This window comes from Magnolia sinica, chromosome 9 (genome assembly GCF_029962835.1).
Source record: "Magnolia sinica isolate HGM2019 chromosome 9, MsV1, whole genome shotgun sequence".
NCBI classification, from domain to species: Eukaryota; Viridiplantae; Streptophyta; class Magnoliopsida; order Magnoliales; family Magnoliaceae; genus Magnolia; species Magnolia sinica.
This window is the reverse complement of record NC_080581.1, coordinates 8,964,530-9,105,000: the sequence shown is the minus strand read 5'-3', so window position 1 is coordinate 9,105,000 and position 140,471 is coordinate 8,964,530. Positions and strand designations below refer to the sequence as shown.

At 39.4% G+C, this 140,471-nt stretch overlaps 2 protein-coding genes and 1 long non-coding RNA gene across 3 annotated transcripts in view; all 3 read left to right on the top strand.

Annotated features, from left to right (window-relative positions):
• Positions 1-10,295, top strand: part of LOC131256829 (amino acid transporter AVT1A-like) — a 13,508-nt gene extending 3,213 nt beyond the window's left edge. Inside the window, exons 2-12 of the mRNA XM_058257882.1 lie at positions 1-64; positions 633-847; positions 2,118-2,141; positions 2,233-2,413; positions 2,853-3,072; positions 4,260-4,395; positions 4,483-4,506; positions 6,150-6,291; positions 8,262-8,305; positions 9,577-9,639; positions 9,810-10,295. The exon at positions 1-64 is cut by the window's left edge and continues 226 nt beyond it. Coding sequence (XP_058113865.1) covers positions 1-64; positions 633-847; positions 2,118-2,141; positions 2,233-2,413; positions 2,853-3,072; positions 4,260-4,395; positions 4,483-4,506; positions 6,150-6,291; positions 8,262-8,305; positions 9,577-9,639; positions 9,810-9,902 — 1,206 coding nt within the window. The 3' untranslated portion in view covers positions 9,903-10,295. The remainder of the gene's footprint in view (positions 65-632; positions 848-2,117; positions 2,142-2,232; positions 2,414-2,852; positions 3,073-4,259; positions 4,396-4,482; positions 4,507-6,149; positions 6,292-8,261; positions 8,306-9,576; positions 9,640-9,809) is intronic.
• Positions 10,296-42,062: 31,767 nt separating this feature from the next.
• On the top strand, positions 42,063-59,433 carry LOC131256437 (amino acid transporter AVT1A-like). Its single transcript, XM_058257330.1, has 7 exons — positions 42,063-42,317; positions 42,744-42,826; positions 50,819-51,075; positions 52,252-52,275; positions 52,405-52,576; positions 54,131-54,350; positions 58,756-59,433. Exons 1-7 carry the CDS (start codon positions 42,193-42,195, stop codon positions 58,907-58,909), a joined length of 1,035 nt encoding a protein of 344 aa, XP_058113313.1. The 5' UTR covers positions 42,063-42,192; the 3' UTR covers positions 58,910-59,433.
• Positions 59,434-63,887: 4,454 nt separating this feature from the next.
• Positions 63,888-78,471, top strand: LOC131256124 (uncharacterized). The gene is made up of 3 exons (XR_009176594.1): positions 63,888-63,983; positions 76,586-76,629; positions 78,443-78,471. It is a non-coding gene; the product is annotated as an uncharacterized LOC131256124 (long non-coding RNA).
• The last annotated feature ends 62,000 nt before the right edge of the window (positions 78,472-140,471 follow it).

Here is a 140,471-nt window from a genome sequence, read left to right as displayed (position 1 = left end):
TCGCAGTATACCGGAGAAGGACACATTACTCACGGATGTAGCTTTACTCAGACAGTCTTCAATGGTAAACCACTGCAATCTTGACAAACAATGATTTCCTTTACTTCTTATTTGAGGTTTGCTAGCAAGTGTCTCCACCGTAAGTGAGCATTTTGTTCTTTGTATCTATAATAGTCTAAGGTGATCGGAATTGTTCCTCTAGTGGGTCTCCATGTGGATCACATGGATGAGACGGGTCAAAGTCACATTGATCGGACTATCTCAGTTGTTGCATCAGTAGCCTGCAAATAGATGCTTTAGGAATGAAAAAAATAGCAAACAAAATGAGGAATGGTCCAATTTCAATGGGATTATTTTTACGGATCAGAGCCCACCAGATGACCAGTCCCAAGCAGGCTAGACACAGGCAAAATGCCCATTTAATGCCCATTTAATGTGGGAAGTGCTTCTAGTGTTTTCCTTTTCATGTGAGTCCACATTCATTGAATTGTAACTTCAAAAATACCACTTGTATTCCTCAAGCATATTGGATTTCTGCTTCTTCTTCTTCTTCTTTTTGATTCTCTAATTTTGGAATTGTTGATTATAAGTCTTATGTAATTTTCTTGAATTGGCTTGTTGTTGGGGAACAGGAGTGAATGTATTGGTTGGTGTTGGAATTCTCTCTACCCCATTTACAATCAAAGAGGCTGGCTGGGTTAGTTTGGCACTGTTACCTCTTTTTGCAGTTGTCTGCTGTTATACTGGTGTGCTCATGCGATACTGTTTCGAGAGCAAAGAAGGCATCCTGAGTTACCCAGATATTGGAGAAGCTGCATATGGGAAATTCGGACGCCTTCTCGTATCTGTGAGTATCATTTGTGAAATATTATAATCATTCATGGCTGTCCTTTTCTTTTTTTTTTTTTTAATAAATTTGTTGGAAATGTATAGAATGATTAATAAGGTTTCAGGGTATGGCTCACCCCAAATTGTATTGGGTCATTGCTAGAATTTCCAAAATTGTTGTTATGCATCTGTCTCTCATCTATATATAATATTGGGCCGCCACTTAACCTTTTTCTATATTTATTGGGTTCTGTTAATGTTTAGGAACTCTGACTTGATTTCCGGGAACTGGTTCTTATTCTAGAGCCAATGGCATCTAAATGATAGCCCAACCTTCCAAAATAAGGAGCAATTATAGTATTGCTTTTACTTTAAGCTATGGGCTCATAGACGAGAGGTGTGGTTATCATGCATGCTGCATGAAGTTCCATCGTCACTGTGCACATGGCAAACATGTATGGTAATCAGGACTATTAATCTGGTTGGTACCACATGGTTGGACTGTAGGTCATAAATTGTAGTTATTGGGTGACCCTGGCCATCCGATTGTTGTGAATGAGGATGCCTTTTGAATGTGAACCATAGCTCATTTCTGCTTTCAAGTTAATCCTTTCTCAGGCTAATGATCTGATGGCTCTACTACTGTCCAGTAGCCTTGTCTTTTGCTAATGGTCTACCCACATGGTGGCCTACCAAATCAATGATCCTGATTGCAACACGCAAGTGCCACACATAATTGAACTGTTTTTGTGCACATTCCATGAAACCTCATGAAAGCTCACATCATAGCAGGTTTCCTGTATAGTTACTATGTTGCTGCTCTGTTTCTCACAATTCATTTAGGGGCTGTTTAGGGTGTGGATTTGGGGTAGGAACTTGTGAGATCCATAGATTTCAAATTCACACTGTTTGTTTTTTGTTGGAAATTTGCGAACTTTGTGGATTCCCAAATCCACACCTCTGTAAATGCATGGATTTGGGAAGAATCCAAATCCCCCCCCCAAAAGAGACTAAAGACTTCACAAATCCTTGGAACGAGAAACTTTTTAAAAGCAGAAAAGGTAATTCCTTTGCAATAAATGCTCCCCAAGCAAAATACAATCCAAAACAAATCCAGGAGTTTGTAAAGTTCATGGATTTACCAAGTTCACATTCTCATTTCCTTGATTACAAACAGGACCTCGGAACAAACTAATCCTGAAATTGATACCATAAGCTTCTAGACTAATGCAACACTTGCGGTAGTTTAGTTTCCCAGGTCTTCTGATGGTGCTGTATTCTTGATGCAGGTTGTTTTGTACATGGAGTTATATGTAAGTGGACTCAGATTCTGACTAAATGCAGTAAATTACCTAACATAATTGCTTTGCAATTTTTTTGAATTTCTTTATTCCGTGAATGCAGTCCTACTGTGTGGAATTTATTATTTTGGAAGGCGATAACCTTACAAGGCTATTTCCTGGAGTTTCTTTTGATTGGGCAGGGGTTCATCTTGACTCTTTGCACTTCTTCGGAATGTTAACTGCACTGATTGTTCTACCAACTGTTTGGTTGAGAGATCTTCGAGTTATATCTTACCTGTCAGGTGCGGCAAAGTAATCAATATTCATGTGTCTCAGTTTTTTTTTCCTAATTCGACATCTATTTTGACCCCAGCTGCTGTACAAGCAGTCCATCATGTGTATCCTACCATCTCTATTTCCTGGCCCAAGAATCAGGCTGGTGCACTCATCAATCCTGACAGTTTACGAAAGAAATGGAATTCTAAAAAAGCTTAGCCAATCTTTTTAGAAGTTCATTTATTTTGTACATCTCCCTACTGATGAGTCAAGTGGCCTGATTTTTGGGGTAGGTCACACCTTGTGGATGGACCACTAAGATTTTCCATTCACGTGGCTTGCCGCATGCTGTGGCATGTAGATGGTTTGGGATTGACATGCACGTGGAATTAGCAAGCCTCAAAAAATATTGTATGTTTTGAAATTGCTTTTCATCCTAATTGACTAATCATATTTTGTTTGCAGCTGGTGGTGTGCTTGCAATTGTTCTGATATTTCTTTCAGTGATTTTTGTGGGTACCGTGGATGGTGTAGGATTTCATCAGTCTGGTTTGCTGGTGAACTGGCGCCAGATCCCATTTGCTATTGGTGTATATGGGTTTTGCTTCTCTGGGCATTCGGTGTTTCCAAACATCTATCAGTCTATGTCTGATAAAACAAAATTTAACAAGGCAATGGTTGTTAGGTATGGCAACCACACCTTTTCTTATGAAGGAATGCTACGTGCAGAGAAACCTGCTAGTGCCAAACATGTGCCCAACACTTGCCAATGTAGCATAGGTGCGTGACATTGGGGCCGTCCATCAAGTGAGCCCTAAGTTAGATGCCGCTCTCCTGAAATGGTATCCTCGTACGGACTTGACAGCTTCAGCGTACAAGGACCCGGGCTGAGACCAGAACATAGAACACGTCACCATAAGTCTCAGGAGGGGTCATACACGTGGTAGGAAACACGTCCCAGTTCCTTACCTCCAATTACCCGATTATACTCCACTCCTTACTACTTAGCCCATCACCACACCATGAAACCCCTACTGTCACCTTAACACTACACTCCTTACCCCTTAGCCCAACACCAATACATGAAACCCCTACCGTCTCTCTCTCTCTCTCTCTCTCTCTCTCTCTCTCTCTCGTGTTGCACACCAGACAGTATGGCTGTCAACGGGCCAGCAGTTGGATACTAGTGTACCTGTATCCAGGCCCAAGTGAGTGAAAAGGATTTGTATTTTGTTAGGTTCGGACATGGATACCATATACAAGGTACCAAATCAGAATCTGACTGAATTTGGTTAACTCATCAGGTTCTCTCAGGTCGAACTTCTACCATGAATTAGTGTTTGGATCCAGAATCATGTCCAGAATTGCGTTTGGACTTGAGTTCCGCCTGGATCTAGATTTGGGTCCATAGGAAAAACATGCATTTCTATGATTTTCAAGTAATAAATATAAACAAATAGGGGCTAAATTAAAAAAAAAAAAAACAACATATGTTGGGGTATTCTACCCCAACTGATTTCTAATCAGATCTGAGTAAGTGGACTCAAATCTGACCTGATCATCAATCAGGCACAGAATCCGGATTGGGATCCAATCGAAGCAGGGCCAATATCCACAGATCAGGGTATCTATTGACAACTCTACCTGATGAATGGACATCCCTGATTCTTGGGTCAATATACATTATTTACCATGAGGCCTTTGCTTGATGAACAGTCAAGATCTAGTATGTGTACATGTGGGGAGGTTACAGATGAGTGTCTGCAAGTAGCATTCCTCTTTTAATTTACTAGACAATCAGATTATGTGGTCTGCATCTTGGTATTTTACTTCATTTTCTTCTTAAAAGTTCTTATTTTCCTTGTTATATAGCTTTGTTTTGTGTACTGCAATATATGGGAGTTTTGCATCCTTGGGATATCTAATGTTTGGGCAAGGCACGCTATCTCAAATAACTTTGAATTTGCCAAAGAGCTCCATTGCTTCAAAAGTTGCAATATGGACAACGGTAAGTGTCCATATTTGATAGTTCTTTTACTTTTCCTTTCCTTTTGGACTTATTCTTGGTTCTTCCTAACTTTGGTTTTCTTTTCAGGTGATCAATCCTTTCACCAAATATCCTTTTGGCAATTAAAACAGGGTTATTTTTAAAATATTGGGATTTTATTTTTTTTTGACAAGCAACTGCCGGTATCACACATCAATGGGGTGATGTGGCACATGGTACAACATCTGGACTGCTCATCTTGCAGGTTCTATTATGGGTGGGCCATAGCCCAATAATCATTTTGGTTAGGCGATGACAACTACTCGAATGATGGACTTCTGTCCATTGAATTTGAACCCTTTTGTTTTCTTTATTGCCCCTTTTTTTCAGCAAAAAGCTTTGATCGAATAGTTAGAATCATCTGACTCAGATGATTTTTTGGCTATGGTCCAGCTCGGATGGGGCCTTCCAGATGAGTGGTTTGGATGTTATATGTGTTTTGGCATGAAAGGTGTGACTTTTGGTTTGTAATTCTAGTGGTTCAATGTGGGGGAAGATAGGAGGAGAAATGATAAGAGAGGAGACAGAAGAAGAAAAGAAATGGGGGATGATAGCTTAGGGTTGGGCCCCCTTTTTTAGTCTAAATGCAGTGAAAGCGATTAAGATGCCCTTTGGGGTTTACATCTTAAGAAAGTGGTCCTAGGCCTATAGTTTGGGCTATATAGCTCACACAATATGAGTTGTGACTCACAATATGACTTATAGGGCCTGTTTGGTAGCAACAAAAGTTTAGTCGTAGACAAGCTAATGTGTTGGGTTAGGCTAACCTGGGAACCAAGTTGTTAGGCTTACTTGTCTTACACTGACTATTCTGATGCTCTTTGTCAAGCACTTGGAATCAGTAAGGATTATTTGACATATGTGGTGGACGTGCACAAAGAAAACTTAGCACATGTAGTGCTTGAAAATGTAGGTGGCACATGTGGTAAATGTGGGGTGCTTAATGATGTATGGTGGCACATGCAACACATGAAGGGCATCTGGAGGATGACTATAACACATTTCTGGTGCTTGAAGATGCGGGGGCACTTATGGCGCATGGTGCACATGTGCATCACAACCGAATAGTTTGGCATATTCCATAATCGGGACGAGCAAATCTTAAGTTTATTTTAGGAATAACAAAAGCTTTTCAACACAATAAGTTTGATGAAATTGTCCTCTTTTTTTTTTTTTTTTTTGGTTTCTATGTAAAACTATTAGATAAATAATGGACGAGTTGTTAGTCTTGGAAGTCGGAATAAGTAGTTAGGAACCAAACTTTTATTGCTGTCAAATAGCTCCATAGGTTGGGAAGATGAGTTTCGGCTCATCAAATGTACAATGAATGTGGTGAGTCGCGTCTTTATGGTGACCCCTCCCCTTCTTATTGTTGTATTAAGTGAAAATGACAAAAATGCCCTTTGGGCTTACATCTTAAGAAAGAGGTACTAGGCCCATAGTATACCCACACTATATGAGCCATGATCCACAATACAACTCACAGGAAGGCCAATGACATGTATGGTGAATGTTGCAGGCCACATGTGCAGTCAACATGGATGTAATATTTTTGGATGATATTAGGATTCTCGTGTGTGTGTGTGTGCATGCGCGCGCGTTTCTCTCTCTATCTCTCTCTTTTGCATTTTCCTTCTAATTTCCATTATGTTACAAATATTCACAGGCAAGATTTTCTATATTGGTGAAGTTTTTCCTTAACATTGAACAGATATGCTTTATTGATGAATCCATTGGCCAGGAGTTTGGAGGAGCTACTGCCTGTGGGAATCTCAAATGAACTTTGGTGCTTCATCCTTCTAAGAACAACACTTGTCATATCAACCGTGGTGGTTGCTTTTATTCTGCCCTTTTTCGGTATGTATTTTAGTTGTATTTTTAAAGAGAAATATATTTTTAGTTTCAAATAGAATGTGCAAACTGTCAAGAAAGTCTGAGAGATAAACACCATTATCTTGATGATGAACTTCTGACAGCTTAGTTGTTTTGGGACTGCCTTCCTATTATAGTGCATGTGGTTTTTTTTTTTTTTAAACTCCTCTTAGGCTGCGTTTGGATGCACAAGTCAATAAATTGTGAATGTTTAGTTCACAGAGGAAATGAGCGATGCTTTGTGTAGTCTCAGATTGCCGCTATGTTTCTTTGAAGTCCAACTTGAAAATACTGTAATGGCCATTTGGGGGCCACAGCCAAAATATGAGTGCTAAGATAGGAAATTGCAAATTTGGTGTTTCCGCTTTATCATCATCATCATCAGAGCCTTACTCAACTAGTGGGGGTTGGCTACTCAAATCTCATTCCACAATTCACTCTATAAAGGACCATATCCTCAGATACACTATAGGTCATAAAATCTTTTCTTATTACCTCTATCCACATCCTTTTGGGCCTTCCCCTTCCCCTTCCCCTTCCCCTTCTATAGCCTTCAATTTGAACCAACTTACTTTTGATTGGTGCAGTTTTCGATCTTCAATACATATGGACAAACCATCTAAGTCTACTTTCCCTCCTTACCTATTGGGCGCTACTCGTTCCTCAGATGTGTTAGTTTCTAATTCCATCCTTCTCTTCTTGCCACTCATCCATCTCAACATCCTCATTTGATCTTCATTCATTTTATGAACGTGACTTTCCTTGACTGCTCAACATTCTCTCCCATAAAGCATGTCTTGGCTTACAAGTCCTATAAAATCTACCTGGGTGCTGGTGCAGCGCTTTGAATGCAGGCAATGCCCGAACTGACCTTTGCTCATTTCTCTTGCAGCCAGGCATCAGTAAGGCATGGCTTGAAATGTTGTGTCAGGATTCATTAGAAGTATATGGCGAAAACTTTATGCCAGTTGACATCTCACACAAGTCACATAACCCTCCTCTCTCTCTCTCTCACACACACACATAACCCTCCTCTCTCTCTCTCTCTCTCTCTCTCTCAGCTGAGTTGGAACCCAGGAATACATTATTGATAATATCGGTTGATATTATGGGTATTGTATGGCAGCGATGGGATATGGGCCATTAGTTACCATATTTTATGATATCGGCGATAATATCGCTTCATATTGTTGGTTATCGATGACACGTATCACAATATCATTTTATCCCCTTTAAATATCTTCTTGGTATCGACGATTGATATTCAGAGGCAGCCTGCATATAAACTGATGAAAAATAATAATCACAAAACCTTCATTTTTCCTGAGTTCTACTGCTCCCAAAACCTTCCTCATCTAATTTCGACCATTCCCTTGCAAACCCCTAGAAGAAAAACCAATTTTTGTGACCACAATCAAGATCGCACTCTGTTTGGGACCATTTTTGATATGGTGAGATTTTTATTTTCTTCTTATTATTTTTTTCATGTAAATTAGGTGGGAAAAATTATGGATTTGAAACTTCAATTTGGAGATTTGGGGGAAATGGGCCGAATTGGACGAAAGTGGGGAAAATTCAAAATTTTTCCAATTTTACCCAAATCAGTGGCTATCTGAATATGGTTTACAGCTGAGTTGGAATGAGTAGTAACAGAAACTGCAAGTCACACTCTACAACTGAGTTTTCACTCCTTGATTCATTGTATCATTCCCCATATCTCGCTGCTTGTTTTGATTCTGATGTCTTTTTTCTTTTTTTCTTTTCTGAAAGCTCTCTTTTGAACATATAGCTGCTAATGGCTCATTAGCTGGCCTAGCAATTACAGTTTGGTGTTTGGTTGTACTATCTCTGATCTTTCTAAGCTGTTATTGAGGTTGATCTATGCATCGATCACATGATTGTGTAAACATTACATTAGCATTGAACTGAGTATTTTTTCATTTCTGCACATGCAGGTCTGGTGATGGCTTTAATCGGTTCTCTCCTCAGTATACTTGTGGTAAATTCTCACTTTTGCACTTTTGGTAGTGTGAGAACAAGCACATGCTTTGTTTTCAAGAGGAATTTAGGATCCTGCTCATCAGCAAGCATACAACTGGCTGCACCACAGCCAGGGTGCATATGCATCCTTGGTTCAGTGTTCTGACGGTCTGCACCACACATGGGGCATGCTTCAAAATCTCCCAGGTTGACGCATCCCAAGTTCCTAACCCCTTGATCCATGGCCTATATAGATAGATGGTCAAGAACAGACGAAGCAACGGTCTACGTTTAAACGGAAAATCAGCCACAGAGTGAAAATCTTGGAATCTCCCAATCTGGAAGAAATTTGGGGCATCCCCCATCTATGATGGAGTCATTAGATGGACTCTCTGGATTTCCGAGAAGTAGCCCTTACATGTGCAGGATCCCGCACAGATGAGCAAGAGCTTACAACTCTTCTTCTTCTTCTTCTTCTTCTTCTTCTTTTTTTTTTTTTTTTTTTTTTTCATAATTTACGATACCTTGCCCCTAAATAACAAATCTGTTTTCAAAATCCGATTAGTGTTGCTTAGTAAATATGTCCACATACTTGCACCTAATGCATGTATGGATGCACCGTATGTCTATCATTTACTATTATCATGCATGCATGCATGCATCCGTGCATGGGCAGCTCAAATGTTCCCCTTGAAGCATGCTCTCATGCAGTTCCAGAATGCACTTGAGAAAACATCTTTGTTGTACATGGGATGGTTGTGTATGGTGATCGTGACTGTTGATTTGGCGGGCCACTAAGGCCACTGAGTGAAAGATACCTCGTTTCAACACTGAGGTCCTGGCATCGATTCCCTAGTGGGGGTGGCTAACAGTGAAGTGTGATCTGACAGTGGGTGTACTAACAAGCTAACTAAAAAAAGAAAGAAAAAAAGTAAAGGTTTATTCAAAACAACACATCCACATTGAACAGTAATACAGATGGTTGGAGATGCCCAATCTCTGCAGTTTTGGCCCATAGCCCATCCAAGTGGTGGCTTGCCAATTCAATAATCTTGATCACCATGTACATTCGCCAGATGCATGGTGAGGACGGAGCTGCATGAGAACTTCAATGAAGCGCATGGCATTCTCTTTCCTTGTGAAAGGCCTGAAAATCAGGTTTGGTGCACCGTATTGGTCACCATGAAGCTGATTCATATAAGGTGGCATCGTTCATTGACAAAATGGTCCCTATTTGGTACCCCTCAGAAGAAATTCACTGTAATTTTCACATGATTTGGCTGTTGACAGGCAGTTATAATGCCAGCTCTCTGCTTCTTAAAGATTGTGAGGAAGAAGGCAACAGCTTTGCAGGTACAACCCGAAGCTTATCATGCATCTGCATTTTCAATTCCCATCTATTCTTGGTGAGAGACATTTACAGCCTTCGTATATGAAAAAGCATCCCGCTGTCTGAGATCTTCCTGTCTCTTTGGTTGGAGATTGTTCGCTGCTTCTAATCTGTTGCTTTCTCTCATATTCAGGTTGTTCTCAGCATCCTAATAGTTATATTGGGCGTCGTAAGCGCAGTCTTCGGAACATACTCTTCACTATCGAAGATCGCCGACACTATTTGAATTAATTGATCAAGCCAAAACAATAAAATATGCAATGTGGAATTCATCGTAGGGATGAGAGTTGGAATTTTTGAAACTGGAATGAATGTCCTCTATAATGGCTCGCCTCTCATATGTGGCAACATGGCATATATGTGCAAGATCTAATCCACTTATCAGATGGGTTCCACCATTTACATGCCTTATCTAACAAGGGAGACTGTGGTAATCAGGTGGGGTACATGAATGTGGACCACCGGCCTATTTCTCTCAACTTTCCATTTCTTTTAAGTTAGCTTCAGCCCACCTATGCAGTGTGCCCCCCTTGGTAAGCGGCCTGGATATCTCTCACATATAGCATACTGCCACGCGTAAGAGGCCACTACCATTTCTTTTAAAAAATCCATTTTCTGATGGTGGGCTTATTGTCATTAATCGAATTACTTGTAACAGTCCAATGCTGTAGCGGCAATTTATTGTGGATGTTTTGTTTGCAATGGAGTGTTTGGATGTACCAAGAAAGCTCCCTTTATGAGAATGAGCTTATCAAGATTTGAACACGTTATTGTGGGCTGGGCTCCAGCTTTGCCTAAGAGCTCGTCATCCCGGGTCGAGCCTTTTTGATGGTGCACACAAAATGAACGGTATAGATCTTGCACAAAGTGGACAGTTGGGCTCTGCATGAGCATTGTGGGTGGGGCTTGTTCCTGTTTGTTTTGACCCATCATGGGCCCAGGCCAGCTCGGGCCTAGGATTTACTACGCCTGTAGGGCTTGGAAAGACACCGATAGATCTGGGCCTGGCCCGTTGACAGCGACAGGCATGTTGTTCTGATTTTGGGGAGGATTTTGCAGACCAGGACAACCAAGGTTTCATATTGTGCTAATTTGATATGCTTTTGCAAAAATATAGATGGGGCAGTTCTCCATTCAATTCTCATTCTGGATCCATCCAAACAGGCAAGATGACCGTTGTTTTGAGCGACAGGGGGGATGATTTCTAAAGAGAGAAGACTGTCAAGATGATGGTTGTTGTTGCTGCCGGGGCCCCACAATCTAAGGCCCGTTGCATAATCTTTTATGGCACTCACCTTCTCATAAGTGGTAACTAGCATACATGCCTACATCAAAGCCACTCATCATATAGGCCCCAACTGCCAACGTAGTCTTAAAAATAGGCTAGATGGCCAAGAAAAATTAACTAAAGGTCCAAATGCTATGCTCATGTGGCCCATCTGATAATCAAATCAGCCTATTTTGTTTATGCAATGTTGATCAATGCAACTGTTGGATATTACTAACTGCCCAACCAAGGAGCAACATGGATCTCACAATTGTGCCCTGTTACAAATCAAAGGTGGCGCATTAAAGAGAAACATCATAGTGGAGTTGGATCAAACACATGTTTTTGATGTGGAGAGAAAATATGTTTAGGTTACGATTGTCTTCAAAAGAAAGTTAGCAATTGATTAAATTTAATTAACGAATTGATGATAAGGCCGTTTATTCTGAAGATGATACGTTTTGTACTGCTTATGGTTGAAAATGTTTGGCGTTGATTAATTTGAAAAGTTGTAAAACTATGGTTGCCAAAGAAATGATCAATATATTAAAATTAAAATGTGAAAGGCATTTCAATTCCTATAAAAATTTTTGATTAAAAAAGGAAGGTGAAGTATCAATTAATGAAATGTATTTGGTAAAATTGTCCATTGGTAAGATTGTAATGAACTTTGATTGAATGTTTAACTTATGGATGCTTGCCATATATAACTTGGGTGGCCGTGACAATGTAACTGGGATGTTCAGCATGATGGGAGAAAAATGTTCACTTAATTTCTTTATTTTTTCAATGGGAGTAAAGTATGTATTGATTTATTTAAAGAAAATCACTCCCGTGTTACTAAAGAGCATTAAGTTAATCTTTTGCCTTTAAAACATTTTAAAGAAACTTGGAGGGAAAGGACGATTGTCTATACTCTTGTAGCCCAAGACATTCCTTAAAAAATACATGAGAGATATCCCTAAATTTATGAGGAACTGTTGGAGGAGTTTTCTAATGTTAGGCTTGAAGAGCTTTTGGATAAGTTACCACCAATCCGGGACTTCCAACACTGAATTAATTTGTTGCTGGGGCATGTTATTGCACTTGCCTTACCATTGCATGAGCCTTAGGGAGCATGTCGAACTCCAAAGGTATGTGGAAGAGTTGTTAAAGAAAGACCTTATTCAAAACGACTTTAGTACTTGCCCTCCTTACCAGTAAAAAATATGAAAAATTGTGTAGTGTATTGATAGTCAAGCTATCAATAAAATAATCATAAAATATTGCCTCTCAATTTCCCAACTTAAAGACATGTTGGACATGTTACATGATGTAAAGGTATTTACAAAACTTTAAGAATTGGATGCCACCAGATGAATAGAAATCCGCTTTTAAAATTTGGGATAGTCTTTATAAATGGCTTGTCGTGCCATTTGGATTGTCAAGCGTACCAAGTACCTTAATGAGATTCATGAATCAAGTTTGAGGCATTTTATTGAAAAATTTGTAGTCATTTATTTTGATGATATTCTTATATTTAGTTATTTTAATGATGAGCGTACTAATTATGTCTTACAAATTTAGCGAATGAAAGAACTTTATGTCAATCTAAAAAAGGTGTGCATTCATGATTGATAATATAGTCCTTTTAGGATATGTTGTCTCCTCTTAAGGCACCAAGGTTGACAAGGCAAAATCAAAACAACTATAGAGTGGCTAACTCTTATATCATTAGAGTGAATAATATTCATAAGAAGATTGCCACTAGCTTCTTTAGTATAGAGTTTAGGGTGAGGGGTATGAGTGAGAAATCAATTAGGCTTCTATTACACCGAAAATTCATAAAAAGTTTTAGAACCGAATGCTCATATATAAAGGAACCGAGTTTCAACGGTAAAAAAAGGGCAAAAAATAGCCCTTTCAATCGATCGAAGGCATCGCTCGATCGATCAAACTCCCATTCGATGGCATTAAAGGGTCCTTCGATGGATCGAAAAACACCAACTATTTAGTGAATTTGTTGGTGGATGTTTTTGGCGACCTTCGATTGAATGAGCCTTAATTTTGATCGCTCGAGACCAATCGAGGGGCTGTCGATGGTGTTGAGCTTCACTCGAAAATTACTATTTTGGGCATATGTTTTCACAGTAGTTTGACATATCTTTTAACCTTACTTATCATATTATAATTTGACTTCTAAGGTTTTTTAATGATCAAACAAGGTTTACTTACAAAGGTTATGATCATTTAGGGACTACATTTGTTTTGGGTCTAAGGTTAGGGTCACTAAGGCATCTTATTTGTAGTGTTCTTCACTTCTTGGTGCTCCATGTTCTCTTGTATCTTCGGTCTTCAACTTTCAAGGGCTCAACCGACTACATGACATGCGAAGTCATGTGATTGACAAAATAAGTGCACTAATAGGAGTTAGTTCAATTGTCAACACTACCAGCTTTTATTCATATAATGACAATCCAAATCAATCCCCACCAAACCTTAAAGATTTGGGTATGCATTCCTTAATTGACTTATCCAAACTTATTGATGTCATTGATATATAATTTATGAATACAAGACGAGGTATTTACACTCAATAGCTTGTTTGATATAAGGAAAAGCCTTGATTCGAAGATATAAGACGAGGTACCTACACTTAATAACTTGCTGGATCTTTCCTTCTTTCTCTGCAAAAACAAAAAAGAAAAAATGAAGAGAGAAGTTTTTTCTTTGAGAAAAAATAAAAAGAAAAATGGAAAGAGAGAAATGGATGGGTATGCACTCACCATTATAGCCACAAAAGAAACTCAGGGAATGAAGATACATGCTTGCATGGAGAGAGAGAGAGAGAGAGAGAGAGAGAGAGAGAGAGAGAGAGAGAGAGAGGAATTCTCCAACTTCATCGCCTTTCCATGTGGTCCATCTGCAGTGGGACCTTCTAGATGAATCGTCTAGATCATCAGTGATGTGCAGAATGGGCGAGTGGCTTGGATGAATGCACTTTAAAAATATATCCGTGCGCATGGCAATTGCTTGTTCGTGACTATATAGTCAACCACCCTTTGGTGGGCCCTCCCTTCGACTAGACATGACACAAAAATCAAGGCACTCGACTTATGGTTACCATTTGATCAGTGGCCTAGAAGAAATGGACGGTTACAAAAAAAATAAAATCAAGAAGATGAGAGGCAACCATCGATGTTCAATTCGAACAAGAAAACAATGCAAAGATAAAGCCGGCAAGGATCATCGGATTAGTCACTTGTTTCTGGGTATGGTCCGCCCATGTCATGTGGTTGCTCACCTTATCAGGACGCGGATTGCCCATTGATACTACCAGTAGCCACGTCGCTAATCAATGGTGCTATGTGGTCCACCCATGATATATGTATTTTATCCACACCATCCATCTATTTTTTCCAGCTTATTTTAAGGCATGAGCCCAAAAATGAGGCAAACCCAAACACAATAAGAAAACAGTGGCCCATCATAAAAAACTCCCTAGTTGATGTAGAGCGGGTCGCATACAATTTCGTGGCCAAGATAGACAAGAAAAGGCCCGATTGGAGGTGAGAGTGATCTGGACCGTTAGAATCTTAAAACAGGTGTATCTTGCAAAGCGGAATGAGTTATACAACGTGCCATATATGATTTTGGGGTAGGATGAGCTACTTTAGCCACCCAACCAATTGTGCCGGGTTGCCCACACCAAATTTGCAAGATTCCATCAGACCGAAAGTCGAATTTCCCTTTTATTTCCGTTTTTACTATTTATAGTTATAAGTTTTAGTTTGATTATAACTCTTCATCCGTTGGGCTTTAGGAGTTGAGTCCAACATGAAAAGTTCTTAGAATAATTAGGAGAATAGCATGGTTGAGCCAAATAGGAAACTTACTATTTATGGCCGAATACCGATGTCTAGTAGGAATCACGACCGATGTCCAATAGTAATCATGACCGTCTATAAATAGTAAGTTTACTATTTATAGTAAGTCACGATTTCTAAGAGTTTTAGTTGTTATTTAATTTTGAAACTTCTTCTTAAGTTTCATGTGATTATTTAAGAAGGTTGTAAGCTCGTTTTAATCATCAATCAATTTATTATGAATTTCTAAAACTATTTCTATTTTCATATTTTTCTTGTGAATTCGAGATATCTCCGTGAAGAGTTTAGAATAGTTTTGTGGATTCAGAATGGTTATCTTCTTGAGGAAGACGGTGCTCAATCCCATCATGTCCATCCCTGCATCACTAGTCCCTATTGAGATATTTATTTGCCATTCGACTTATGGATAAGGTCACACGAAACTGAATGATAGGTGTTAAATCACCATTGTTTTTGTGTTGTGGTCAACTTGAGATTTGGAATGGCCTCATTTTTTTGGTTTCATGACCTAAAATGAGAGGGCAAAATGAATGGAAGTGGATAACACATGCATCATGTAGGGCCCATAGATCACTTACAGTAGTAAGTCGCTGCTGCCAGTGTCATTAGGCAATCCATCGTCAGTCTCAATGCACACCGTATTTGCCATGTATCCTTCCATCATGATTAGAGTTGTACATGAGCAGATTTAGCTTGGTAGCTCGCTCGACTCGACTCGACTCAAATCGAAGCTGAGTTCGAACCGAGTCGAGCTGATTTTTGGAGCTCGAAACGAGTTTGAGCCGAGTTCGATTTTGCCCCAGCTCGACTCGACTTGACTCGAATACTACTCGAGCTCGGCTCGACTCGACTCGACTTGGTACAGGGTATATATACCCTTAAGAAAAACCCTACCCCACCCCTTTTCAAAATACATCCCGCCTGCATGACCCTAACCCTACCCCACCCCTTTTCAAAATACATCCCACCCGCACAACCATAACCCTACCCCACCTCTTCCTCCCTCCTTGTCAGTCCGGCCGACGAAGCTCCTCCCTCCCTCTCTCTCTACTATCTCCCTCATCCTCTCTTACCCGCATGGCCCTCATCCTCCCTTACTCGCACAGCCACATCGACGCACAACCGTCTTCCTCCCTCTTTGTCAGTCCGGCTGGCGAAGCTCCTCCCTCCCTCTCTCTCTCTCTCTACTCTCTCCCTCATCCTCACTTACCCACATGGCTGGCTCGAACTCGGCCGAGCCGAGCACGAGCTGCTATTCCGAGCTCGAAGGCCGAGCCGAGCCGAGCACGAGCTGGGACTCGAGCAGTCCGAGTCGAACACGAGCTGGGTAAAGCTCGACTCGACTCATGTACACCTTTAATCATGATGATTTAAACCCGATGAATGGTTTGGATGAAAACATGGTGGACAACATATTCAATGGTTTGGATGAAATACCATGGAATTTTAACCGGCCAATCTCATGATAGGGGATCAAATTCTTTCTTTAGGAAAAACACTGCATTAATCGAATCGGTATTTTATGAACCATGGAATTATAATCAACGGACCAAATTTTACAACTGAAGCCAGTCACCTAATATATATATCAATTGGAGTGTTACATGTAAAGGGTGTATGGATGGATGGTGTGGATAAAATACATGCAACAATATGCATGGGGCCCATCGATATGGTGGATATAGCTACAGCTAGGCACAATCCGACCCGATCTGATGGATCCTACCCAAACCGAAGGCTAGGATCGGGTCAAATCGAGTTGGCCCACTCAGATCCGACCATACATCGAGTCGAGTTCAGGTGAATGGTCAATCCAGACCGATCCGATCCATACAACGTTCATTCAACATTGTTTATAGTAATGTTGTCCACTTGAGATTGGGATATACCTCATTTTTTGTTTAATACCATGAAAATATCTAGAAAATTGATGGATGACATGGATGAAATAAATACATCATGGTGGGGTCCACAGAGCATCGACCACTAACCATTGGCTAGTGGTAGGGGGAGTAGCCAATCTGTCTCCTCAATCCTTTCTGACTCCTGACATTGACTCTGTATTGACGTGTGAGGAAGCGCCGAAGCGGATGGGCAGGTGTACCATGCACCAGCTGGTGCATTAATGTCAGCAAGTTCTATGGGTCCCATCACGAGGTATGTGTTATATCCCAACCACCCATCCATTTGGCGGGCTCGTCTTAAGGCTTGAGTCGAAAAATAAGACAGAGCTAAAGATCAAGTGGACCACACTGCAAAAAGTAGTGGGGGGTTGAACATCTACCATTGAAACTCTTTTAGGGGCCAGAAGTCTCGGATCAATATGAAATTTGTTTTTCCTCTTCATCCATGTAGTTGTGACCTTATTAACAAATTGAATGGAAAATAAACGTTATGGTCGGCCCTACGATTTTTTTAATAGTTAAAATTATATTTTTTTATTTTCATTTTTAAAATTTTCAAAAAATAAAAAATAAAAAAAAAGACTCGATCTAAACCGTACCCAACCCAATTTGACTCGGTTTCTCTGACCGAGTCAGACTCAGTTCGGGTCAGGCCAGCAGTGCAACGGATTGGATCAAGTCAGATAACCTGGACACACCCAGATCCATAGCTCAATTGGCAGACTGAGTGGATATACCTCGTTTCAACACTTGAGGTCTTGGTATTGATCCCTAGTGGGGGTGGCTAACATAGAGTGTGTGTGTACTGACATGGGTGTGTGCTAACAAGCTAATCCAAAAAAAAAAAAAGAAAGTCCGATAACCTTGACTCAGTTCCAGATTGAATCGAATTCGGATCAATTTATTGAAAATTTCAGACCAAGTGAAGTTGGACCCGATGCCCACCTCTAGATATGCACCAAACTGAGTATTTTATTATTATTATTATTATTATTATTATTATTATTATTATTATTTTTGTTTCTTGTACATAAATCATGGTGTGCCCACATAGAGTTTACTTAGTAAGGCGTTTTGAGGCCTGTGATGGTGCATTTAAGAGGTGGGTCCCACCTCGTAGCATGGGCACGCGGATTGCCCGGTGACCCGTCCCTCGATTGGCTGGTGTACCACACACCAGCTATATAACTGGTGAAGGTACGTGTTGTGCGAAGACGAGCACTAATGCTCCTCGAGCCCCGGAACGATTCAAAGGATATCACGGTTACATGAGCCCCACGATGATGTATTTATTATATCCACACCGTTCATCCATTTTTCGAGATCATTTTAGAGTACCATACAAAAAATGAATAATATCCAAATATTAATTGGACCACACAACAAATAGCAGCCGAGATAATGATTTTCACCGTTAAAAATTTCGTAGGGCCCACCATAATGTTTATTTTCCATCTAATCAGTTCATAACATCACAAAGACCTGGATGAAGAGTAAAAACAAATTTCATATTGATCCAAAACTTCTGTGAACCCCAAAACGGTTTCGATGGCATACGTTCAATCCCCCGCTGCATTTTTCAATGTGGTCCACTTGATCGTTAGATCTGTTTTATTAATTGTTTAAAGTCTTATGACGAGCTTAAAAATGGATGGACGGTTTGGACATAACACATACCTCGTGATGGGATATAGCTGGTGTGTGGTACACTAACCTGTCCGCTATCGTCCCTCGAACAAGGACAGACGGGACGTATATAGGGGTGTACACGAGTCGAACTGGGCTCAACCCGGCCCGACTCGGTCACTAGCCACACCCAGCCCGAACCCGGCCCGGCCCGGTCACCGGGCCAACTTGTCCAGCCCGAACTCGGCCCGGTCAGCAATCGGGCGAGTTCGGGCCAGTTTCAAACCTTATAGCAAGTTTATGGGAAGGGCTTTGGTAGGTAATCCGCGTCCCATTACAAGACCATCGATTAACGGTTTAGATAGTTGAACTATAGACTCCACAAAAATTCTAACTAATCAGGACATTATAATTCCTTTTTGTATTTGGATGAATCTAAGCTATTCAAGTTATATGTATGTGAGGTGGATGAGTCACTGTCACTTCAAAAATGGGCGGTGAACTATCCCAGAAGGGTGAAGGGGAAAGGGATGGGTAGGGTTTTGAAATACACACACACACACACACACACACACACACAACTTAATCGAGTCGGGCTAGGTCGAGTCGGGCTGAATTGGGACCTATCTGAACTCGGCCCGAACTCAGTTTCGAGTTGAAGAAAATGGCCCGTCCCAACCCGAACTCAGTTTCGGGTCGGGCCGAGTCGAGCGAGCTAACGGGGCTAGCCCGGTTCGTGTACATGCCCTAACTGCATGTAACCTAGGTGAGGCCCACCATGATGTTTGCGAGAAATCCACTCCGTCTATCTGTTTTTTGAGCTCATTTTTAGACATGAGACCAAAATAAGATGGATCGAATACTCAATTGGGCTAAAAACGTGAGGATTGATTGTACACAGTTGAAATGTCTGTGAGGCCACAAAAGTTTTGAATGATAATAATATCTGTGTTTTCAGTTCATCTAGGAACGAGGATATAAACGATATGAATGGTATATAAACATCATTGTCAACCCATGGATGTTTCAACGGTAGGAATTTCCCTGCCCACCTTTTTCTTTAGTGCGGCCCACCTGATTCTTGGATTTTGCTCCCCATTTCTTTCGTGATCTAAAATGAGCTCACAAAAAGAATGGACATATAGATTTCTAACGAACATATGTGGGGCCCACTGTAATGTATGTATTTTATCCACAATACTCTCCATCTTTATTTATTTATTTATTTATATCATTATATGATAAGAACCCAAAAATTAGGCAGATCCAAAGCTCAAGTGGACCAGACAGTGGAGATTGAATACCTACCATTAAAAACTTTTTGCTAGCCTTGCAAGTTTTGCACCGAGCTTATATTTGTGTTTTTCCTTACTGAAGGTGCATATTACCTTATGAACAGGTTGGATGGCAAATAAACATCACGATGGTCGTAGGAAGATTTTAACAGTGGGCGTCACTGTCCCCACTGCTTCCTGTGGTGTGGTCCACTTGAGCTCTGGATCTACCTAAAAATGGATGGGCGGCGTGGATAAAACTCATACATCACAGAGTCCCTGCCTAGACAAATCATGGGGGCAGTAGGCAATGCTGGTGGTAGCCACCTCAGAGTAATTATATAATTAATTGAAGGGAATTTTTCATAGATCAGCTGTCATTTATTAGTGTATATACATAAGATTGTTACTTTTGAAAATTTTCCAACTAAAAGCTCATGTTTTTGGACGCGGATTTCCTGCCAAAGCCTTTCGCATTAAGCTCCTGGGTAAGGATGACGGTTGGGGCCCACCGAGATATTTGTGATAAATACACCCCGTCCATCCAATTTTCTTCCTCAGTTTAGGACGTGCGACCAAAAATGAGGTGTATCCAAGACTCAATTGGGCCACACGAGAGGGAATAGTGGGCATTCAATAAGCAACGTTGAAACATTCTTATGGCCATAAAATTTTTGAATCATGTTATATATATATTTCAATTCATTCCATTGGAAATGACCTTATAAACGGTTTGGATAGCATATAAACATCAAGGTGGAGCCTAGGAAAGTTTTAGTGGTAGGAATTTTTTTCTCCCAATTTTTCCTCTCGCGTGACCCATTTGAGTTTTGTATCCACTTCGTTTTTTGTCTCATCTTCTAAATTGATCTCTCTTCTAAACTGATCTCTCAAAACAGATGGACAGAATGGATTTCTCACATACATTGCAGTGGCCCCGCCTAACATCGCTGCGCAGGAACTTCCTGTTGAAGGCTTTTGCAGTGAGTCCGCGTCCCACGTTTTTACGCTGCTCGCAATGTAAGGACGCGGATGGGGTACTACGCCTACGTATTCGCAGCTCTTTTTTTTTTGTTGCTTTTTTTACACATGCACACGCACCCCACACACACACGCTTACACACGCACACACACCCCACACACGCACGCCATGGGATTTCACCACTGGTGGCTTCTCGAACCCTTGACCTGGTGTTGAAACTCCTGAGAGTCTACCACCCGGGTAAGAGTAACGACCCACGTATTCGCAGCTCGGAACAGGCCAGAGCTCTGGGGTTGCCACCATGATGTATGGGTTTATACATACAGTCCAACGATTTTTTAATATTATTTTATGGTATAAGCCCAAAAATGAAGCAGATCCCAGGCTTAAATGGACCACATCTCAAGAAGCAATGGTAATAATGAAATCCACCGTTGAAGACTTTCTAGGGCCAACTATAATATTTATTTTCATCCAACCTGTTCATAAACTTTTTATACTCCTATGAAGTTTTTAGTGGTGCGCATTCAATCCCTATTGTGTGGTCCACTTGAGTATTGGATCTACCTCATTTTTTGGTTCATATTCTAAAATGATATGAAAAAAATAGATAGACAGTGTGGATGAACACATACATCACGTTGGCCCCTTATAGCACCGGTGTGTTCCGAGCTGGTACAGGCAGGGGTAGGACCTAATCCGCGTTGGTAAAGGAAGCGTTCACCGCTGGACGTATCTAATGTTGGCTATTTTAGTTGACCCGTACATGCGACATGTAGGGCTATCAACGGGCCCGGGCGTTATTTAAAATTCTGATTTTTCAGGCACGAGCCCGGCCATTGACACTTGTTAATGTGAAACATAGGCATGCACTGGTAACCGGGAAACTAAACGTATATACTGATGTAGGGTGGGTGGCGGACAGTTTCATGGCGGAGATGGATCGCAAGGATCAAAAAAGGCCTGATTCGAAGTAGAGGTGATCTGAACTATAGAACCGATTTTGCAAATTAAAATGAGCTATCGTACATACCATATACAATTTTGGGTAGGACGATCTACTTTAACCACCAAACCCACTATGCCTGCTTACCGACACCGAACTTACGAAATATCTTCAGATCGACAATCAAAATTCTATTTTAATTTCATTTTTGCTATTTATAGTAAGTTTTAAATTAAGTATAACTCTTCATTTTTGCTATTTATAGTAAGTTTTAAATTGAGTATGACTCTTCATCCGTTCGGCTTTAGGAGTTGTGCCGAACATGAAAAGTTCTTAGAATAATTAGGAGAATGGTTCAACCAAATAGGGCACTTAGTATTTTTGGCTGAAGACCATGCGCACTAGTAGGAATCATTATTGTCTATAAATAGTAATTTTATTATTTATAGTAAGTTGCGAATTATAGGAGTTTTAGTTGTAGTTTAGTTCTGAAACTTCTTTCATGGCTTGGTATCCCTATTTAAAGGGGGGTGTAAACTCGTTTATTCATTCATCAATCAAATTACGAATTTTATAGAATTTTTATTTTTTATTTTTTATTTTCCTTATTTTTTTTTCTTCTTCTTCCTCATACATTCGAGAAGTCTTTGTGAGGAGTCCAGAGAAGCTTCGTAGATTTAGAATAGTTATCCTTGCGGAAGACGGTGATTGTAACGTCTCGAAAAAATCCGTACAAAGACGCGAGTACCACCTCAGGCAGAAATCACTAAGGACCAAATCCTTTAGAAATTAGATGAGAATTATCTAATGCTGAACCAGATTACCTGTGAAATTAACACTAATCACTATAAACACGAACTACAAGACTCAAAACATATAGAATCATTAACGCTGCATTACCTTGAAATCTAGGATCAATCCCTAAACCCAGTTGCTCTCGGGAGCACCTTGAAATTCCGTATTGGACCTGAAGCGCACGTCGAAAGTCCGATTACTACAAAATTATACGGTTATGACCGCAGTATTGGACTTGACAACCACCTTGGAAATCAAGTCCTAATAGTGCCCAGAAACACATAACTTGAGCCCGGAGCGAAGTGTGTGAGAAATGTGAATATCTTTAGAAAGCGAACTGAAACTTAAGTAAATTGAGTTGTTCGCTTGCGAACCAAATCTAAGGATTCAGATCGTCGGAATCTGACCCAAGTAAACCCTCGAATCAGGAAAAATTTTCAACTCATGTTAGTGCACTTGTGGCCCTGGTCGAGTACCGGTGACTATCGAACTGAAACTGGTCCGCCACGGTCGATCTGTAAATCCGATCGGACCGAAAACTCAGCTTGACCTCGATCCAATGTCAGGAAGCTTAAGTTCGACCGCATGCAGAAAAGGGGCCTTCAGATGTGCTCCGTTGGACCGAAACAGCCAGTCTTTGGCTATAACCTAAGTATACCATGGCCCTGGGGCCATTCTCATCACTTCTGCGCCTATATAAGGGTCTAAACCCCCCTCTCTCTCATTCTATACGAATTCCTAATCCTAGGAGAGAGAAGAGAGAGAGAAAAGAGAAGGAAAGAGAGAGAAAGTGGGAGACCGTCTCTGGGATCCTTCCTTATCGCTCCACGAGCTGAATCAACCCTTCTGCATCGCTATACCGGCGATCCTGACTCCGTTCTTAGGTAAGAAAATCTAACCCTAATTTGTTTTAGGATTTCAATTAGTGTAAGTGATGAAATAGCTAACCTATTTCATGCTATAGGTGGCTGTCGTGTCGTAGACGAATACTTGACATACAAACTGAGTTCGATACTTGTTTATCGACGAAATGTGTGGATTATAAATGTTTAGGTTATGGTTTTCAAGGCTTTCAATGTTAGTAATAATTTACGACTGACTTGATTGCTGCCACATGTGTGCAGATACGATGTTTTCTACATATTGCATGTATATGTAGATTATGTGAATTTTAATGTATTTCGTGTGCTTGTTGAAATGTTCGAATGTGTATGGAATTATGATTTATGCTTGCCATGCTCATTGACTAATAATACATGCTTGGTGTACGCATGGTGAACCCCTTGTAAAGGGATTTGCTATAATACCTGTTATAACTACCGTATTACATGTATATGATATGTGTAGCCTAAGTGTATGAAATGCCTGAATGTGAAAATGCTTGTTTAAACGCTTGTAACGAGTGTGTTGAGATGAGATTTTCAACTCCTTTATCTATGGTTATAGAATCCTTCATATAACCTATTTTACTACTATGTGAATTAAGGATAAAATGCCTATGTACGGTACATGTGTAGTATGTGTTTTGTCAAATTGCTTAAAATATGATTTATATTTGATTTTAGTTCTCATATGCTATCTTTGGCTACTACATGCGTATACTGCTATTTGGAGTGTGTTTGGGGCTACGACGTAGTCCAGGCAATCGGTAAGGATTTCTGAGTTTGTGGTAAGGTCATTTCGCCACGCTAGATAGGTTCGAGGAATCTGAATCGTACGCTGCTAGTCGACAGTGGTTAGGCTACGCGGAGTGCTTATGCGCTCCATGTCGATCGACTCAACGTATGCTCATACCAGTCGAGCTTGTCAAGTAACCCGATTGGCCTAATATATGTTCACAATGTATGGATGCTACTGCTTGAATCTAAGGTACCAAACTCACCAGTGAAAACTCGTTTAACCTTAGTACCTTGATCCGCTAAGATTCATAAGCCGGACATGGTGGTATGGGACACCGTGGTCGAGCTGTCGGCTTACGCTAGGGTGACGAGCCTCCCCGTAGTGTCCAGTGAGCAACCTAGACTCGTAAGCCGAATACGGTGGTATGAGACATTGTATTCATGCTGTCGGCCTATGATCAGGTGACGAGCCTCTCGTAGTGACCTCGAACATACTCTAAACTGCGCTGAGGTGATGAGCTTCTTCGTAGTAAACTAGAGTATAAACCAGACCTGCACTGAGGTAACGAGCCTCTCTGTGGTGACTTGGAATCATCTATCATATGTGAATGACTAGGAGTGACGACCCTAGATGGATCAATGCTTGGGTATATGATATAAAAGGAGGTACCTTAGCTTTCCAACCCTACTGTATGAATAAACCTAACTAAGAATTTGAATAACAAATCGTGCATCGCATTGCACGGTGCTTTGGCGAGGAAGTGCACGTTTACTGGGAGTGGTACATGCCGCGATCGTCAGATGTTGTCGCAAAAGGGACCGCAGGCGAGGGCATGCATCATTATACGATACCATACTTGCATTAACAAGAGTATATAGGACATGAGTGTTGTATTGCTTTATTATTACTACTTGATTGAATTGATAACATGTTAACCTTTACTTTATGATGTCACTGAGTTGATCACTCACTCCCACGTTCTAGGACGGTGTTTTAAACACCAACCAGACCCTGTTTTAGTTGCAGATAATAGTAATGCTTACGAAGCGGAGCCAGACTTTTATGACGATGAGGAGTTATCCTTCATGCAGTTATCAGGCGGGTCTATGTAGACCGTGTTCTGATCGACGGGGTTACAGGGATGCTGATTAGACGCCATTACACTAGTCATTTTTCTTACACTTTTGGAACACACATGTATATTCATTTTATTTATTTTGGGAGTATACATGTATATATTTAACCTGATAACATGTTCACACTCTGGAGACTTACAACAATTTATATATCTTATACATCTATCACAGTCTTTCGCTTGTGTAATTTAACTGTCTCTGGAGTATGATATGCTATTTTGGTATAATCTCATTCATGTTTAAGGCACTAATACAGACAACATTAAATCATTATTATCTATGTTGCATAAGTGATGTGTTGGAACTCGAGTGTTGGGCTTCTGCTCGACTCCCGATTTTCAGGGCGTTACAGTGATCGACCTCATCATGTTAATCCTTGCGTCACATCTAAACTAAAACATACCCTACAAATAGCAGGATCCACCTTATATGTGCTAAAACCAATTCATTAATTGGTCATCGTGTCTGATTAATGTTCATTTGTTGGTTAATGACATACCATTATCCTCTCTGGATTTTAGCCGTCCGTGGTTTATGAATAGGTTTATCAATCATTACAAACCATCGCACTCTATTAGAGTGGAAATGTCATTTTTTAATAAATAATTAATAAATGCAGTGAGGGTAGGAGAGAGCGACCAGTTGGGGAGAGGGATGGGAGAGAGATGATTGAAAGAGTGAAAGAGGTACCTCACATCTCACACCCTTGTAATATTTTTTAGAAAGTTTGAGTTGAAATATGAAATGATTTCTTGTATATTTTGTTGAGACTAATAATACTCTACATGTACATGTTTACAAGGAATAGTTTTAATAGAAGAGATTATAATAAATCTAATTAAATCTAAACAAAAAATTATATAGATAAAGATTTAAATCTTTTCTAATAGTTTCTTTTGGGTTGAATGTGGAAATTCTTAATACTTAACTAGCATAAAATTAATCCCAACCAAGGAATCGACAAAGATGTCCGCAAGCTATTAATCGGAAGACAGGTATGAATTACAGAGAACCTTCTGGGATAACTTTTCTTGAATAAGATGACAATCAATTTTTACAAGTTTAGTTTGTTTATGAAAAATAAAAAGATTGCTAGTCATATAAATAACTACTTGATTACCGCAATAAATATATTTAGGTTGGAAATAATGCTAAATATCAAAATTGTGGAAGATGTTTTTGAGCCAAATGAAACTACAAGTAGTACAGGCCATGGTGCAATATTCATCCTTAGTAAATGACTGTAAAACCATGGCTTAAAGCCCGGAATTAAAATATTAAATGATTGCTTGTTTATTTTATTGAGAGTTATACTATATATATATAGGGAGAGAGAGAGAGAAGAAGACGAAATACCCCAATTAATAGAGTTTATAATCAATTTAATTAAATCATAGTCTAATCAGATCTGAAGAAAAATTATAAATACAGAATCAAATCTTAATATCTTACTCCTCAAAATGATGACATTGTTATACTCCACCACTATTTGTTGACATGAATGAAGGACTATATGTAGATGAGATCTACTCCGTTCATCAGATGCACCACCTTGCCTTTTGATTGGGGCACAAAAATTAGGTCGATTAAAAATTCAAGTGTAGTATGCTATTGGAACATTTGAGATGTGAAATCCTATAATTAAAATTGTCCAAACTATGTTGAGTCTACAATATATTTGTAATCCAATCCATTCATCTAACACCACATACTAGGATGAATAGTTTGGTGAAAATCAAAACATTCAAAGACTTATATGAGCCACACTATATGTATTTTGACTTTTTAGGCATGATTTTACACCATTCCCTATTGTGTGGTCCACCTCAGTCTTTGATTAAAGTGACAACTAGTTGGATGCTGAAAATGTCCATGTGTGTGTATATATTTTAACATTTTGACCATTTCTTGCGTGGATGTTGCAATAATATCATAATAAAAAAGGGGATATTGTAAAATCTGGTGAGGTTTCGAAGATCTTATGATAATACCATTTAGTATATTTATTATGATATTATCACGAGATTTTAATTGTCTAGGAGGGGCTTGCCATACTGCTTACTAGTAACCAAAGGCCATGGTCACATGAGGGGAATAAGCTTGTGACCTAACCGTCCATTAGATCTATGTTCTTATTTTCAAGTTGCCTGCACCCCTTGTATGGTTAACTGACTCTCCCAGTGGAAAGCTTCCAATTTCTAATAGATAATAAATCCCCTATATTATTGTCTACAGGATTTTAGTCCATTGTGTCGATACTTGACATCGGCTCAATGGGAGTCCTCGTTTTCATACCAATTGATGTAGGGAAAGGACCTGATGAGGTCGATCACTATTAGAGCTGGGCAGGGGACTACTTAACTCGCCTAACTCGACTCGTCTAACTCGTTCGGACCCGACTCGACCCAAACAGAGTAGGTTTCTCCCAATCCAAACTCAAACCGAGTTGAGTTCAAGTTACCTAGTAACTCGACCTGACTCGACCCAAAACTCAATCCGGTCAGACTCGACTCGATTTCGGGTATATATAATAAAAAACCCCGATCCAATCCCAAACCCTCTCTTCCTCCCTCATCGTCCTCTTCCAATCTCAGCAAACACCCACCTCCATCACCTCCCTCCTCTCTCTCTCTCTCTCTCTCTCTCCACTCCCTCCTACCCTCCTCTTTCAAGCCCACCACCATCACTACCACCCTCTCTCTCTCTCTCTCTCTCTCTCTCTCTCTCTCTCCCTCCCTCATCTCTCAATCCGAACAAGATTTGAATCGATGCCAACCTGAACTGACTTGGTACTTTTTAACGGGTCGGACTCGGTTCAGATTAGTTCGGGCTAGACCCGGATTTGGATCGGTTTAGGCATGCTAGACTCAGTACCAAGTCGAGTCGAGTTCGGGTCAGGCCTATTTCAAAATCGGATTGACTTGTGTCAGCCCTAAATCGGTCGGACTCGACTCGATGCCCAGCTCTAATCACCGTCTTCCTTAGGGATAACTTCTCCGAATCCACGAAGCTTCTATGGACTCCTCATAGAGATTCCTCGAAACCTCAAGGGAAGAAAATAGAAATAATTTCTATTAATTCAAAATAAATTGATTGATGATAAAAACGAAATTACAATCCTTTAAATAATGAGTTCAAACTTAAGACGAAGTTTTAGACTCAAACTCCAACTCAAACACCCTAAAAATATGGTTTACTATCAATATTAAACTTACTATATATAGATGATTATCATTCTAACTAGACCTCATGGTTTTTGGCCAAAACTAATAAGTGTTCAATTTGGCTTAACCACCTTATTATCCTAATTTTTTAAAGCCCTTTTCACGTGGCATGACTCTTAAGACTCAAATTATCAGAAGTTATGATCCAACTAAAACTTTTTATTTATAATAAAAATAAAATGGACTTTTAAATATCGTCAATATGATGGAATCTTGCAAATATCAAAAAATTCATTCCAATTTTCGAGATACGACTATTTTAAGGTTCTGACGGTCCAGATCATTTTCACCTCCAATCAGGCCTTCTCTAGTCCGTCTTTGCCATGAAATAGTGTCCGCGACCAGCTCTACATCACCTCCTCCCTGATTGTTCCCTTTGTCTTGTATCACCTCGGTTAAGGTTTGGCTTGGCTTTTAGGCTTATAGCCAAGCATTATGCTTGGTTGCACCTGATGGACAGGATGTATTTTCTACATATATCAGTGGGTCCCCTCCAACCATATTCTAATCATCCTTAAATTTAAATCCAATGAGTTGCCTGCCCATGCATTAATTGAATGGCTCTAGCCAAGGTCAAGTCATTTCAGGGTCCCTTTCGTCATAAAGGTGAGTGACATCGTATCGATAGATATCAAAATCGATTGGTCACATGATAGGCCTCTTCTTCATCTTAGACCTGGCCACATGATAGTGAAAGCTCCGCTTGGATGTGTGCATACATGCGGGACAAGATTATGGTGGTAGTTCACCGGTATTTTTAAGTCCGTGAAACACATGGAAGACATGCACATCAATCACATTCAAGATGGCACGACTACTGTAGATGAAGCATGGCTCGAATTTCAAATTGATTGGGCTATCCTAACCAACAAGTTGCTGTAAATGTTCTTAATTCTACAAGCAAAATCAGAGTTTAGTGATTTGAATTACCGTAAGTGTTATGGCTGTTCAGATCCAGGGACAACGGGGCAATTACACATCTTAACTTATATATATGGGCAATGGTTCTATGCCGTCGAGCTCATGCGAACTTCCCATGACGTCGAGCTGTGTGGGCCCCACCATAATGCATATAGAACATCAACACCATCAGTTAGATGCACATTCCATCGTGGGCCTCGGGTTTAAAAATCAAGTCAATCGATGACTTTTGTGGCCCACACCACCTACAAAAGTTGAGAGGAGTTACCCTCCCATCAAAACATTCATAATCATTTGTTGGGCCCACCGAGGTGTGGTTCACAAATCCAGCCCATCCATTATGTGTGTCCCACTTGGATGAGGGGTCAGACCAAGTTTCTTAGATGCATCCAAATTTTATGTGGGCCCCACCAAGTGCTTTTATATCTTTTAGGCATGTCTATTTTAGATGGTCTGGCTCACCTGAGCTCCGTATATGGATAATTTTTGGGATATCACATAATTTAATGGGGACCCATCAAATTCACGGTGTTGATGTTCGACACACATCATGGTGGGGCTACACAACTCGACCTCACAGTAAGTTCCCATGAGCTCGACCGCATAGAATTGGAGAGAGAGGAATGCTCACCCGCGCACCTTGGACCATTCAGATGGCATGCTCACCTGGGCATGTGCACACTTATGCACACATGTCATGGGCGTCTAATCCGAACAGTCCATGTGATGGGGCATCCCATGAAACCTTCATGGACCAATTTTCACCTTGATCTAAAACTCTGGTAGGCCATAGAAAAGAGAAATGCAAATCAAGGGAGGAAACTGTTTTCTTTTTCATGGCCCATCAAAGTTTTGGATCATTGTGAAAGTTGGGCCCCTGGGGTTTCATGGGGTGTTGCATCATGTGGACCGTTGAAATTTTAGACTCACATCCCGTATGGTGAGTTCTCAAAAAGTTTGCACGGTGTGTGTGTGTGTGTATATATATATATAATTTTAGATTAACATATGAAAGCAAGGGTGTAGGGTTTAGAGTTAGATGATGATGGAACCAGTACGTCGATGAGTAAATATGCTGAGTAAATATTTATATGACTTCTTGGTTTTCCCAGTTGTAGGTGAGAACATGCTGAGTAATTATGGCAATTTCTCCAATGTGATGTTGAAAAATCAAAACATTAATGTAGATAAATACAAAACCTTTTATGTAGGTGACCGATTAATATTGTGATTTCATGTATATGCTCCCTCCTCAATGGGATTACATAACTGTATGCCAGTGCCACATGTGAGGAGGATGAGTCACTTGGACGCAGATTGCTTGGAGACCGATATCCTTGATGACCTTAATCTGTGGGGTCCACAGTGATGTATGTGTTTTATCCATGCCGTCCATCCAATTGAAAGATTGATTTGGACGTGGATTAGCATCCTGAGAAAACTCTATGGAGCTGGCTGTCACAATGATGTGTGTGTCTTATCCATGCCATCCAACCATTTTATCAACTCATTTAAGGGGAGCCCAAAATTGAAGCATATCCAAAGCTTAAGTTGAGCAGACCACAGGAAACAATGGGGATAATGACATCCACTGGTGAAACCTTCTTGAGCCAACTGTGATGTTTATTTGTCTTCTAACATATTCATAAGGTCACACAAACATGGATGAGGGAAAACACAAATATCAGCTTGACAACTTCTGTGACCCCTTAGAAGTTTTTAATGGTAGGTGTTCAATTCCCACTGTTTCATGTGGCGTGGTCCTCTTGAGCTTTGGATATGCTTCAATTTTGTACTCATGTCCTAAAATTAGCTGGGAAAATGGATGAAGATCATGAATTATAACACACATAAATCATGATGGGTCTCGCAAAGTTTACTCTGTAAGTTATACTCAGCATGCAATGGGCATCTACTTATTATTTTTAAGGTATGAGCCTAAAATTGAGACCCAAGTTGACTACAACATAGGAAATAATGGAGATAATGATGTCGATTGTTGAAACCTTCCTCACACATTCTAAGTCAGCGGAAGCCTAAGAGATCTAGATCGTTCATCATTTGCGCCAAGTGAACATAACTCATCATAAGACGTTATGCACACTGTACATGTACCTCGACGACTGTGGATCATAGGTTTTGCTGTATTTAAGCATGCATGTTCTTGCATACATGTCTGGCACAATTAATGACTACTGTTGATGCAATTATCTGGTTCGTCCTCCTGGACCCTTGTATGCCTGCACAGAAAGAAAACAAAGGAGACCCTGGCTCGAGCAGGGGACCCTCCGATGGCAAAGTCAGGCCTGGACTCGGGGTCTCAAAATATTGAAAGATTTTTAGGAGGAATTTGTTTCGTACCTCTCAAGGTGACAAGGGTCCTCCTTTTATAGCTGCTGGGTCTTCTCGGGTCCTCCTGATATTGAGCGCGGGATCTTCTCCTGGTATCACGGAGATAGGATCGTGCCCATCTTGAGCCATCATCCGATCCCGTGAGCTTCGGGGTCGGAGATCTTATCCCAAGATATCCGGGATGAGATCTGACCTAGCGACGGTCGGTCTTGCAAGGCGGTCCGCCCGACACATGCCCGGAACGCTGATAAGTCGTTCGAACCGACTCAACCATTGTCTCGGTTTAGCGAACCATGCCTCGGATTTGACGCATCCTTCGGCGACCCGAGGTATCAAGTCCGAGTCCCGAGGCATTAAGTCCGAGTCTTCGGACTTATATTTTTGCCCCCAACAGTAAGCCCCCTTACTCCGTGTGTTTCATATGACACTGAGGAGTAGCGAGTTTGGAGTCGGTTCGTAACTCAGTCCGAGATGAGTCGTGATCATTAAATGCATTCCATGAGGCCTTTGATGGGGGACGGTTCAGCTTCTGACATCGCATGCGCCGTCGGCCGTCAAATCACACATCCCGCCAATGAGGATTGGACACGTAGCGAAGGTATTATTATTGCCAGTTGACGTGCGCCACGTGTCGAGCGAGGGAATCTATGCAGGCGTCGAATCATTTCCTCATTAATTGTCTCCGCCGTATGGCGACCTTATATAACGTCAGGGGCCCCGCACTTTAAACTTTTATTGCTCTTGCCATTCCCGCTCCGCATTTTCTTTAGGGTTTACATAGCCTTTCGTCTCCTTCCTTTTCTTTTTCTTTACCGTCGGTGCCTCTTTCCGCCATCTCCGTTTTCCTTTCTCCCTCCGGTGAGTTTCTCCTTCCTCTTTATTTAGTAATAATGGCGGATAGGAGTTCTCAAAGTCCCCAGGGGGGAGCTTCCGGAGACGAAGGCGAAGCGCAACGTTTTTGGAACGTTGCGGAATCGCCTTCCTTACTGACGGAGATAGCAGTGGACGCCAACGCTGCTTGTCTACCGGAGAGAGTCACCGAAGCTCCGGCGGAGCGCCCAGCTTCCGTCGTTCCTTCTCGGGGCGGGTCGTCTCTATTAACCCGCCCGGGAAGGCCTAACTTGCCAAGGGATATGGAGGAGAATGAGGAGGAAGAAGATGAAGTTTTAATCGCCGAAGGAACCCCTGATCTTGCTCCTGTTAGTGAGTCGGCGCAGGCCGAATCTGAAGAAGAAGGATCGGGGGAAGATTTAAGCGGTCCGGTTCCCTCAGTCTTGACTGAGACGGACTTGGACAGAATCCGAGTCGGATACCATATTCCCGAGTCGGTCATCACCTATCTTCCCCGTCCGAATGATTTACCGGATCACCCTCCTGCCGGGGCAGTCGCGATTTACCAAGTGTCGATGCAATGCGGCTTGCGTCTGCCCCTTCAGACCATAGTCCGGGGAGTTTTGTCTCGCATAAAGATTGCCCCGGGGCAGATAGTCCCGAATGGGTGGAGGAACTTACTCGGATGTGCAGTGTTGTGGGCTGAGATGGAACAGCCACCACTTACAGTCGACGAATTTCTCCACCTGTATCAGGTGCGGGTAAATCCGAACTATCCCGGCTTCTACGTCTTCGCTGCTTGGCGAGGCGGAGGCGGTTCCCTGATAACCGACCCTCCCACTTCCAACAAACACTGGAGAGAGCGTTGGTTTTGGGCATGTGGTCGCTGGGAGACGGATGAGTCCGGGTCCCACGAGGCTCGTGTCCCTCGGGCTTTCCAAAGAGCAGGTGACTTGGGTTTTTTTTTTTTTTTTTTTTTATAATACCCTGAAGTTGACGAACTTATGTTTGGCAGATATTCCGAAGAAGAAGCCGAAGCTCGGCAGCACTGCCTCGGCTCGGATCAAAGAGTTGAAGTCGTTGGATCCGGGGGACAGGTCTTGGAAGGTGCTTCTACAGCCGGAGCGCCTTCACCTTGCAGGTCTGGACTCGGAAGTTACAGGTAATTAAGAACGAATCTTCTGAATTTTCCAAATTTCCCCCGACTTACTTCGCCTTACTCTCCCCCTCCTTTTTTTTGTTTTTGCAGATCTGCCCGAAGCTCGTCCCAACCTAAGGATTGTCCCCGAACCGGAGATGACTGGAGCTCGTCCTGCCCTTAGACCAGTCACGAAGTTGAAGGCCCCTCCGCGGTCAGTTCTTCTTTCAGAGCCTCGGCCACCGAAGAGGCAAAGGGTGCCGCGGAAGGAGAAAGAGCCAGCGAGCTCTTCTGCCCCTCCGGTCGTCGTGATTCCCGACCCGGACGAAAGGGCCGAAGAGACGGCGATTGCTGCTTCGGATCCTCAGGCGGCACCCGACTCCGCACGCGTTGAGACGACGGTGCCGAGTCGGGAAGAAGAGACCGGGGCCGCGACCTCAAGGGGGGAGGAAGAGACGAGGACTGCGTCCTCCCGAGGGGAAGAGACGAACCAGGAGGGGCCGTCAATCCTGCAGCAAGTGGTGTCGGGGATGGTTCCTTGGGCCCTGGCCCATGGGTGTGAAAGAGAGTTCGTGAAACTCTACAACGCCCCGTCGTCGCAGACCGTCAGCCACGCTGCCCGGATGCTTTTTGAACTCGCTCCTTGCTTAATCAAGGCCAACAAGGAGCTATCCTCAACTCATCGGCCGCAGCTCTTCGCCTCGAGGCCAGATCCGGGTCGGCGTCCTGACAGGCGAGGCGTCCCTTGCTCGGAAAGCGCCAAGATGCGAGGCAGAGGCGGCTTCTTCCGTAAGGGCCCTGGACGGCGAAGGCAGAGGTCGCTCGAGCACGGTTCGACTCTCCAAAGCCGAAGAGGAGAATCGGCGAGTTCTAGAGCCCATGCTTCGTGCGCGGATGACTTAGCTCGGCTAAGCTTGAGGCGGCGAGGCATTCAACAGGCCGAGGAGAAGACTCGGGAGGCCGAGACGGCTAGGGACCAAGCCGTCCAAGCATTCCTTGAGTCGGCCGAGTTTGAGGACGAGAGGGATCGCCTGTTCCAGAGCGGATATCTGGAATGCGTCAAGGATATAAAGAAGTCTTTTCCTGACCTTGACCTTTCAGAAATCGAAGGCGGGGCAGCCTCAGAGTCCGAGAATCCGGACGCCGCCGCTGAAGGCACAACTGCCGGGGACGGGGCCGACGCATGAAGACTTTGGTTTTTTATATGTATATATATTTTTTTTGCTCCGATGTATTCGGTTGCTTTTGTACTTACACATATTCGGACGAATGAAAAAGAAAAGCATGTCTTTATTCATTTGACTCGGCTTTACTCTTCCTCAGGGTCTTTAAACATCAAATAGCAAGCTAAGGATAGTAGACCTTGAGGTGTTCAGCGTTCCATGGATGAGGCAATGACTGTCCGTTTAGGTCTTCTAGCCGATATGTTCCTGGTCTAATGGTGCCCGAGACGATATAGGGTCCTTCCCAATTGGGTCCCAATGTACCCGACCCAAACTCCTTAGTGTTGGAAAACACTTTCCGAAGAACCATATCTCCCCTTCGGAATCTTCTAATCTTAACTCGGGTATTGTAGAACCGAGTCACTTGTCGTTGTCAAGCCTCCGTGCGCAGCCTCGCCCTTTCCCTTTGTTCGTCCAGAAGGTCGAGTCCGAGTGCAAGGAGTTCTTCATTCTCTTCTGCATTGAATAAGGTGATTCGAGCCGAAGGTAATCCGATTTCGACGGGAGTGACTGCTTCCGAGCCGTAAGCGAGTGAAAACGGAGTTTCTCCTGTGGCCGTTCGGGTTGTAGTTCGGTAAGCCCAAAGAATTTTCGGGAGCTCTTCGGCCCATGCTCCTTTGGCCCGGCCAAGCTTGGTCCGAAGATGTTGCTTGATACTCTCGTAAACCGCCTCGACTTGTCCGTTGGTTTGAGGGTGATGCGGTGATGAATAAATATTCCTGATCCCGAGGTTCTTGCACATCTCACGAAAGCTCCTATTATCAAATTGCCTTCCATTGTCTGTGACAATGGTACGGGGTACTCCGAATCGGCAGATAATGTTTTTCCATACAAACTCGGTGATCTTCTGCTCGGTTATTTTGGCTAATGGTTCTGCCTCGGCCCACTTCGTAAAATAGTCCACTGCTACCACAGCAAACTTGGTCTGCCCTTTTCCCATAGGGAGCGGTCCTATGAGGTCGATGCCCCATTGTGCGAAAGGCCAGGGACCAGTCATCGGCGTCAGTGTCTCGGGTGCTTGCCTCGGAATTGCCGCAAACCGTTGGCATCTGTTGCATTTTTGAACGAGCTCACGAGCGTCGTGTTGGATAGTGGGCCAGTAGTATCCCTGTCGTAAGACCTTGTAGGCGAGGGATCGCCCTCCAGAGTGGTTTCCGCAGATTCCTTCATGAATTTCCCGTAACACATAGTTTGCCTCGCTGGGTTTGAGGCACCGCAGCAACGGGGCGTAGTATCCTTTCTTATAAAGGGTCCCGTTGAGTATGGTGTAACGGGAAGCTCGGATCTTAATTCGTCGGGCCTCGGTGCGATCCTCTGGCAACTTTCCTTGACGAAGGAATTGGCGGATTGGATCAATCCAGGATGGTTCTGAGTCGATTGTATTGACGGCCTCGCTAATTGGCTCGTCTATACTTGGTTTATCGACGTATTCGACAGGGACGGACCTGGGTATATCGTCTTCTTCGGCCGAGGCGAGCTTTGCTAGCAAATCGGCTTTGCTGTTTTCCGTACGAGGTATCCGAGTTACACGACAGAATTGAAATCTGTTGATAAGTTCTTTCGCTTTCTCCATGTAAGCCCTTAGCCGGTCTTTCCGTGTCTGGTATACACCGGTAACTTGGTTAACAACCAACTGAGAGTCGCTGAAAACGCTTAGGTGCGTGACCTCCATGCTAGCGGCGAGTCGGAGGCCGAGTAGCAACGCTTCATATTCCGCCGTATTGTTCGACGCTTGAAATCCAAGTCGTAAGGCATACTGTATATAGGTGTGATCGGGGGTTTCCAGCACCACCCCAGCCCCACTGGCCTTCGAGTTGGAAGAACCGTCGACATACAGATTCCATGGAATAGGGCAAGGGGAAGCGGTTGAGGTCGGAGCTGCACCGTCCTTCGGTGTATCATTTGCTGAAAGTTCGGCTGAAGACGTTCCCTCGGCGATAAAATCAGCTACGGCTTGCCCTTTGATTGCTGCCTTTGGTCGGTATTGAATATCAAACTCACTCAGCTCGATAGCCCATTTGGTGAGTCGGCCGGAAGCTTCTGGTTTCTGCAGTACCTGGCGAAGCGGAAGGTTGGTCATTACAATGATGGTGTGGGCATGGAAGTACGGCCTAAGTCGCCGAGAGGAAGTTATTAAAGCCAAGGCCACTTTTTCCAAGCTTGGGTATCTCGTTTCTGCTGGCAATAACGCTTTGCTGACGTAGTAAACCGGTAGTTGCTTTCCTTCGGATTCTCGTATCAAAGCCGAGCTAACCGCTGCCTCGGATACAGCTAGATAGAGGAGCAACGACTCCCCCGGTTCAGGTTTTGATAAGAGAGGTGCAGAACCGAGATATAATTTTAATTCCTGGAATGCTGCTTCACATTCTTCCGTCCAACCCATCGCTTGTCTTCCTTTCAATTGTTTGAAGAAAGGGAGACACTTATCCGTTGCTCTGGACAGGAACCGATTGAGTGCTGCGACTCGTCCGGCCAATCTTTGGACGTCCTTAATGGTTTTGGGGGATTCCATATCAATCAGAGCCTTTATCTTCTCAGGGTTTGCCTCTATTCCTCGCTGACTGACTAAGAAACCGAGGAATTTTCCGGAGCCTACTCCAAAAGCACATTTACTTGGATTTAGCTTCATCCGGAACTTCCGCAGGATTAGAAACATTTCTTCCAAATCATTCACATGATCCGCCGCGTGTATGCTCTTGACAAGCATGTCGTCGATGTATACTTCCATGGTTCGGCCTATAAGTCAAGCAAAGATTTTGTTAACTAACCTTTGATAAGTTGCACCGGCATTCTTCAGACCAAATGGCATCACTCGGTAACAATAAAGGCCTTTGTCGGTGACAAAGGTAGTTTTTGATTTATCTGTTTGATGCATTACAATTTGATTATATCCCGAATAAGTATCCATGAAGCTAAGGAGCTCATGTCCGGCTGTACTATCTACTAGCTGGTCTATCCTCGGAAGCGGAAAGCTATCTTTGGGGCAGGCTTTATTCAAGTCGGTATAATCAATACAGACTCGCCACTTCCCGTTGGACTTCTTTACAAGCACGACATTCGCGACCCACTCTGGATAGTGTATTTCTTCTATGAAACTAGCTTGGAGTAGTTTGTTGACTTCTTTCTCGATGATGGCGTATCGTTCAGGGCCGAGTCGTCGCTTCTGTCGGATCGGTCGATATGACGGATCGACGTTAAGTCGGTGAGTCACCACGGAGGGGTCGATCCCTTGCATATCTTCATGATTCCAAGCGAATACGTCGGCGTACTTTCGGAGCAGGGCGATCAGCTTTTCTCTCAAAGGGGACTGCAGAGATGAGCCAATTCGCACTATCTTGGATCCATCTGTTTCGACTAAGGCGATTGAGACAAGATCTTCGACCGGCTGTCCTCGTTCATAATTCTCGCCCCGAGGGTCCAACGATTCGATTGTTAATATGTTGGTCGGATTCTTGTCGGCGGTTCCTTTTACAGCTATCATGTAACATCGCCTCGCGTCTTGCTGGTCTCCTTTAACGATTCCGACTCCTGACTCGGTCGGGAATTTCATTGTAAGATGGTATGTGGATACCACGGCCTGGAGGAGACTCAATGAAGGTCGGCCGAGTATCGCGTTGTATACCGAGGGTTGATCGACGACCAGGAAGTCAACCATCATCGTGGTCTGATGTGGGGCAGTGCCAGCAGTGAGTGGTAATGGGACAGTCCCCTCGGGCAATACTTGTCCTCCGGAAAAACCGATCAATGGGGTCCGAACCGGGCGTAACGCGGATCGTTCGATCCCCATTTTGTCGAACGCTTGAGTAAATAACACGTCTGCAGATGACCCCGTATCGACGAGTATCCGAAACACTTTTCGGTTAGCGATCGCCAAGGAGACGATCAGCGCATCATCGTGGGGGTGATGGATACCTCGGGCGTCTTCTTCAGTGAACGATATGCAATACCTTTCTCTTTTCTTTTCCTTTGATGGCCGATCTATAATCATGAGCTCGGACCGAGGCTGACTGAGTTTTCGTGCGTGATTCCTTCGCGCGTTGTTTGAGTCGCCCCCACATTGTGGACCGCCGATAATCGTCCGGATTTCTTCCATAGGCTGACTCTCGGTCGGGCGCGCCTCGGATGCCCCAGCTTTGACCATATGTTCTCTGAGTCGGCCGTCTTTTATGAGTCGTTCGATTTCTTCTTTTAAGTGACGGCAATCACTTGTGTTATGCCCGTGATCGCGGTGATAATGGCAGTACTTATCCTTATCCCGCCGATTAGGATTACTCCTGAGCTTACTGGGCCAGCTAACAAAGCCTTCGTTTTTTATTTCCATCAGTACCTCTTCCCGAGTCTTATTCAGGGGAGTATATGTGGAAAATTTTCGATCCGGCCGTTTTCCTGACCTTCGCTCGTCACGCGCTTGATCCTCTTTGCGTTTCCTTCCCCCGGCCGAGTCGGCTTCTTTTTTGGCCGACTCTTTGGCCGAGGTTTTAGTTTCACGCAGGATTCGCGCTTCCTCGGCGTTGGCATATTTATCGGACCGTGCCATAAACTCTGCCAGAGTATCGGGCGGAGTTTTGTCTAGAGATGCCAGGAATGGCTTATCCCTAACTCCTTGCATGAGTGCATTGAGGGCCGTTTCTTCCGAATGTTTCCGAACTTGAAGGGATTCGAAATTAAAACGCTTGATGTAATCTTTCAATAGCTCTCCTGCTTCTGAACTACGCTATTCAGATGTGCATGGGGCTTTAATTTTTTCTTTCCGCCGATGAAGTTGGTGAGGAAGGCATCGCTCAGCTCAACGAATGAACTGATGGACTTTGGCTTCAGCTGTTTGAACCACAGTCGAGCTACATCAGTCAATGTAAGAGAAAAGGCCCGACACATTACGGCATCCGAGGCATCATGGAGTTCCATATAGGTTCTGAAGCACTCAATATGCTCGGTCGGGTCAGTCTTGCCGGTGAAAGGAGCGATTTGAGGTAATCGAAACCTTTCGGGCAATCGGGCTTTCAATACCGAGTCCACAAAGGGGGAGGCTTTCGCTTCGGACCCGGTTGAATATACGTTCCGGCCATGCTTTATGTCCGCCATCTCTTTTGCCATCTCTTCCCGCACTTCTTTTTTGAAATTTTGAATGTCGGCTTTCCAAGGTTCGCTGCTTTCAGCCGTGCCTTCCATGGAAGGGCGATTGCGCTTCCTTCGCTCTATTTCGTGCCGAAGATCAGTCGGGGGGAGGGAGGCGTTGGCTGACAGCGCTGGAGATGGTCCTGGTCCGCCTTGGGGTTGGCTCGGCCGGAAAGACTGCGGCGCGGAAGATTGGGGATCAACCGCCGCCGTCGGTACGTGCGCTGTCTCCCCTTGAGGATGCGGGAGTGGCTGCATTTGCTGATACATTCGTTCCAGCATCTGCTTCATCGTATTCATATCAGAACGGATTTCTTGAACCTCCTTGTCCAACCGCCCATCGTCGCGACCCCGCTGATTGTTGCTTGTTCCGGTCGCCCCTCGTCGGCGGTTGTTAGGTGCGTTCTGGGCTGGGGGAACGGCGATTGGACCGGGTGGCCCTGTAATCGCGTTCTCATTCAAATCTTCTTCTGGGACCGTCCTTCTAGTCATCACCATTGGACTCAGTATAGAGGTACGGGATGGCTTTTTGCACGTTCCCACAGACGGCGCCAAACTGTTGATGCAATTATCTGGTTCGTCCTCCTGGACCCTTGTATGCCTGCACAGAAAGAAAACAAAGGAGACCCTGGCTCGAGCAGGGGACCCTCCGATGGCAAAGTCAGGCCTGGACTCGGGGTCTCAAAATATTGAAAGATTTTTAGGAGGAATTTGTTTCGTACCTCTCAAGGTGACAAGGGTCCTCCCTTTATAGCTGCTGGGGTCCTCCTGATATTGAGCGCGGGATCTTCTCCTGGTATCACGGAGATAGGATCGTGCCCATCTTGAGCCATCATCCGATCCCGTGAGTTTCGGGGTCGGAGATCTTATCCCAAGATATCCGGGATGAGATCTGACCTAGCGACGGTCGGTCTTGCAAGGCGGTCCGCCTGACACATGCCCGGAACGCTGATAAGTCGTTCGAACCGACTCAACCATTGTCTCGGTTTAGCGAACCATGCCTCGGATTTGACGCATCCTTCGGCGACCCGAGGTATTAAGTCCGAGTCTCGAGGCATTAAGTCCAAGTCTTCGGACTTATATTTTTGCCCCCAACAACTACAACTTTAGGTCAACCAATATAACCCATGGGGCGAGATTGATGAGCGGAGAGGATCCTTTGTACATGTTCCATCATGGCACATGTGTCCCGATTGTGTTTGGCGTATGGAGATGTGCCACTGAAAATGTAACAACTCTGAATTTTGGTACACTTACAAACTTTAGTTAATAAGTTATAAATTTAATTTTTGGTTGATGAAAAAAACAAATTAGCAGTTGCATAAATTACATCAACATAATTATTCCAAGATTCCAAACAAAGGCCACGTAAATCAATAGTTAAAACATGTTTGCAAATCACTTGTTTGTGATCTTATGCTTGCGGCCCACCTAATGTTAGGAATTGTGGAAGCACACATAACAGAATCAAGCAAAGTACACGCAATTGTATGTACAAATAAGTCTAAACAAGAACAATTCAAATTTTATGTGGAAAAACTCTTGCGGAAAATAACCATAGCAGAAAGCGATGAATAATGCACTATAAAATAAAAAATTACAAGAGATAGTGTTCTTACCGATTTGAACAAGCCCTGAATCTCCTTCAAACCCTAACTATGCCCTTAAACCCTTATGAACGATTTAGAAAGCCACGATACTCCTTATTCTACTCCTAATCCCGATTACACTTAATATATACAATATCACAACTGGAATAGGAAACAACTTCCATACTTATGCAATTCTGCGTGCATCTTTGATGGGACCTTTGATGGCATCGATATCCTTTAACGCTATCGAGTAGTACTTCTAAAACAGTCCACCTACCAACCTGGATTTTTCAAATTTTCTCGATGGGATCAAGTATCTGTGATGACATTGAGTGGTCTGTTGATGTTACTGACAAACTTGAGACATCAACAACACCTAAGGCTCGAAATTTTGTTATTTTTGGCAACAATATATATATTTTTGGATTTTAAAAAATGTTGGCAAGTTGCTCATTCGTGATCTTATTACAATCATTCAATCAAATATCATATATATATATATATATATATATATATATATATATATATATATATATATATATGCTATCTCCCCTCTTCCCCACGGCCAAAAAAATGAAAAAAAGCCTCGCCGGAGGAGAAGGGGAGGCAAGAGACCAAAATAGACCAAAATATCCTTAGAACGATTATTTATTGAAGGGCCGAGAAGACTGCATAGCATTTTCTCTGGGGTAGGGTTCTGAGAAATGTCGAAGAAAGATGGAGAGCCTTCCATTGCGTATCAAGGAGATTACGTAGAGATTTGTGAAGGAGAGACGGAAGCACTAACGAGAGAGAGTAATGATGAAGCAGAAAGAAGAAAGAGAGATAGGTATTCTCCATCTCCTTCCCGCAGCTCTCTCTCTCTCTCCCTCTCTCACACACACACACAATCGGGATCACCTATTGAATGCTTTTTTTTTTTTTTTTTTTAACACACCCCCACACCCCCACACACCCACGCCTTAGTGGGATTTCACCACCTATAGGTACTCGAACCCTTGACCAGGTGTTGAAACTCATGAGAGTCTACCACTGGAGCAAGAGTAAGGACCCTCACCTATTGAATGCTTACTTGAATGAAAATGCCAGTAATTGAGGCCGAGAATTGTATAAGAGAACGGATCCGGTACAAACGTTTGTAGTGGATTCCGCCTCCAGAAATACCTGTATCATCTGTTTTTATGTTCATTTGTTTCTCTGTGCTTTTATCTCACACTGAAGTTTCAACACTTGGGCGCGCGTTTTCTTTCAACAGAGAAAAGCCTGATTCTCAACGGAGCTGTATTATGACAATCTTCGATGGTTCTCAACGGAGCTGTATTATGACAATCGTCGATGGTAAACCATTGCAATCTTGACAAAGAATAATTTCCTTTACTTGTTAATTGAGGTTTGCTAGCAAGTGTCTCCCTGCCTTAACTGAGAATTTTGTTCTCTTTTATCTATAATATTAGTCCAAGGAGAGGGTTGATGTAGAGCAGGTGGCGGACACTTTCATGGCAAAGATGGATAAGAGAAGGCCCAAACGGAGGCAGAAATGATCCAGACTGTCAGAACCTTAAAACAGTCAAAAGTCCATTTTATTTTCATTTTTTTCCTATAAATAATAAGTTTTAATTTAAGCCTAATCTACACTTGCTAACTTTGGCAGAAAACTTTGCAATCTAGTAGGAATCATGATCATCTATAAATAATAAGTTTACCATTATAGTAAGTCATTTTAAGGAGTTTTGAGTATAAAACTCAGCCCTAGGTTTGACCTCATGGGAAGTTCATATACACTCACCCACTAGTTGGACAATTCAAATTGGTACAACTACCCGCGTATTAAATGAGTAGTTAATGTTAAAAGCTCTTTCCATGTGATTGATAAAAAGAAGTTGCTTGTTTTGGTGGGCCCATTGTAGCATTTATGTGAAATCCACCCAATCATTAGGTGAGTCACTCTGTGTTAGACCCAGTGCAAAAAGACTAGCCCCATCCCTGATTCACTTGAACCACACAATTGGAGAAAGTGTAGATAGAAAGCTTACCTTCCAAACACTTTACCTTGGTGTGGCCCACTTGAATTACTTATGGGCCTGATTTTTGGATCCAAGGCCTAACATTTGGTGTGGCAGCTAATGGTTGGAGTAGATTTTACATGCTCATCATGGTGGCCCCTGTAAAAATCAAGGTTAGATTGTTTAGGCTAATTGTTTGACTACGGCCCAACATATGGCATTACACATCTAATGATGGGAGTGGATCTCATAAAACATCACGGTGGGCCCTTTTAAAAAAATGAAAGGTGGACGTCCATCAAACGATTGTTAGTTCCCATGAAATTGTTAATTTCTCTCGGTAACAGTAGGTAATGGATTAGGTGTTACCCAAGCAACACCGACAGTGAGTGTTTCTCTAACCATAGGAGCCACCATGATATATGTGTTATATATCTAGGCCGTTCATCAGATTTTACAGATCATTTTAGTGAAAATTCCTAAAAATGAGGCAGATCCAAATCTCAAGTGGACCACACCACATGAAATAGTGGATAGTGAATACCTGCCATTGAAAAATTCCTAGGGCTAACAATGATGTTTATTTTCCATCCAACCTGTTCATAAGGTCACACAGGCTGGATGAAGGGAAACAAAATATAAAATTGATCCAAAACTTCTATGGCCCCAAGAAGTTTTCAATGGTAAGCACTCAATCCACACTAATATCTATGGTGTGGTCCACTTGATGATAGGGTTTAACTTATGTTTGGGTTGAGATGAACGGTGTGAATATAACACATACATCACGTTGGGGCCTACGTACGAATGCTTCTGGAGTGGATTGGGTGCGGCCAGCTCCCCAAATATGGTGTGTACCTAACCGAGGGTCCCACCTTGATGCATGTACTGTATATCTATCTACGCAGTCTTTCCCTTTGCCCGGGTACTTTCAAACCATCAACTCGAAAATTAAGCAGATAAAAATCTCAGATTAGGCCCTATGAGGGTTTAACGGCGAGTGTCATTATCAACGCTGCTTCCATTGGTGTGATTCACTTGAGCCTTAGATTTCCCTTATTTTAGGGAATTTACCCTAAATTGATATGAAAAAATAAATAGACGGTGTGGATAAAATTCGTAGATCACGGTGGCGCTTCAGAGCCCATGCCCGTTCCTAGCCAGGGATGGCAGGGTTAGTACTAAATCCGCGATCTTGGGCAGAGATGAGGCGTTCGTTTCCAATGGACGTGGATTGCGGCCAAAGCCATCCGCAAGAACTATCTTCTACGGGAAGCTAGGTGGGGCACGCCGTGATATTTGTGATAAATCCACTCCGTCCATCCGTTTTTCCAGATCATCTTATAATGTGGACCAAAAAATGAGGCAGATCCAAAACTCACGGGGGCCGCACGGCTGGAAAAACTAGGTAGGGGAATTCTTGCTGTTGAAAGTTTCCTGGGTCCACCATGATGTATATATGCCATCCATACCGTTCATGAGGTCATTTCTACAGGGATGAACTGAAATTCTAAAAACATTAGCATAATCCAAAAATTTTGTGGCTGCTTGAATGTTTCAATGGTGGAAGCTCAATCCTCACCTTTTCCTATCGTGTGGCGCACTCGAGGTTTTGATCTATTTCATTGTTGGGTCTATGTGGTAACATGATCTAGGAAAACTGATGGGCGGAATAGATTTATCACAAACATCGCGGTAGTCCCCACCTAGCTTCCGGTTGCAGCCGAAGGGGCTTCCGTTTCCCATGACACGGGAGAGAGAGGGCGCCAATAATAGAGAGGGATTAAATGAAGCGAGGACGGGGAAGCTTGTTTTGAAAGAAAATGAAATATTTAGAAAAGTTGAACATTTTGATTTATTGGTCAATGTACCATATGTATAACAAATCCGATCTGTTAAATAGTCATGGTCCCTTGTAAGTATGTGAATCATATAAAAATATTATTTTCTTGTGATTAATGTTATGATATTCTTCTACAAGAAAAGTGAATTGTTAGAAATTCAGTCCAACAATTTAGATTCAACTTGCATTTGTGAGTTAAGTGGTTAAGATCATTTAATAAAGTTTTACAAATAAAATTGAATTAGTATGCTTTTTTTTGATAATCAGACTAGATATGTGACACGTATTCCTATAGTATCTATATAAAACTTGATGTCTCGTATCCTCTTATGAGGAAGCATTACATGAAAATAAAAAGAGTGTTTATTCTATTTAATGCAGGGTAGTTGGACTAATTTGAATTATCCAACTAATTGTGTGTGAGCATTTCTCATATATATTATATTGAAATGCTCAACTGCATCGCTTCTAGTAGGAACTTATTCATGAGCATCTTTCGATACGTGATGTGAGTGCAAAATCTGAACTATCCATGTGATGCAGTACCCCATGAAACCTATATGGGCCAACTTTTAGCCTAATCCAAAACTCTGGTAGGCCATGGCAAAAGGAAATAATTATCTCCATTGATTTGCCTCTTTCTTTACTATGGCCCACTAGAGTTTTGGATCAGGCTGAAAGTTGGGCCTTAGAGGTTTCATGGGGTGTTGCATCACATGGACTGTTCAAATTTTGTGCCCATGACACGTGTGCAAAAGTACACACAAGTGCTCAGGTAAGGTGCATAAGTGAGCATGACTATATATGTGTGTGTGTGTTTTATCCCCCATCGTTTAGCTTTTGCCCGCTCATTTTATGGCATGAACTCAAAATTGATGTATATCTAAAGCTCAGGTTAACCACAAAATGGGAAACAGTGGGGATTAAGCCGTTACCACCCGTGAAGACTTATTGAATGCCACATGAGTTTTGGATCAGTGGATCGAGCTGATATATATTCCCTCTCATCTAGATCTTTGTAGATAGGTTGGATGGAAAATAAACATCAGTGGGCCGTAAGAAAGTTACAATAGATGAAGTCACTATCCCCATTATTTCTGTGGTGTAGTTAACTTGGGCTTTGAATATTCTTCAACTTTTACCTGTTGTTGCGAAAATTTGATCGTCCCTTTTAGACCGTCGTGTACTTGCAAAACCAAACCATAATGGGGACCCTAACTGCTGTGAAAGACCCTCTGATGTCAAAGTTAGAATATGCACTCTGGGTCTAGTAGAACTAAAGTTTTTGTGCATACCTTATGCTATGTGTAGGGTTCGAATTTATAATCCATTGTTGCTAGTTACGTATATGGCAATGAATCTAACATATAGTTGTGTATTATACACAGAATTATCCTTGGAGTCCAAGGCATTATCCTCAACGTGATTCTTGATGAAGATCTCGGGAAATTAATCTTCCTCGTGTAGAAAGTAGATCTTTCGGTGGTCGGCTTCTGAGGACGGCATGGTCGATTGTCGACGCTGCCTTCTAAGTTGGTTTGGCCGAGGTCCTATAGACCAAACTATTGGTTATGCTTAGGGCCTATCCTCAAGGCTGAGTCAGTACTTATAGTTGTTTGTTGGTCATGATAATGAGATGTCAACCAAAGCTGAGGCCACTACTTGTGGTTAGTGCTCGAGCTGATCGTAGAGGTCGTGCTCAACTATCTAGACCGAGTTCTTACTCGACCTTCGCTTCGAGCTACTTGCCTTGTGTTTTCTCTCCTATTTTGCTTGCCTGGTCAGTTCGATTTTACCCATAACATTACTCATGCCCTAGTTTAAGCTGGAAAAATTGATGGACGGGGGTTAACACATACATCAAGGTGGGCCCCATAAAATCTTGGGTGGTGGAGTGTTACCTCACAATTCACGTCCTTTGTCTTCATTCCAAACGTTCCAAGAAACTATGTTGAAAAACTGGCGAGGCCCACTCCAATGTTTGTAATAAATCCTTACTCTTGCCCAAGTGGTAGATTCACAGGAGTTTAAACATTAGGTCATGGGTTGAGTACCCATTGTACGTGGTGTGAGTGTGTAGGCGTGCATGGGATGTGAATGCGTGTGTTAAAAAAATAGGTAAAACTAAAAAATCCAACCTGTACGTCCACTAGTTTCTCCATATCATTTAAGGGGGTGGGCCTAAAATTGAGTCAGATCCAAAACTCGAGTGGGCCACGAAGCAGGAAATGGTGGGTATTGAATGCCCACACCCACCTAAAATAATAGTGGGGCCATCATTATGTTTTTGAGAAATTCACTTCATCCATCCATTTTGCTAGATCATGTTATGATAAGGCCAAAAAATGAAGCAGGTCCAAAACTCAAGTGGGTCACATGGAATGAAACAGTTCGACATAAACAACTGATTTTCTATTTCCGTCCCAATCCATTCCAGGAACGTTGGCCCTGATGTTTGTGTCCACCAGTTTCTCTAGATCATTTTAGGTGGTGGGCCAAAAAAATTTATCAGATACAAAACTTGAGTGTGCAACATAGCAGGAATCGGTGGGTATTGATCAACCCCAGCTGTTGAAATAGTTGTGGGGCCCACTGTTATGTTTTTTGAGAAATCCCCTTATCCCTCTATTTTGCCGGATCATGTTAGGGAGAAAGTTATCCGTCCGTCCATTTTGCACAATCATGTTAGGCCAGATCCAAAACTCCAGAGTGGGCCACATAACAGGAAACAATGGAGATTGAATGACTACCCTTCAAACTGATGTTTCTGACAAATCCACCCCGTCCCACCAGTTTCAGCAGATCATTTTAGTGGGTAGGTCCAAAAAATCAGGCAAATACAAGTTGGCCACGTGGCAGGAAATAGTTGGTATTGAATGATTCTCGTTGAAAAGCTGGTGTGGCAGTGGAGTCCCCACATAGTTTTGTATATGTCTACTATTTTTGTATCTCCAGTTCAATGTAATGGGAATGACCTTATGACCGGTTTGGATGGCATATAAACAGCATAATCCAGTAGGCATTTTACTTTCCATTGTTTTGACTTTTGGATCTGCCTCTTTTTTTTTTTTCGAAATTCTAATATGAGAGGTAAGAAATGGATGGACGAGGTGATTTTTCTCAAAAACATAATGGTGGGCCGACCCACGTCACATGGTCACAGCCGCCACGTTAGGTGTGGTTTTGGGTTAGTGGGATTCGATTATTAGAGTTCATTTTTGTCAATGTGAAAATGCAGAAGTCAAACCGGATATAAAATTTTTATTAGCTAAGGGTGAAAAGATAGGCGATTCTATGAGAATATTTTAAATGGTAATTTGGATGTGGATAAACTTTTCTAAAATGTGAATTATATATCGTATTTGAGAGGGTATTTTTATATGTAAGTGACATACTTGTAAGTCAAGTCAGGGAAGAGTTGGGCATAGGATGACCTGATCTGGCTAACTTGACTCGTCCGACTTAGTCCGATCCGACTCGACCCGAACCGAATGGGTGAGTCGGTCTAAACGGAGTAAGCTTCGCCCAATTCGAACTCAAACTGAGTCGAGTTCTTACCTAATAACTTGACATGACTTGACCTGAAACTCGATATGGTTAGACTCGACTCGATTTGAAACCCGACTCGACCCGACTCTTTAACCCTACCCTGATCCGATCCCAATCTCTCTCCCTCCCTCCCTCGTCCTCCTCCTCTTCCAAGCCTGACAATCACCCACCACCATCACCCTCCTCCTCCTCCTCCTCATCTCTCTCCTCTCCACTCCCTCCCTCCTTTTCCTCTAGTCTTATTTTTGAAAAAAAAGGAAAGATTTAAGATATCGGAAACCCACTTCCATTACAACAAAGCTCCAACAATTGAAGAAGCTCTATCCATGCACAATTAGCTATGGCAATGGGGCCAACATAACATATCTTTTGTATATCCATGCCATCTATCAGATTTACCAGCTCATTCTAGGGCATAGGCTAAAAAATGATGCAAATCCATATTTCAAGTGGGCCACAATAGAGGAAATATTGTTGATTGAATTCCAACCATTAAAAGCTTCCTAGGAGCCACAGTAATGTTTATTTTCCATCCAACCTGTTGATAAGGTCACATAGACTTGGATGAACGGACATCACAAATATAAGCTTGATCCAAAACTTTTGTGACCCATAATTTTTATTGGTGGGTGTTTAGTCACCACATTTTCCTAGTGGTGTGGCCTAGCTGAGATTTGGATCTTCTTTAGTTTTGGGCACATACCTTAAAATGAGCTGGAAAAACTAATATATAAAACATATATCAAGGTGGGCCCACAACCATGGACATTGCTCTTTCTATTTTTAATAAAAAAAAATTTATATACTTTCTTTCCATCTATCAAACTATTTAAGATATGAGAACCCATTGTTGATGAATTGTAGACCATAAGCAATCAAATGCCTGGTCCTTTTGATGGTTTTTTTTCATTGAAAAAGAGGATCTTTACACGAAGTGCAGGAGACCCGAGGTGATAAAATGCTCAAGAAATCTAGGTATATACAACTGAGACTATTCGGGTGGTCCCCCTGGGGCCCCCTATCATATGAAAGGAAACAAAAGAGGAGAAACTAAGATCTAGACATGCACAAACTGATGGTTAGACCTTTTGTAATTAGTGTGTATTGTCAATTCTATGTACATATATAATATAAATGAATGGTTAAGAGAAGTTGATTGTTGGTCCAAATTCTTTTTACATATATGATGGATCACCTAATGGCACCAGTACGTTCATGGCCATCCCTTATAAATGATCTAGATCTCACGTGTAATGCCCCAGCACTGTATGTTGTAAATGGCCTCTTCAATCTTCCTTAAGTAGATTGCGTGAGCTCACCAATAACATGCATTTTTCCACAACTATGTTTCTGCATTCTTTTTCTTTATTTCTTTAGTTAATGGGTGACTGGTTCGGTGTCAATGTTGTTTTATCACTTATTTTATGTAGTTGCTATTTACACATTATCTTTAATGTTTTGTACTCAACATAGGTTCAACCATGTCATAATTTTTTTTTAATCCACGAGCCTACTTGATTATTGGTTAAGCCTAAGAATCTACTCAAATATCCATCTAGTGACATACTTTCTTATATGTCAATGAGATTTTAAAACAATTCCCTATTCCAAGCTTTGTCTAATGTAAATATACAGGTTTTCACCTGTAACTAACTTACAAATTACTCAAACACAAATCATTTTATCTATGAGTGGCTTATGGCTTACATCCAAACATCATTCTATAAGTTAATTGAGTCACTTATTACTTAAAGAATTTACAGGCATCCAAACATGCCCTAAAAACAGTTTTTAGTCTATGAAACAAAAGGGAAGAGATTATATGAAAAAAAAAAGAAAAATCACCATTTTTTGTTCATTTATTTGAGAATTGTTGGTTACACGCGAGTCTTATGTAGTTTTCTTGAATTCATGAATTCGCTTGTTGGAGAATAGGAGTGAATGTATTGGCTGGTGCTGGACTACTCTCAACTCCATTTGCAATCAAAGAGGCTAGCTGGTTTAGTTTGCTATTATTACCTCTTTTTGCCGTTCTTCGTTGTTATACTAGCATTCTCGTTCAAGACGGTGGTGAAAATGGTGGTGAAAACAGTGGCCAAAACGGTGGCCAAAATGTTGGCGAAAACGTTATCAGGAGCTATGCAGATCATGGAGAAGATGCATATGGAACATTCGGACGACATCTCCTATTGGTGAGTATTGTTTATAAAACATTATAATCATTCATTGCGTTGGGTCATTGCTACAATTTTTAAAATTATAGTTAAGCATGCATCTCTCATCTATGTATAATATTGGACCATTTAACCCTTTTCTTTATTTATTGGGTTCAGTTAATGTTTAGGAACTCTAACTAGATATCAAGGAACTATTCTTATTCTGGAGCCAATGACATGAAAATAATAGCCTAACCTTCTAAAATGAGCCATTATAGTATTCCAGGTATTTCAAATCCACACCGTTTGTATTTTTGTTGGGGATTTGCCAACTTTGTGGATTCCCAAATTCACCCCTCCACAAATCCATGGATAAAATACCTATTTTTCATTCAGGATTACGTGGTATTTGGTGGAATTGTAATAAATCGAAGCAACCATTACATAAATACCACGTTTGTTTGGAGTAGTATTTAATTGGGTAGGTTATTCAGTGGTCAAATACAGGTGTATTTGGATAAGAGATTTGGAATAATACTTGTACACAGTAATTATTACCATATTAAGAGTAGGAATAGTGTATATACACCGTAATCATTACATTATTACCATAGCTATCCAAACATGGTATTGAAAATTCAATGACTAGCAAATCCTTCCCTTAGCAGTCATCACAGAAATGCAATTCCATCCATCTTAATATCACTTAATACGGTAATCCAAACAGGCCAAGACTTGACAAATCCTCATTATATATATATATATATATATATATATATATATATATATATATATATATATATATATATATATATAATGGAAACTTCCCATGAGGTCTAGCTGGCCCCACCGTGATGCGTGTCGACCAATATCAACACCATGCATTTGATGGGTCCACTTTAAATTTTGGGATATCCCAAAAATCAGCCGTATATGGAACTCAAGTGGGCCATACCATCTAAAATCATGTGAAGATATGCCTAAAACGTATAAAAGAACTTGGTGGGGCCCAACTGAAATTTTGATGCATCTGAAACTTGGTCTGATCCCTCATCCAAGTGGGACACACATAATGGATGGGCTAGATTTGTGAACCACATCTCGATGGGCCCAACAATCCTGCAATTGCTAAAACAAACTTGTAGACTAATGCAACTCTTGTGATAGTTTAATTTTCCAAGTTATTCTGACAGTGTTGCATTCTTGATGCAGATTGTTTGGCAGCTGGAGTTATATGTAAGTGGAGTCAAGTTCTGACTAAATGTAGTAGATCACCTCAGTCCTGCAATGCAATGCATCTTTCCAAACAGTCCTTAACATAATAGCTTTGAAATTTTATTCAATTTCTTTATTCCGTGAATGCAGTCTCACTGTGTGGAGGTTATTCTTTCTGAAGCTGATAACCTTACAAGGCTATTTCCTGGAGTTTCATTTGAATGGGCAGGGATTCATCTTGACTCTTTTCGCTATGGAATTTTAACTGCATTGATTGTTCTAGTGATTGTTCAGTTCAGAGGAGTTACATCTTACCTGTCAGGTGAGGCAAAGTTATCAATATTCATGTGCCTCGGTTTTATTTATTTATTTATTTATTTATTTACCTGTTATGGGTAATATTAAACTGACCTAGTGTTTGAGACATAATGAACTGACCCGATCAAGGAAGCCACCCTAAGTACCAACTACAAATCAGCATTCAGAGAAAATCCCGCACCGTATATGAGCATATGGCTAATTCGGTCATGATAACTAAGTCGTATTAGATCTTAATGGGGAATAGCTGTAGGATCTACTATGCATTGGATATGAAGTGCTGATGAAGAAGAAGATGGCTTTTGAAATCGAACTGCTGAGATCTTCTTTTCCTTTCATCCTTTAGAGAAGATATGATGGGATTGAGCTTCTGTTGGTGGTGATGGATTGGGGACCAGTTCTGTTTTATACATGTGAGAGGAGTTTGAAACCCATCACAATTCCTTTCTCAGAAAAGCCCCACACAAATTGGCAATACTAGTTCTTTTATGATATCGTGGTCAGATCACAGTAGTAGCACACCACCCCTTTCATAAATTTCTGAACATATCACAACTTAGTGGGTCCACTGGTGCACCCGATTACACTATCCAACCTTTAGATTAATCTACACTGTTGATCAATAAGGCCCACCTTATAGGATTCTTACAAGTGGGAGAGGTAGAAACGTATGGTCATTTTCTCACTCTCCATAAAGGACGAAACCGCCATTCTCTCTCCCATAACGGTAGAGATAGCCAGTTGTATGGAAAAATGCTAAAACAACAGATTTCCCATAGTAATGGATGATCCCAAAATGGCCACAATATAAAACTCTATAAAATATGGACAGCTAGCTAAGAAATAATTTAATAGATGCAAATATATATAAGAAAAGAACCAGAGATTAGCCTTTTGTGGTAAGAAATCCTTCTACTGATGATCCTTTGACCAGATGGAGCATCTTCAGTGGATCTTGCTGACTTTGTTTCCTGGTTCAAGAATCAGGCTAGTGCACTCATCAACTGGGACAGTGTAGGAAAGAAATGGATTGCTTGCGAAAGTCTTCTGAAGGAACTTCCTGCGATGGGAAGGTAGGTGGGGCCTGCCATCATGTTTGTGAGAGATCTACTCCGTCCATCCGTGGGCCACACAACAGGAAAAAGTAGGTTGGGAAATTCCTACCATTGAAACCTACTTGGGTCCACCGTGATGTTATATGCCATCCATACCATCATTCCTACTGTGAGATGAACTGAAAACACAAAAATATTAACCTGGTCTAAAACTTCTGTGGCCCAATAAATATTTCAACCGTGGACATTCAATTCTCAATTTTTTCATGTTGTGTGGCCCACTTAACTTTTGAATATCTCAATTTTGGATGCATATCCTAACATGATCGGGAAAAAGGAATGAACATGATGGATCTCTTGTAAACATGACCATGGACCCATCTAGCGTCCTGTCGCAGAAATTGATTTTCATCCTAACTGACTAATTATGTTTTAATTTTTAATTTTTTTTTTTTAAATTTTTAATTATTATTATTATTATTATTATTATTATTATTTTGCAGCTTTTCGTGTGGTTGTAACTATTCTGATTGTTGTTTCACTGATTCTTCTGGGCACCGAGCACGGTGTAGGATTTCATCTGTCTGGTTCGCTGGTGAACTGGAACAAGATTCCATTTGCTTTTCAGTTTTATAGTTCTTGCTACTCTGGGCATTCAGTGTTTCCAAGCATCTCGCGGCATCTTTCTGATAGTAAATCATTTACAAAGGCACTGCTGTTTAGGTATGGCTACCAAATTTTCTCTTCTTATCACGGAATGCTACTTGCAGAGGCTAGTGCCAAACATATATATGCACCCCACACTTGCCAAAGTAGCGAAGGTGTGGGACGGCCTGCCGTTCATTAAGGACCTGTTCGGAATGTGGGATCGATTATGTTGTTTGGAATTGCGTTTGGTCTAATTAAATTCCATTTGACGTTTGAAAACGATGGGAATCATTGAATTAATCCAGGCATCAGATCATCCAACGGTAGATATTGTAGGATTTGTAGTGGACTTCGAAATTGACTTTATATGTGGCCCCATTTTGATGCATGTGTATGTTGATGTATGTGTTTTATCCATGTTATCCATTCATATGCACCCTTTACATTTGACAAACGAGTTGGATATGCATACGGAATTGTGAAATCCGGTCCATTGATTGTCATTCAATGGTCCACCAAATGCAGGTTTCATTTAATATAGCGTCTTTCCCAAAAGAAGTACGTGATCTCAAATGTAAGATTAGACGGTTAAAATATCATGGTATTTCTAAACATTTAATCATTATGCAATTGTGGTGTTAATTCCACCTAATGCAATTGTTAAAGTAAATTGCAAAATTAACAAACTAACCTATGCATTAATGATGGAGATTAGACAAATAATAACCATAAATCAAATGATCATATACTAAATAAATAATAACTATAAACCAAATGATCATATTTGATTAGGAAGTCATTTGTATTTGCACAAAGAATTACTTGGATCTTTCGCACCTTACACGCTTAAGGAAATCCTTCCAATAAACTTTAATTATTTAGTATACGTTGGTGAATCTCCACACGATCAAGAATTGCATGTTTTTAAAAAATAAAAATAAAATAATAAAAAAAAGGAAAGGAGGACTCTTGCCTCACCAGCTTCATTAACCAAAAGATCTTTACAGCGATTTGAGTGGGCCCCGATAAAAAGATTTGGACCTTACCTATCTTATATATGCAAATGTACACAAACAAAGAAAGGAAGGCACTGCCCTTTCGGATGGACCGATCTGATCGCACCAAACCCGACTCGGTCTAAGAAAAGAAGGCCGCGCACCTCTTGGGGAAAGATCATCTTGAAGGTTTATGACTGAATCAACTTGGGAATTGCTGCCCACTTGAGCCATCCAATCCGCGAGGTTGTTCGCTTCCCTCTGATTTTTTTTGAACGCGATGTTAACACTCTGAGTCATCCTGTGGATTCACGAGATCCAGGATTTCCACTGCCAGGAGGCGCTTGCCTTCCCTGTGAGAGTATCGATGGCAATACTGGAATCCGATTCGACCTCTATCCTATCTTACCCTTTCTCCAAACACAACCTGAGCCCATCATAAGTAGCCCGAATTTCTGCTCTGTTGTTAGTTCCTAGCCCATATCCTAACATGAAGGCAAAGAGAAGATTGCCATTATCCCCTCTGCAAACACCTCCCCCACCTGACAACCCCGGGTTTCCCCTCGCTGATCCATCCACATTCAACTTAACCCAGCCGCAAGCAGGCAGATTCCATTTTATGACCTCCGACCAAAATTTCTGTTTGGGCGGGGACGCAGGGCCTAGGTTGACTAGCCTACGAGTCGGTGACTTACCATACAAGATGGCTTTGGACCACCACTAGATATGGGCGATGGTGGCCGCTGTTTTCATGGGGGTCTGCCCGTATCTAGCCTTGTTCCTAGAGTGCCACAACTCCCAAAGGATGAGGATGGGTAACACCTTACGGCTTTGGGCCGATGCCATGCTGGGGCCACCTCAGAATGCCATTGGGATAGCCTTGCTACAATGGACTGGTGAGGGATAAGGGCGACCCCGAATTGCCGGCTAAAATGATCCCAAATCCTATGTGCCTGCTGCCCCTGGAGAAATAGATGTTGGAGTGATTCAACCTCTGGCCTGGCTGTGGCATCGGCCTCACAACAATTGCATCTTGACGCTAGAAAGACCCCTTTTGACTGCACTCTATCGTCCACTGGTGTCGCACCTTGCAACCAAACAAAAACTGATATCTTAGGAGGAACCGTGTTGTTCCAGATCCAAGTCCACTACCTGCTGGACAGGGACGGTGATCTGATTAGACTCCAGGCTGATTTGAGGGTAAAAACGTCGGACGGGGCGTGAGGCCAGAAGCACATTGATCTTTCTTCAGACGTTGCGAAGCCCCCTTAGATAATGACGTTGAGCGTTTCTGGCGAAAGAAATATTAGGACGGCTGATGGAGGGAACGACCTCGCTGGTCCAATGAATTCTTTAACCTGCATGGACCCCAATGCAGCTGGGATGGGGCAGACAGCTAGCTGGCGCAGAGGCCCCAGCCCTGTCCAGTTAGTATCCCATAAGCTTAGCTCCCCTGCGCCCACCTGCCACTGCACGTTGGCATCCAGAGAAGGTAGGATGGATCTGATGTGCTTCTAAAGGGTAGATGCATTACCCTGCCTAGCATTTGAAGGACCCTCCTCTAGGTCGCTGGAGTGAATAGCTCTCATGAGCGCCACCCACGGCCCACCATTCTCCCCATACTTCCCAGGCCAGTTTCATCTTCAAAGCTGACGCGACCTCCTTCAGGCGTCTAACCCCCAACCCACCTTCATGAATAGGCCTGGTGATCTTCCTCCATGCAACCCACTGACACTTACCTTTACGGTCGGCCCATCCCTAAAAGAATCTAGCAAATAAGTGTTCCATGTCCACGATAATCTGAGCTGAAACCTGAGTAGCTGCCAGCACGTGGAGTGGCGTGCTGCCCAGCACATGCCTGATGAGCGTCAGAAGGCCCACTTGGGATAAGTACCAAGCTTTCCAATCAGAAATTCTATTCTGTATCTTATCGATGATGAAATAGAAGTTAGCGCGCTTGCATCTACCCCTTGAGAGGCACTACTAGGTACTTAACGACGCTAGGGGCCTTGCTGAAACCCAACAGCCTTTTCATGCTATGAATTATGCTCGCAGACAGCCTGTTTGATCAGAGAAAGCGTCTTTTACTACTATTGATCTTCTGGCCTGAGGCAGCTTGATAGGACACCAGAAATTGCTTGACTAATTTGAGCGTGGCCCTACTACCATTCACAAATAACAGAGTGTCATCAACGAATAGCAAATGCGTGAGGAGAGGGCTGCCCCTTTTCTGCTTGAAGGGCTGGCACCCACCCTGCACAACTAGATTTTTGAAGCTATGAGAGAAGGCCTCGGCTGCAAGGATAAAGAGGAGGGAGAAAGCGGGTCCCCCTGTCTCAGCCCTCTAGTAGATCGGAAGAAGCCGGCTGCTTCACCGTTAATAAGAACCGAGAACTAGTTATTGGCCCAACATGATTCTAGCAAGGCCACCCCTCTCTCACTGAAACCGAACCTAACCAACACATTTTTGAGGAACTGCCAATCCACCCTATCATAAGCTTTCTTTAAATCCAACTTGATGATTGTGTTGCCTCCCCTAACCTTTCTGTTGAGGTCACGCATAACCTCCTGAGCCAGCGCGATGTTCTTCGTGATGGACTGGCCCTTTACAAACGCCCCTTGCTTGCACGCGATCAGTTTATGGAGGAGATTGCTCAGCCTTATGGCAAGGATTTTAGCCATTATTTTGTAGATGACGTTGCATAGGCTGTGCAAATGTTGTGGATAGGGAATACATTGTGAGCATAACCGCCCTAGACCAATCTATAACAATCACATACATGTGAGGTCCATTGGTATGCTCATCACATTAATACCTCTTTGGTGGAGGTCTCCCATATTACCAAAGGCCTCTTGTTTTTGGACAGGGTGGGGCTGGGCAATCTGAGAGTGAGATAACTTTCTTTTTGTTTGTCCTTTTTATGATAGGCAGGTCCTTATCTCTTTTTGTCCTTAGGCTCGCTCGAAGTCTCTATTATAATTATCTCAAATCAATATATATAGTTTAAATTTTTTTTAAAAAAATCACAGTAATTCAATAATATGATCTAGCCCAATGATCATGTGTGCCCCACTAAAATAGAGGTCCTACGGGGCTCCAAGGAGTTTCAACACAAGGTCTACCCATAGGTGGTGAAATGCCACTACGGCATGAGTACAGGGTCGGTACGTGGGGTGCGTGTAAACGAAAATAAAATAAAATCATATGTATGGGTACTCTACCCACAAATCAGGTTATCTATTGACAACTCTACCTGATGAATGGACACGCCTGATTATTGAGTCAATACACATTTACCATGGGACCTTTGCCTGATGAACAGCCAAGATCTAGCATATGTACATGTGGAGAGGTTACAGATGAGCGTCTGTAAGTAGCATCCCTCTTTTAATTTACTAGGTACAGTCGTATTATATATGTGGTCTGCGCCTTGGTATTTTATTTCATTTTCTTCTTAAAAGTGCTTATTTTCCTTGTTATATAGCTATGCTTTGGCTACTGCAATATATGTGATTTTTGGATCCCTGGGATATCTAATGTTTGGTGAAGACACGCAATCTCAAATAACTTTGAATTTGCCAAAGCACTCCATTTCTTCAATATTTGCAAATATTACAATGGTAAGTGTCCACGTTTGATATGTCTTCCCGGGGTTTTTACTTGAAAATTTATGGGAGCATATGATGTGTTCTGGTAACATGGTTTGACTCTTCATGTTTACCAAAACGTTCCTAAATGGGGGATGGTCAAAATGACCAGTGGGAGATTTTGGAAGAACTGGTAGTCCTGTTGTGTTTCAGATGCAGGACTGAAATGTATGTTAGCCCTAATTTGTTGTCTTTCCAAAAACTCAATTCAACCACTAGTTGCATGACTTAATTTTAGGTGTAGATATGGAAAAGGAGCCCCATCCATGATTTAGGTGGACCATACTATTGAAAACAGTGTACATGGTAATGCCCACCCTCCAAACTGTTTTCCTCTAGGTGACCCACCTGAATCATGAATTGTCCTAATTCTTGGACCCTAGGCATAAATGTTTTAGTGGAATCTAATGGTTGGAGTAGATTTCTTATAATCTTCATAGTGGGGCCTGTAAAAATCATTATTGGACATCTCTCCAAACTATTTCCTTTGGTGTCTGAATCACAGGTCAGCCTAGTTTTTTTTTTTTTTTTTCTCCACGGGCCTAATATCATATTACACAACTAATGATCGGAGTGGACTTCACATATACATCATGATGGGCTCCACCAAAAATTGGTGGTTGCATCCTTCCTGCCACTACGGCTTGAAGAGATTTATCTTTAATAAAAGCGGTGGCTTGGATTGCATAGTGTGTCAATGTCACCAGACCCCACCATGATGTATATGTTATATCCAAATGTTCATCGATTTGGAGAGATCATTTTAGGGCATGCATGAGCCCAAAAAATGAGGTGGATCGAAATCTCAAATTGTCAGGCCCTGCGATTTTGGATATAGAGTTTGCACCCCCAGACTCCAGTTACGGTCCATGACTCGTCCAAAGACTTAAACTATAAAATTCGAATTTCCCCTGATCTTTGATCAATTGATTGAAGGGATTGATCGAGGGACTTCAAGCTGGTTCGATCGATCAACCACATTGATTGACAGTCCCATGTATTGATTTCCAAATTGAAATAATGGAATTAATAAGACTATAAGAAGTGTAATTTTCTGAACTAATAATAGTGAGTTATCTTGAATTAATTAAAGGTGGGCCTCAATGGATGAAATAACTAAATTAAATTTATGATTTGTTAAGCTATCTTAATAGGGATTCAAATTCTAGATTCCAAAGCATACAATTGTTCGACGGATTTAACTCTACCAAGAACATGCGAGTGAATCCCAATATGTCTCATATTTGTTCGGACATCATAGATTGATTGTTGCTATGGTTGTTTGTATTGCCATGTTATGATGGATTGTTGATCTATGATGATTATGATGAACGGTTATGATTATGAATTGCGCATATGAAAATGTACATCATTACAACTATGAATTCACTATTTCCTCTCATATGGTGAGATGTACTTGATGATTGCGTATGTTGATGAATGGAGCATTGAGCATGCATTACAAACATCCATAACACTCCAGTGCTGATTCCTAGAGCCTGCTCTAGATGACTGCATGCACACCCCATGCTGGCTCTTGGGGGATTTCTCTGAATGGTTTCCTGATAGATTCATTGCCAGATGCCCACGTTTAGTGGAAGCCTACTCAAGGAGTCTCTGTGGGCCTTGCCCATGCCTACCTATGGTAGAAGCCTGCTAGGTGCGGCTGTGGGTTAACGAATATCCAACCTAAGCAAGTGGATGATCATCCCACTTAACATGCATTCATGACATCTCTACATACAAACTCATGTCTGTACACATATTTGGATGTTGCTTATGAAATCTTATTTGCGATGTGTATGAACCATGATGGGTTCATTCACTGGCCTGACCAGCTAACGTCATGGGATAACAACCGTATAGAGATGCTCGAAACAAAGAAAGCAAATCAGATGTGAGGCCTGGTTGGTGGATGAATTTCAGTATCAATGGTCGTATTTGGCGAAAGATGAACTAGTTGCGTTGGACTGATGGATTGCTTTCATAATTTGTTGTTTAGGAGTTTCAGTTTCTTCATTATAAATCATGGACAGTTAGGCTCGATTTAACATTGTTTATAAATATGTTATTTTAAACAAAAACTGATATTATGGTTCAATAAAGTCCCAAATTGGTGGACTCTGTTTCTTCTTGAATTAGGTGGTTTGAATGTTGTAATGGTAGAAATGAAGTGTATTAGACTGTATGTCGTACATGAATGTTTAAATATAAATTGGGTGTGAATGTAGAAGACATTAAACTATGCCTTCAGATAATTATATGGTGAGTCGGTTTAAGAATACTTGTGCACGGGTCATGGACCGTAACTTGGGTCTAAGGGTGCAAACTATGTATCCAAATTGTGGGGCGTGACGAACTAACTTGGGTTCATGCCCTAAATTATCTTGCCAAATGGATGAACAATGTGGATATAACACACACATCATGGTGGGGCCACTAAACTTGGTGTCATCAACACACATGGTGTGTGGCACACCATGAGGATTCTAAGAAATCCACTCTAACCATTAGATTCCTTAAAAACATTTAAGCCTAGGCCCAAAAATCAAAACAATTGATGATTTAGGTGGTTCACATGGAGGGAAATAGTTTGGAGGGAGGGCATCGCTGTTTACATGGTTTCCAATTGTATGGTCCACCTAAATCACAGATAGGAATCATTTAAAAAATATATATATATATATTTATGCCTAAAATTAAGTAATACAACTAATGGTTGGATTGGATTTTGACGCAGGGATGAACATGATGAGGTTGATCACAGTCTTCCTCAAGGATAACTACTCTGAATCCATGGAGTTTCTCTGGACTCATCATAGACACTTCTCAAATCCACGAGGAAAGAAAGCAAGAAGAATAGAAATAAATTCTAATAAATTTGTAATTTGATTGATGAATGGAATAAATGAGTTCACAACCCTTTAAATAAGGATACCAAGTAATGAGAGAGAAATCAGAAGTAAACTATAACTAAAACTCCTAGAATTCGCAACTTCCTATAAATAGTAAACTTACTATTTATAGATGGTCGTGATGTCTACTAGTGTGCAAGGTTTTCGGCCAAAAATAGTAAGTGTCCTATTTGGCTTCACCAAGTTGTTCTGCTAATTATTCTAAACTCTTTTTGTGTTGGGCGCAACTCCTAAATTCCAATGAATGAAGAGTTATAATCAAACTAAAACTTACTATTTATAATAAAAACGGAATTAAAATAGGGAAACGACCGTCGATTTAGGGATATTTCACAAATCTGGCTTGCATAACCTGGAATAGCGGGGTTGGGTGGCTAAAGTAGCTCGTTCTACCCCAAAATCATATATTTTACGCCTGATAACTCATTCCAGATTGCAAGATACGCCCGATCTAAGGTCTGACGGTTTGGATTACTTCTATTGTCGACTGGGCCTTTTCTGATCCATCTTAGCCATGAAACTGTCCGCGACCCGCTCTACATTAGATTTTAGGAAACACAAGAAGTTAGGGGCCAATATGGCTTCTGGTTTTTCAAAGCTTAATTTCCATGCATGCAGGGAAAGATTGGGCTTGTGGTTCTTAGAAATTTTTTATTTTGACTTTTCATGCTCCATCCACATTGTTTGAGAAATGTTTTTGGTAAATATGAAGAGTCAAAACATATAATGCAAATATGACATGATTCCAGGAATTCTCAGGTAGAAGCCCCTTTCTTCTACTTTTCCTTTCCCTTGGTAATTATTCTTTATTCTTGCTAACTTTTGGCCGTCTTTTCAGGTGATCAAACCTCTATCTAGGTATCCTATTGGGAATAGAGCGTGGTTATTTTTGAAATCTTGTGATTCTATTTGAAAAGCAAGGCTGCTAATATCACACGTCCATGTGGTGATGGGGCACATGATACAATATCTGGACTGCCTGTTGAATTTCTATCATAAGTGGACCATAGCCTAATAATAATTTTGGTCAGGTTATCACAACTACTACAATGATGGACTTTTGACCATTGAATTTGAACGTTTTTGTTTTTCTTTACTGCCCCGCTTTTTTCCCTCAAAAAAACTTTGATTGAACAGTTAGAATTGTTTGACTCACATGATTTTTTGGCTATGGCCCATCTATGATGGGGACTTCTGGATGATTGGTTTGGATGTGGTACATGTGTCGGCACAAAAGGTGTGACATTTGGTTTGTAAATTATAGTAGTTCCACATGGGGGAAAGAGAGGAGAAGAGAAATGATAAGAGAGGAGATAAAAGAAGAAAAGAAGGGGGAGAGTATAGCTTTTAAATTAAGTAAAACTAACAAAGATGTGCTCTGATGTTTACATCTTAAGTAGGGCGTCCTAGGCATATAGTTTGGGCCATATGGCCATGCTATATGAGTTATGACCCACAATACGACTCATAGGGCTTGTTTGGCAGCTACAAAAGTTTAATCCTAGACAAGCTATCCAAGTTAAATTAACCTAGAGATTAGGTTGTTGGGCTTAATTAGTTGTCCTACACTGACTATTATTATATTCTTTGTCAAGCACCTAAAATAAGTAAGGATTATTTGACACATTGCACATTAAAAACTTAGCATATGCCTGTGGTTGAAAATATAAATAGTATTTAGTAAGGGTGGGGTGCTCGATGATGTATGGTATCATATATATATATATGCAGTACATGAAGGGCGCTTGGAGGATAAAAATGCCCTTTTAGGCTTACATCTTAATAAAGAATCCACACACACATGAGGGCCAACCACCTGTAAGGTGAATGTCACAGGCTGCATGTGCAGTTAACATGGAAGTAATATTTTTATATGATATTAGCATTCTCTAGAGTTTTTTTGTTTCTTTCTTTCTCTCACCTTTTTTTTTTTTGGCGCATTTTCATTCTACTTTCAATTATTTTACATTCATAGGCTGTTGATCTCTTATGCTGGTGAAATTTTTCCTTAACATTGACCAGATATGCATTATTAATTAATGCATTGGCCAAGAGTTCGGGGGAGCCTGGGGTAACCTCAAGCTTCCTTCCAAGAACAACAGTACTAGTCATATCAACCGTATTAGTTGCTTTTCTTCTGCCCTCTTTCGGTATGTATTGAAGTTGTATTTTGAAAAAGAAATATATGTTTTAGTTTCAAATGGAATTTGCAGACTATAAAAAAAGTCTGAGAGATCAGTGTCATTATCTTGACATTGTACCACTAGCAGCTTAGTTGTATCAGGACTACCACTACGCCAAAACTACGAAAAAAGGATGGTCCAAAACCGTCTCAAATGATAAAAAAGGACGGTCATGGACCGTCGCAAGGGCTATCAAATTTTGACGTGTCGTATTACTTAAAAGACGGTCGAAAACCGTCATTTTTATTGACAAAAAAAAAGACGGTCATAGACCGTCCTAAAAAAGGACGGTCGTGAACCGTCCTTTAAAAGGACAGTCTCGGACCATCCCTTATAAGCCTTTAAAGGACGACCATCGACCGTTCTTTAAAAGGACGGTCATGGACCGTCCTTAAAATAGACGGTCCTAGACCGTCTCTTATGGGCCTTCAAAGGACAGCCGTAGACCGTCCTTTAAAAGGACGGTCATGGACAGTCCTTAAAAAGGACTGTCGTAGATCGTCTTTGATAAGCCTTCAAAGGACGGTCATGGACCGTCCTTAAAAAGGACTGTCATGGACTGTCTCTTATGGGCCTTTAAAGGACGGCCATAGACCGTCCTTAAAAAGAACTGTCATGGACCGTCCTTTTTATCAAGGTCAATATACACCTGTTACAATATATTTCATCCTATTCTTTCTAATATACACTTGTTATATAATATATTTCATCATATTCACATTCACATCCATCTAAACAACCCAAACTACGTAAATCCATCACAAACTACATTCATCCAAACATAAACTACATCCATCCAAACACAAGCAATCTTATCCACATTACATTCATCCACACATAAATACATATAAGTTTAACATCATAAATAAAAAAAGAAAAAAAATCAGCAACAATTTTCTTTTTGTCTTTCACCTGAAAAAAAAATATTAAATCAACAAAACATTATAATTCAGAATCATGAAAAATTACATAAACTTCTTCCAAAAAAGTGGTCACTTTTTAAAAATAAAACTGATCATTAAAATAGGTTTAGGTTTAGGTTTTAGGTTTAGGTTTAGGTTTTAGGTTATAACTTTAGGTTATAGGTTATAGGTTAAGGTTTAGGTTATAGGTTTTGGTTTAGGTTTAGGTTTAGGTTTAGGCTTAAGTTATAGGTTTAAGTTAAGGTTTAGGTTTTAGTTATAGGTTATAGTATATATGTTATAGCTTTAGGGAATTGAGAATAGGTTAAGGTTAAGGTTTAGGTTTAGGAAATCGGGTCCAAGTTTAGGATCAGGTTTAGGTTTGGGTTATCAAGTTTAGGTTTAAGTTTAGGTTAGGGAGTTGAGATTAGGATTAGGTGTAGGTTTAGGTTCAAGGATTTGAGAATACATTTCAATTTTAGGTTTAGGTTTAGGTTTAGGTTTTAGGCTTATGTTTAGATTATAGGTTTATGTTATAAGTGCAGGTAATAGGTTAAGGTTTATGTTAGGTTTAGGTTATAGGTTATATGTTTAAGTTTAGGTTTATGTTTAGGGATTTGAAAATACATTTAGGTTTTGGGTTTAGGTTTAGGTTATAGGTTATAGGTTTAAGTTTAGGTTTAGGTTAAGGTTATAGGTTATAGGTTTAGGTTTATGTTTAGGTTATGGTTTAGGTTTAGGTTTAGGTTTAGGTTATATTAGGATTAGGTGTAGCTTTAGGTTTAGGGATTTGAGAATATATTTAGGTTTTGGGTTTAGGTTTAGGTTATAGGTTATAGGTTATAGGTTTAAGTTTAGATTTAGGTTAAGGTTATAGGTTATAAGTTTAGGTTTAGGTTTAGGTTATGGTTTAGGTTATAAGATATAGGTTTAGGGAATTGAGAATAGGTTAATGTTTTAGGTTTAGGAAATCGGGATCGGGTTCGGGATCGGGTTTAGGTTTAGGTTAAGGAGTTGAGATTAGGATTAGGTGTAAGTTTAGGTTTAAGGATTTGAGAATACACTTAGGTTATAGGTTTAGGTTTAGGTTATAGATTTAGGTTTAGGTTAGGTTATAGGTTAAGGTTTAGGGAATTGAGAATAGGTTGAAGTTTAGGTTTAGGAAATCGGGTTCGGGTTCAGGATCAGGTTTAGGTTTGGGTTTTCAAGTTTAGGTTTAGGTTTAGGTTAGGGAGTTGAGATTAGGATTAGGTGTAGGTTTAGGTTTAGGAATTTGAGAATACATTTAGGTTTTAGGTTTATGTTTAGGTTATAGGTTATAGGTTTAGGTTAAGGTATAGGTTTAGGTTTCGGTTTAGGTTATAAGCTATAGGTTTAGCGAATTGAGAATAGGTTAAGGTTTAGGTTTAGGAAATCGGATTCGGGATTTAAGAATAGGTTTAGATTATATGTTTTGGTTAAAGTTATATGTTAAGGTTAAGGTTATAGGTTTAGGTTTAGGTTATATGTTTAGGTTTAGGTTAGGTTATAGGTTTTTGGTTAAGGTTTAGGTTATAGTTATAGGTTTTAGGATTTGAGAATAGGTTTAGGTTATAAGTATAGGTTTAGGTTAGGTTATAGGTTAAGGTTTAGGTTTAGGAAATTGGGTTCGGGTTCAGGATCGGGTTTAGGTTTGGGTTTTCAAGTTTAGGTTTAAGTTTAGGTTAGAGAATTGAGATTAGGATTAGGTGTAGGTTTAGGTTTAGGGATTTGAGAATACATTAGGTTTTAGGTTTAGGTTTAGGTTATAGGTTATAGGTTTAGGTTTAGGTTTGGTTTTGGTTTTGATTTAGGTTATAGATTTTAGGTTTAGGTTAAGGTTTAGGGAAAGCTAATAGGTTTTGATTTAGGTTATAGGTTTTAGGTTTAAGTTTAGGTTTTGATTTATGTTATAGGTTATAGGTTTAAGTTAAGGTTTAGGTTTAGGTTATAGGTTTTGGGATTTGAGAATGGGTTCAAGTTTAGGTTATAGGTTTTGGTTATAGGTTATAGGTTTAGGTTAAGCTTTATGTTTAGGTTATATGTTTTGGGATTTGAGAATGGGTTCGGGTTTAGGTTATAGGTTTTAGGATTTGAGAATGGGTTCGGGTTTAGGTTATAAGTTTTGGTTTTGGTTTAGGTTTATGTTATATGTTTTTGGATTTGAGAATGGGTTATGGTTTAGGTTTAGGAAATCGGGTTTAGGTTCGGGATTGGATTTAAGTTTGATTTTTCAAGTTTATGTTTAGGTTTAGGTTAGGGAGTTGAGATTAGGATTAGGTGTAGGTTTAGCTTTAGGGAATTGAGTTTAGCCTATAGGTTTAGGGAAAGCTTAGGTTTAGGTTATAGGTTTTGGGATTTGGGAATAGTTTTAGGTTATAAGTATAGGTTTAGGTTAGGTTATAGGTTAAGGTTTAGGGATATGAGTTTAGGCTATAGGTTTAGGTTTAGGTCTAGGTTTAGGTTTAGGGAATTGAGTTTAGGTTATAGGTTTAGGGAAAGGTTAGGTTTAGGTTATAGGTTTTGGGATTTGAGAATAGTTTTACGTGATAAGTATAAGTTTAGGTTAGGTTATAAGTTAAGGTTTAGGGATTTGAGTTTAGGTTATAGGATTAGGTTTAGTTTTAGCGATTTGAGTTTAGGTTATAGGTTTAGGTTCAGGTTTTAGGTTTTAGGTTTAGGTTTAAGTTTAAGTTTAGGTTTTGGGATTTAGTTTTGATTATATGTTTTGGTTTAGGTTATAGATTATAGGTTTAGGTTTTAGGTTTTGGTTTTAGGTTTAGGTTTGGTTTAGGTTATAGGTTTTGATTTAGGTTATAAGTTAACGGTTTAGGTTATAGGTTGTTGGATTTGAGAATGGGTTTAGGTTTAGGCTATAGGTTTTGACTTTGGTTTAGGTTTAGGTTTAGGTTTAGATTATGGGTTATAGGATTTGAGAATGCGTTCGGGTTTACGATATAGGTTTTGGTTTTAGTTTAGGTTTTGGTTATATGTTTTGATTTAGGTTTAGGTTATAGGTTATAGGTTTTAGGTTAAGGTTATAGGTTTAGGTTAAGGTTTAGGTTTAGGTTAAGGTTATAGGTATAGGTTAAGGTTTAGGTTTAGGTTATAAGGTATAGGTTTAGGGAATTGAGAATATGTTAAGGTTAAGGTTTAGGTTCGGGTTCGGGATTGGGTTTATGTTTGGGTTTTCAAGTTTAGGTATAGGTTTAGGTTAGGGAGTTAAGATTAAGATTAAGTGTAGGTTTAGGTTTAGGGATTTGAGAATACATTTAGGTTTTAGGTTTTAGGTTTAGGTTTAGGTTATAGGTTATAGGTTTAGGTTAAGCTTTAGGTTTAGGTTATAAGCTATAGGTTTAGGAAATTGAGAATATGTTAATGTTTAGGTTTAGGAAATTGGGTACGGGTTCGGGATCGGGTTTAGGTTTGGGTTTTCAAGTATAAGTTTAGGTTTAGGTTAAGGATTTGAGATTAGTATTAGGTGTAGGTTTAGGTTTAGGGATTTGAGAATACATTTAAGTTTTAGGTTTAGGTTTAGGTTTAGGTTATAGGTCATTGGTTTAGGTTAAAGTTTAAGTTTAGGTTTAGGTTTAGATTTAGGTTATAAGCTATAGGTTTAGGGAATTGAGAATAGGTTAAGGTTTAGGTTTAGGAAATCGGGTTCAGGTTCGGGATCGGGTTTAGGTTTGGATTTTCAAGTTTAGGTTTAGGTTTAGGTTTAGGTTAAGGAGTTGATATTAGGATTAGGTGTAGGTTTAGGTTTAGGGATTTGAGAATATATTAGGTTTTAGGTTCAGGTTTAGGTTATATGTTATAGGTTTAGGTTTAGGTTTAGGTATAGGTTATAAGCTTATAGGTTTAGGGAATTAAGAATAGGTTAAGGTTTAGGTTTAGGAAATCAGGTTCGGGTTCGAGATCGGCTTTAGGTTTGGGTTTTCAAGTTTAGGTTTAGGCTAGGGAGTTGAGATTAGGATTAGGTGTAGGTTTAGGTTTAAGGATTTGAGAATACATTTAGGTGTTAGGTTTAGGTTTAGATTATAGGTTACAGGTTTAGGTTTAGGTTTAGGTTATAAGCTATAGGTTTAGGGAATTGAGAATAGGTTAAGGTTTAGGATTAGGAAATTGGGTTCAGGTTCGGGATCGGGTTTTTGTTTGGGTTTTCAAGTTTAAGTTTAGGTTTAGGTTAGGGAGTTGAGATTAGGATTAGGTGTTGGTTTAGGTTTAGAAATTTGAGAATACATTTAGGTTTAGGTTTAAGAAATCGGGTTTGGGTTCGGGATCGGGTTTAGGTTTGGGTTTTCAAGTTTAAGTTTAGGTTTAGGTTAGGGAGTTGAGATTAGGATTATGTGTAGGTTTAGGTTTAGGGATTTGAGAATACATTTAAGTTTTAGGTTTATGTTTAAGTTATATGTTATAGGTTTAGGTTTAGGTTAAGGTATAGGTTTAGGTTTCGGTTTAGGGAATTGAGAATAGGTTAAGGTTTAGGTTTAGGAAATCGGGTTCAGGTTCGGGATCGGGTTTAGGTTTAGGTTAGGGAGTTGAGATTAGGATTATGTGTAGGTTTAGGTTTAGAGATTTAAAAATACATTTAGGTTTTAGGTGTAGGTTACAGGTTTAGGTTTAGGTTATAAGCTATAGGTTTAGGGAATTGAGAATAGGTTAAGGTTTAGGTTTAGAAAATCGGGTTGGGGTTCAGGATCGGGTTTAGGTTTTGGTTTTCAAGTTTAGGTTTAGGTTTAGGTTAGGGAGTTAAGATTAGGATTAGGTGTAGGTTTAGGTTTAGGTTTAGGGATTTCAGAATACATTTAGGTTTTAGGTTTAGGTTTAGGTTATAGGTTACAGGTTTAGGTTTAGGCTTAGGTTAAGGTTAAGGTTTAGGTTTAGGCTTAGGTTTAGGTTATAAGATATAGGTTAGGGAATTGAGAAAAGGTTAAGGTTTAAGTTTAGGAAATCGGGTTCGGGTTCGGGATCGGGTTTAGGTTTGGATTTTCAAGTTTAAGTTTAGGTTTAGGTTAGGGAGTTGAGATTAGGATTAGATGTAGGTTTAGGTTTAAAGATTTGAGAATACATTTAGGTTTTAGGTTTAGGTTTAGGTTATAGGTTACAGGTTTAGGTTTAAGTTTAGGTTAAAGTTATAGGTTATAGGTTTAGGTTTAGGTTAAGGTTATAAGATATAGGTTTAGGGAATTGAGAATAGGTTAACATTTAGGTTTAGAAAATCGGGTTCGGGTTCGGGATCGGGTTTAGGTTTGGGTTTTCAAGTTTAGATTTAGGTTTAGGTTAGGGAGTTGAGATTAGGATTAGGTATAGGTTTAGGTTTAAGGATTTGAAAATACACTTAGGTTTTAGGTTTAGGTTTAAGTTATAGATTTAGGTATAGGTTAAGTTATAGGTTAAGGCTTAGGTTTAGGAAATCGGGTTCGGGTTCAGGATCGGGTTTAGGTTTGGGTTTTCAAGTTTAGGTTTAGGTTTAGGTTAGGGAGTTGAGATTAGGATTAGGTGTAGGTTTAGGTTTAGGGATTTGAGAATACATTTAGGTTTTGGGTTTAGGTTTAGGTTATAGGTTACAGGTTTAAGTTTAGGTTTAGGTTAAGGTTATAGGTTATAGGTTTAGGTTTAGGTTTAGGTTTAGGTTATGGTTTAGGTTATAAGATATAGGTTTAGGGAATTGAGAATAGGTTAATGTTTAGGTTTAGAAAATCGGGATCGGGTTTAGGTTTAGGTTAAGGAGTTGAGATTAGGATTAGGTGTAGGTTTAGGTTTAAGGATTTGAGAATACACTTAGGTTATAGGTTTAGATTTAGGTTTAGGTTAGGTTATAGGTTAAGGTTTAGGGAATTGAGAATAGGTTGAGGTTTAGGTTTAGGAAATCGGGTTCGGGTTCAGGATCAGGTTTAGGTTTGGGTTTTCAAGTTTAGGTTTAGGTTTAGGTTAGGGAGTTGAGATTAGGATTAGGTGTAGGTTTAGGTTTAGGAATTTGAGAATACATTTAGGTTTTAGGTTTATGTTTAGGTTATAGGTTATAGGTTTAGGTTAAGGTATAGGTTTAGGTTATAAGCTATAGGTTTAGCAAATTGAGAATAGGTTAAGGTTTAGGTTTAGAAAATCGGGTTCGGGATTTGAGAATAGGTTTAGGTTATATGTTTTGGTTAAAGTTATATGTTAAGGTTAACGTTATAGGTTTAGGTTTAGGTTAAGATTATATGTTTAGGTTTAGGTTAGGTTATACGTTTTTGGTTAAGGTTTAGGTTATACTTATAGGTTTTGAGATTTAAGAATAGGTTTATGTTATAAGTATAGGTTTATGTTAGGTTATAGGTTAAGGTTTAGGTTTAAGAAATCGGGTTCGGGTTTAGGATCGGGTTTAGGTTTGGGTTTTCAAGTTTAGGTTTAAGTTTAGGTTAGGGAGTTACGATTAAGATTAGGTGTAGGTTTAGGTTTAGGGATTTGAGAATACATTAGGTTTTAGGTTTAGGTTTAGGTTATAGGTTTAGGTTTAGGTTTGGTTTTGGTTTTGATTTAGGTTATAGGTTTTAGGTTTAGGTTAAGGTTTAGGGAAAGGTAATAGGTTTTGATTTAGGTTATAGGTTATAGGTTTAGGTTTAGGTTTTGACTTATGTTATAGGTTATAGGTTTAGGTTAAGGTTTAGGTTTAGGTTATAGGTTTTGGGATTTGAGAATGGGTTCGAGTTTAGGTTATAGGTTTTGGTTATAGGTTATAGGTTTAGGTTAAGCTTTATGTTTAGGTTATATGTTTTGGGATTTGAGAATGGGTTCGGGTTTAGGCTATAGGTTTTGGCTTTGGTTTAGGTTATAGGTTTTGGTTTAGGTTATAGGTTATAGGTTATAGGTTTAAGTTTAGGTTTAGATTATGGGTTATAGGATTTGAGAATGTGTTCGGGTTTAGGATATAGGTTTTGGTTTTGGTTATATGTTTTGATTTAGGTTTAGGTTATAGGTTTAGGTTAAGGTTTAAGTTTAGGTTTAGGTTATAGGCATAGGTTAAGGTTTAGGTTTAGGTTTAGGTTTAGGTTATAAGATATAGGTTTAGGGAATTGAGAATAGGTTAAGGTTAAGGTTTAGGTTCGAGTTCGGGATTGGGTTTATGTTTGGGTTTTCAAGTTTAGGTATAGGTTTAAGTTAGGGAGTTAAGATTATGATTAAGTGTAGGTTTAGGTTTAGGGATTTGGGAATACATTTAAGTTTCAGGTTTAGGTTTAGGTTTTAGGTTAAGGTTTAGGTTTAGGTTAAGGTTGAGGTTTAGGTTATAGGTTAAGGTTTTAGGTCATAGGTTTTGGTTTAGGTTAAGGGTATGAACCCTGCAAATACAGATATAAACACGGCCATCCGACGCAAATGCCAGGCCCTTCCAATGCTGTCCATAAAAAATGGACAGCTTCATCATGGTCATAATAGCGGTTCCCTCTTTTCAGGGAACCCTGCTCTTCCGAATAGCTCCGACGCACATCCGAGTCTACTCCTTTAATTTCAATCAAATATATAAACACGGCATGTCCAAATGGCCAGGCCCCTCCAATGCTGTCCATAGGAAATGGACAACTTCATCATGGTCATAACAGCGGTTCCCACCTTCCAGGGACCACTGCTCAACATCCGGATAGCTCCGACGCACATCCGGGTCTGCTCCATCAATTTCGAGTTAATACATAAACATGGCCTGTCCAAATGGTCAGGCCACTCCAATGCTGTCCATAGGAAATGGACAGCTTCATCATGGTCATAACAGCGGTTCCCACCTTCCAGGGACCCCCGCTCAACATCCGGATAGCTCCGACGCACATCCGGGTCTGCTCCATCAATTTCGAGCTAATATATTTAAAAACAACATAATTATATCTAAAAACATCTGGATACCTGGGGAAGGCATCCCATATTCGTATTGTTGGTTACTCATTTCTTTGTCTATAAGCCACAATCGACCAACACTTTCTATCGCTACCTGTACTCTGAAACCAACACAAATATAACTGGGAAACAATATAAGGAATAAAAAAAATTAATTTACCTTTAAAAAAAGGGATAAAATAAATTTATAGAGCTTTAAACAAATGGGAATTAGTCGTCAAAATATATCTAACAATGATTTCCTAAGTACTATTGAAACATGGATTTCATTTTTGGAGTTCTTGTTTGGAAATACCCCTTTTTCCGTTCACTTTTACTACTCTTATATATCCTCAAAGGATTGAAAAGTTTTTTTTATATATATAAAAAAAAGGGGCCTAAATATCATTTCCTAAGAAAAGAGGGCCGACTTCTTTTACAATTCACCCCCAGGAAAACAATAGTGATTAGTTATAGGTTTAGGTTTTAAGTTATACGTTATAGGTTTAGGTTTAGGTTATAGGTTAAGGTTTAGGTTTAGGTTATAGGTTTTAGGATTTGAGAATAGGTTTAGGTTATAAGTATAGGTTTAGGTTAATGTTGTATGTTATAAGTTTATGTTAATGTTGTAGGTTATAGGTTTAGGTTATAAGTTTAGGTTTAGGTTTAAGTTAAGGTTTAGGTTTAGGTTATAAGCTATAGCTTTAGGGAATTGAGAATAGGTTAAGGTTAGGTTTAGGAAATCGGGTTCGGGTTCAGGATCGGGATCGGGTTTAGGTTTTAGGTTCTAGGTTTAGGTTTAGGTTTAGGTTTAGGTTTAGGTTATAAGTTTAGGGATTTGATAATAGGTTTAGGTTATAGGTTTAGGTTTAGGTTTAGGTTAGGTTATAGGTTATAGGTTTAGGTTTAGGTTATAGGTTAAGGTTAAGGTTATAGGTTTAGGTTTAGGTTAGGTTATAGGTTTAGGTTTAGGTTTAGGTTTAGGTTTAGGAATTCAAGTTCAGGTTCGGATTCAGGTTATATGTTTGGGTTAAGGTGTAGGTTTAAGTTAAGTGAATTAAGTTTAGGTTATAGGTTCAGGTTTAGGTTTAGGAGTTAAGATTAGGATTAAGTGTAAGTTTAGTTTTAAGGATTTGAGAATACATTTATGTATATCTACAATGAGACCTGAAATAAGCTGGATAGACATGCACAAGTAAGTTTTGCTTGTTTTAATGTTCCTCTAGAAGTATGTGAATTGGAATAGCTAACCCCTCTCCCTACCCACCCTGGGGAATAAGCTCCATTTTTATGTACACTTCTACGAAGTTTCTCTTTATAGAAGCTTACAAAAAAAGGAAGGAACTTTTCTCTAGAGATGCCACATAGTAACAAGTAGTCTCATACATTCTTCCCATTCTCCTATGTATCACCAATGCTACATCCACATGTCAGGAGTTATTCTTTATCTCTGATATATTTCCATGACAAATAAATACTGAGTAGTGACAGTGAATGCATGTGTTAAAAATAAAAAATAAAAAAAATCAAAGATCGTAAGGGGTCATTTGGCTCCTTGGAAAAGTACCCACCTCAAAATAGAATCTAAGTAGGGGTAAATTCCTGTGATTGGGATTGGGAAAGCCTAGAAACGATTTCTAGTTAGAAATTCCAGCATTTTGCATTTTTTTTTTTTTTTAATTCCTAGCCACAAGTTCAATTGGAAATTCCAAGCAACTGTATTCCTTCCCAACTATCACTTCTTTGAAATTTTTTTTTATATAAATAGGTACCCACACCATAGAATTCCTTTCAATTCTTTCCCAGTATCCAAACAAATTTTATAGATTCAACAACATCACATTTCCCATGCCCAAATGTGACAAAATGAATCTTTCTCCAAGGATTTGACTTCCTACAAAATGAAGTCTTTATGCCCTTTGAAGAAAAAAGTTTTGCATTCATACAAAAATGCCACTGAATAGTATATACAATATCAAATTTCAAGATTTATATTTTCAGTAAGCAAGTGATATTGAGAAGAAATCTTTACCTGAGAATGCATATAGCTCATTCCTTGAGTAAAAGAACCCTGATGAGTAATCTAGCAAATTCATTTACCACCGAAACAATCAGAAGACATTATGACAAGCTCATGCAAATAACACTCAAATCTACTATAACCATGTGATGTGAACATCATAATAAATAAATAATAATAATAGGCACTGCAACCACATCCTTTTTGCCAAATCCATCCCCAGCCTTGGTAGGTCCTTTAGTATCACCCTATCAAAAGTTCCACTTATTGTAGTTCATGTGGTCTTTTAACCTTTTTTAGGCTGTGTTTGGATGCACAACTGAATTAGTTGTTACCGCTATATTTCTTTAAAGCCCCAACTTGAAAAATACTGTAGTGGCCGTTAGGGGGGCCACAGCCAAAATATGAACCTTAAGACAGAAATTTTCAAATATAGGTTATCACTTCTTTTCTTCCTACCTCATTCACATCCTTTTGAGCTTTCCTCTTGCCCTTTTATAGCCTTCATTTTGAGCCAACTCACTTTTTGATTGATGTAATTTTCGATCTTTGATATATATGGACAAACCATCTAAATCTACATTCCCTCATTACCTATTTGGCGCTACTCCGAAGTTCCTCAAATGTGTTGATTTCGTATTCTATCCTTACTCTTCTTGCAACTCATCCATCTGGACATCCTCTTTTCAGCTTCATTCATTCTATGAACGTGCCTTTCTTTTATTGCCCAACATTTTATTCTATAAAGAATGGCTGGTCTTATGATCCTATTATAAAAATCTACTGGGTGTTGGTGCAGCGCTTTGCTTGCAGGCAATGGCCTAACCGACCTTTGTTCATTGTGTTAACCCTCCTTTATCCGGGCATTCGGACTGGAAAAGAGAGTACAAAAACAAACTGGCAGAGTTTGGTGATTTCCATTTTATTGGATTGATAATTGCAATTGAATTTGATAGTGTATCCAAACACAGCGAGAAAAATTATCATGAGAAGTGAACTCTCTCTCTCATGATCATGCCATGGAACTAAAACTCACCAATGACAACACAATGAACATAAGGATTTGAAAATTTCTCCAATTTTTTTTTTTTATGTATATTGCTTCAGCCCAATTGGAGATGTTTTTTCAATTATTTTTTCTGTATATTGCTTTAGTCCAATGAAAGATATTTCTCCAATGATTTTTCTATATATTGCTTTAGCCTAATGGGAGATGTACATACAATACATGGAAATGAGTCATGCTATAAATGGAAGGGAATTACTTCTACGTGTATGGAAAAGAAGTAAATGCTAAATCTAACTCAATGGATATACATAGAAGGGAATATAATCAATGGATCGCTATCATAATAATCAGCCAAAATCAAGTCCATCTTTGTTTAGCTAGTTTTCCCCTACACATGTATATATATTTCCACTGAGTCAGAACGAGTCATAATGTTTTCAGCTGAGTTGGAACGAGTCCTAATAGATACCATAAGTTGCACTCAACAACTGAGTTTTCACTCCTTAATTCATTGTGTCATACACATATCTAGCTTCTTGTTTTTACTCTGATGTCTTTTTTCTTTCTTTCTTTTCTCAAAGCTTTCTTATGTAAATGTAGCTGCTAATGGCTCATTAGCTGTCCTTGCAATTACACTGGCGTTTGGTTGTACTATCTCTAATCTTTCATTTGATCTATGCCTTGATCACATGATTGTGTAAATATTACATAGATTTTTATTTTTATTTATTTATTTATTCTTTTTATTTTTTTTTGCATGATCTTGCGCACACAGGTCAGGTGAAGGCTCTAATTGGTTCTCTCCCCAGTATACTTGTGGTAAACTCTCACTTGAAGACTTTTAGGACTGAGAAAAAGCACATGCTTTGTTTTCCATGAGGATTTTAGGATCCTGCTCACCAGCAAGCATACAACTTGCTGCACCACATCCATGGTACATAATGCAGGGAAGGACGTGATGTCTTCCTCAGGGATAACTACTCTGAATTTACGGAGTTTCTCTGAACTCCTCACAGAGATTCCTTGAATCCACGAGGGAAGAAAATAGAAATAATTTCGAATAATTTGAAATAAATTGATTGATGATAAAATAATAATAATAATAATAATAAATATAATCCTTTAAATAGTGAACTCAAATGTAAGACGGAGTTATAAACTCAAACTCCAACTCAAACTCCCTAAAAACGTGACTTACCATAAATAGTAAACTTACTATTTATAGACGGTCATATTCCTGCTAGACTGGTTTTTGGCCACATATGGTAAGTGTTCAATTTGGCCTAACCACCTTATTCTCCTAATTTTCTAAGCCCTTTTTATATTGGGGACAACTAAAACTCAAAGGATCAAAAGTTTTGATTGAATTAAAACTTACTATTTATAGTCAAAACAGAAATAAAATGAACTTTCGACCGTCAATCTGATGGAATCTCTTGCAAATCCTGTGTGGGCAACCTGGCATGGTGGGTTAGTTGGCTAAAGTAGCTTCTCCTACCCAAAATCATATATGGTAAAACTCATTCCGGTTTGTGAGATACAACTATTTTGAGGTTCTTACGGTCTTGATCACTTCCGTCTCCCATCAGGCCTTCTCTAGTCTACCTTAGCCATCAAAGGGTCCGCCACCTGCTATACATCAGTACATGTGCGTCCGTCGTTATATTGTTCCGATAGTCTGCATCAGACATGGGGTGTGCTTCAAAATCTCCTAGGTTGATTCATGCATCCGTGCATGAGCAGCTCCAATGTTTCCCTTGAAGCACACCTCATGCAATTCCACAATGCACTTGCCAGAACATCTTTGTTGTACATTGGGTGGCTGCGTATGGTGATCAGGACCGTTGATTTGGCAGGCCACCACATGGATGTGCCATATCCTAGAAATAAGGGCTTGAGAAGGAAAGGTTCATTCAAAACAACACATCCACCTGGTGGCCCACCAATTCAACATTCTTGACTACCATGCACATGGTGAGGACAGAGATGTATTTGAAGTTCCATAAGGCGCATGACATTGTTGTTGGTCGGAAGTTTGGTTTTACTAAGCCTTAGGACCATACACACACCACAAAGAGAAGGGAAATATAAACTATCTGTATTGAATTGTCTTAATTACTTGCTTCCTTTTAAGGTGCAACACCACAACCCTTTATATAAAGATTTGCTATAACGTGGAAAGATAAAAATGCCATCATTCTAAAAGAGTCTACGTGAGAAAAGGGCATTTACATTAACTATTTTTATAATAATAATAATAATAATAATAATAACTGAACCTATTTCCAAAGCATTGGAAAACCAACGGCCTCCATTCTTAGCTGTCAAGAAATGCATCCGGATGAATTTGGACGAAAATGAAAAATACAAGGGAAAATGGATGGAACTGAGTGAATCTGGACCGTCTAGAAGATCGGTTTGGTTTGGACATTCCAACAATTGTCTCTTTCCTTGAGAAAGGTTCGAAAATCGGGTTTGGCGTACTGTATCGTTCACCACGAAGCTGATTCATATAGGGGCGATATGGGCCGATACTGGCAGTATAGTTCATGGACAAAATTAGGTCCCTATTTGTTGCCCTTTAAAAGAAATTCACATGATTTGGCCTTTGACATGATTTGGCTGTTGACAGACGGTCTGCTTCTTAAAGAAAGCAAAGAAAGCAGGGAAGAAGCCAAAAGCTTTGGAGGTATACAACCCGAATCTTATCATGCATCTACCTTTTCAATTCCCATCTATTCTCTCTGGGAAATATTTACAGCCTTCAAATATGGAAAAAAATAATAATAATAATAAATAAATAAATCATCCTGCTACTTGAGATTTTCCATCTCTTTGGAGATTCACTGCTTCTAATCTATTGCTTTCTCATATTTAGGTTCTTCACAGCATCCTAATAATTGTCTTGGGTGTCCTAAGTGCAGTCCTTGGAATACACTCTTCACGTCACAGATCGCCCACTGCTATTGAATTACTTGATCTTGCCCGGGGTTCTGAGTATGATCAGTGATATTATCGATAATATTGCGGATACCGATAACCCACGTAGCATTCGAAATTCTAGGTATCGGCAATATATCGCTAAGTATTACTAATGTTTTCGACTGTATAAATACTAGGTGTTGCTTGTATTTCCAATGTACCGTTGTATTTCGATAATATTGTCAATGTATCATCAATATATTGATATTGTCAAAATTTTATTTATTAAAAAAATCATCTTGAAATTATTTTACGTGTACATGGTTGTATGATGAAATATATGCTTGTATGTGTGTATATAGATGCATACATGGATGAATAGATGGATCACATATGTATGTATGTATAGATGTATGGATGGTTAGATGTTTGGTTGGATAGATGTTTGTGCACGCAGGTATGGATTGTGCATGTGTGTATACATGTATGTATCATGGATCATGTATGTGCCATTATATGTATTAATGCATAGTTAGATGGATGGATAGATGGATCATGCATATGTGTTTGTATGTATGTACGCGTGTACATGCATGGATGAATGGATGACTGGATGGATGAATAGATGGATCCATAATTTTCCCATGTTTTCCATTCTTTCCCTGAATCAACTATACATACTTTTAGGCGATTAATGAAAACTAATTATTTGATTCTTAAATATCCAAATATGAGTCTTTTTTATTATTTAGTTCTTATATATATATATATATATATATATATATATATATATATATATATATATATATATATATATATATATATATATAATGCTCACACACAACTAGTTGGATGGTCCAACTAGTTGCCAATTTGAGTGCTAATTAATGCTAATAAATAATGCCCAAAATAAAGTTATTTTGAACAGGAAAAGTTTGATGGGCCATGAAAAATGAAAACAGTTTCCTCCCTTGATTTGCATTTCTCTTTGCTATGGCCCACCAGAATTTTAGATCAGGGTGAAATTTGTCACATGAGGTTTCAGGGGATTCCGCATCACATGGACTGTTCAGATTATACACCCATGACAAGTGTGCAAAGGTGCGCACGTGCGTAGGTGCACAGGTGAGCATGACTCTCTCTCTCTCTCTCTCTCTCTCTCTCTCTCTCTCTCTCTCTCTCTCTCTCTCTCTCTATATATATATATATATATATATATATATATATATATATATAAAGTACTCTTATATGTTCTTAGGTCTTAATTAAAGGAAAATTTATTATGCATATATCTTCTTCTTTTTTCTTTTTTTTTTGCCATTATTTTATTTTTAAATATGCAAATATGTGTATTTTTACACCTTTTAAAGTTTTATTGAAAAATTTCACAATTTTTTCATATTTCTCCAATATTTCATTCAATCAACAACCAATAATACATTTTTACGTATATGCGATATCAATATATGTTTCCGCATTGGCAGCCAACGATACATGTAACGATACTGATACTATGAACCCTAATCATGCCAAAATAATAAAATCTGCAACGATGGAATAATTCATGATACGCATGAAAATGAAACTTTTGAAAACCAGGATGAACATTCTCTATCATTGCTCGCCTCTCGCATGTAGCAACATGGCATATGCAAGCGAGATCCAATCCCTTTATCGAATGGGAATCCATGCAGTCGGTAAGCGGCCCGGATATCTCTCACATATAACACATTGCCGCGGGTGAGAGGGTATGATCTTCGATCATGATTAGGGTGGTTGGTGGGCCGAGCTGGTCCACTGGGCTTGGTGGTCGTTTTGGACGTAGCAAGACAGCTCTCATGGATGAAAATGTGCAATTATAGTGGGTATGATCTCCTATCAATTATCAAGATTAGGGTTTCAATGGGCCAATCTCGACGGTCAGGATTTGGGCTTGGCCCTCTTTGGAATTTGATTCTCGGTCTGGAATACTAGGCCTGAGGCATGGGTCCTGGTCAAAGATTTCAGCCCATTATTATTGGGCTGGGCTTCAGCTTTGCCTAGGAGCCCGTAATCTTGGGTTGAGCCTTTTAGGGCGTGTTTGGACGGGTGGTTTCTGTGGTATTAAGATGGATTTGGCGGAATTGGATTGCCAAATCCACCGTGGCCTGTACGCCAGGCTATTTGGGCGGCGAGGTATTGCGCTGGATTGGGAAGACCGATGGATTTCGCCTGATCAGATGACGGATTCCCAGATCCCGCACTGGATGCTGATGTCGATCCTTCTCGGATCAAAGAACTCCTCCTTACGTCCACTAGCAGAGTATCTCTATCTATACTCATGCACGTAGCCTCTACATATTTGGGACAAATACACATCAATCCAGACCATCCAAATAGTTGGCCCCACTACAGATTAGATATCCATACAAAATCACATCGATTTAATAAACAGAATATCTAATTACACTATTCAAATTTTGGATCATACACAGAACATCACACCAATCCTGCTGTAGTCATTTGATGTTGAGTTTTTTTAATTGTTCTTCTTTTTTTCTAATTTCATTAGTCAGTTTTTCGGGCTTTGATGGTACAAGTTGCGAAATTCATCTAAAATTCTAAGGTTTCTAAGGTGGGTTTTTTGTTTTTTTTTTTCTGGCTGTTTGTAAGGAATTTTTTATTTTTTATTTTTCTTACTTTTCTTGACCGGATTCTTGGCTTCATTACAACAAGCCGTGAAATTCGCCTTAAAATTGAGGCTTCTGAGGTGGGATTTGTCTGTGAGTCTGATATGAGCCAAGAAGGTGGTAGATGTGCCCGACCAAATGGAAACGAGCTTTGCATCCCCGGTGCCGTCCGCCTGTCCAAACATGCCACTAGCTAGCGGCTGGATATAGCAATTCAATGGATTGCATGTAATCTGCTGACACACTTATTTATGATTTTGAAAGCCGTGCAATCCACCCTAATACAACCCAATCCCATCCAATCTGCCCGGCAAAACAGGCCCTTAGGGCTTCAAGTGCATTTTGTTATGTATCATGCAAGATGGCTCAATAATAATGAACGGCACAGATCTTGCATAGAGTGGGCGGTCAGGCTCGGGATCGAGCTATATACATAATCATCATGGGTGGGGCTTGTGCCTGTTTATTTCAGCCGTTCATGGGCCCAAACCATCTTGGGCCTTGGATTTAGATGCCAGCAGGAATTTTAAAAACCAAGGGTCCACATTGTGCTACATTGATCCGATTTTGCAAAATATAGATGAGCCAGGTCTCCTTTCAATTCTCATTCTGGATACATCCAAACAGGCCCTAGATAGTATTTACAAGCTATTTGGGCAGTGTATGAAAATGACAAGCAATGGAGAAAGGGAGAAGAGTGTCAAGATTAAGATTGTCGCCTGGGCCCCACAATCAAAGGCCTATTGCATTATCTTTTATGGCACTCACCTTCTATCCACATGGGGCCCATCAGAGAACCAGATCAGCATATTTTCTTTAAGGTTGATCAATGCCACCCGTTGGATATTACTACCTGTCAAGCTAAGGAGCAGCACGGATCTCACACGTGTGCCATGTTACAAAACAAGTGGGGCCCACTCAAGTCGCCATGGTGGGCCACCAGGCTTCCATTGGTGTACAATGGCTCCACAGGACCGTACGAGACGGGGGTTGTATGGGCTGAAATATTGGGCCCTTTGGGCGTAGGCCAGTAAGGGTCCTGTCATGCATGTGATTTTAGGATGGTGATCTGGGTTCAGGTTCATTTTTAGGATTTTTGAGCCAGACTCATGTTAGACAACTTATCAGACCGTGGTGATGGCCCATCCAAATGATGTTATACATGATCAAAGCATTGGTCATGTGGACCTGTACGTACCAATTGCCTACAAACGTAAGGCTAAAATGTAGCGCTGGTCCACATTCATCAATCAACACCCCTTGTCAGATGGACATGAGTGATGGTTGAGGTGGGGCATCTGTGCTTTAATGATCCAACCGTTGATTCGATGGATCCTGCTGTGGATTAATTGCTGATGTCCCAAAATTCAATTTTATTGATGATCTTGATCATTCCATCTCTGCTGAGGCTCCCAAGCTTCTGGTTGTAATCAGTGTGACAAATATCGTCAAGATTTTGAAAATCTTTATTATTTTTAAATAATTGGAAATAAATATATTTTTACATTTTACATTTATTTAATAACTGGAAATAAATATTTTAAAATATTTTATTTTTAGTGGGATTTTTTCCATTATATCTTGAGAAAAAACTATAAAATTCAAAAAACTCTTGAGAAATTTTTAGGCTGAGAAAACAAGATCTGTCAAGATTTTTTTGTTTGTTTGAGAAACTGATTTTGTTGGTCTTGTTTGGGATTTGAGATTATAATTAATCGTGAGGAATTCACAAATTATATTTGGAAACTTGAAATTCATTTCCTTGGAATTTACATTCCGGTACCCAATTATTAACAAATTTAAAACTCATTTCCTTGGAATTTACATTCCAATACCTAATCAATACGGAATTTACATTCTAATATCTTATTCAAAAAGCTATCTCATTAGCCGATATAATTATCATTCCACTAAGATTCCCTCACACCACCTTGGGAGCAAATGGATTGTGGCTTGGGTGAGCCCCACCATGATATTCATGCGAAAGAGATTCAGGTGAACCACATGATTGGAATCAGTGAACAAGGCAGCGCTAACCCACCAAATTAACTATTTCCATTAGTGTGGGTCACATGAATCATGGATGGGTACGACTTTAGGCCACGGGCCTATACAGTTATGTGGAATCTAACGGTTTATTTGGATTTCATATAATTATCTTAGTATGCTCAGTAGAAATTAATGGTGGATGTCTCTCTCTCAACTATCTCTTTCGATGTAACCTACTGGAGTCACAGGTCACTGTTTGTCTTTGAGCTTATTAAGAGACTAAATATGTAAGGTCAAAATGGATTTTACATAAACAATATCACAGTGGGCCTGCCAAAGTAAGAGTGCACTCCATGCCATTTCATTCCCTATTTCTATTAGGGAGAGAGGTTGGGACTTGATCTTTGGCAGGCCCCACTGTGATGTGTATCTAAAATCACTTCTACCATTAGATACATAATCCCAATTTATGCCGAAAGCCAAAAACATCAGTGTGACTCATGGTTCAATTGGGCCACATCAAAGAAAAGTAATTGATAGAGACATGTTGACCCTTAATTTTTATTAGGCCTATAACGATGATTATATGAAATCCACTCTAACTATTAGATGCTACACTAAAATTTAGCCACGGGGCCTAACAATCAAGCTCATACTTGATTCAGATGAGACTTACTAAAGGAATCAATTTAGTGGGTGATCACTGTGTTGTACACTATTTCTAATCATGTGGTCCACTTAAATCATATATGGGAGTGGTTTTTTGGGCCCTTGGCCTAACATGAGATGACACATCAAATGATCAGGGTGGATTTTACATAAGCATATGGTGGGGCCTACCCAAGTGGTGGATCCATTTGTTTGCAATCCTACCCAATTGGGTGTCAAAGAAATGCAATGGAAATACTCCAAAGTAAATACTCTAAAGTAAATTTCATATTAATTATATAGTTTTCTGCTAAAATTTCCTAAAATAAATTAAAACAACATGGCAGTTGGAAGGGAATGCATTCCTAGACCTATACATGAATCAAGCTAGCTCGGTTAACTCGCTCAACTTGACTCAAAAAAGCTCAATTCGGCTCGGTTTGATATTGAGTTTGAGTTGAGTCAAGCCAATTTTTGGAGCTCAAAAAAATTTCGAGTCAAGTTCAAGCTTGGCCAAGCTTGAATTGACTCGGATCGAATTAGTTCAGTGACTCGGTTGTCTTGATATTGACGCTGCTCACCAAACGTTTGATGAAATGACTCAACCAAGTGTTGTTTCGGGTGCATACATTCTCCGAGGGATCGGTTGCTTGCGAGGAAGGTACGTATACGAAACAAATTACTACAAAAAAAAAAAAAAAAACCCCCCTTCACATGATAAAACTACCTTCATATATTGAATTTGATGTTGCCTATTGAGTGTTTAATGAAATACCTGAAAACTATTGTTGTTGTTTTGCATACGGTAGGAAATCAAAGGTGCACTCTATGTGTTTGAGAAAATATCACACTGCTAATCTAGTTGAACTGAGTTGGCCAGTTAAGTTGAAGGACCAAGCCGAGCTGAGTTCGAGATGAGGTTAGCTACTGGCCGAGCCGAGTCGAACAGTGTCAAGCTTGCTATATGCAATCCTCTGGAATTTAGAAGCTATCAATTCTCCTCTCTATTAAAAAAAAACTAGCTTTTTGCTCAGAAATGAATTCCAGTTGGAATCTGTTTCGAATATTTTTCTTAAAAATTTGAGAATTCCATTATTAGCAATGTACTTTTCCACGTTGACAAACATGGTTCATATGCGCTGTATCCAGCTGTTGGCACGGCCACCCCCACGGTGAACGTTCCACTCTCACTGGGTGGGCCACATACTCCCTTTAAATATAATCCTCCCCATTTACGTGATTCAAGAAGATGCTAGTTATCAGATCAAGTACGGCTATTGTGATGGTTCCCCACCAACTTCCATCCAATGTGTCCCTCCTCATTAGGCCTGATCCTAAAAAAATATGCTGATCCAAAACTTAAATGGGGGCAACGCAAGTTGAAACAATTAAAAAAAATGTTCACCAATAATTTTCACGTGGGCCCACTCTGCTATGTATATATATATATATATATATATATATATATATATATATATATATATATATGAAAATGGTTCTATGCGGTCGAGCTCATGGGAACTTCCCATGAGGTCGAGCTGTAAGGGCCCCACCGTGATGCATGTCGAACATCTACCCCATCAGCCAGATGCACTATTCCATGGTGGGCCTTGGGCTTAAAAATCAAGTCAATCGGTCACTTTTGCGGGCTACACCAAGTACAAAAGTTGAGAGGGGTTACCCTCCCGTTAAAACATTCATAATCATTTGTTGGGCCCACCGAGGTGTGGTTCACAAATCCAGCCCATCCATTATGTGTGTCCCACTTGGATGATGGGTCAGACCAAGTTTCAGATGCATCCAAAGTTCAGGTGAGCCCCACCAAGTGCTTTTATATATTTTAGGCATATCTTCACATGATTTTAGATGGTATGGCCCACCTGGGTTCTGTATACGGCTGATTTTTGGGATATCCCATCATTTAAAAGGGACCCATCAAATGCACGGTATTGATGTTTGACATACATCATGGTTGGGCCCACACAGCTCTACCTCATGGGAAGTTCCCATGAGGTCAAGCTGTGTGGGCCCCACCATGATTTGGGGCGAACATCAATACCTTGCATTTGATGGGTCCCCTTTAGGTCATGGGATATCCCAAAAATCAGCCATTTGTTGAATTCAAGTGGGCCATACCATCTAAAACCATGTGAAGACATGCTTAAAACATATAAAAGTACTTGGTGAGGCCTACCTGAGTTTTGGTGCAGCTGGACTTGGTCTTACCCCTCATCCAAGTGAGACACACACAATGGATGGGTTAGATTTGTGAACCACATCTCAGTGGGCCCATTCAATGATTATGAATATTTTAATAAGAGGATAACTCTTCTCAACTGTTGTATGTGGTGTGGCCCACCCAAGTCATAGATTGACTTAATTTTTAAGCTTGTGGCCCCCCATGAAATGATGCATCTGGCTGATGGGATAGGTGTTCGACCCACATCCCAGTGGGGCTACCTCATGGGAAGTTCCCATGAGGTCGACCTCATAGAACCATTTCCATATATATATATATATATATATATATATATATATATAAAATCCAAGTGGTGTAGAACATTCATGACTAAAATCATATAGCTTTGGAACCAAGGCAGGTGTCGGTGAGGGAGTCTCCCAATTATTTAAGTGTACTACGGCCCACCTGTTTCATAGATTGAACTGATTCTTGGGCTGATTCAAATGAAATCACTGAGGTGGGCCACAACACAGATGACAGGTTGAAAGGGAACACACACCTTTTATTTGTGTGAAGGCCCACTGTGTTGTGTATATGGAATTTAGGCTGTCCACACTCTCCCGCATGTTGCGGTGAAAAAGAGTTGATGTTCCCACCCACCTTGTTCTCTCTTACGTGCTTTCTACGGCCGAGTTTTAGGCTTTAGAGGTAACCTGATGGGACGCATCTGATGGACGGATTGGATGTGACACATACACCACATTCTTTGCTCTTGGATGCAGATAAGGTGGTGTGGTGGTGTGTTAGGTGTTATAAGCCCCACTTTGATGTATATATTTTATACCTATGTTTTTCACTCATCTTGCAAGATCATTTTAAAATATAAATCAAAAAATGAATTGAATCCAAAGCTCAAGTAGACTACATTACAAGAAACAATGGTAATTAGACTCCAATTACTAAAACATTCGTGGTGCCTACAAAAGTTTTGAATTGAATTGATATTTGTATTTTCCTTTTATCTCATGTTGCTTATTTTAAGATATATAAAATAATAATAATAATAATAAAAGAAGATCCAAAGCTTAGGTGAACCACATCACAAGAAACAACACCAACCACTAAAACCTTCACGGAACTCACAAAAGTTTTGAATTAAACTGGTATTTGTATTTTCCTTTGATCTTAGGTTGCTTATTTTAAGATATAAATCAAAAAGTGAAATAGTTCAAAAGCTCAAGTGGACTATATCACATGAAACAATGGTAATTGGACCCCACTCACTAAAACCTTCACGGCGCCACAAAAGTTTTGAATCAAAATGAGATTTGTATTTTACCTTTAATCTCTGATTGATAGCAATTAAACATTGTTGTGAACCGGGGAAAGGTTTGTTATCTTTTCATTTTTTCTAAAGTTGTGTTTCACTTCAACTTTAAATTGAGCTGACAAAACCGATCAAAGGAAACACACAAATCAAATAGCCCACAGCCCCCAACACATCATTACACCACCCCTGCCGGTTGGGTGCTGGTGGGGTGGGCCACACCACCTAAACCACTCCCATACTCCCCCTAACCACATGGTTCACTGTACCAGTAGATCATACCCCTTAAATAAATAGCTAAACAAATGGCTTGGACCTGATTATTAAGATTATCCAGCCAGAAGTCTATACTGGAGCCCATGACATGGAGGTTTCTGATTTGAGGCGTATGGAAAGCCATAGTCCGTCAGAGTATCATACAAGGCAGAAAGAGAGAGGACAGAGAGGGTACAAAGGCGATGAGAAGCGACACGAGTAGTTTTGTATAGAGAGATGTGCCCCTCTTTTTGAGCTTCCCTTGTTTGAAGGGTGTGACCTTTTGCAGGTGTGCACAGGTGCGCATGATAGCAAAAGCAAGCCGACAGCAGGGAGGCTGTGGAGATCGTAGACAGTGCGAGTACTGCTGCTTTTATTTCATAAAGCGTTTGGATGGGAAGACTTCTTTTAACACCAAAAGGTTAGCTTGTAATGATGGGGTGCGCAGCGTCCTAAAAAGGTGTGAACCATTCCATCTTCTTCTTCTTTGTAAAGAGAGAAAGAAAGAGAGAGATTTATTGGGGCCCACAAAGTGACCGACTCTAGTAAAGTCAATTTTTAGACCGCTGGATAGGTCATGTGTATGAACCTGGATTTTACTGTAAACAATCCTCTGTGACATTAAAAAAAAAAGAAGTTGTGGGGCCCATCATGATGTGTGCATGACATTCAATTGACTAGTGCCTGCTTAATAGGATGTGGGCCCAAAAAAAAAAAGGTAAAAAGTTGTGGGGCCCACCATGATGTGTGCCTGACATCTAATTGATTAATGACCGCTCATTTTGATGTGGGCATGTGTTCGAGTCCTTACATCAGTGGTAGGCTCTAAGGAGTTTCAACGCGAGGTCTTGGGTTCGATACCCATAGGTGGTGAAATCCTACTACGGCGTGGGTGGGGGTGTGTGTCAAGGTGAAAAAGAAAAAGAAAAAAAGGAGGACATGGGCATGAAAAGTATTGTCTTGTATGGTGCAGCCTACGTTAGTTTTGGATTAGGGCTCAGTTGGAGGAAGGTCTGTCCAAAATTGTATTGTTGATGGGCCATGGAAAAATATGATATGCCAACGGCAAAGTATGATTGCTGCAAATAATAATCCAAACCGTTTCATCATCAACAGATAAAACCCAACAATGCTAAATGGTTTATCATAATAGCTCAGGATCATAAAAAAAAGAAGAAGAAAGAAATGAATATAATGAACTCACTTATTTGAAAATCAACATATTTTTTTTTATTTTTTATTTTTACATCTCTAGACAAATCTCTAAAAAAGATAGTAATATGTAGGGGTGTAAATCGAGTCAAACTGAGTCGAGCTGGCCTCAGCTCAACTCGACTCGAATAGTGGCTGACCTCAGCTCGAACTTGGCTCGGCTCGGTCTTCGGGCCTGAATATCCAGCTCAGCTTAGTTCGGTCAGCAGCTCGGGCTAGCTCGAGCTGAATTCGAGCTAAGATCGAGCCATGAGTTCGCCATTGAGGCATTTCCACAAACACCTAAACTGTTACTTCAAAATCTCACTATTTTACAAATAGGGGCACTGGTTTTATAGGTATTTTCTCAAACACCTTCTAAGTAACATAAAAACCAATATATATATATATATATATAATGTATTTGTTTCATGTACATACCTTCCTTGCCACCTTGCCACCAGCCAAACCTTCCTTGCCACCTTGCCACCAACCAAACCTTCCTTGCCACCAACCACATTTCGTTGAGGCATTTTATCAAACAGTTGGTGAGCAACATCAATGGAAAAGTAACCGAGTCACCAAGCTAGTTTGATCCGAGCTGGTTTCGATTCGAGTCGAGTTGACCTGGGGCTTGCTCGAACTCGGCTCGAACTCATTTTCGTGCTAAAAAAATCAGCTCGACTCGGCTCGAACTCAGCTTCAAACTGTGTCGAATCGAGCTTTTTCGAGTCAAGTCGAGCCGAGTGAGCTAACCGAGCTAGCTTGGTTCGTGTACACCCTCAGTAATATGTCTCACATAAAATTTTCCAAACAATATAAGTGCAAGAGTATAGAAATGAGAATGCAATGTTTTCTATGATTTGATCTAAAAATTATATACATCTCTAAACTATAATGTCCAAAATATATAAAATATATAGGAATATGTGTCATTATTAAAGAGTCACTCTTATGTGTCTTTTGGACATTCACATAGTCATTTATAGCAACTAGTCTAAAAGTCAATTAGCAATTGAATAACAAAATTCATTGGATTATAAAATTGTGAAACATGTTTCAATTAGAAAAACCACTCCTCTTACCACTAATTCAATATGTATTTTTTTTAATGATATATAATATATTTATTTACTTTTCAAAAATAAATAATTTAATTTTCTTATAAAAACACTATGTCGTCAACTTTCAAGGTGCACCCAATGGGTGCTTGAGCATGGTATTGCTCAACAAACAAGTGTAGGTGTGAGTTTGAATTTGTTACACATTTCATGTATTAAAATAGAAGGCGAATAATATTAAACTTTTACTAACTATTTATTTTGATATATATACATAGCCCACCTATGGTGAAAATGGCATGTGATTCAAGTGCCAGCATGTAGGCCTGTGTAGAATTTATAGACTAAATCAAAAGTCTACATGTTGAATGTATGTATCAAATCAAGAGTGGTAATAACATTGAGAGTTATTTGATACTTAAGATATATATGGTGCTAGATATGCATGCATTTGGAAAAAGTACATGTGGCAAACTATATTTCAGATTAAACTGAGTAAATTGTGCATATATCATTATCATTAAGTAACATTAGAAAAATCAAAACCAATCATAGCCTCCTATTCTTAGAAACTTGTTTTCGGAGATAGGACCATTGGATATTTTTTACTCTAAATTCTCCAAAAGACGTTCACCAATCTAATAAATAAATAAACAAACAAGATTAACTTTTGGTTCATTCATCTAATGTTGAGCCTTTTATCTACCTGCACTCTAAGTATGCCATTTTACTTTGTTAGATTTTAGTTTTTAATAATGTAATCAATTAAAAACAACATAAAGAACAATCTTTAAAAAAAAAAAAAAAAAATCCAAAATGGCATGCTATCATACTATATTTTATGATCATTAAGAATAAACCTATATTTTTCCTCCTTATGTTATCATTTTGCTCAAAATCAGCCCTGTGTGTCATGCATGTGTGTCGAGTGTGCTAGACCCGAATGCAACTCGAATCAATTAATGCCTATGACCTCAGGTGACGAAATAGACCAAGTCCCATATGGATAGGTCGTTTATCCAACCACCGATCATAAGAGAATAGGCGATTTACCAAGAGGATATTGCTAATCCTTTCGAAGAGTTCTTTTTACCTTCTAGATAAAAGGACTTTCAGCTAAGCACGTTATAACAACTACAGTTCAACAATAACAATATATGTAGAAAGAGTGGTATGACAAAAATTGAAAGTACTTATGAATGTTAATAATTAGCACTTCTAATCAACTTTGATAGACACGACTATCTGTTCGTTGCTCAATAAGGAAGCGAGCTTCATGGCGAATTGGTAGTGGTTGGGGACAGTCACCTATTTGCCGTTCGACGAGAAATCAGGCTTTGTGGTGAGACCATACTTAAATTTGAAATTGTTGTCTATTTGTCACTCAGTTGAAAATTTGACTTCGTAACGAGACAGTGCAAATCTTCGACAATCTATTTGAGGACTTGGCTATGAGATTGCAATAGCGAGAAAGTCAATGGAGTCAACTATTCGTTCAAAGACATGGTAAGAACCGAGCACGTAGCAAGATGGTTGGTGGTTCAATTTTTTATTCATCGATTTGGTCGAGTGACCTGGGATTCATGGTAAGAAGGTTGACGAAATAATCTAGAACGTAGCAGGAAAGCCCTGCAGCCTTCTAGCGATCTTCCTAACGATCAAGCATTATGTCCGTGGACATATGGTAGTAGGATAAGTAATTTAACCAGTTCATACTTTCTACATCATTACACTGACTAGTAGTGAAGGAGTTAGACGAAATTTAAACTATGGGTATCCATGAGGGACGAAAGATAAGCATCGTTGCGTTATAAAGTGAGTTGTATTGGGTTGCATGGACCTAGAGCTTTACACTCTCAACTTTTTTTTTATGGACGTGGGAGACAATGTTGGTGTACAAGCGTAGGATTCACTTTCTGCAATTTTGACTCTAATCATTTGGGTAATTATGAGACATAGCCAATTACATTCTATAAAAAGTATTGTTCTTCATAATCTTTGTACAATCAACCAGCCATCAAGCAGTTGTGGCCAATTATTTTTTGTCATATGTAATAAAGTGAATCACCACCAACTAGCGTTGTGATCATACGTACTCTTCTAAGCCATTACATAAACTATGGCGTTTCATATTTCATCACATATCTATATGACAACATGTCCCATGGCAATAAGCATCTTGGTTTCTTACGATCTTTCCTTTAATAGTGTTATCATGTGTCAGCTTTCTACCCATCTGATCTGGCAATGTCAAATCGGGTTTAAATAGCTATAAATTTTATTTTTTTAGTCATTGTGTATATATTTTTAATTTTAAAATTATATATGAGTACCCGATACCTTAATGGGTACACCAACCCCTAAAAGGTATAGTATGGATACCCATTGCCCAATATAGGTAATGGGTGAAGTACCTATCTAGTGATGGGTATCCTTATACCTAGCCTGAATACATCCCATTAACACCCCAAACCAAAATAGTGAACAAGGTCAATTTCCACCCTTGGAGTGTATCTTAAATAATGATATGAGCCTTTTATTGCATGGATTCTATGTTACCAGGCTATAATACAAAACATTTGTTTGTGTGTGAAGATGAATATTTAATGGCTTGTAAATCCAAGATTCAAAGGTCAAGATCATCAATGCCTCATGATTACCACACCATAGCTTCTATACAATGGCAATGAGAACATGAATAGTCCATATAAATATAAGGATGCAATCTAGAGATGGAAACGCCATACTTTTTATTAGATGTCTTAAATTTGTCTATAACTTGTTCCCATTGAGTATATGTCGATCCTATTGATAGCCCACTCGATCTCATTGAAAAAATCTCAATTTATTCTAATTACTTGTTGGATTGTTTTTTAGTCCAAATTGATATGATTGAAGGTTGCTTCGATCCCATTGATGAGCCTTCGGTGGTTGTCCATCTTCATGGACATAAGTGCGTGGTTTTGTGAAATTGCGGGAATTATTTTCTATTCCGGGTGCGACACTATATGTGAGTGTAATTGTGGGATTAGAGTTAATTTTAAGTGTTCCTAAGCTATTCTAAAGAGGGCAAATCATTTTTGGGGGCTTAAGAAATGTGAAAATGAGGATTTTTGGATTATTGTAAGTGATTCTACCTTTTGTATTCTTTGATTTTATAGTGATTCGTTGTCGCTTTGTGCCATGATTTTTTCCCGCAAGAGTTTTTTAATGTAAAATCATGTGTTTTGTAATTACTTGATTTCGTTTGCTTAATCTCGTGTGATCCAAATTCAAAGTTTTCTTCTATGGATTCCTAATAATACTATGGTAGGGACATCGTACCCTATCCAAAATTCCATTTTAGTTGAGAAGATATAGCAAATTTAATTACGTTTTCTATCTTTAATGACCTGAAAGTCACCCTCGCTCCTTATTTCCATTGTAACTTGAAGCTTGTACCATTGAAATTTAGAGCCCATTTGCACATCGCAAGTCATACGGTGGACTTTGTAAAACCAAAATAAGGTAGAGCACTAATGAGATAATGTGGAATGTAACATTGCCTTAGGAAAATGTCAATCAACCTTATTGTATCATCTCTATCGGCCATATTCTTGTGCTCTATTATATTCTAGCTCCATCGACCCTATTGTGTCTTCTCTAATCTCTCCACAGCTGAATGAGGAAATCACAACCAAACACACATTTTAAAATTAGCTCAATAAAAGAAATCACAATCAACTAGACATTTAGAAATTACCTGAATAATCCACACCTTTTTTATTTCATTTAGAGGGGATTATTGTAGTTCGAGGTTAGAAACGTAGTAGTTTTTTATTTTTTGAAAGAGTTTACTTATCCGATGGCTTATAATCACGGTCATGTGTCGTCGTATTGGGACCCACATGTAAGTTGATAAGAGATCAGGACATCTATGTCCTTAATGCATACATAGATGATTCACAACATTGATGTGTATGGCTAAAGTGAGGTGCTGAAAAGAAACTTATATGATTCACACTTAACTCCTTAGGTCAATGGTAATGAGGATAGATTGTTGCATGATTATTGGAGCATAGCTTATTGAATATAACACCCATAGGGTGGACGGTTCCGATTGATGGGCCATTTCGAAATGTGGGCTCCACGTGGCTACATATCTTAGTGATATCGAGTCGTGCCACAGGTGCATTAATGAAATTTGGTAAGGTTAGTTTATTGAATTTTTCTTGGAGTGGATTAGTTAGTTTGTTGTCCTAAGTTTCTTTGTGGATCATTAAGAAAATAGCTTAACATTGCTCTTCTAATTTTAAATTTCAAATTTATAAGAAGGTCATTTGAATGTTTATCAAACTTCATTTAAAAAAAAAATTTATAATAGAGCTTTTTTGTCTCAATTATATAATTATAATAGTTTGAAGTAGTATTTAATTTTCCTTGATCATTACATAAATGTTTTCCACAGGAGTAATTATGTGGATAGGAAGGTGGACAATGTCCACATATACCGGGTCCTTACTCTTGCTCCGGTGGTAGGCTCTCAGGAGTTTCAACACGTAGTCAAGGGTTCGATTACCCATAGGTGGTGAAATTCCACTAGCATGAGTGTGTGGGGGTGTGCATGCGTGCAGTTTTTTTTTTTTTTTTTTTTAAAGTCCACATGTACCATATGTACAAATGAGTCCCGCGAGCAATCTAGACTGTTGATTTCATGGTCTCTACCACGAAGGGCATATTCCATGGCCCCACTTAAACCAAGGGTACCCGGAAACCATCCATGTTCAGGTGCATTAGGACCTTGAGTCAGCTTTTTATGACAAAATGAGGTATAAAGATCATAACAAAGAAATGTTTATATCTTCTATATTCTTCTAAGTCTTGATTCTTGATTGGTTAAATGGTCCAATAAATAAAATCATAACTAGCAAATTAAACCATGCCCCACTTGGGAGATAAGCTTCCCACTTATCCTTTAAAGAGACAATATTATTATTATTATTTTATATATATACAAAATGAGGTATAAAGATCATAACAAAGAAATGTTTATATCTTCTTTATTCTTCTAAGTCTTGAATCTTAATTGGTTAAATGGTCCAATAAATAAAATCATAACTAGCAAATTAAACCATACCCCACTTAGGAGATAAGCTTCCCACTCATCCTTTAAAGAGACAATATTATTATTATTATTTTATATATATACAAAATGAGGTATAAAGATCATAACAAAGAAATGTTTATATCTTCTTTATTCTTCTAAGTCTTGAATCTTAATTAGTTAAATGGTCCAATAAATAAAATCATAACTAGCAAATTAAACCATGCCCCACTTGGGAGATAAGCTTCCTACTCATCCTTTAAAGAGACTATATATATATATATGTCTTTTTCGGAACTCATCACATGTGACGTGGGCCCAAAATCTGAACCGTCCATGTGATGCAACACTCCATGAAACCCCGGGCCTAACTTTCACTCTGATCCAAAACTTTGGTGGGCTAGGTTAAAAGTGAGAGACAATTCAAGAGAGGAAACTATTTCCTTTTTCCATTAAAGGGCTTGCAAGGCCAAAAACTTGGGTCTAAGCTTATTTAGAGTTGTCATGTACTTGGATTTTAGTTCGTGCTCCAAAAGCGCCTCCGCATTAAAGGGACTTTTTAATGTAGGGCTGCTTTTAGGGCAGCTTGAACTCAAGCCTTCAGTGCAGAGCTCCTTTTAGGGCATGAATTGAAATTCAAGCACATGACAAATCTAAATAAGCTTAGACCCCAGTTTTTGGTCATGCCTTAACAGGCAAGGTATCGAACCTAAGCTTAGATAATCGGCTTGAACTGTAGCCCAAGCCCAACTCTTTGGGTTTAGGCTTGACATGCGTCTACACCAATCTGAACTATTAGCAACCTTACCAAGAAATCTATCTTTTCATCTATATCTTTCGTAAAAGCTAATCGAATGAGATGTCAAATCATGTAAGCAAAATTCCTAATCGTCAAACATCTTTATTGATGCTTGAGATTAAACAAAAGTTCATCATCTCCTCGTGAATTAGTGAATTAGGTAGGATGTACCAATTAGTGAATTAGGTAGGATGTTTTTGCGAAGAATGACAAACAATGAGTCAATCTTCAAACATGTCAATATAAATGTGAATTCTCAGTGGAATCAAAGAAAAGAGGGAGAAACATTGAATTAAGTTTGCTAATCCATGTCCATCCCCTCTACAAGACATGGGCCATGATGGGATTCACTTTGAATTTGACAAATGAAGCTGTATCGCCGTCACCCAAGTCGTCTCGTTGTCTAAAATCAGACCCTTAGTTTCACAATTTTTCCTACCTTTCCTTTTCCTTCCTGATCAATTTTTCTAAATTACACAATAAACTAATATAAGAAATTCCAAAACTATCTTGTCATTTGACAATAGGCTTGTAATCTATGTTCCACTTTCATTTTTAAATATTCAACATGCCCCGTGGCCCACCTTGATGTACACATATTTTACTTGGATAATGTGGATAATTTGTCAAGGAATGGTAGATAATTCTCAGTCCATATCCACCATACAAGTCGGCAATACATGCCAATCGGGTAATCTTAACCGTTCCATCGAGGTTGGGAGTCAAAATTAGAAATTGTTTCCATTTTAGTGGCCTCGTTACTAATCTTCAGAGGTTTGGTAGCTGTAACCGGTCAAAAATCAGGCCGATCCACACATCAGGTTGGTCCACCCCATGTTAAAAAGAAAAAAGAAAAAAAAAGAAAGAATAGAGGATGGTTTGAAAAATAAATAAATAAATAAATAAAAGCTAGGAGTCAATGCTCAAAATGCACCCATGGTGCCTAGTGAAGGGACAGGCCTATTTTTGGACAGGTCATATCTTCCATAGGCCTACCTCATTTATGGTTACCCTTTATTCTCAAATATACTCTACCATGCTCCATAAGTCTATGGTAGGGAATGCTGTATGTGCAATTAATGCATGGAGCAAGGAAGGAAGACAGAAATAGGGACTGCAATAACCTGAATTGTGTAGCTCATGGAGGGACAAAAATGCATTAGATTCATTCCATCCATCAGATGGGCCATCACATTTTCTTGATGGATTAGACTTACATGGGCAGCACCATAGGGACAGTTTAAAACTTTCTTAAAACCTTTAAATTCACATGGTTTGGCCTTCGTGACCATTGGAATGTCTTTATTTTCAGGAATTCATTAATTCTTCATGCCGAATGTTAGATGAGAGGATTGGTTGACATATACCCACCACGGTGGACTCCACATGCAATTTGAACTATTTAAATGGAGGACTTTTCATCGCAAATGTTTACTTTGGTGTGCCCCACTTGTGGATTGACAAGAAGGATCTCATCCATATAAAGTCAGTTCGTCCTCATCCGTGAAAGTAACATCTTTGTATCTATACAAAGTCATGCGTGCATTTTGGAAATCTCCTAGGGAAGAGATATTTAGAAAATCTCTTAACCGGTGGAGAGACTTATGCGATTAAAGGATGGACTATTTGCTAGCTTTTGAAAATGAAATCCGACTATATAATCAAATGGACAACAACCACATTTTCTAGTTCTTAAAATATTTCTATTTTAATTAATAAAATGTCCATCCACATTCTCTGAATATTGAAACTCCAAATATTAATCGCATAGGCAAAAATGTCTAAATGCTTCCAAGCTAACATGAGAAATGCTCCAATGCTCTTGGAGCACCATAAGCTATAGCGATCCTACTTATGTTGGGAGACTTAGATGGTCCAATACATTGATCGAGACCATTCATTACATCCAACACGTTTCATGAACGATAGCTACTTAATTGTTAGACTTATATATATATATATATATATATATATAGTCAAGATTGTTTACACAAAAATTGGTCCAATCAACAATTTGATCAATATATTTGTAGATGACATCATGGATTGCCTATGATTTTAAAGATTCACTTTTGTAAGAAATCATAACCATCCCATCCATAGCTTGGAAAATGGATGGCTAAAGAAAATTAGGCCAAATCAAGGATGGATTGAAACATCTGATGAGTGCGATTTTTGCATGGTAGTCTATAAAAATTATCCTAGAGTAAAGAGACAATTCGGATCGATTGATTACAATATCCAAGTAAACAAATGCAACAAGGAGCACTATAACTTACAATGCTCAAGAGCACTTGAACATTTCATAACTAACATTAGCTGCTAAAATTAAGTGTCAATGGGCTAATTAGGGCTTAGCCCGGCCCGCATTATTCAACATAGACCCAATCTCAACCTGAGCCATACCAGAAATGTTTATTCTAGGTTCGAGCAAGAAATGAAGATTTTTACATTCATGTATATGATGATATTACCCTTGAAAAATCTAATGGGCCAGGCAGGCTGATGGGCTGTTGTACACCGTCTAAATCCAGCCCGATTGAGAAACAGGCCTGAATTTTAAAAGCCCTAGCTTTCGGGCCTGATATCCAGCCCAAGCCCATTAACAGCCCTAATTAAAAAAATACACTACCGTTGCAAAAAGGAAATTACCATTTTACCCTTTAAGGTAGGGCCCTCAGACTCTCCACCCACGTGCACATCACGTGCCAGGTCACCAGTAGTGGGGCCCTGTTCTATTAATTTATGATTTTCAGGTATTGATATCGAGGAGTTATTTGATAGTCTGGCAGAGTGCGATGGTTGTTACACAGGCAGTCAAAAATTGTACACGTGGCATACATTGAATGAAATTAAACCGACCAAATTGAGGGACCCACAATGGATAGAAAGTCACCTTAAAATCAGATCGAACGGACGACCTTAAATACTCATTACCACATTTCGTCAAATGTGAACCGTTGACTACTATTCACTACCACCGTCCATTACACGCCACCAATCTTCTGGTTAGTGCAGATTTTGGTTTTTGATCCGTACCAATCAGGAACCCACAATTTGAAAGGTCTAACTTAACCTAACTATCTGCCACGTGTACAGTTCTGTAGTCCCCGAGTATCAACATCACACTTTACCAGAGTATCAAAGTTCCTTTTGAAAAATGTTCTTGGATGTGTCCAAAAGGACCCCTTTAGGCTGCATAAAACAAACCAAAGAAAAGGTGGCATTATTTAGAGAGATTTGAGGGATTTCCACAGGAGGAGAGCAGTTGGGTTTTGTTTGGATTTCCAAAAAAGCTGTTTGGATGATTAATAAACAAATATAAAGGAATAAAGGTGTTGGACATAGCAACCAAACGCACCCCACCTTTTGTTTTCAGTGCACACTTCATTCTTAAAAGCTGAGTTCTTTTTTAATATCTTTATTAGCAAAATACCCCCTCAGGGTATTTTCTTTTGCTGATGAGCCCCTCGTGAACTCGACTGCTGTGTTAGTTTATGCACCATGGTGGTGAGTCGAGATCAGATGATTAATATTATTCTCTTATTTATTTATTTTTAAAAATTTTTAATTTTATATTATTATGCTCCTTCGGTAGTTGGGTCAGTGATTTGGGCAGTCTGGATTTCTGTAAAACCTATAGAGACATTTGAAAATGTCACCACCATTTTTTAAACGGTTGAGATTAATATAGGAGTAACATAAACTGTAAACGTGCTGTGTACCAAAAATTAGGGTAGCACACTCAAGAGCTTGTCCTTTTTTATTTAAGTGTCCATTTTTTTTGTACAACCATGACCTACCTAAATTGATAGATAACTACTATTATTGTTATTACTTGAATTTGAATAGACTAGTGTAGTTACTTATTGATGCATTTATATATGCATTGATAACATGTAAATGACGGTGGAGGTGGTGATCAAGGCCGAGGACCCTCCAATACCTAAGTTCGGTGAACAAACTAAAAGTAAAAGTAGAACTTGAGTTAGGGTTTGTGTTACTTGCATCTATTCAATTGCAATGGGTGTATTTTATAGGGTGTCTACGCGGCTTCAAAACTTGAATATCATAGTGGGATTCATTGTATTTACTAAAATGTCCTTATTTGAATAAAAATCTACTTTTAAAAGTATCATCGAGCTTATCTTGATTAACGTGATTTTCTAATAGAATCGTGCCGAATTTTATCTTTCTTGAATCGAGGTCGAGTTTTTTCCGAGCTTTTCGTCCCACATCTAGTTAGGGTTGATTTGATTAGCTCAGAAGATGTTTTACCTCATTAAGTTCTACCCTTAAACAATTTAACTTAGGGTTGGCTTATGCATCATCTCTTTACCTTCACTTGAATCGTATGTTAGTTTGATTTTTCTCACAATTATTATTATTGAGAAGAATAAGAGTGGGGGTGTCAACCTTTTTAAAGTAAGTCCATCTTAGGTTAGACAGATACCCACTTTTCTGTTTATTGAATATGGACAGATCATCTTTCTTAATTTCTTTTTAATTATCGTATTGATGGCCAAAGACCGGACAGTTAGCTATGTCCAGGTGCATCGAGTGTCACACTTCACCTGTGCGTCAAATAACTCCTCTTTTATTGTTCCAATTTCCAACCGTTGAAAAGGATGCAAGAGTACCATTTAGATACGTTAACGTCTTCTGCACCAGCTTATCTTACACGGCCATTTAGTTTGGGGCCCACCTCCTATGTATCAATGGGACCGTCCATCAGGGGACTATGTCATGGAGTGACGAACTTTGAAAAGTTGCTGCAAAGAGACTATCCCACGTCACTTTTGAAAGTGGACCGTTCACGAGTTCTTTTTCTACTGCTACTTTCAAGGCCACTGATCAGATGGCTACGATCATCTGATCTATGTCTATTTTGAGACCATTTCCATCTATAGTAGAAAAAACTAGATGGATGGTCCTACTTGATCACTCTCCTTAACACGTGTCTCGTGGAGAGATGCCTGACCCGGAAGCGGATTTGCTGTGTACTCACACCAGCTATATAGCTGCTGTATTGACGTCAGCAAATTCTGTGGGTCTTATTACGAGGTATGTGTTACATCCAAACCGTCCATCCATTTGGAGAGCTCTTTTTAAGATTGAGACGAAAAATAAGACGATATAATTATCTAGTGGACCACACTGCAAAATGCAGTGAGGGGAGTGAACATCTACCATTGAAATCTTTTTTGGGGTCACAAAAGTTTTGGATCAATATGAAATTTTTTTCCTCTTCATTCAGGTCTTTGTGACCTTATGAACGGATTGGATGGAAAATAAACGTCATGGTGGGCCCTACAAGTTTTTTAATGGTGAAAATCATTATCTACGCTGCTATTTATGGTGTGTTCCATATGATCTTTGGATATGATTTGTTTTTTGGATGCTCTAAAGTGATCTCTAAAAATAGATGAACGGTTTAGATATAATAAAGACATCAGTGTGAGGCCCGTAAAACTTTGATCTCCTTTGAACCGTTCGTACAACTCGGAGCTCGAGGAGCGTCGGTGCTCGTCTTCGCACGACACGTACCTACAGCAGCTATATAGCTGGTGTGTCGTACACCAGCCAATCCGCTTCCCCTGACCCGGTGTTACCGGCCGTACCATCCATCTCCCTTATCTAGAAACACTTTGATACTCTGGCAGAGTGTGATGAATGATACGCATGGGCTAAGAATTGCTGACTTGGCGTATCATTAATTGACAATAAATTGTCGAAATTATTAGATCCAATTTGGATCTATCATGAAGCATTAATTACTTTTATTTGAAAATAGTATTATCCGATTAATATACATTTATTGAACGGTCAAAATGAAAAGTATCCAGTGGTCCTAATTCAACAACCAAAGTGTCCAAAGATCGGAGGTTAGGGCCTTTCAATCAATCTGATTTTCAGATTATCACTTAAGAACAGTGGGCTTGACAATTTAGTCGGTTTATTGAGTCAATTCAAGCCACGTATATGATGTAAGAGTGCCTGAGTATCAAGTGTGACTTCCAATTTGAAGCCGTTTAAGAGGTAGTTCCAGCTACACTTGTCAAAAGCCCTGTGATGTTGCATTCATGAGGTGGGCCCCACCTTGACAAATGGGGTCGCGGGTTGCCCGGCGGCCGGGTCGCTGTAGACATCCCTGCTGATCTGACTCTGTGGGACCCACCATGATGTATGTACTTTATCCACACCGTCCATCTATTTTGTCAGCTCTTTTCAGGACATGAGCCAAAAATTAAGGCAGATCCAAAGAAAAAAGTGGGATAATGATCTCCACCGTTGAAATCATCATAGGACTGACCATGATGTCTATTTCCCATCCAACTTATTCAAAACGTCAAACAGACCTAGACAAGGGGAAAACACATACATCAGCTTGATCCAAAACTTCCATGACCCCCAAGAAACATCCAACGGTAGGCATCATTATCCCTACTCTTTTCTATTGTGTGGTCGACATTAGCTTTGGATCTACCTAATTTTTTAGCACATACTCTAAAATAATCTGGCAAAAAATATGTACGGCGTGGATAAAACACATAAACTACAGTGGGACCCACAGAGTCAGGTCCTGATCACCAGGCAATCCACCCCCTCAGATTGCTAGTGTCATAAGACAAGTTGTTGGTGTTGGTACTGGAGATATTATCAGATCCTGAGAATTAATGGATGGTATTTAAAATGGCACAAACCCCCATAGGAAATTGCTAGTTTTGAAAGAGGTGGGCCACCCATCTTTTTGGTTTTCTTTAAATAAATAAATAAATAAAAAACAGTAGGGTCATTTTGGTCATTTCCCCTTCTAATAGTCTTGTTGTTGTTGAAGGACAGTCATTTCAAGTAGAGTCCTAATCTAAGTTTAATGTCAATGCTTAACGGTGGCTTGAGTTAATGGTGGGGTAGATCCTCGTTGATTGGGTGGGCCCCACCTAATCATCTCCCACCCATCAAGACCCAATCTGAGCCGTCCAACCATCCATGCCATGTGGGCCACATTTGCAGATGCCCCCCCAAAAACAACAAAGTACCAGATACGGGGCCGTACGTGTACGGCGTACGTGTACACATAAATTCGACACAAATACCTGATGCATTGAATGTTGGCTTTTTTAGTTGAAGTAGCTTTATGCATTGAATGCAGGAAAGCAACATCATGCCGCGTGTCCATCCCAGAGAGAAAGACAACATACGCATGCAGTCATTAACTGTACACTTCATATTCATGTAAACCAAAATAGACCGTCCAAATAGTGGGGCCCACCTTAGATAGGCTAGTCACTAAAAGAAAGATTGATTAATAGGCTATGAAATCTGATTAATTTTCTTTTGTTGGATAATGGCAGAGCATCAACCTCTTTCGTTTTAAACTGTCCGTGGTTTCTAAGCGACGGTGTATCAACCATCACACTCTGCCAGAGTAGAAATATCCTTTTTTATAGATTATTAATAAATGCAGTGAAAAGGTTGGGAGAGAGAGAGAGATGACTACGAGAAAGGACTGTTCATGGATACTGAATACAGTAAATGCTTTTTGGGATTCAGGAATTCCAGATTTTCTTTGTTTTTTTCTCCTCGAAATCATGACATGCTTTTACTACCCACTATTCGCTGACGTGGATGGGGGGCTAGATGCAGATATGATCCACTCCGTTCATCAAGTGGGCAACCATTCTTTTTCACTGGGGCCCAAAAATCATGTGGATTTAAGATTCTAGTGGATTACAAATAGGGAGCAGTTGAGATATGAAGTCTTACCGTTAAAATCGTCCAAAACGTGAGTCGAGTCCACTTTAGTATGTATATCCGATCTGATCCATTCACTTGATGTGAAATTTTCTTGAAAATCGTGAAATTTAAAGACTTATGTGGACCACACCATATGTATTTAGGCTTTTTTAGGCATGTTTTTATACCATTCTCTTTGGTGTGGTCAGCTTTTGTCTTTTATTAAAATGATTTTAAAGATCGACGGTGGTAATTTGGCATTTCACCTGATGGACGGGGTGGATCTGATGCACATTATCCTAGAGAAGGTACTGGGATAGATGTTTCTTCCGCGTGAGGGACCAAAGGGTAAAACGAGGTTATTCCGAAACCGATACGATCTGCCTGCATCTACCGCTGCCGATACACGTCGATAGCGACCGGTACGGACGGGGATTTCAAAACTTCATTAATTCTGCCACCGAGATTTTGAAAATATCGTGATATTTTCGCCTAAATTTGGCTAAGCTATCATGGCGAGATTTTCAGCAGCAGCTTTTAATTTTCTCCATCTTTTGTTGAAATTATTTCGAATTTTAAAATCATTTAATAATTTATAATTAGTGTGATCTGAAAACATCCGGGGAAACTGAGCGAGATTTGTGGATGGGGATAGTCGACAGGTAGGGTCCCACTGTAGTGAAAAATCATAATTGCAGCAATTTCTCATGAGATTTTCAAAACTTGATAAATTCTCACCTAAAACGTATAAATATAAATTCATGGCACCTATCGTGATAGCTGGGCTGGGCAGGACCCAACTGGATGCGGCGAATAGGACTCGTCCAACTCAGCCGAATCTGGCTCAACCCGGCCGAATGCTAGGGTCGGGTTTGGATCGATTAAACCCACCTTGATCCGAATCCCGACTGAGTCAACTTTGGGTCATGTAGTAATTTGATCCGACCCGATTCGAAATCCAATTTACCAAAATCCGATCCGATCCGAAACTCGACTCGGACCGGAATTAGGTACTATATATACCAAAAAAAAAAAAATCCCATTTTCCTCTCTACCCTAACCCTGGCAGCCTACCGCTATAGCCAACTCGATCTCGACGTCTCCTATTCCGGCACTCGTCCGGCTTCGAGCTCCTCCTCCTCCTCCTCTTCTCTCTCCTCCACTCGTCCGCACAACAACACCCGTCTGGCTTCAAGCTCCTTCTCTCTCTCTCTCTCTCTCTCTCTCTCTCTCTCTCTCTTCTCCACTCATCCGTATAGCAACACCGGTCCAGCCACCCAACCCATTCTCGAGCTCGATTTTTCTGGTATTAATCTATTTATTATTATTTAAATTAAAATAGATGGCTCTGATCGGCCTAGCCCTCTGTGTTGCATTCGGGCCGATCCGAATTGTACCCAACTCGATCCAACTCGGTTCGGGTCAGCCCAGTTAAGAATCGGTTCGGATCGAGTCAGGCCCGTTAGACTCGATCCCGAGTCGAATCGAGTTCGGGTCAGGGTTTTCACAATACCGGATCGAGTCAAGTTGGACCTAACACGGTCTGACTTGACTTGATGCCCACCTCTATCTATCGTTAGGTTTGTTAAACCTACTATAATAAAGTTGGAAAAATATTATATGGAAATAAATGCGTAAAAGAAATGCACACCTATAAAGTAGATCTTCTTTGCCCGCACAAACAAATCATGCATAATATGAATAGTGGTTGGGTCAAGGCGCGTGCGTTGTTAATATTTTGAGATAGTTTGTGCCCCTCGATAGAATGAATTGGTACAGAAGATTGCTAACTAGCTATCTCTCGGGATAAAACTCCCCAACCAAAAAAATTCTCCACAACACACACTAACTGTAGGAAATCCAACACCAACACCACACCACACAATACACTACATTCTTTTTATCTAAGAAATTATACACACACACACACACACACACACACACACACACACACACGGAAACACTCACTTGCGAACCAGTTCGTACGTACTACATACGAACTTTTTTGAGAACTCATCATATCGGATGAGTCTCGAAAATCTGAACGGTCCACATGAAGCAGAACCTCATGAAACCTACCAGTACGAATTTTTACTTTGATCCAAAACTTCGGTGGGCCATGAAAAATGCAAACAGTTTCTTCTCTTGATTTGAATTTCTCTTTGCTATGGCCCAATAGAATCTTAGATTAGGGTAAAAATTCACCCCCTCAGGTTTCATGGGATTCTGCATCTTATGGACCGTTCGGATTCAACACCCATGACACGTGTACAAAGGTGCACACGTGTGTAGGTGCGTAGGTGAGCATGCCTCTCTCTCTCTCTCTCTCTCTCTCTCTCTCTCTCTCTCTCTCTTTCTATATATATATATATATATATATATATATATATATATATATATATATATATATATAATCAGAAAACAAAAAGAAGAAAAAATTGTGAAAAGGTACAAGGTTTTTCGGTTTTCTTGTTTTTTATGAAATAATTTAAAATACTAACCCTAAGCTCTTATATAGAGGACCTGATGATAACATTTTTACTAAAGAATGTGTTAAAAAGAAATGGTGGGGGCATTTAGATATGCACTATGAAAACCACATCCAACAGCCAAGATAATTACAAAGGATAATTTATTTATTTTTGTAAATCTGGGCAAAGCCCAACCCATCAAGACTCAAATCAAGGAGGCCCATCCGGGTCAATTGGGATCCAATTACACCCCCTACGTACGGGTATATGCGGGTATGCATGTGCGCACACTCCCGGTTAAAGGTTTCTGAGTTAGGTTTTTCTACCTGGTCAGGCATGCACATGTATACAGGCTTGGGCATAGTTCAACACTCATCATAAGAGTGTATGTTGGGCAAAGGTTTATAAACCATTTTTCATCTCCCATTTTATCCGATATGGGAGTAAAGAAATGCTGAAAAAGACAAAAGTCAAGCAAAGAGACTTAGGCCCTGTTTGTTAACGCTGAATTTTTGCACTTAACGCGGAATGGGGAAAATATTCCGTGTTTAGTGGTGTTTGTTAATGCATCAGTAATGTGGAAGAAAGAAAGCGCTAAGAAGTTTTTCACTGAATTCTTTCAGTGATAGGAGTCTGGCTTAATGGTGAACACGGAATGCGCTTAGCAAATTTTTTATTAAATAAAAATTTTTGTTTCCAAAATTATCCCCTTTTAAGTTAATACGGCAATTGTTTCTCTTTCCACAATGCATAACCAACTTTTTAACCTTTGAAATTTCTTTACACCCCACCATGATTTATGTGTTTGATCCACACCGTCCATCAAGTTTTTCATATTATTTAAGGTGTGAGCCAAAAAAAGAGGTAGGTCTAAGGATTAATTGGACCACAAGGTGGGGATTGAACGTCCACCATTAAAAACTTCTTAGGAGCTGGAGAAGTTTCGGATCAAGCTGATATTTGTGTTTTCACTTCATCCACGTCTACATGACCTAATGAATAGACTGGATGGTAAAAAAACATCATAGTGGCCCTCAAAAAGGTTTCAACAGTGGATGTCGTTATCACTGTAGCATCCTTTGGGGTGGTTCACTGGAATTGTGGACTTGCTTAATTTTTAAGATAATATATTAAAATAATATGAGAAAAATGAAGAACGGCTTAGATAAAATACTTACATTATCCCAGAGAAGGTACTGGGATAGATGTTTATTCCGCGTGAGGGACCAAAGGGTAAAACGAGGTTATTCCGAAACCGATACGATCAGCGTGCATCTACCGCTGCCGAAACACGTCGACAGCGACCGGTACGGACGGGGATTTCAAAACTTCATTAATTCTGCCACCGAGATTTTGAAAATATCGTGATATTTTCGCCTAAATTTGGTTAAGCTATTATGGCGAGATTTTCAGCAGCAGCTTTTAATTTTCTCCATCTTTTGTTGAAATTATTTTGAATTTTAAAGTCATTTAATAATTTATAATTAGTGTGTTCTGAAAACATCCGGGGAAACTGAGCGAGATTTGTGGATGGGGATAGTCGACAGGTAGGGTCCCACTGTAGTGAAAAATCATCATTGGAGCAATTTCTCATGAGATTTTCAAAACCCAATAAATTCTCACCTAAAACGTGTAAATATAAATTCATGGCACCTATCGTGATAGCTGGGCTGGGCAGGACCCAACAGGATGCGGCGAATAGGACTCGTCCAACTCAGCCGAATCTGGCTCGACCCGAACCGAATGCTAGGGTCGGGTTTAGACCGATTAAACCCACCTTGATGTGAATCCCGACCAAGTCGAGTTTGGGTCATATAGTAATTTGATCCGACCCGATCCGAAATCCAATTCAGCAAAATCCGATCCGATCCGAAACCTGACTCGGATCAGAATTAGGTACTGTATATACCAAAAAAAAAAAACCCTCATTTTCCTCTCTACCCTAACCCTGGCAGCCTACCGCTACACCCAACTTGATCTCGACGTCCCCTATTTCGGCACTCGTCCGGCTTCGAGCTCCTCCTCCTCCTCCTCTTCTCTCTCTCCTCCACTCGTCCACACAACAACACTCGTCTGGCTTCAAGCTCCTTCTCTCTCTCTCTCTCTCTCTCTCTCTCTCTCTCTCTCTCTCTCTCTCTCTCTCTCTCTCTCCTCCACTCATCCTTATAGCAACACCGGTCCAGCCACCCAACCCATTCTCGAGCTCGATTTTTCTGGTATTTATCTATTTATTATTATTTTTAATTAAAATAGATGGCTCTGATCGGCCTAGCCCTCTGTGTTGCATTCGGGCCGATCCGAATTGTACCCAACTCGATCCAACTCGGTTCGGGTCAGCCCAGTTAAGAATCGGTTCGGATCGAGTCAGGCCCGTTAGACTCGATCCCGAGTCGAATCGAGTTCGGGTCAGGGTTTTCACAATACCGGATCGAGTCGAGTTGGACCTAACACGGTCCGACTCGACTCGATGCCCACCTCTATCTATCATTAGGTTTGTTAAACCTACTATAATAAAATTGGAAAAATATCATATGAAAATAAATGTGTAAAAGAAATGCACATCTATAAAGTAGATCTTCTTTGCCCGCACAAACAAATCATGTATAATATGAATAGCAGTTGGGTCAAGGCACGTGCGTTGTCAATATTTTTGAGATAGTTTGTGCCCCTCGATAGAATGAATTGGTAGAAGATTGCTAACTAGCTATCTCTCGAGATACAGCTCCCCAACAAAAAAAAATTCTCCACAACACACACTAACTGTAGAAAATCCAACACCAACACCACACCACACAATACACTACATTCTTTTTATCTAAGAAATTACACACACACACACACACACACAGAAACACTCACTTGCGAACCAGTTAGTACGTACTACATACGGACTTTTTTGAGGACTCATCATATCTGATGAGTCTCGCAAATCTGAACGGTCCACATGAAGCAGAACCTCATGAAACCCCCTAGTACGAATTTTTACTTTGATCCAAAACTTCGGTGGGCCATGAAAAATGCAAACAGTTTCTTCTCTTGATTTGAATTTCTCTTTGCTATGCCGCACCAGAATCTTAGATCAGGGTAAAAATTCACCCCCGACGGTTTCATGGGATTCTGCATCTTATGGACCGTTCGGATTCAACACCCATGACACGTGTGCAAAGGTGCGCACGTGTGTAGGTCCGTAGGTGAGCATGCCTCTCTCTCTCTCTCTCTCTCTCTCTCTCTCTCTCTCTCTCTCTCTCTCTCTATATATATATATATATATATATATATATAAAATCAGAAAACAAAAAGAAGAAAAAATTGTGAAAAGGTACAAGGTTTTTCGGTTTTCTTGTTTTTTATGAAATAATTTAAAATACTAACCCTAAGCCCTTATATAGAGGACCTGATGACAACATTTTTACTAAAGAACCTGTTAAAAAGAAACGGTGGGGGCATTTAGATATGCACTATGAAAACCACATCCAACAGCCAAGATAATTACAAAGGATAATTTATTTATTTTTGTAAATCTGGGTAAAGCCCAACCCATCAAGACTCAAATCAAGGAGGCCCATCCGAGTCAATTGGGATCCAATTACACCCCCTACGTACGGGTATATGCGGGTATGCATGTGCGCACACTCCCGGTTAAAGGTTTCCGAGTTAGGTTTTTCTACCTGGTCAGGCATGCACATGTATACGGGCTTGGGCACAGTTCAACACTCATCATAAGAGTGTATGTTGGGCAAAGGTTTATAAACCATTTTTTCATCTCCCATTCTATCCGATATGGGAGTAAAGAAATGCTGAAAAAGACAAAAGTCAAGCAAAGAGACTTAGTTTTTCAAACTACCAAAATTTTGTTGAAATACATATAATAAGATTTATGTAGGGCCCATAGTGGTATTTGTATACCATCCCATTCATTCATCTAATGGTCCTCATTAAGAGAAAAGAAGACTCCAAAACATATTATTTTAGAACTTAAGTGGGCCATATTATACTTTTAAGCCATGGATTGATAGTATTACTTGTGGTGTGGCCCACTAAAGTTTTGGATCCATGCCATATTTTGGATCAATGTCAAAAACAAAGTTGTAAGCTTGATTGACAGGATAAATATCATTAACGGAATGCCTCTCCAAAAACGATAGCGACAAGTACAACTTGTAGGTACCTACATAATGTTTGCTCATATTTTCGATTTCAACTTCTTATAAAACTTTTATTAGGTGGAGCCCACATGAACGATGGTTTGAAAATGAAATTGTGTGGATTGTCTACCACGACACATAAAAGCTTGGCGGAACTAAAAATTACGGCTAGGTTTTAGAGGGGGTCCAAGTGACAACTTAAAAATTAATTGATTAATTAAATCAATTTATCAATTTAAACTAATAAGACAATTAACACTTATGCTTCTAAGTCAAAGTGGGTCCAAACAAACAAAGTACAAAAGATGCAACACTATAAGCTAATAGTTTATAAATGAAATATTGATATTGTGTGTGCATGCAAGTTAAGTGTCCAGCATGCAAACCAAATCAAGTATTCATACAATTCAACTAAGCAAACACATAAGCATGAATAGATTGCAAACATCATCAATCGCAAACACAAGGATGTAAAGTAGTTCAATTACATGGCTAATTCACTCACAACGAACGCACTCTTCTCAAGTGTACTGGTATTTCACCATCAATAGTTTTAAATTAAGTTCTCATCTAGCATTTATAATGATTTTTATAAGTTAACCACTAATCTACACATATACTCCGATGTCACGAGAACACGTTTCCACCTATGTCAATGGTTCCCGCAGAGATTTAGTTAGTTTTCTATCGCCTAACCAATAACTAATAAAAGTCATAATCTAATGCCTAATGTACACTCCTGTCGGAGGTTCTCTATGGAAACTAATATGTATGCATTCATGTCTGATAAATTCTACCCTACACAAGAGTCTATAAAAGAACATGTTTAAATTTAGGTTACAAACTCTATACTCAATCCTACACAATAAAGAAGTGTATGAACTCTATAATTGATAACTTACTTGTCGAATTGAGCATAATGTCTTGCTTGAGATGCTTGATCGATTATCTCTTATACTTTACAAATACTTATCCAGAAATTACATAAATGTCCAAGCCTTTAAAAATATGACTAATCTCTTATATCTCTGTTCGATGCCCATAAAGTACCACGTGACTTATTCTTCACCGTTGATTTAGTTTCAACGAATTCAGGTACAAACAAGAGGTCTCTAGCCCATTAAAGCCTTTATCTGAGTACACCTTCGGATCCTTAAGTATTTCAAAAAACAAAAAAAAAAAAGTTCATGTATTATATCAGAATGGTACAGGACAAAACAAGGACATGGATTACTCTGATCACCTATTATTGAGCGGTACCATTTGATTAAAAAATAGGGGTGAAATTTCAAGTTTCATCAAATTCAACAAACTAGTGTGATAGTTAGGTACGTTTATAAAATGGTGGTGACCTTTCAAATAACATGACATGACATAGACGTACGGTGGAATTAACCATCCAAATCACTGACCCAAAATCAGCCGACATACCCTCACAGCAACCTGAATCACTCACTAATTTATTTTTAACCATTTTTTTATAGCCACGAATTGGGTGGTTAGGATTTTCATCCACAATCAGACCCATAATTTGAATGGTCTAATTATCCGTAAATGAATTTCTCATCCGAAAAGAGCAATTCACCAACATTTTCGTAATATGGTGCTAAACTAACAAACTAGTCTGGCCGTGGTTCACGAGGTCACGGCTCTTCTTCGGCAATCCAATCCACGGTATGGTTGACTCCCATGCCAAGAATATTTCGTGTGAGCCCACCACGATGTGAGCGTCGTATCTAAACCGTGCATCAGCTGTGCCTAACCATAAAGAAAAGACATGGCAAAAATCAAGCCAACCCAAAACTTAGGCAGCCCTCACCGTAGGAAAAAATGCATAAATGGTATGGCCCACCTGAGTTTCTGATCACCGTGATTTTCTACTCATCCAATTATCATAGTGGGGCACACTTAATGAACAGATTAGATTGCATATACACATACCAAAGTGGGCCCCACATATAACGATATCTCTTTATCTCAAGCTTTGTTATGTACCACCTCATTTGAGGTTTGACTTGAGGTCTAGGTGCATGGCTAAGCATGTGGGTCGTACGTGATGGACGGTTGAATTTTCTACACATGATAGTAGGCCCACACAACCATTGTCTAATAATCTCTTATATTTAATTGAAATGAGTTACATGCCCATCCATCACTTCAAACTGTGAAAACATGACGTAAGGATGATTTGAATGTGTAATGTCCAAATCAACTTATTTCAAGGTCCCTCTTACTATAAAGAAGAGGCTAATGTATTAATAGATATGGAAATTGGTGTGTATCACACCAGCTTCAAAAGATATTTTAAACTTTGGTCATGGTTAGATTGGGTTTTTCTTCATCTTCTGACTTAGGGCACATGATAATAAAAGCTATGCTTAGATGGTTGCATGTGTGTAGGATAAGATTATATGATGGTAGCTTGCTACTATTATGTGGAACACATGGTAAACATGCATGTCAATCACATTTAAGATACACATGGGATACATGCATGTCAATCACATTTAAGATTATAAGACCGTTGACGATGGGGCATGACTAGAAATTCAAATTGATTGAGCTGTCCTAACTAACATGTTGCCATAAGTGTTCTTAATTATACAAGCGAAATTAGGGTTCAGTGATTTGAATTATCATAAGTGTTATGATCACTCGGATCTAGCAACAACGGAGTATGTTGTGCCCTAGCGGCTAGGTAATGTGTATCGAGGGCGTGCACATGAGAGAGACAGATAGTTTGTTGAGATTTTGGAAACGTTAGCTCTAATACCATATTAACTTACAAGATACTATCCATGAGATTACTCTAAGTAAGGGTTAAGGGATTAGAATTAGATCATGATAATGGTACTAGTATATCTTCCGGAGTGTAAGTTAGACCGTGCCGAGTAAATCCAATGTGATGCGGTAAAAAATCCAATATTAGATGGATATTAATATAAAACCATTTACAAGCAAGTAATATGGTGAAATATGAACAAAATCTTGTTATTTAAAAATTTGATTGTTGCTTTGCAATCAATAGTCCTATGATGGTTTTAACGGTGAGAATCATTGTCCCAAGTGCTATTTGTGGTGTGGTCCACTTGATATTTGGATATGACTCAATTTTGTGCCCGTGTTCTAAAATGGTCTCAAAAAATGGACGAACGGGTGGATATAATAAATACATCATTGTGGGGCCATGTAACTTTGATTTCCGTTAAAGCTTAGGTACAGATCGAGCTCGAGAAGCACCAACGCTTGTTTTCGCACGACATGTACCCACACCAGCCAGGTCGATGGTGTGTGGTACACCAGCCAATCTACTTCCATTGCACATATACCATCTAATGAATCGGATTTGCTAGTGTACCTCACACTGGCTATATAGTTGCGGTATTGGCATCAGCAAGTTTCGTCAATTTGAACATGAAGTATGTGTTATATCTAAACTGTCCATTAATATGGAAATCTCGTCTTAAGGTTTGAGACGAAAAACAAGGCAGATCTAACTATCAAGTGGACCACACTTCAAAAAGCAATGGGGGATTGAACATCTACCATTGAAACCCTTCTTGGGGTTTTTGGATCAATATGAAATTTGGTTTTCCTCTTAATTCAGGTCTTTTTAATCTTATGAACAGATTGGATGGAAAATAAACGTTATATTAGGCCCTATGAATTGTTTAACGGGAAAATCATTATCTCTACTGCTATTTGTGGTGTGGTCCAGATGATCTTTGGATATGATTCATTTTTTGGATAATGCTCTAAAATGATTTGTAAAAATAGATGAACGGTGTAGATATAATAAATACATCACTGTAGGGCCCATGGAACTTTGATCTCCTTTGAACCGTTCGTACAACACGGAGCTCCAGGAGCGTTAGTGCTCGTCTTCGCACGACACGTACCTACAGCAGCTATATAGCTGCTGTGGTACACCAGCCAATCCGCTTCCACCATCTAACACCGAGCAGTGGGGCCCACTATTACGATCTGACGACCCAAAAATCAGGCCTATCCAATGATGCGTTGGTCACATCATACACCCAACCACCCAAAAACCTCTCGTTTTGTTCGTGGCCCTTATGGTGTGGCCAACCTGATGGTCCGATCCACCTGATTTTTTAGGAGTCCCAATTTCATGGTAGGTCAACCCTGATGGATGGTTTGGATGCCATACAGACACAATGGTGGTCCCCACACACAACGTTTGCAGAGGAATTGTCTTTCAGTGTGAAATAAATTTTTGGTGAAGTTATTATACAAAATCCATACAATCTTGATTAGCCGGCTATCACACGTGTGGACAACCAATTCAAATGATCAAGCGTGGGGCCCATCAATCTCGTGCGTGTTGCTCAGATTGTAACAGCCGTCCGATCATAGATCCGATGGTTGTCAATAGTTTAATCACTTAAATGAACTTTCTCTATAATAAGTTAAAAATCATCATTAGTATGAGAAACCATCCAATCTTGATTGGCGGATGAAGTCAATCAGGTGTGGCCCACCATTCGAAGAATCATTCTATTAAAAATTTAAAATTGGTAAACAACACTAGTACGTCACCTTCCTTGTAGTGTACTGTACATAACATCTGGTGGGCCACCAACCTAACAAGTGGTACATGATGGGAGCATATGATCAAGATCAGACGGCCAGGAGAGAATCCACGTCACCAATCGCATACAATAATGTTCCATTATAAACAAGTGACAGGTTTTTTTTTTTTTTTTTGCAACGTCTGGAGATTAAGCTTATTCTACAGCACGTGTGGGGCTCACTGTGATGTGGGGACCTAATCCAATCCGTCCATAAGGTGGCACTCCATAAAACTCACCTGTCTACCAAAAATCAGCCTGATACAAAATACAAGTGGGTCACACCATGAGGAAGAGTCGGGATGGGGACACCCACCATTAAAATCTTCTAGATAGTGTGGGGGCCACAGAAATTTGAATATGCCATCTAATCCATTCAGAAGATCCCTCCCACCACAATGAACGGACAGGACAAAAATAAGGCAATTATAAAGCTTAGGTGGGCCACCACTTGATTTTCGAGAGTGCAGGCCTCATTTTTGGACTACAAGGAGAACATGAGGAGTCTTGCAAAATGGACGGATTGGATGCCATGCACATATCAAGGTGGGCCCCACACACCACGCTATAGAATAAGCTTGTTCTCCAAACGTTTCTGTTACATGTAAATACCACCCCTTCAAACCGACCTGTCGTGGGGCCCACCATTTAAGCATGTGGTCCCCACACGGAGAATTGTCTGATAAAAATTAGCCATTGCTTTTGTAATCAATCACCTTAAAATCCTGCGATCACACCGGATGTTTCCCATTTTCTAAATCGAAACCCACAGCGTCCATGGAATAATAAGCCACCCGCGTTTGTGCACAATGTGCACGGGTTTTCATTTCTAACAACTGGGGCCCACGATCCGATCATCCAGACCATTGGTCTGTTGATACGTACCAGATTACAAGGCCCCAGAAAGAAATATCTGTACCTCTTCGGCTGAATATGGGCCAACGTTGTATTACTCTTTATAACCATTTATCTATAAGCCACAGATCGAAGGGTCCAGATTGTCTGATCTAGAAGATCTACATGGAATAGCCAATTCATGTTAAGACACGGAAGACCAATGGTCCGGATTACCAAACAAGAGGCCCGACTTCACATAAACGAAAACCGGTGGACAGTAAGCAAAGGAGTGGGCCCCACATCATATAACTAATCTTGAATAGCTACAACTGAAACCGTATTTTTCTATGGCTGAAGGTCACACCATCACATGCTTAGGCGATTGGAATAGATGTTGAATAAGATTGAGATTCTCTGTTTTGGACCACATAAGAAGGTGACAGTCCACACAATGATATACTTTATATTATTCACTTTTGACAAAACCCACACAAGTTCTATATTTCTAGGGTTTTATTTTATCCTTAGTAGAGTATTTTTCTTGTAAAGATAGGCTTGTCTCCCTGCCTCCTGATCATGGACTTTTCCTCACATTATTAATAATAAATAAATAATTTTCATTCTATATAAACTATGCTCTATATACAGCAGTTGCTAATTTGGACATTTTTACTCCTTAATAAGTTTCAGTAGGGAATTTTTTATTTTTATTTTTATTTTTTATTTTTTAGTTGTGTAACCTTTGGGTCAAGGGTACTTTTGTTCTTTTCACTCTTGATAGTAGTTTGCCTATAGCATACACCACGAGCATAGAGCTTATGCAATAAAGGTAATTTATTGATTTAGTTGACTCGTGTTAGTATGTAAGTCTAAAATCAAATTAGATATTAAGCTCAAGTGGGTCCTAACATGGGAAAATGGTACATGGGTCACCCACCATCGGATGAATCTTTCTCTCTCTCACCCTCATGCAAGAACTGCACCCTTTCCCATTGGACGTAGCTAGATTAGATACTGACAGGTTTAATAGCGAGACTAGCCACTGAAGTGAGATCGATCACTAAGTTATGTGGGACCCAACATGACGTATGTGTTGTATCCACACCGTCCATCCATTTGGAGATATCAATTTAGGGCATGAACCAAAGAATGAGTCAGATCCAAAGCTCGAGTATATCCCAACACAAAAAATAGTGGGAAGAGTGATGCCCATCATTGAAATCTTCCTAAGGTCCACTATGATGTTTATCTGTGATCCAATGTGTTCATAAGTTAAGACAGACATGAAAGAAGGGACAACACAAATTTCAGCTTGATCGAAAACTTTTGTGGCCTTAAGAAATTTTTTATTGTGGGTGTCACTCTCTACACTGTTTTCTATGATGGGTCCACTTGAGCTTTGGATCTGACTCATTCTTTGGTTCATGCCCTAAATTGATATCTCCAAAGGGTTGGACAGTGTGGATACAACACATACATCATGGTGGGTGATGTCACTAAACCTGTCAGTAGCTAATCCGCATCCCTTTCCCTTAGTCTTTTTCCATGTTTCTCTCAGCCTGCTCTCTCTAGTTCTTTACACGTGATGCAACTCTAGTAATGTATAATGTGGTCGATGATTTTGCCCTTGAAATTAGTCTTAAGACAATGCTTGAGCCTTGAATATTTGAGAGACGGGGAAGAAGGCATTTAAATAATGTGAAGGGGATTTTGAGAATTTGAAAATGTGACTGGTGTTCAACCTATGGCTAAGATTTTCTCACAAGAAAATTATTCAATGGTTTATATTTCACCCACGAAAAACCATTCTATTCACCCCCCGCGTATCTTTCTACAAGTAATTTGCATGGCTTCTCGCCCTGATTTATCTCTCCCTTCTTCATTTCTCACCTGTTATATCCTTAATAGTAGTAGTAACTATAAAATAATGATGTCCCGGTGACTTTTTAATTCTGTCAATTTGTCTAATCGAACTTTTCTTAAATTAAGGTTAATTACCACTTACCAGAGCTTTCAAATTCGAGTTGGGGCATCCATGGGCTAGTTGGGCGTCATGGCCTAACCCACCTGAAATTTGAGCTAATTAGCATATGGGCATAATTTGGCATATTCCAACTCATTGCTAGCCCTAATAAAGATTGCTTAATTTTTAAGTTATTGTAATTTAGAATAGACATTTTTGTTTGATTACACAGGATTATGATTAATGCAAACATTAGACAGTTGTTGTGAGCCTCGCCTTGATATGTTGATGATATCCACTCCAATTATCTTGCACACCATTTCTTGTTTGACTATGGCCCCAAAAATCAAGCCAATCTATGACTCAAGTGGGCCACATGAGTAGCAACAATTTGGGGACACAGGCACAAAGACAAGTTTCAAAATGGATAAATCTTTGGTGTGTATTATCATCAAGGATAGATGTTATATATCAGTGGATTGGATTTTATGTTTATAACATGGTAATGGGCCCTCTACGAGAATCAATGGTGGGTGCTCCCTCTCAACTCTTTGTGGTTGTGTCCTACATGAGTCATGGATTGCCTTGATTTTTGGGCCATTGGTCAATTGAGAGATGGTATGCAAGATGGTTGGAGTGGATGTCATCGACACATCATGGTGGAGCCATAACAAACGTTTGCACTATAATATGGGGAAAATTTGTAGACTATAATACATCTCACTCCAATACACTTGACTCTACCATAATTAAAGATCAAGATGACTTCTATGGGGCCCACCGTGATGTTTGCATCATATCATTAGGTCTATCATGTTTTCCACTTTAAGTTTAGCTAAAGTCCAAAAATTAGTATGATTATGTGTTGTCCACACCAAAGTAAAAAATAAAAAATCACGCCTAAAACCTCTAAATTCACGTGGTGTGGCCCATCAAAGTTCCAGAATAGCCTAATTTTTTGTGTGATCCTTCATTCCAAGAGTGGATGCATCTAATGAATGGATTGAATGGTAAATACATGACGTGGTGGGCCCCACAAGATAATTTGGGAGGTTTTATTGGTTAGGTGTTCCCTCCCAACTATTTCCTATGTTGTAGTCCCCCTCAATTTCCAATCAAGCTGATTTTTAACCTCATGGCCTAACATCATATGAAAACCTCATGGATAGGGTGGATCTAATGCTTACATCACGATGGGGCTATGAAGGTTATATCTACCATAACTTATGGGAGAGCCCACCGCAATGTGATCGCTCACACAAACACACACACACATAGGGTTGTATATGGATTGCGTTGGCCCATAGGCTTTCGGGCTAGGTAGGTATTTAAGTTGGGTTTGGACATGCCTTTTAAGCCCATTGGACAAGCTTTGAGTGAGATATAAAAGCCCAAAGAATTTTGGAATGAGCTTAAGTTACCCTCAACTCGACCCAATCTAGCCTGGACCCTATATCTTATACATACATGCATGCGTGCATATGATGCATATTATATACGTTAATGTTGAGGCTTATATGCAAGATAAAGGCATGGATCCCATTAGAAGCATTCGTCAATCTCTTTGGCCTCGTAAGTCATGTATGTACTTACATATATGGGTGTATAGACACCTCACCCCAGCAGAATCGTGCACTCATCTTGAACCAGAATCAATGGGTAAAAGCTTTTAGGGAACTAACAACCCAAAAGTCTAATTAGGATCTCATTCACCGACAAACCTACCTAGCTAACCTATAATTGAGCTCATAATAGAGAATGAGGATCCTACAAGGCCACTAGACCACAAAGAAATTTGGAGGAAACTCCACATGGGAGGCAATATTATTACCGTTCAAACCTATTTTAGCAACTCAAGACCAACCATGCACTACACCAAAATCCCTGTTTAGGAACGGTTGAAAACCATTCCTAAACCATTTAGATTTGTCTTCAACAGTGGCAATGCGGGCGTAGCAAAAACTTAGGGACGGTTGAAAACCGTTTCAAAAACCGTTCCAAAATTATCAATTTTGAATAGGTTATAAACCGTTCCTGAAATAGGCGTTGCAAAAAATTAGAGACAATTGAAAACCGTCGCAAATTTTCAATTTCCATCCATTTTTTAGTTTTTGGGAACGGTATTTTTTCTTTTTTTGGAACAATTTTAAACCAAACAACCGTGCAACTACGAGCAAAAGCCAATGAAATTGTAGCAGTACATTATACAATTTTAAGCACATACAGAAAAGCCTACCATTGTAAAGCTTGTGCCAACAATTTTACAATCAAGTAATTTATACTTCTAGTTTTACTAAGTAATATTACAACACGAAACATGCAAGGTATAATGATAACATTTGTCATTTCGTACATAAATAGCAATATGAATTTATATATAAAATGATACCGCACACAATGTGTTTATTGGAATGATGCACATGATCCTACCCCTACCATACCACATATTGGAGGAAGAAGGGTACTGTGTATCCATTCCTATACCACATACCAAAGTGATCCATGATACAGGTTACCTTGTTTATGTGTCAAACTGTATTTTTTTTTAAATCACATATTTGTAGGCCACTGAAGTATTAGGATCTTTCAATCTAGGAGGTTTTGGGGCATCTGCCATCCATGCCTGGGAATTAGATCAATGGTTTTGATCAACAAAATGTGGGTGTGAGCAGTGCAGACAATGGTTTGAAATTTTGTCCAATACAACTCGGTGTTGGTTCTGTCTGAAACAAAGAACCATCACACTGATATGGGACCGAGTCACACTCCAAAACCACTAAATTATATTCATGGTGTAGACTGGGTGCACCAGGAAACTATTCACACCCTGCTTCATCAGTGGCTACTGCTCATAAACTAAACCCTGAAGTTATATACACCAGGACAGTCGATCATGAAAAGTGATGTCACAGAGGGCTAGGGTGGCTATTGTTGATTCCTGGCATGTTCACTTTCAAGTAGGTCTAGGTAAATAGGCCACTATTGCAGGTACTCTCATGCAACCAACTAATGTTAAGCTAGAACGGTGCCAGAAAGAATATGCACAAAGGAAATTAATAGGGAAGATTTATGTTCACCAACACTTACCCAACTATTAACAAAACCACTGCTATCAACCACAGTATGTACTGGAAAGCTTTGTACTTGACTTGACCCGAACTTCAGGCAGAAAGTTGTCACGTTCCATCCAACCAAACTGGGGCCGGACCAAGAAAACAAAGCCTAGGAGAAAACCCGAAAGTTGTCAACATGAGGTAGAATTCCAATAGCCAAGTTGATGACAATAATAATCATGAGAGTCAGCAAGGCTGTAGCCTGTAAATGGGGAAAATTTATACATAACAAGATGGATGGACTAAATAAATGCAATTAAAAACCCATGAATGGTGCAATCACTGCATGAAAAAAAAATGCAATGATTGTGCTCAATACTCACCTTGTTGGAATAGATAGTCTAGTTTGTAAGAATCTCTGAAAGCATTGCTCCTAGCGGTCCAAACAGGGCACCAGATGCACCAACAGAAATATTGTTTCTAATGAAAAGTGAAGAGAGGAAACCGCCACCAAAACCTAATATGAGGTAAATTATACCAATCCGCACTCCAAGATCATGAAAAACAGTTTCAGGATCACATATTATTTTATAGTCAAAAGCCTGAAGAATGGGAAATCCAACCAACTCCATTGACATCAACATTCAAAAAGTATTAAAACTAAGATGAAAGACTAAGGCACTATTTGTTAGATGCCTAAAATGAGTTCATCTCATATTAAGATGAGATGAAGTCATTTTTAGGCATCTACCAAACAGAGCCTAAGAATTTCTAAATTGAATAATAAAAATTATAAGTCTGCACTTTGCAAATGGAAACAGAGCATCAAAACATTTTATGGTATCTCCACAATAAGAACTAGCTGAGGTGATTCTAATAATAATAATGTCAGCAACGGAAATGAAACTAGGGGTTCGGGCAACAATGATTTTCAAGCAGTAAAATACAATAATATTAAAAGTTGATAGTTTTCAGAACTGCTTGCTAATTCAAAAATTCTGAGAAATGAAAACACTTTTCACAATATATGCCATGGCTATCATACAACTTGTTATCTATGTAATTAAGGATTGGATAAGTAAGGTCTTTAAATCAACCTTTACTCATTTAAACATATTGCAAGTAGGAACATACCTTTACCATGCACACCATGAAATGCAAAGAGAAGCCGAGATCTTCAGCTTGATTCGAGTGTCAGTCCCTAATGGGGTCACCGAACCTTTCACGTTCGACTATGATTGAAGCATCATCCTTACTGACTGGTGGCACAAAAGCACCTTAAACAATGTCTATATTTATGGCCGCAACACAGAAGTAACAGTGAAAGCACAATCCCAAAAGGCATTCCCAACATTAAAAAATAAAATTAAATTTAAATTTAAAATAAAAAATAAAAATAAAAAAAACCAAAACCCCATTCCCCTCTTTTTACATGCTTTTTATCGACAACATGCAACATAAGTGCATCAAATTACAGCCAGTACCACCTCCTCCTCACATTGCTCTCAGCCTTTTTAAAGACATTGGAAGCATCCCATGCTTCCCAACCCCCACTAAAGGAGTGTCTACAAGGCAGATATTTAAATAATTCATAGAAAAAAAGACTCACACCATTGATTTTCTTCTCTCTCTCTCTCTCTCTCTCTCTCTCTCTCTCTCTCTCTCTCTCTCTCTCTCGTTTTGTTTGGGGTCCCTACCAAAATTCTACAAACAACTAAAGAAATACAAATAAAATGAATATTTGGGTAAGGTTTTCATGAATGACAATGGCTATGAACCATTAGATTTACAAGCACAAAACTAAATATATCTCCATCCCTACAGAAGCCAATTCAGGGAAAAATCACATCTCAAAATTTGAAACAAATGGGGAACTTTGAAAATGATGCAAGGTGCCTAGGGACAATTATATAACAAAGTTACAATGAATACAGACTTAATATGGATTAAGTAGTCGCTTTAATAACAAAAATATATAGAATAATAGGTAGTCACTTTACTATAGACATACAACTAATGGAAAGAGAATTTTCTAGGTCAACCTTTAAATTTAAAATAAACCTATTTAAAGATTACGTTACTTTGCTCATGGATAATTAAACCAATAGGCTTAAAAGAAAAACCAGATGTCAATGATTGAATCTTACCAAATCTTTAAAAAGTAAAATAAAAATAAAAAAAATAAAATAAAATAAAAATTAAAAAAAAGTGGATGCTTCAGAATTATCTTTAATTATGAAAACAACATGACTTTGAAACATTCAAAGTGAGTGCAATGGTAACATATTGACTAAGGGTAGCAAGCATCTACTATAGCATATTGATTCTACTACCATTTTAACAAATCCAGTTAAGTCAATTTCAAATTACAACATGGCAAAAACAACATTTAGTAGAAACATTTTTAAAAAAAAACTATGATTGAAACAAGATTTAAAATACATTGAAATAAATTTTGAAATAAATGAGGAACTTTGAAAATGATGCAAGGTGCTAGGGACAATTATATACCAAAGTTGCAGTGAATATGGATTTACTATGGAAGAAGATTTGTACAAAAAGAGTTGCATTATATGGGCCTTGGATAGAAAAGAGAGTTACCAACATAAGACATGGCCACATGGTGTGGCAATTGGGTGTTGCCGTGTATTGAGGCAGAGGGTGCATTTGCTGGTATTTACAAGTGCGGGTTCGTAAGGGATGATGTCCTACACCATCAGGCGTAAACACTAGTGCATACATTGAATCGAACAGCACAGAACTAACAAAATGAATGTGCCATTTGAACAAGTCAATTTGAATGGCAGATCTGAAATATTCATACATCTTTTTACATGCAGAGAAAGATACATACCTTTGGAACAGCTGCAAAATTAGAGGTCCAATAGCCTTTCTCTGGATTTGTATCTGTATCAGATTGCCCTCTTCATTTAAAACCGGCAAACCTCGTCCTGAACTAGGAAGTGTCAAACAAATTGGATATTAAAATATTCAATTTATGTTCTCAAATAGTGATCAGATCTCAAAAATCTACCAGAAAAACCAAACGATCTATAAAATTAAATTAAAAATATATATAATGAAAACACGCGAAAAGCAATCCGATCTATAAATGGAAAAACAAAAAACATAAAGAAAATAGGAAGATCTGTAACCAAACAGACTTCTTTGAAACAATCAGATCCATTTTCTATGGGCTTAATTATATCCAAAACCAAAAACAAAAAAAACAAGATAGAGAAAAACAATAAGAACTGCAAGGCAAAACCCTCAAAAAATACGGAAACTCTTAATCACGATCTGATCTACCAAAAGCACTTTTAAAAACCACTAAAAGAAATTACATGTTGTTGAAGGCAGATTAAAACTAGCAAGAGAGCACATCAAAACTCAAGTAGCAAAGATCTGAATCCTACCTCTGTAGTTGATGAGCACCGGCATGGCTACAGCTTAGAAAAACCTTTGAGATCTGAATCTTTTTTGCAGGCAGTGAGAGAGAGCTCCCCTGCTGAATGAGGGTTTTTTCATTTTATTTTTGGATTTTATTGGTTTATGTATTATACTTTGTATTAAGAATAGTTTACTTTGAATTAAGAACAATTTAAAACCATTCCTAATTAGGAACGGCTTAAAGTCGTATCTAAACCAAATAGATAGTCATTCCTGATTAACGATTTTGGTGTAGTGATGGATCATTAAGGGATTACCACAACATATTGTGATCAAAATGCACCAAATTATAAATAGACAACAATTTTCTATCCACGCCCACTTTAGCCATCTGTACCCATAATAGATCATTTGGAGATCATCCAAGACTATTGTGGTCAAATATGCAAATTTGTATGAAGGCCCATGGCCTTATTAATCTAAAAAGATCCCATATTTGTCAAAGAATATCTAGAATAGCTGTAAAGGAGATTCCGTACCCCAACCCCCCCCAAATAGACTTCTTTGAAACAATCAGATCCATTTTCTATGGGCTTAATTATATCCAAAACCAAAAACAAAAAATACAAGACAGAAAGAAAAACAATAAGAACTGCAAAGCAAAACCCTCAAAAAATATAGAAACTCTTAATCACGATCTGATCTACCAAAAGCACTCTTAAAAACCACCAGAAGAAATTACATGTTGTTAAAGGCAGATTAAAACTAGCAAGAGAAAGCACATCAAAACTCAAGTAGCAAAGATCTGAATCCTACCTCTGTAGTTGATGAGCACCAGCATGGCTGCAGCTTAGAAAAACTCTTGAGATCTAAATCTTTTTTGCATGCAGTGAGAGAGAGCTCTCCTGCTAAATGAGGGTTTTTTCGTTTTCTTTTTGGATTTTATCGGTTTATGTATTATACTTTGTATTAAGAATAGTTTACTTTGAATTAGAAACAATTTAAAACCATTCCTAATTAGGAACGGCTTAAAGTCGTATCTAAACCAAATAGATAGTCATTCCTGATTAACGATTTTGGTGTAGTGATGGATCATTAAGGGATTACCACAACCTATTGTGATCAAAATGCACCAAATTATAAATAGACAACAATTTTCTATCCACACCCACTTTAGCCATCTGTACCCACAATAGATCATCTGTAGATCATCCAAGGCTATTGTGGTCAAATATGCAAATTTGTGTGAAGGCCCATGGCCTTATTAATCTAAAAAGATCCCATATTTGTCAAAGAATATCTAGAATAGCTGTAAAGGAGATTCCGTGATTGAGGGCAATAACATTACTGTCCAGCACCCACCCTCCCCCCCTTTCAGCGGTAAAATTATAAATTTAATTTTACCACTTATCAAGTTAATTCCATTGTGCCACGTGTCTCCCTGCTAATAAAATTACTCTACATGGCATGTTTTCCCCTCAAGCTCCCATTAATTATGATAAAATCACATCATTCTCTATAAATAGAGGCCCATCCCCTAATTTCTACGTAACAATAAGATACTTAGTTCCTAACCTTTGGCTCCACACCTGAGGCTTGACAGAGTGAGAGTGAGTTCGAGAGAATGAGTTGGTGAGAGTGAAGGTAAGATCAGTAGAGAAAGAGAGATATCGAGAGAAAGAGTGACCATCCATCCCATCTATCCACTACATTTAAACCTTTCGATTAAGTATATATAAGTATCCAAGCTAGCTCTACGGTTCAAGTTAATTGGAGTAGGGTTGGGACTTGAGATGCACGATCATCTCCTCATAAGAAGAGTGTCGTAGCTCTCTCTCTCTCTCTCTTCTCCTGATGCATCTCTAAGTGCACGAGCAGCGATTTGACCATTCATTTTTAGTTTTTTTCTTTATACTACAAACTCTTTTTCATACACCTCCTGCTTACCATTTAAGTTACTTTTGAGTGTATGGTCTTGTTGGGGATTTGTGCTGCGGAATCACACAGATCTAGATCTAGGATAGCAATTTAATAGTAACAAGTAATCATAGAAGAACACAAAGATTTAATGTGGAAAACCCTTGCGGGAAAAAACCATGGCACAAAGTGACAAAATCCACTATGAAAAGAAAATTACAAGAAAGAGGACTTAACTGATTCAAACAACCTCAAATCTCACCCTTACTACATCCTTTAATTAGAACCCTTTAGAATGCTTTATAATAATTTGTCACACCCTAGAAAGGCCCTAGGAATACCTACTTATAGTTTAGGCAACTTCCCTTTCGCATCCTTGTGAAACCCGACTCAAATTTCTGCAATCCGCATCAGATCCGAAAACGAATCTGCGTAACTACGATTGATCAAGCAGACTGCACAAGATTGCTTGGCCAGTAGCAGTTACGCAAATTCGTTTCTGGATCTAATGCGGACTGCAAAAATTTAAGTCAGGTTTCACAAGGATGCGAAAGGGAAGTTGCCTAAACTATAAGTAGGTGTTCCTAATGCCTTTCTAGGGTATGGAAAATTATTCTAAAGTATTGTAAAGGGTTCTAGGGTTATTAAAGGGTGTAGCAAGGGTGAGATTCGAGGTTGTTCGAATCGGGTAAGTCCTCTCTCTTATTACTATTGAATTGTTATCCTAGATCTATATCTGTGTGATTCCGCAGCACAAATCCCCAAAAAGTGGTATCAGAGCAATCATTGGGGCACAGATCTGAATCTACAGGATTAACAATAATGGAAAACGGCAAGTTTAATATTGAGAAGTACTCGGGCAAAAATAATTTTGCATTATGGAAGGTTAAGATGCTTAGCCCGTTAACCAAGCAAGGCAAGATAAAGGCTCTTGAGGAGAGAAAATCTACCATGAAAGATGATGAATGAGAAAACCTTGATAGTAATGCTTTAGCCTCTATCCGTTTATGTCTCACGAATGAGGTTCTCTATAATGTTTTGAGGGAGAAAACTGTGGCTAGTTTATGGGCAAAGTTAGAGAACATCTATACAGAGATTATTTAGGTCCCTCGACCGATCGAGCAATCCACATGACTGGTCGAGCGACCCGGACACCAAAAAATTGAGCTCGCTGGACTTTGAGTCAAGCAATGCTCGACTAGTCGAGCAGCTCCCTCGACTGGTTATGACTAACCCACGACCGGTCAAGCAACACCAAAAGTCAGATTTAAGGCATCTGATAACAGGTCTATGCCTTGCTAAATTTTCAGATCCTACTTTACTATTATTTATTTATTAGTATATTACATTTATCCAATTTCTTTTCTTTTCTTTTCATGAGTACTATCTCCTTAAAATTTCACCCTTTGTTGAGATATTGCGATCTCCTTAATGGTGAGTTCGGTGAGTAGTGGTTTACTAGTCAAATTTTGATGTCGTCTGCAACTGGCTAGTTAGTTAAAATAAGGCCATTTAAAACTCTAAAAAATTATAAAAGTATTAAAATTTCATAAAGTATAGACTGCATATAAGTGCAAGCGGAATACGGTGCCTAATCCCTTCCTTTTGTGTCCCCGAGGTCCTTAGAATCTCAAGCAATTAACCATATCTAGGAGTCATCTTATTTGAGAAATCTCGATTCTGTGAGTCTACTCAATTGTAGATTCTAGGTTGCTATTGGCTATTGGTGGCTCCAAGTCCTTGAAATGCACTATTCTAAGCCCACACCACTAGGGGTGTCAATGGGTTAGGTTAGGGCCAGGCCAAGTTGTGTCCAAGTCCAACCCGCATTGTCCCACTTAAGCTAAAACCCGACCAGGGCCCGTGAAGCATGTGCTAAAATAATCCAGCTCAAGCCCGAGTCAAAATATCTAGACAGGGCCCAACCCGAGCCTATGAGAGAAAGGTGCTTGTCCCCAACCTATAAAGAATGAGAGAGAGAGAGAGGGCTACTCCTGCTAAGTGCTAAGAGAGAGAGAGAGAGAGAGAGAGAGAGAGAGAGAGAGATGTGGAATGTGCGGCCCCGATAACCACAAAAGAGGCGAAATTGTCGAAAGTCGTTGCTGGTGATGAAGGTCATGTTCTTGAAACGAGAAAATGATCAGGCTTCATCCTTTTATTTATCGATACTGAGGGAGGGATCTGCAAGCCTAATCCTCCACTTTGGCTGGAAACACATCATCATCATCTAAGTGATGAGTTTTTATGGGTTCTAGTCTTTCTTTTGTTCGTCATATACTATGGAAGAAGATGCATCAAATCTACTTTCATGTAGATTTTAACAAGAGTTGTGGCCACTGAGATGAGTTCCAAAGACGAAGTATGTATGGATTCCTATTTTTCATAGTTTACCTAGATATTGGCAACAAGAACAAGCTCTCATGTGAAAGAGGGTGGAATGTAGGCGCCATGAGTGCTTTCAGTGGCGTCCATCGCCTTTGGTAGGTTTTTTTTTAAGGGATTCCAATCTTGAGAAGAGATTCAAATGGGTGAAAAAAGGAAGGAAGATGGATTGATGTCTGGTCCTTGTGAGAAAATAAAAGGTTTGAAGGTTTGGTTTTTTAGGAAACAAGAATCAAGAAGGAAAGGGTGGTGTTGAAATGAGAAGGTTGACATTTGAGAGAGAAATTAATAGAGTGAGGGAAAGTGTTATTATTTCAAAGGCAAAGGGAAGTTTTTAACAACAAAAGAGATTTAAACTTTGAATTTTTGTAAAAGCAAATGGGCTAGGCCAAGTTGACGAGCTTTTATATAGCTAAGTTCAAGCCCAAACTGTTTGATAAACGAGCTCAAGTTTTATGCCCAAACCTGACCCTTAGGCCTAATACTCTATCCCAAACCCGACTCAAGGCAAGCCAGGCCTGGAAGCCCATCAAGTTAGCCCAACTAATTGACAACCTACATGCCATATCCAACCCAAGAATCAATGAAACATTGGCATTTATGCCAACGCTATGCAGTATGTACACATCTACTCCACCCGAAGAGTGTGAACATTGGGTGATATAAAATACATGATTGATTAGCCCTCGGGCCTGATACTCCAGCCCTAACCCAAGCATGGCCCGAGGCCAACCAGCCTTATCGGTTGATAATCCTACATAGCACATCCAACACAAGAATTAAAGGAATCTCAGCATCCACGCCAATGACATGCAATGCATGCGCACCCACCCAGTGTGGAGAGCATGAACACATGATAATGTAAAATGCACTATCGAATTAAATTAAAATTGGATTTAACATTGGCTGAAATACTTGAAATTTCCATTTAAGTTTTGTTATGGGAAAAATGGATCGATCAATGAGATAAGGTCAGGTCAGAACTCCTTGCACTTATGCAAGTCGATCAATAAATTGATACGACCGAAAGAACCAACCTCTGACTAGAGACCGAGCAGGAAATGAGATCAACCTTAGCATATCGTCGCTGAGACAAAAATACCCATCGCTCACTAGAGGAGTCAGATCGACATGATTTCATATCAGCATACTCCCAAGTCAACACAACCCACCTTCTTTCGATTCTGGCCTGATCCCGACTGCATCTTTCCAAGATCCTAGTCGAAGATCTAGGAAGTCTATTGCAATGAGGATCCGCCCAAGATCTCAACCAAGAATCTAGGGAGACCCTCACAACTTATAGTAGGAGTCGAATTCTATTACGAGATATCACTACTAAATAGGGAGATCCCTCCTAAGACACCGCCTCTCCTCATCCTTAAATAGGAGTACCTCCAAAGGTGAAAGGTACGCACAATTCTAAGCCTTAAACCCAATCTTCGACTAGACCTAGATCATTAGCCTAACTTTGGCATATGAAGGTCCCCTATTTAAGCCAGGGTCTCCTTTATTCGTTTCTTGTGCAGGCATTCGAAGGTCTAAAGAAGGCTAACCAGTTTTCTGCATAAAAAAGTTTCAATGTCTTTGTTCTATTTTAACAATTTGTCACGTGCAAGTGGTTATAGGTAAATCTAAGCTAGTCATGAGCATATAAATTGTCATATGGGTTGTGCATAGGTTGTGCTTTGAATTTATAAACAAGATTCTATTGAGGAGGAGAGTACACAAAAAGAGAGAGCCTTCATGCCTACCTACCTTCTTTTTAATTTTTTATACACACACCCCCACACCACATGGGCATCAAAACCCATAACCCTAGTGTTGAAATGTCTACCCCCTTTAGTATCACCTATATAGAAAGAGAAATATGAGTAGAAAGAGATTGTTTTGCCTTTTCACCTCCTACCATGTCTCTATATGTGTAAAGTTTGTTACGTATGCATCTCTCAATGCACTGTTCTACTCTAGAATTTGTATGTTGGCTTTCTTACACAGTCTTCCACTCTTTATCTAATATAGATCTAGAAGAGAATCTTCTACATTAAAGGTGTGACATCGGCAATAGAAAGATTTTGGACAACAATGATCAGTCGGTAATTCTATATCTAAATGCTTTGATTTTGATTTTTTATAAAACTTGATAATATCTAGGTAATTATCCTTATAGCTTAATCATCAGATCCATACTTTTAAAAAACTTTTAATTTCCATTGCATTTCAAAAACTCTAACAATCTACAATGTCCATCAAGTTTGTTGCCTTATAATTAATGTGGAACCCAAAAATAAAGCTTATCCAAAACAAAGGTAAGCCCAAGCGTAAAGAACAATTTGGATGAGGACAACCACCATTAGTTGTGTGTGAGGTTCACTATGGTGTTTATGTGCCATCTAATCCATTCATCTAATGTGCCTTACGAAGATGAAGCAAAACACCAAAATTTATGCTATTTAAAAGCACAAAAGGTATTATTTTACACTACCTATGGTATGACCCACTTGAGTCTTGGATCTTCCAAATTTCTAGGATCAATGATAAAAAAGGAGTTGCATGCCTGATGGATAAGATGGATTGCAATTACATGAAGGTATGATTCCATTTTTTATTTTCAAACTAGATCCAATTGATCGGGTCTGGTCCCTCATGTACCAAATGCTATGGGTACCTCTTGATAGACCTTACATTATTTAAGGTGAGTATTGTTTGCGCAATTCAATCAAACACGAGGCAACACTTGTTAGCAATGGTGTGTATTTGGTTAAGGTGTGTGATTATGACAATGTGGGCATGCCAGAGTCATACTCGACTCAAGTTTGATTGAACATTGCTGCCCCCTGCACTGAGATGGATCGCTTAAGACCGAATTTGAAGAATCGGCCACCCTCTCAACCACCAGTTGTAACAGTGATCATGGGATTTATAAAAGGGTAGGGGTTAGTCATTCTAAATGGATTCTTTTTGCCTTGTGTCTTAAGGACTTTTTCTTTCACCAATAATTACAACGTATGTATTTCTCATTAGAACAAATTAGATGAACAATTTAAAACCGAAGGCTAAAAATAATATCAATTTTATTAATGTATAATTGATGCTTAGTACAATTGATAGAGAAATAAACTAAAATAGAGAAATAAAACAAGAGATAAATACATGAATCACCCATATGGACTAATAATTAAGGCAAATGGTCAGCAGCATGTGATCAGTGGTTTGATATTCTTCCAAGTAATGACTCGATTGATCGAGATCCGACAATGGAAGGTCACAAATATTTATATTACTTCTTAACATACTGCAGCGATGGTACTAGATAGTAGCGATCTAAGTTAACATAAACCTCAAACATTTTGTAATGTATCTAAACAGAAGCAAAGGGACTAAAAACTAAGCTAATATTATATAATAAAAAAATCAGCGTTGCACTTTATAAATAGATTATGTTTGGCATAAGCCTGGGCTCTTTATCACAATCTCCTTTTATAACTTTAGGAGACGATGAAACCCGGTCAGATTTCCTTACTGATCCAGGATTCTTAGCAACCACGACATTCAATTGTTCTTTGATCTTCTCAGCCTGGCCAAAGAGATCTTCATATATCAGAAACAATTTTCAAATCTCTTGCCAGCGTGGCATAGATATTTGTGGATCTCAATTATGCGATCAATCTGGCCAAATCCGAATCGTGAGCCAATTCATTGGCCCCCATCTACTCTGATCTTGATCATATTCTTAAATCTTCATAATTGTTAAGAGAGCACCAAATGTCTCTGAGAAGATCTCACATTTTAGAAGAATCATGAGAGATGGCGTCTTATCAAGCATATTTGAATTTGTGATAAGATCGTTGTCTTAATGGGTCTTTTATAAAAGTGTCAAATACACCGCCTTAGTCACACCTGCTACATGAATTAGGATAATATGTCATATGTCGCTTCATCTTTTATGTAGGAGTACCGTAGGAGTGTGTACAATTTTGCACCACTTTACTTTTGGTAGGTAAGGTGTTTCCGAACTGAGGTGGGGTAAAAGATATTCTCAAATACGAGTATGATTTCGTCATTATTAGGCGAATAGTGCCGACACATGGTTGCATCTTATTTGTCCACGTATGCCAAAAACAAGTGTAAACAAGTGTAATTTGAAGCTAATTACATTCAATTTCATGCATTTTAATACATATCTTCTTATTTAAACACACAAAAGCATGTTCAATGGACTATCTCATGTCAATTCACTAATCTAACAAAGAGAAAGGTTCCTTACAAACATCAACCAAGATTCTTTTCAATCCCGTTTTTCTTGCAATCAACTTAGATTAAGAGGAACCAGCAAATTTAGAGCTTTGCTGGAATACATGCCGGCAAATTGGTATAAGATATGTCAGGATTTTAGCCTTTGGATCAGAGACCAATTTTAAATAATCCAAACCATATATATGATGGGCCATCCCTTGGATGGGATAGCCAAAAAAAACAAAAATAAAAACTCCTTAGATTACAATATTTCAATCCTTTGACTTTTTTACTTTTGAATGCAAACAATCTCCTTAAACATTGAATAATCAAAGGATCAAAACATATTGATCTGAGATTATTTTTTCTGGGAGTATCATCAATGGCACGGCCCATCATATAAACGGTTTGGATCACCAAAAAGGACACCAATCCAACGGCTAAAGTCCAGACCTATTCTATTACAATTGGTGGGATATTTTGTAGCAAATGTCCACAATCCATCTTGCATTCACACCTCAAAGAAAAATTGTGTGACTTTTTAGTACATGATTCGATCAACTTACAAATTCATGTGTGCCCCACTTGTTGCGGTGTTAACGGTTTATTGACGAAATCCACATATTGGTTTTCGTGTCAAAGAAAAAGTATGATCGGTGGGCCATCTCATTTGATTACCCATAGCCAATTGATTAGAACATTAACAATTACCCATCCATTGCTAGGTTAATGACTATAAATTGATTAGGAACATACCCAATCAACTCCATATTTATACACTATGGCATCCACGGAATGGCCCATCTATTGGTTGGTCCAGATCGATCGATCCATGTGATGATCTTGTGACCCATTAACAATAACAGCCTTTACAAAACGGTAAAAATAAATAAATAAAAGCAGTCATAACAGGTGTTTACAACATTTTTTTAAATAAAAAAGAAGCTCTAACCAATAATCCTAGCTAGTAATCATAAAATAACATGCTTATACTTTAAGAATACTCTAACCTAAGCTAAATATGATTAAATAAATATGGTGGGCCACTTAAGAGATAAGGCTTAGAAATATTAGTTAACTTTTGAAAACCCTAACTTTATGGCTTAATTAATGGGTCCACTACCAAAAGTGAAATTGACTAATGCAAATAGAAGTTTTACGTAGAAATTTCAGTTACATGGAGATAGGATTTTTAGACCTTCCAGGAAACCTTTTCTCATTTCTCATTAAGCAGGGACCCTTTTGGCCCCACAACGTGATGATCCAACCGTTCATTTAGAAGGCCTCGCCATGGATATGTCAGATGGAGATAAAAATCTCACTCACTAGAGAACCCCACAGTTCATACAAGAATGAGATACAAGTGACGTTCGTATATTTTTGTAAGTACGTATGGATGATTTTGATGTCTGATGAGTGAGATTTTGGATATCAGGCCAATCTCCTGTGAGTTGTTCTTTCGGAACGGTCTGGATCATGATATGTTGGGGCCGAAAGGGTGATCTGGATGGTCAGAAATAAACATCATGGTCTACAGTTGCATTTTTTATGTTAAGATTGGGGTCAATATAGTGGGATGTGAGCTTTTTGAGGCCCTTCTAAGTGGGTTTTCTATTGTAGGTAAGTTAAGGAATCCCAAGCCATAAAGGAAAGAGAAAAAGATGCCCAATGCTCGTAAAACAACCTTTTGAGGAGCATCTCTCATTGGGATTGCCCTTTGTTGAGCATGAACATCACCTTACTACTTTTTGCACAATAGCTTCCTTTAATAATACAACTCTTTTTTCTTTTCTTTTTTTTAAGAAAGGGGATGAATGGGGTTTCCTACTTTGATTGGGTTCCTCATGCCCCTAATTCAACTATCAAAAAAGAGAATTAAAAAGGAAAAATAAATAATCAAGGGATTGGGTGTACCATAGTCTCCTAATTCAAGTGATAGGCACACCTGAATATTGGATTGTCATAATTTTTTGGCATGTTGGCATGTCCCCTCATCATGGTGAGGAGATACTTTTGGACGGTTTAGATGTCATTATAGATACCATATCTGCACCCCCCACTTGAATTGGAGGTTTTTAGGCAGTTGTGGATTGATTTCCATCGCATGGTCGACCTGACCGTTGAATGGACCTGATTCTTGAGCTGGATCCACATCATGGTGGGAATAACCATTTTGACTGGTTAGATTTCATCCAAACGCCATGTGGACCCCACAATAACCATCCAAACTTATGATGGTACCAATACCACAGGAGCATTCCTCATGAAAAAAAGAAAAAAAAAAGAAAAAAAAAAAAAAAAAAAAAAAAAAAGAAAAAAAGAAGAAGAAAAAAGCAAAAGCTAGTCCACTTTCATTTATTCTAGAACGAAAAGGTGGGGAGTCTTTAAAGTGCAGTCCCTTTGAATGCAAGAAGCTACCAAAACCTTTTTGGGATGGGCTTCCACTTTCCTAGCTTGTGTTGTGTATGTTGCTTGTAGTTTGACCTTGATGACATGAATATCATACATAGGATGAGCACCTCATGTGAGGTGGCTTACACTACTGAAAGGAAAAAGATAATAAGATGGACCTTTTCATGATTTTACATCAATTGTCCACTTGGGGTGGCTCATTTTGAGCTGGACGCATTGGAAAGTCACAACTTTGTGCATGTACGGAATGTCATGTGCCCCATGGGATCCATGTGCCCATTTGTTTTGATTGGGGCCGTTGATCGGGTGATCAGTTCCATAGAAAATGCAGGTCTTCGGAATCTTTGTTGTTGGTGCATGAGAATTATTGGAGGCGAAAAACGAAGTGGTCTCATTGGTGGGGAACCTTTTCGCCAATGAACGGATTCGATTTGATCAGATATTAGTATGGATTGGTGCATGAGAGAGAGCATTTGTGTGTGCCTGTAAATGAGAGAAAAGGAGAGAGAATTTGTGTGTGCATGTAAATGAGAGAGAGAGAGAGAGAGAGAGAGAGAGAGAGAGAGAGAGAATTTGTGTGCATGTACATGAGAGAATTTGCATGTTCATGGTTGAGAGAGAGAGTTTTGGTGTGTGCATGTACATGATAGAGAAATTGCATGTGCATGTGTTTGAGAGAGAGAGAGAGAGTTTGAATAAGCATGGTGGGAGTAGAATGATGGCAAAGAGATGTAAGGATCTTTAAAAAGTTAGGGAATTGGAGTGATGAGGTAAGTAGTAGCTTTTTTTTCTTTCTTTTGAGTGGGAAGGTATCATCACAGTATCATGCTTAAAATGTGGGTTTGGTAGAGACAAAAGCATGGAAAAAAGCTAGCAAGGAAACTTAAAAAACCCTTCAACTCCACCACCTTTTTTTTTTTTTTTTGGTAAAAAAGGTTGAGAGAGTGCTGGTCTTAGCTTTTGATGGCCCACCTAATCTCTCTCATCACACGTTTTGATTACCCTTTTCATTCAAATTCAAATTCATGAATGGTAGGATTCGTACTACCTTTTCAGTCCACATCACCACTCAACTCAGTTCTTAGTGTTCCAACAGTTTCCTCACGCTTTTGGATGATCAGAACCGTTCACTATAGTGGGTCCATGAAGATCTTATGACCCAAAAATTAGTCAGATTCATTTAGGTAGGCAGGAGTGTACAAAACATATGGACGGCCTAAATGATATTTCTAGCCGTCCACTGTTTGTCCTAATGATCTGGGCAGTATAGGTAACGTCATTAAAAGATCGGATCTTTCACACGTGCGATACTGTTATGCGTGCGGGCGTGTGTATGAGCCAGGCTTTACACGTGTTTGGAAATTGTAAAGATTTGAGTAGCAGCATGTTTTTGTAATAGTCTATAGTATGCGTTCAACACTGTTCACCGGACGCAATGAATAAGTCAATCCAGACCTTCCAGTTCGTGGGCCCATTCCTGATTGAGAAAAGTGCCAAAAACATACAGATCAGATAACTCGAACGGATAGGATCATATGATCAATGTTTATGTCCATCCTAATTTTAGACAGGGCCCACCGTACGGATGGTCTAGATTGACGCCCAAGAGTGCTACGACGATACGGAGAAGCTTCCATAGTTTAGCAACTGGTGAAAAAGCACACCGTAGGTTGCGTATACTTGAAGGGAATGGATCAGGTGCTGCCCCGCTCTCCACCAACACGGTGCGTTCCAGACCGTGGGGCCCACCTTGATATATGTATCTTATATCCACGCCGTCCATCCGTTTATACGGATCATTTCAGGTCATTATCCCAAAAATATAAGTAGATCAAAATCTCAAATGGACTATATCATAAGAAACAGTGGGGCCCCACCTAATCCGCTCCCATACTTGATTACAAACTACGTAATTTGATTTATGTATCTTATATCTACACCGTCCATCTGTGTTTTCAGATCGTTTTAGATCTATATACCATAAACGAACCACATTAAAATCTCAAGTGGACCATATCATAAGAAACAGTGGGGCGGCACCTAATCTGCTCCCATAAGGACAAAACTACGTAATTTTTAGAAAAAATGGGGACAAAAATGTCCTAAAATAAAGACCCTTTACCTTCCCAAAAAGTACGAAACCGGCAGCCGAAGCTTCCCTTTTGTCATTTTTATACTCTGCGAGAGTGTGATAGATGATACGCTGGCACATAGAAATTCCATACGTGAGTTAAAATCAAACTGTCCATATTATGAATCTAGTTTAGATTAATCACGGACCAAAATTTAAGCGTTCTCAATAATCTGATTATAAGATGAGTGGACATCTATTGGATGGATAAAATGAAATGTATCCAACGGTCCTATTTCAACGAACAAGTAGGGAACCATCAGGTGTTAGTATTCCTCAACTATTCTGATTTTTGTAGTTATGAATTAAGAATAACTGATTTCATAATTTAGATGGTTTAATTTGGATTAATATATGCTACGTGTACAGGATATGCATGCCTGCGTATCAAGCTTCGTACCCTGTTGGAGTGTTAAAATAAAAAACTCCCCTACGGTAATTTTCTGAATTGACGTACACATGAGTGACACCTGTTAGGCTAGTTGTGGAGAAAAGGAAAGCGAATTCCGTATCGAGTAAATTCTGTGGGCCAACTGTGATTTATGCACTTTATTTACTCCGTACATCCATTTTACAGGACAATTTTACAGCTTGAGCCCAAAAATAAAACCTACCCAAAGCCGTATGAAGCTGATATTTGTATTTGCCCCTCATTCATGTCTATGTGATTTTATTAATAGAGTTACATGACAAATAAACATCACTGGCCCTAGTAAGATTTGAACAGTGGAAATTACTGTGGGCCCTAGTAAGATTTGAACGGTGGAAATTATTGTGAGCCCTAGTAAGATTTGAAAGATGGAAATCATTATTCCATTGTTTTTTACCATTGTGGTTCACTTGAGTTTTAAATATACTTTAATTTGCGCTCAATCCTTAAAATGAGTCGAACAAACCAAAAAAAAGAAGTTGATAAATCACATCCACTCATGGTGGGTTTAACAGAGTTTACTCGGCACGGTGATAAAAGCCAACTGACTTACTTGACAGGCTTTGTGGGGCCACCATGATCTATGTGTTTTGTACAAAACCCTCCATTTCTTTTACCAAAAATGAGGCAGATCCAAGCGCAAGTGGACCACACAATAAGAAACAATGGGAATGGCAAGTCTAACAAAATATCAAGGCAATTCAAAGCGTGTTAATAAATTTATAATATCCAAAATTTACAACTCCTTTCTATCATTAATTTTAATTTAGAGTTCAACGAATAGGAAAAATCTTAAACCATGCAAGGAGGAGTTTGCTGTGCTCGTTTGCTTATTGTCTCACCGGGGTTTTATAAAAGATAATAAACAACGGGCGTGAGCTCGAAAAAGTTCAGTAGGTTTACCTTTTTACACCATCATATATCCATAGATGACATCATAAGTGGATAACAAGGATTTAAAGCAATAAATAAATTTAAAATGCATGCAATGCAGAAGTGAATAAAAGAATATAGGCTCGTCCTACTCGGCCCCCACAAGTACTATGACAAGTCATCTCAAGGTGACACCACCCATCCTTGGCAATAGAGCATTAAAGTAGTCACGGCCAGTTAGCTCCTCAATGACCATGGTAGTTTTTTATACGATGATATATGAGTTTTTCCTTCTTACGAGTCTCTATCATATGTGTGACTTTATGAATAAGTTGGATGGAAAATTAAAATCATGGTGTCCTTAGAATAAACAATGAGCATCGTCATTATTCCTACTATTTCTTGGTGTGGTCCACTTGAGCTTTGGATTTGCCTCATTTTTGGATTTATGCCTTCAAATGAGCTGAAAAAATGGATAAAAGGCATTGGTAAAGCACATACATCATGGTGCCCGGCAAAGTTGAGTCACTAGGCAAGCCATATCCCAATTGTGACAAATGCACGGTGCAACGTGTAAGGAAGAAACTATACTATTCATAGCCTAAGAAAAAAGGGCACCTTTTGATCTCTGGCTCCAATATATATGGTCCACATATATCTAGATAGATGACGAAGAATCCCACATGGATGGAAATTTGGACTTGGATTCGATAGTGACCCCTCTATTACCGATGTGGGTGTTGATCAGTGCTAGAAATGCCCTGTGGGCCCTACCATTATGTATGTACTTTATCCACACTATCCATCCATTTTTCCAATTTATTTTAGGGCATGTTCCCAAACACAAGGCAGATCCAAATCTCAAGTGGACAACAATACAAGAAACAATGGTGATTGAACGCCCACCATTTAAAACTTCATGGGGAGTGTTTACACCCATTGTTTACACACCCTCATGTACGAATGAAATACCATCATGTGTTGGCACTATGAGTCTATTAATGATAGAATTGTATTTGCACCTAAGGATATATTTTGCCCATTTTTCCTTTAGGGATTCATCTTCCATCATAAATGTAATGGCACATAGCTGTACATATGCCTTTTGGAGAAACAAAGCAATGAATGACACAAAGCTCTAGTTCGTTGGCGTGTGACCAAAGAAGCGTACCTAGCATGCTTATAAAAGGCTCATTGAGGCAAGGATCCTATTGCTAATTTTAAAATACTCAGTAAGGCTATCTCTCACAATCAATTCAAAATTAAAGTTATTCCCAGAGATGTTCGAAGCTCTCACGGCGATTATGAAGATTTTGAATATTCGAAAATCCAACTAATATCTAAACAGATGAGAACCAATGGATTAGGGCCGATCAGGATCTGATAGGACCGGTTCCACTAGTTTCACGAAAATTCATGGTCACGATAAGAGATCTCTGAAGACAACTATGATTAAGCCAGGATTCTATGAGACAGATCCTTGAAAACAATTTTTGATATATGAAAGTCGTCGCGGCTTTAGTAGCAAGAGATACGAAAATAGTTTCAGATTTACGGAGATCTCTTATGGAAAATGCATATAAAAAATTATGGTTGCAAAGGATCTTGAACCAACTAGGAAACCCAGTGATGATTTTACCACCTCTAAAAGCTATAAAAGGAGAACATGATAAAAAAAAAAAAAAAAACTTCAGGCTAGAGCAAACACAATTTACCTTTATCTTTTCTTATATCTTTTATCTTGGCATAGCATATCTTATTCTTTGCTTAGATTGCCATTATCTAGCGCTATCAATCAGTAATATAAGAATATGATAAATATTCACAACCTTCTATTGCTAAATCCCAATCAACTAAAGACCTGACATTTTGTTCACATTTTTACTAACCATTTGCTTAGATTAGTTGTTAATATGGATGGTACAGATATTTATCTCTTTTATTTTATTCTCTAATTTATATGTTACTT

Bases quoted from the DNA above. Each gene is read 5' to 3' on its own strand.
- LOC131256437 (XM_058257330.1), top strand. From the start codon at position 42,193: ATGTCGAAGAAAGATGGAGAGCCTTCCATTGCGTATCAAGGAGATTAC. The intron at 51,076-52,251 runs GTGAGTATTGTT...TTCTTGATGCAG, and splicing joins TCGGACGACATCTCCTATTG to ATTGTTTGGCAGCTGGAGTT. The intron at 54,351-58,755 runs GTATGGCTACCA...CTTGTTATATAG, and splicing joins ACAAAGGCACTGCTGTTTAG to CTATGCTTTGGCTACTGCAA.